The 117,278-nt window shown below is 52.7% G+C and overlaps 1 protein-coding gene across 1 annotated transcript; it reads left to right on the top strand.

Moving 5' to 3' along the window:
• The first annotated feature begins 6,811 nt into the window (after positions 1-6,811).
• On the top strand, positions 6,812-102,895 carry PTK7 (protein tyrosine kinase 7 (inactive)). Its single transcript, XM_038397671.2, has 20 exons — positions 6,812-6,939; positions 84,906-85,199; positions 86,617-86,719; positions 87,142-87,332; positions 88,469-88,619; positions 91,282-91,412; positions 91,705-91,971; positions 92,526-92,659; positions 93,106-93,241; positions 93,558-93,677; positions 93,962-94,111; positions 94,682-94,832; positions 96,386-96,513; positions 97,072-97,275; positions 98,164-98,319; positions 100,059-100,291; positions 100,842-100,922; positions 101,094-101,245; positions 101,337-101,515; positions 101,922-102,895. The coding sequence occupies exons 1-20, from the start codon at positions 6,900-6,902 to the stop codon at positions 102,080-102,082; spliced, it is 3,162 nt and encodes a 1,053-aa protein (XP_038253599.1). The 5' UTR covers positions 6,812-6,899; the 3' UTR covers positions 102,083-102,895.
• Positions 102,896-117,278: the final 14,383 nt, after the last annotated feature.

The raw sequence follows: 117,278 nt of genomic DNA, 5'->3' as shown, positions 1-117,278 counted from the left end.
TGTTCAATAAATATTTCTGTTCTGTATCAAAAATATGATGTAGACATATCATATGATAATGCTCTTTCTGTTCCACTAGTATCTCAGGAGGATGTTAAACAGCAGCTATAAAGTTAGACATTTTTAAATCAGCAGGTCCAGACAACTTCTATCGAAGAGTTTTAAAGGAGCTGGCTGAGGAGCTTGCTAGACTGTTGTTGTTTTGGAACACTAAGGAAGATTCAGAACACTGGAAGAAAGCTAATATCATGGCAGTATTTAAAATGGGATTACATTGATCCTGGGCAAGATAATGGAGCGGCTGATAGGGGACTTGATTAATAAAGAATTAAAGGAGCATAAGATAATTCATGCCAATAACTAGGGTTTATGGAAAGCAGATCCTGTCAAACTAATTGGATATCTTTTTTGATGAGATTACAAGCTTGGTTGATAAAGGTAATAGTGTTGATGTAAGCTAGTTAGACTTCTGTAAGGCATTTGACTTGCTGCCGCATGACATTTTGATTAAAACAACTAGAAAGATATACAATTAACAGAGAACACGTTAAATGGATTAAAAACTGGCTAACTGGTAGGTTGCAAAATGTAACTGCAAATGGGGAATCATCAGTGAATGAGTCTGTTTCTAGTGGGGTCCTGCAAGGGTCGGTTCTTGGCCCTATGCTATTTAACAATATTATCAATGACTTGGAAAAAAACAAAATCACCCCAGAGAAAGTTTACAGATGGCCCAAAACTTGGGGGAGTGGTAAAGAATGACGAGGACAAGTCATGGATTCAGAGTGAACTGGATCACTTGGTAAGCTGGGTGCATGCGAACAATCTGTGTTTTCATACAGCTAATTGTAAATATCTACATCTGGGAACAAAGGCTGCCGGCCACACTTACAGGATGCGGGCCTCTATCCTGGGGAGCAGTGGCGGAAAAAAATGTGGGAGTTGTGATGGATAATCAGCTAAACATGAGCTCCCAGTGTGCCACTGTGGCCAAAAGGGCTAATGGGACTCTGGGCTGTGTAAACGGGATTTGAAGTAGGAGCAGAGAGGGTCTATTGCCTGTGTATTTGGCACGGATGTGATGGCTGCTGTGCAGTCTCTCTGTGACCTTCTCTGCAGAATGGGAAGGCAGATAGTTGCCTTCCCTGTGGGAGGGATGTGTGGACATGGTTACTAGTAGAAGTAAAGAGTACAGACATGTTAGCAGCAGCCTGTGGAAGCTGAGACTTGCACTCATATCTCTGGCTCCCAGCCCAGTGCACTTTCCCCTTGGCTACCTTGTGAGGGAGGGGCTCTCTCTCTCTCCTTTCTGTCTGCTTGCAGCAGTCCAGTAAACCAAAAAAAGGACGAGCTCCAGCCCTTTTGAGTTTTCCAGTGTCACACTAAATCTCAGCCGTGGCATTCCAGGAACATCCCTTTTACAGGGATCTTGCCTATCGCTTTCTCCATTTTTGTGCAAAAAGCATTCTGAGGTTAATATTTTCAAATGCCGTTTTTGGAATGCTGTATCTCAGTGGCCCCAGATTTTCCCCATAGACTCTACCCCAGACCGCGAACTGGTATATCCATTTTTAGGCAGATCAGACTCTGCCTGTGGATTTTCTAGTCGTTTGAAGATTTGTCATTAAGTAGAAATGCAGATGCAGCCTTCTCTTCTGAGTGGCTCTGTGTTGCTCCATAAAGCACAATAAGGAAAGGAGAACAGGACAGTGCTGTGTGCTATGAAATGAAGAACAGGGAAACGGGCACAATGACATGAGACTAGCAGGCTATGGCAAGAGGAAAGCTCCCATGCTAACAATCCAGCAAAGCAACCCTCCTGCTCTGGGCCCTAGGGGGTGGCCCCACAGCATCTTTCCCAGCTCTATTTTATAGGCTTTGTTTAAGCTCCCAAATTTGTAACCAGACCTGAGGTAGCTTGGGTACTCATACAGCTTTGAGTACCTGGAGTCTGTTTGGGTAGTTAGCTCCGCACCCTGGTAATAAGCCTATGGCACACTATGCTACTGATAGGTGTGGTATAAAACCCAGCTTAGAGAGGAGATCTAGTTGCTCCATCATGAAGATTGCAACAGCATTTCTCTTCAAAGCCCAATTGTCAAACTTCTCTACGTGCTCAGTCAGATCTGCTTGAAATCTGGCATACCGGTTCAAGGCCTGTTTGTGGTGAAAAATTGGCAGCACTGGGTCAAAAAGTTCCTGAGATACAAATCCCCCAAATGACTTTTTGTTGTTTACATTTTCAATTGCTTACAATGGTTTTTGCTCCGACATGGAAAATCTACTTGAAACCTACATCCCTAAGCTGCTCCTACGGAGATCTAGGTCTGGTACCCAGGCGGCGGGTCTAGCACTTTGGTTCTTATCCTCTAGAGCAGTGTTTTGGACTGCTCCCCGCCTTGTAAAGACTGACAGTGACTCCAACTTTTAGTGCTGGGACTCACAGACACGATCACGGCAGCTGCTAGTGTTGCCAACTCTCATGATTCTGTCATGAGTCTCATGATAATTATTGTTTTCCTTAAGGCCCCAGCTCCTGGAGTCAAGTGGAGATGTGAGGATTTCAACCTTCGTTTTTAAAGAAAAAGTAAATTTCTAGCCCTTGTGGCTATGGAGAAAGCTTCAAAATGTGACCCCAGTGCACCCTAAAGGCTCAAAAAGCAGAAGGAAAATAAAAACACCACCAAATCTTTTATTTTTACATAATCTCATGATTTTAAAGCCAATCTCATGATTTCTGGTGAGCCTGACTCATGATTTTTGAACATTTGGGGTTGTCAGTATTGCATCTCTGACTGTCACAGAAAGACGAACAGCAGTTTTAGGAAGAAGATGGGTGCTATAGCCACCAATGAAACAAGCCACCACTTTAAAAACACTGCCCTGCTCCACTGCCTGGGGCTGGGGGAGAGGAGTATGTGGTGCATGGGGCATACTCTGATACTTCCTTCGAGTTTATAGGAGAAAACTAAACTTTGTGTTTACTCTCTTATGTTTGCAGTGATCTCGGACATGCCAGCCAGGCACGAAAGGGTGCCCGAGAGGGCCCAGAGCGGACTGTGGGGAGGAAAGGATACTATCAGTTACTGCACTGAGGGGGGAAGGTGGGCACGAGGAAGTGAGAGCCAGTGGGGGAGGAGCTGATGGAGGGACCACAATGAGGTTTTTGCTCCCAGGTGGAATGCCTTTGCACTTTTGCTGGGTGGATGCGTAGGTGGTGGTGGGGAGACAAAGTCAGGAATGGTGTGGAGAAAGTGGGCAATGAGGCAGAGCTGTTCCAGGCTGGGTGCTCAGGTCAAGCGCAGTCTTTTGCTCACTGGGAAATCTCTAGGAGGAGGTGAATGGAAATTCACCCCCACAGCTCTTTTGTTATGCAAAATCCAAGCCTTTAGAAGCTATGCCTTGGAGAAGGGACCATTGTCTAGTCATTACCTGTTCCCACAGTGTAAAGATCAAAGGCCCAAGCTGAATAAAGGAAAGACTAACCTATTCAGGGGTTAGGAGTAGCAGCCCTGTTAGTCTGTATTCTCAAAAAGAAAAGGAGTACTTGTGGCACCTTAGAGACTAACACATTTATTTGAGCATAAATAAATTTATTTGAGCAGCTGCAGCTCACGAAAGCTTACTGGAGATAACCTTAAATTGTTAAACTTTTTAAAGGACACCCCAGAAATTTGGCAAAAACATAAACCATATGAAGTAACATCAACTATTTCCTTAGGAAAATAATCAACCGTAAATTACCATCTCACAAATGTTATTGTGACACGCTGAGCATCTTTCCCAGCCCTGAAGTAAAGCTCCGTGTGGAGGGAAAGCTTGTCTCTCTCACCAACAGAAGCTGGTCCAATAAAAGATATTCTCTCCCCCACACTGTGTAGCACAATAAAAGAAACCTGTCAACAAGGCATTGTGCCACCCCAAGAAGGAATCAGCTCCTGCTCTCCCTGGCTGCAAAGTCCAGTTTTATGCCTGCTGTCCCGCCTTCATCCCTCTCTGGCCTGCACCTCTGTCCAGCAGTCCCCCCGTGAGCAACAGCTCCTCACCCGTTCCCCAGGCGCCCAAACGGTATTTCCTCTGTCAGTGCCCCGGTGGTCAACCTCCCTGGTGATATGCTTTGTGCTCCTTGTGGCCAGGCTGCATGCACACGGCCTTCGTAGCCCAGCATCCTCTGTCCAAACCCCTTTTTAGCCAGCACTACCTTCTTTTGCCTTTTTCTGTAACTGCCGTCCAGCTTCCCCTATGGGCAGTTCCTGAGCCTCCCCCCAGCCTTTCTCTCTCCCCCCGGCAGGATTCTGAGTTGCTGCACCACAGCTGCAGGTCCTGTCACCTACCCCGCTTGCTCACAAGTACAGCAGGTGCTAGTGCTGGGGCCAGGGTGATTAGACTTACTCTGTGCTAAGGTGGTTATGAACATGCAATCATTGGGAGAACCCGTGTGGGGTTTGAAGGACTGACTGCTACGCGAGCCCCTGGTGGAGCTGGGGGGACGTCTGGTAACTGTTCTACCATAGGCGTCAGTTCTCTGATTGTTTTAAGAGGTTTTCCCCGTAATGCTTTCACCGTTCGCATACGTGTGCTTGCTTAGAAAGGACTAGTTATCACTCACCGGTCAGTAATGATGCTGTTCCCAGCCTCGGAGGAGACAGCGGAGTGCAGACCCTGGCCTGCTTAGGCCGTCGGGCTCACTGGGGTATCAGAAGATCTGTGCAGCCTTGACATACCCTGGCCAGGAGGGCACGAGATGCAGGCCTCTGCCCCAGGGAGGTGAAGGCTGGGAGCCAGGAGCCCAGGGTAGGTGCCCTCCAGGGAGCAAGTGGGTGCTGTTGCCCTGCCCGTGGGCATGTGGGGAAGGGGTGGTGGTGGTTGGGGGTGTCGGTGCATCCAGCCAGGGCAGGGTAAATGGGGGTGTCTGTCGCTTAGGGTGGGGCCCATGGGAGGGGTCAGTTGCCAAGGGGAGGAGCTGGGGGGTGAGTCACTGCGGGCAGGGCCCTGTGGGAGGAGGGGCAGTTACTAAGGGGCAGGGCAAGACCCCACTGGGGTGGGGCCGGAGGTGAAGCCTGGGGGGGGTCAGTTGCTAGGGGTGGGGTTGGGGAGGGGGTTAATAGGTAAGGGCCAGGGTTGGGGGTGGGGTCAGTTGCTAGGGGAGGAGCCTAGGTGGGGGCCAGTAGCCAAGGGGTAGGGTTGGGGGGTGGGGTCAGTTGCTAGGGGAGGAGCCTAGGTGGGGGCCAGTAGCCAAGGGGCAGGGTTGGGGGGTGGGGTCAGTTGCTAGGGGAGGAGCCCGGGCGGGGGTCAGTAGCCAAGGGGCAGGGTTGGGGGGGGGGTCAGTTGCTAAGGGGAGGAGCCCGGGTGGGGGCCAGTAGCCAAGGGGCAGGGTTGGGGGGTGGGGTCAGTTGCTAAGGGGAGGAGCCGGGCTGGGGTCTGTAGCTGTGCGGTGGGGTTGGGGGTGGGGTCAGTTGCTAGGGGAGGATCCTGGGTGGGGGCCAGTAGCCAGGGGGCAGGGTTGGTGGGTGGGGTCAGTTGCTAGGGGAGGATCCTGGGTGGGGGCCAGTAGCCAGGGGGCAGGGTTGGGGGGTGGGGTCAGTTGCTAAGGGGAGGAGCCGGGCTGGGGTCTGTAGCTGTGCGGTGGGGTTGGGGGGTGGGGTCAGTTGCTAGGGGAGGAGCCCGGGTGGGGGCCAGTAGCCAAGGGGCAGGGGTTGGGGGGTGGGGTCAGTTGCTAGGGGAGGAGCCCGGGCGGGGGCCACTAGCCAAGGGGCAGGGGTTGGGGGGGTGGGGTCAGTTGCTAGGGGAGGAGCCCGGGTGGGGGCCAGTAGCCAAGGGGCAGGGGTTGGGGGGGTGGGGTCAGTTGCTAGGGGAGGAGCCCGGGTGGGGGCCACTAGCCAAGGGGCAGGGGTTGGGGGGTGGGGTCAGTTGCTAAGGGGAGGAGCCGGGCTGGGGTCTGTAGCTGTGCGGTGGGGTTGGGGGGTGGGGTCAGTTGCTAGGGGAGGAGCCGGGCTGGGGTCTGTAGCTGTGCGGTGGGGTTGGGGGGTGGGGTCAGTTGCTAGGGGAGGAGCCGGGCTGGGGTCTGTAGCTGTGCGGTGGGGTTGGGGGGTGGGGTCAGTTGCTAGGGGAGGAGCCCGGGTGGGGGCCAGTAGCGAAGGGGCAGGGTTGGGGGGGGTGGGGTCAGTTGCTAGGGGAGGAGCCCGGGTGGGGGCCAGTAGCCAAGGGGCAGGGTTGGGGGGTGGGGTCAGTTGCTAAGGGGAGGAGCCGGGCTGGGGTCTGTAGCTGTGCGGTGGGGTTGGGGGTGGGGTCAGTTGCTAGGGGAGGATCCTGGGTGGGGGCCAGTAGCCAGGGGGCAGGGTTGGGGGGCGGGATCAGTTGCTAGGGGAGGAGCCCGGGCGGGGGCCAGTAGCCAAGGGGCAGGGGTTGGGGGGGTGGGGTCAGTTGCTAGGGGAGGAGCCCGGGTGGGGGCCAGTAGCCAAGGGGCAGGGGTTGGGGGGGTGGGGTCAGTTGCTAGGGGAGGAGCCCGGGCGGGGGCCACTAGCCAAGGGGCAGGGGTTGGGGGGTGGGGTCAGTTGCTAAGGGGAGGAGCCGGGCTGGGGTCTGTAGCCAAGGGGCAGAGGTGGGGGGTTTGGGTCAGTTGCTAGGGGAGGGACGAGGTCAGTCGCTAAGGGGCGGGGCCGGGGGCGGGGCCGGGGATCCGTTGCTAGGTGACGGCCCCGCGGTGGCAGTGGGGGAAGGGGTCCGCGTTCCAGAGGGGGTCGCGGCCGCTCCCCGGGGTCAGAGGTCGTGGCGCTGCTCAGGGCGGTTTCCGGTGCGGACCCCCCCCCGCCGGAAGCCGCTCGTGAGCGGGGCGGGGCGGGGCGGGGCCGGCGGCATGGAGTGAGCGCGGCGGCGGGGACCGGGACCCAGGGGCCGCGATGGAGGCGGCGCGCGGAGTCTGGCTCCTGCTGCTGCTCGGTGAGTGCGGCGCGCGGGCCCCGCAGGAGCTGCCGGGCTGCGGCGCGTGGTCCGGGGCCCCCGGCGTGTGGGGCCCGAGGGCGGACCGGGGTCCCCCCCCCGGGCGGGTCTGGTCTGATCCCGGGGCGGCCCGTTCTTCCCCAGGCCCCCCTGCCCGGGGTTCGGAGAGACTCGGAGGCCTGCCCGGCGCCCGCCCGATGGAGGGGCTCGGGGACTCCGGGCGCGCAGGGGCGCCGCAAGGACCCTCCCGATGCGGCCGGCCAGGCCAGAGGACTCGCCCAGCGGCTGGGGTGGCCAGGCGCGTGTCTCGGCCATCCCCAGGCGAGGGACCCCCCAGGCCTGGGTCGGCTCTTCCCCTGGCTGTGCGCCTCTATTGTTCCCCTCGCCCTGGGAATGGGGTGTACCCGCCCCCGGGTTTCACACCCCGGCCGTTGCTTGTTGGGTTAAAGAACTTTTAATGAGCAAGTCGCCTTTGACTTTTCTTTTGGGTAAACGCAGCTGGCGGCGCTCTCTCTGGGCGGGTCTGGTGATGAGCTGCGTGTTTTCTGGGCTGTGACTCCTTCTTGTGGCTCTTCTCAGTTTTTCAGCCTCCTTTTGGAAGCGTGGGCACCAGAGCTGGACACTGTATCTATTCCAGCCAGCTTGTTCCCTCCCTCATGTACAGAGAGAACACCTCCCTGTGCTGTCCTTTGTTCCCGGTTAGTTCCCACAGGCAGGGATCACCGTAACCCTTTTGGCCACAACATTGCTGGGGGAGCACAAGTTCAGCTGGTTTTCACCAGTCCTTTTCCGTACCAGCTTTCCAAATGATGTACTCCTGCCTGCTCATATCCCACTGTCACAGTCCTCCCCATCAATGGGGGATTCCTTCAGATGAGGAGGAAGCATTAGGAGCACAGGGCCTGCAAAGCAGTGAGAACCCATGTGCATGGAATGGTCCATAATAGCACCAGGCTAAAGACTGAAAGGAAGCCTTGTGGCCACTTGTGAAAAAGACTTGCTTTTTATCTACTTCACCAAGCGTTACTGCTTGATGCCGGATGGCTGCATGCCCTGTAAACCTTAATGCCCTCTCTAGGGAACACCATCATTTGAAGCTGTAACAACTTTAATAATAATCTTTTAGATCTTGCAATTTGGAACTTTGTTCTAAACTAGCAAGGCCTGAAGTGAGAGTAGAGGGAGTTGGGTTTAGCTGGCATGTTTTTAGGATTTGAAATATGTATTATGGTCAGGTAAGTCTCCCGTCTTGAATTTTGCCCCCTTGGATCCGTACCCTGACATGTTCATGAGAGAGATGACAGCATCTTACCTTCCTTTAGCGTCTATGTAAAGTGTGATCTCTGCAAACCAGCAACAAGTACTCCGTGGGTCAGAGGTGCTGTGCATAGCTCAGTAAGAGTCTGATTGGCAATGTGAATAGGAGTGCTGTGTTGGACTGGGGTGGGTACAGAGAATGAGGTGGTAAGGTACTAGATATTCCCAGGTCCTGTTGCCATTTCCCCGAGGGCAGCAGCAGTAAGGTGGTGTGATTGTGATATTTAGGAAGTGTCTCGTAGCTCTGCATTTTTCTAACAATTTTGGTTTGCTTTTCCTTAACTCAGCATTTCATGGTTTTCCAGCATTTAAGTTTTGGGAAGGAAACTCTAATATTCTGGAAGGGCTTGAGGGGCACAGGGCTGTGCTGACTTCCAGCAAATTTAATTCCACGCTGTCTAAGCTTTTTTGCTTGTGACGCTTAGTTATAACCACAACCATAGTTTTGAAAGTGAGGAAATTAGAAGACTGTTGGGGGGGGGAATCTAAGAATGAGTCTGGAAATACTTAGCTTTAGAAAGCATGTGGGGTTCCTGGCAGAGTATTTCCAGACTCTTCAGTGCTTATGTTATTTGGATGACTCAGACAGCATTTATTTTTTTAATATCTACAGCGTTCTAATGTGTGAGGCAAGATGTCAAATTTTTTATTTTACCACACTGTGACATGTGCATTGGAGAGAATGAATATATTTGTGGAGGGATATGTTTCCAATACCAATGATATAACTTATTTGTGCTTTCCAGTGAGGCTTTGGCAGAGTCAATCACAAGAGTCCATTAAGGAAATTAAGTAGTCCCAGGGTGAGAGGCAAGAAGAAACTTCCTCTGTGGACAGGTTATTCCACAGTTACCCAGCTGGAGAGTGTTGTTGTACCTTCCTCTAACTAAAGCATCAGGTAAAGACCACTGTTGGAGACGGGGCAGATGGGCCCTACTCTGACCTGACAGTGCCTTTTTTTTTTAATTAATTGGTAATTAAGATCCGATGAGCACTCCATTCTGTAAAAATGGGAGCAACCAGATGTGAGCGGAGGGACCAGAAGCTGGAGCCCTTGGAAACGTCAGGACTCCAGCAACCGCCAGTGCTTTTAAATGCTTAATAGGAAAAGTTTAGTAACCACCTCCTGTTACTGGTTTTAAATGTTACTTTAAGAGCTGCTATTTACATTCTTCCAGTAAGTAGCTAATACAGTGTGGGGCTGCATTAAGTATCTGAAATATTTAAATACTATGCTCCTTCTTAAAACAGGAAATGGTGGCAAGGAGCCAGGCATGCAACAGGATAACTGCTACAAGAGTGTAGTGAAGATTCAGCTGGTATGATTAGTTACATTACAATGCAGCAACCTGAGCATTGTGGGTGAAATACCAGAGGCTTCTGAAATAAACGAGCTGTTAAGTTGTAAAAGCAGCCCTCCTCCCTGCAGGAACTTGTACTGAGTTGAGTCTTGAGTATATTGCCTGCTTGTTAGTGCAAATTGCATTCTTTGTGTGGTGGTCCCTTTGTTGTCTGGCAAGGTAGAGCCTGTGTCTTTATTTGATCAGTAAAGCACCCATCACACTTGTGGGCACTGTACATATAGTAAAAAGGGTGACATTAAACTGTCAAAAAGAAAAGGAGTACCCGTGGCACCTTAGAGACTAACAAATTTATTAGAGCATAAGCTTTCGTGAGCTACAGCTCACATAAATTTGTTAGTCTCTAAGGTGCCACGGGTACTCCTTTTCTTTTTGCGAATACAGACTAACACGGCTGCTACTCTGAAACCTGTCATTAAACTGTCTGCTGCAGTTACGCACTGAAGCGCTCCCTCTGTAGCTGGCACTTCATGGCTCAAATTTGTATTGATGTATCAAGTTTAGCAGGAGGAATTGAAAAGAGTTACTAAGGATGCATGGTAGGCAGGTGTCTAAAACATTGATTAACACAATCCTCCTTGTGCTGTCCCCAAGCTTTGTGCTTTGCAGAGACCTCTGTGTGCTTCAAGAATAAAAGCTACTTCATACATGGAGCCTCAGAAAGCAACGTCTTCATGTTGCTGGAGAATTTGATTTATTAGTGAAATGCAAGGCACACATAATGCAAAAATAGTATCCATGCAATAAGATCATGCAGTTAAAATCAGACCGAAAATATGGCAGTTAAGGCAACAGCTGCATTACCTTGATCCCATAAGACATATGGTGTGTTTTCAGGTATGTGTTCCATAGCATAAATAAGAACGTATTTATACATTTAACAAGCAATATAGTAATAGAAATTGCACCTTTTGTAGTGAGACCAAGTTAGGTTACTGCTGGGACTCTTAACTCTTGCATTTACTGGCTGTTTTGTGACTTACCTGCATGTTTAGCATGATATTACCATAGGGTTTTTTTGCATTTAATTTTGTTTTCATCAATCTTTAAGGCCAGAAGGTGACCATCTAGTCTGACCTCCTTGTGAAATATAGGTCACAGAATTTCACCAAGTGGTTCTCGTGGCAAGCCCTTAACTCGGAGTGAAGACTGAGCTAGAGTTTGCTCTGATTTCAAGCAAGAGTGAGTGCCTGTGGTGCAGATTGTGGCTTTATCTGGCCATACTAGGGGAGTGAACTGGGCTGCTGCTCTGAGGGTGGCTGTCATGGGGGCACATCCCTTGCATAGATAAGGCCTAGCTCTCTGTCCTTGAAATTGGCCCAGTACTAGCCCCTGACTTGAGGCCCTGCTTAGGCTGGTGAGGGAGTACTTGTGATGTCACGAAGGGGAGGAGCTTCATTGGGCTCTGATAAGTCTTAGCTGAGTGTGTGGAGAGGGTCAGATTCTATTTCTGGTTAGCAATTAAAAACTATTTAGTGGCAGTACAGGTTGGGGCGGTTCAGGTCCATCTACCCAAGCCTTAACAGCCTGGAAATAACAAGGGGGAAGACTAGTGCGTTCCAGCTTCGTCCAACATGTCCTGTCCAGAAAGGCATTAACCGATCTAAACAGATCAGCACGTCTGACGGTCACGTATCGTGTGCATTTGGAAAGTTATTCTGCCTTAATGCTGCTGAGGTCACTGTTAAGGTTTTATGTGAGTCTTTACAGCTTCTGCTGAAAAGCCAGGCTCTCAAGTTAAGAGCTGTCAGACTCTCATCCTCTGTGGATTGGTGACAGAGGGGCTCACCACACAAGTACTGACTTAACGCCCAAGGGTTGTGGACGTAACATGCCATGTATTAGTCAGCAGTGGAACAGTGGTGATCATGAACCCTGTCCCTGGTTATGAGAGAGGGCTGTGGGTAATAGTAGCTAGGAATGGGGTAATCCAAACGGGTTTAGTCACTCTGGAAGGCATTTGGTGCAGTGGATATGACTGGAATTTGTTGTGTTAGCAAAAACTTTTTTAACTCTAAGGATGGTTAGGCACTGGAACAGGTTACCATGGACTTGAAGAGCATGGAATTCCCATAATTGGAAGTGTTTAAGAACAGGTTGGACCAAACACCTGTCAAGGGTTTAAAAAGTCTAAAGGGTTTAAAATGTCTAAAAAGTTTCAAAATGCTCTGTAGGTGCTCTTCATGTATAAGTGGTATTGTAGGTCTCATCAAACCACCCTGAAAACTTCAAATAATGCTCGGTGTTTATTTTGTGTGATTTGGCTTGTGCCATTAAAAACCTTTTCAATGAAAATCTCATTGAAAGTTGCTATTAAATTGAACTCTAGGTAACCACCTTAAGTGTGGAATTGGGACCAGCGCCTCCATAATCCCATGGACTGGGGTATAAATTTAGGCTTGTGTACGATCTTCAGTCAATCACAGATGTCCACTGTGATGTCAGTGGGAAGTTTGCCCAAACCTCAAGGATAGAATCTGGTCCTTACATATTGACTGCATTTTTAGTTACCATTATTTATTCAGCACCTGATCGTCTAACTTGGCAGCGCTTAGTAGGAAGCATTCTTGCCAGCATCACTGTTCACCTGCCCTTTGCTTGTCCTTTGTCTCCTCTTTTGTTCACTCTGCATCTTCATATTTTCTTCCTCACGGCCCCTCCCAATTTCCGTCCCTGTTCGTTTTCCTCTCGCTCCCTTCCTGTTTTCATCGGCTCTGGTGCTCAGGGCTTCTGAGATGAATGGGGTGGAGGGAGTTCCTGCCTTAGAGAAGAAGGATGGGGTGCTGGCCAGGGAGTGGGAAGACCCGAGTTCGATTTCCTGCTCCACAGCAGGCTGCCTGTGTGATCTTGGGCAAATCTCTCTGTACCTTGGTCCCTGTTCGAGAGATGGGGACGGGCACAGCCCTTCGAGGTTGTGGAGGGTAAATACATTAAAGGTTGAGATGCTCAGACGCTGTGGTGATGGGGGATGGAGAGATTGTTGCCCCTCATGAGCCAGTATTTCAGCCTCTCTGTAGATCTGGGAAATGAACGCTAATGTGGGGCACTTGGATCTTGCGTTTTGAAGGCTTTACTTACAACCAGGAGGCACAGAAGCTGACCCTTTGAAATGAAAGCTTAGATTCTGTAGCCTCTGGACGCTCCATGTGGCTCTCAGATCCGTGAATCCCTCCTTATTTAAATTTTGCTTCTCTGGTGAAGCCATTCAGGGAAAACCCACCACAGATAAACATTTTGGGTAAAAAACAAAAACATAACCCCACTGAAATTTAAGTTCTACCCTGTGTTGTTTCAACAGCCAAAAAAGTATGTCTACATGGCAAACAAAGCCACTTTGTGACAGCGAGTCTCAGAGCCCAGGTCAGCTGTCTCAGGCTTGCTCTGTGGGGCTAAAAATCACAGTGCAATGTTCCCACTTGGGCTGGAGTCCAGGCTCTGAGGCCCCCCCAATCCTTCACTGGATTTCAAAGCCCAGGCTCCAGCCCCAGCCCAAACATCTACACTGTGATTTTTAGCCCCTTAGTGTGAGCCCAAGTCAGTTGATCTGGGCTCTAAGACTGTCTGCCTCAGGGTTTTTTCTGCAACGTAGACATACCGTAGACGAGGGTACCTTTTCTATGGGGCTCCCAGTCTGAGCTCAGCCCTGGCAAACCATAAGGAGGATGTGTGGGGAGTAAGGACAAGGGTCCCAGCATGACAATCATGCAGTCGTTCAGGTCAAGGCATGGGGGGGTTCAAATATAAAAATAAGTCCCAAGTTACAAGTAGTAAAATGACTTTTGCAGGCATCACCACAGATGAGCACTTCAGCAGGGACTTAGCAAGTGAGCTTGGCCCTTCACCTGCGTGCGCCAGTTCTCCTGGCCTCCTGTTGATTTGGGTTTGTGTGTCTGCTCTCTGACTTGTCTCTCTCACAGTGAAAGCTCCATGGGATGAGTGTGGGGAGGGCACAGACAGATTGTACATTTCAGTAAGGAAAGCAATGCCTAGCTAGCTGTGAGCATTGGCCAGTGAGCAGCAATTCCACCCCCAACTCCATCAACAGCTGTCTGCCATCCTGCAACACCCTGCCAACCTGATGGAGCTGGGGGAGGCTGCCCGGAGAAATGCAGCGAAACTGAGATGCTCAATAGCGCGTTATAAAAAGCCTCTGCAATTCACAATGCTGTGAGAGACCTCCAGCGTTAGGAATCGAAAGCAGATTTTGTCCTTCCCTGGAGGATGCTTGCAGTGCCCACTCCGTGTTCCCCTCTCCCCTTTGGCTGGGCGTCTCTTCTCCTTGAGGCCAATGGAGCCTCCCTTTCCTGTTCCGTTCTCTCCTTCCCGCCCCCCCCATCTCTTGTGGGGCTCCCTTGCCATGTCGAGAGCTAAACAGTACCAATCACCTGACTGGTAAGTGTCTCTCTGGGCAGGTCCTGGATAAAGGAGCCACCTAATGACTAGGAGCATGGAGCGTGCGTCTTACGCCCAGCTGCCTCTTCCTTCCCTGCAGGGAAGGGTCCCAGGCACACCTTTTCCCCTCTGCCAGGACGCAATGGGAGTCTGACCTACCTGCCAGTAGTTCCTGCGGTGGGTGAGCCTGTCAGGCCTACTTCACAAGGCTCCTGTGCATGCACTTTTGTGCCTAAGTGTTTTGTTACCCTCTCAAACAGCTCTGAATTTTTGTTGCAAGATAATCAACTCCTTTCAATACTGCCTTTAGGAAATATGCACTCCGTGGCACTTTCTTGTCGTCTGTTCCTTGAAGAGGAAATACATTAATATACAGGAGTCCTGGCCTGTTTATGCTACAGAGCTCAGAGTTTGCATAAAGCTAAATGTATCGGAGGGGAGTAACATTGCGTGTCTGATGGAATGGTATTCAGCGCTCCAGCTTTACTCTTCACAAGTAAGGAGCTGGGATTGGGAGTTGCTATTGGACTGGAAATAATATCCAATTTGGAAGCAGCATGCACAAAATGCAGCTTTTGTTTAACTAATTAGCACCGGAATTGCTGACTGGCTCACAGCATCCTGGGAATCTGGTTTTAGTGCTCAGAACTGGACAAAGCTCTGACTAGTAGCTCTTCATTCTCCTATGTGTATTTTTAAGAACATAAGAACGGCCATGCTGGGTCAGACCAATGGTCCAACTAGCCCAGTATCCTGTCTTCCGACAGTGGCCAGTGCCAGGTGCTTCACAGGGAACGAACAGAACAGAATTATTGTGTGATCCATCCCCTGTCATCCAGTTCCCAATTCTGGCAGTCAGGGGCTTAGGAACACCTAGAGCATGAGGTTGCATCCCTGACAATCTTGGCTAATAAGGTCCATCGGTGGCTATCCTCCATGAACTTATCTAATTGTTTTTTGAATGCAGTTATACTTTTGTCGTTCCAACATGAGTTGGAGCTTTCCTGGAAGGAGTTCCACAGGATGACTGTACGTTGTGTGAAGGAGTATTTCCTTTTGTTTGTTTGTTTAAACTTGCTGCCTGTGAATTTAATTGGGTGACCCCTGGTTTGTGTGTTACATGAAGGAGTAAATATCACTTTCCTATTCACTTTCTCCACATTATTCATGATTTTATAGACCTCTCTCATATGCCCCCTTAGTCGTCTCTCTTCCAAGCTGTATAGTCCCGATCCTTTTAATCTCTCTTCATATAGAAGCTGCTCAATACCCCTCATCATTTTTGTTGCCTTTGTACCTTTTGCAGTTCTGATATCTTTTTTTTTTTTTTTTTGAGACTGGGTGACCAGAACTGCACGCAGTATTCAAGGTTTGGGCGTACCATGGATTTTTATAGTGGCATTATGATATTTTCTGTCTCATCTATCCCTTTCCTAATGGTTCCTAACATAGTTAGCTTTTTTGACTGCCGCTACATATTTAGCAGGTGTTTTCAGAAAACTATCCATGATGACTCCAAGATCTTTGAGTGGTAACAGCTACTTTAGACCCCATTGTTTTGTATGTGTAGTTGGGATTATGTTTTCCAGTGTGCATAATTTTGCATTTATCAACACTGAATTTCATTTGCCATGTTGTTGCCCCATCATTTAGTGTTGTGAGATCCCCTTGTAATTCTTCACAGTCTGCTTTGGATTTAACTGTTTTGAGTAATTTTGTATTGTCTGCAAATTTTGCCACCTCAATGTTTATCCCTTTTTCCAGATCATTTATGAATAAGTTGAACATACAGATGAGTAAGATCCCCATACAGATCCCTGGGGGACCCTGCTATTTACCTTTCTCCAGTCTGAAAACTAATAATTTTTTCCTTCCCTTTTTCCTTCCTTTTAACCAGTTATTGATCCATGAGAGGACCTTCCCTCTTATTCCATGACAGCTTACTTTGCTGAAGAGCCTTTGGTGAGGCACTTTGTCAAAGGCTTTTTGAAAGTTTATTCTCAAATAAATTGCTTAATGGCATTAGCTTGGCACTCTGAAGACCAGGTTCAAGTTCCTGCTGCACACGGTGTGTGGGGGCAAGTCCCTTAGTGTATGTCTACACTGCAGTGTAAGCCCAGGCTCAAGCCTTGCCCCCCTTCCATCTACCCTAAAGTTGTACTGACCCAGGGTTTGAGCCCTGTTGCTTTGCAGTGTAGACACAATCTCCCCTGACTCGGGTGCAGGGAGTCCTCCAAAAAGTATCCCACAATCCTATGGGCCAACTCCTTTGTCCTTTTTAGCCCAAGAACTTCACATCTACTCTGCTGAAAATGGCAGTAGCCCTTTCATTAGCTTCTAACCACCAAGCTGCAAATGCACCACCAGAGCCTTCTGTGTTTGCAATGGTGACTGAACAGAACAAGCCTTTTACAAATCGTGCTGCCCCATGGTCAAGGGAGCACAGCCAGAGTTTGGAACATTTCTGGTGGAAGGCCAGCAAAACTGCAGACTTCAGTAAGAGTAACGGGAATGGCCACACAACCAGCAAATAGCTCAGCAGCTGCAAATTTACTGGACTTGTGACCAGTACAAACAGTGGGATCAGCAGCTGAATAGCGAGTACTGGAAAACCAGGGACCACACTATGGGCAACTTGCCGACTGTGCCCATTTGACGAGGTATTTGGCTGCTAACCAAATGGGGACAACAAAGTCACTCTGTTACGGACAGCAGTCCCAGAGCAGGCTCTGGACCATGGGTTCATACTCGGAGGAGCTGTTTGATGCCCCTCCCAGGAACAGCCAGTAGTGGAGCAGGCAACAGCCACAGAAGGGATGGAAGCTGCCCCTGAGCCTGGTAAGTTTCTGGCTTATTAATATAGGAATGGGAAGGATTTCCATTCTAGGACCCAATGCAAAAATTATGAGAAGCCCAGGCTAGCAATGTGTATCTACTAATGGGGAATTGTATTCCAATGCCTTGGTGTCCTCCCTCCATCTCCCTCACTACCATGTGGAATTCAAAATGGCAACTGAGACATGCAAACAGCAAGGAACGCCTTTACAGGGAACTTTTACTGGAAAGGTGCAGATTTTTGCTAGGGCCATTCCGGTTTCTTAGACAACCATACATTGTTTATAGATATGCTGCTCTGTAACCAGTCAGTGGTCTACTGAGCAACCTGGAAACAGTGAACTGTGGGGGTGGTAATGTGTTTCATTTACAAATCTAGTCCATTTCAGTTCAAGATAGTCCATGCAGTCCACAGGTGACAATCACTTGTCCCAAATATGACTGGGGTTTGTAATTTTGCCCAGAATCGTGCCGGGACAGGAAGGAGTTTTGTGTGTTTGCATGCAGCCATAGCAGGGTAAGCCACGTGGAAGGTAGTGCTTAGCAGCATCCTGTTGATTCCCTCATGAATTCTGGACCACTCCTGGGTGCTGATAGCTGCAGACTTTTCCTGAAGCAGGAACTCTAGATCAGTTGTCTTCAACCTTTTTTTCATGTGTGGACCCTTTAAAAATTTGGCAGTGAGAACCCCTTTGGAAATTTTAGATAGTCTGGGGACCCCCGGGGGTCCATGGACCATAGGTGGAAAACCACCATTCTATGGTAACAACAATCTTTTGTGAACCCCCAGGGTCTGTGAACCACAAGTTGAAAACCACTGCTCTAGTTAGTCACATCTCAGGACACATTTTCCTTGGTAGCTCACCAGCCCACTCCACTCATCGATGTGCTGCTTAGTCATGTTGTTTGAATACTTTGCAGGTTTCCCATCAGCAGCTTGGAATAACCTCTCTCTTTGCCAGTGAGGCACCACAAGAACTGTTACGTCCTCCAAAATGTGGAAGGCCTGAAATGATAGAAAAAGCTTTTGTAGCATAGCCACTGATGGCAGCCCCCCTTTCCCCAAACCCAAGTAGCTTTGCAGTTTTCTCAAATGAAAAATGCTGCTTTGCATGGAATTAACCAGGCTGTGTCCAGGGAGCGCCTGTGGCCTGAAGCATCCTCCTCACAATATACTGAAATTCAGTTTGGAGCAGTATCGTTTTATGTCCTTGAAATTCCACAAGGATTTTTTCTGTGTTCTTGCAGTGAGCTATTGGACACTATAACTCTCTGGGTCTTGTCCTGTTCCAGGCTCCTTGCTTTCTACTGGCTACAGCACTTACACAGCAGAAACCTGGGCCAACACACCTGCATGGACTGTTCCAGGAGGAATTGTTTCGGTGATGAACTTATGGTTGAAGTTCTGGAGGTCCAGAACCAAGAGACACAGAGGGACACGCAGCTAGAGAAGAGGCATTCTGCAAGGCAAGAAAAGTCTCAGGCTGGCTGCATAGCTTGAGGACAGGGTGTCAGTGCAGGAGCAGTTACCTGCTTCGCAGTCCCCGGAACAGGAACTGCAGCTAAGGGAGGAGAACAGAGCTGTTTGAGTGGCTCATATCACTAATGACTGGAAGAATGGAGGCTCCTGCTGTATCACCCAGACCACAACCCGAGTTCCTTGAATGCTACCCTGAGCTGCAGTCCAGAAGCAGCTTGGAAGACTCCATGATTGGATGGTCCATGTAGTTAGGCCCCATGAGTGGCTGGCCAGGGCAACCTTGCTCCATGTAGCCCTCCATATTGACCCCTTTCCACAGTACCATGTGGAAAGCACAGGGAATGAAGGGAGAGGAGACTGCAGGGCCAGGGCCATGCCTTGGTAGGGGTTTTCTGTCTTGTACATGGTTTCACTGTTTGCACTTTGTTTTTTCTGTAAAGGTCTGATGTTACTGGTGTTTAGGTCGGGTAATGGCAGCTGGCCTGCCTGGCAGTGGGTGAATGTTGTAATATGTTTACAAATAAAGACTTTTTTTTTTTAAATTTTATCTGGGAAGTTTTTCTATTACTGCTTCTCATCACATGATGTGTATTCAAAATAATAAAGGTAAACAACTGATTGTGGACAATTAGGAATTAGTATGCAAAGATTATCCCTCAGTACAGTTATCTATAGCAAGTCACACTTCAGTCCCTTCCTTACATCAATCCACAGTGTGACTAACCCCTCTCCCCATTTCAAAAGTGTCATGTCCTTCATAAGTACATTGCCTGACACTAACATTCCCCACCCCTCTCAGAAGCACATTCACAAAGATACTATAGCCCCTCTTCTATTGGGCCATGCATATCTAATATGGGAGCACACAGCAACCCTGCCTCTATTGCCAGCTCTGGCAGTGGGAGGTGCCCTTTCTGGCTGAGTGTACTGGTTCTGTGACCCCTTGCAGTCACAGGTCCATTCAGGGGGAAATGACTAACCTCTGGCTTTACAAAGACTGTAAGGGCACAGCAAACAAAAAGCATTGATGGCACTGGCATCCAAACGTGTCTGTACACACCCTAAAGGGGATTTCAATCTGCCAAAAGCACATTCATCCATCATTCTGGAGCTTCTGAGAGTGTTATTAAACTGTCTTGCCAGGGCATCTGAAATCAGGGTATGGTTTCATGAGCCAAGGCAAAAGGAGGTATGTGGGGTCCCCCAGAATACTGGTGGAGACAGTAACTCCATTTATGACCATGTAATTTGGTGGGAATAATGTCCCAGCCTGTCCATGAATGTAGACTGCTGATCGGTGGAAAACCCTGGCATCGTGAACTTTCCCAGTGTAACCCACATCATTCATACATCTTCCTCTGTGGTGCACAAGGCCCTGCATAAGTGTAGCAGTGTCTTCATGATCTATGTACTCATTGAGGAGGGCAAACTATGGGCACATGAATCCATCAGTGGCCTCGGCATAGTTTGGAAACTCCATTCCTTCAAAGCCAGCAGTTTCTGCAGGAATATAAATCCATGGTACGCCTGCATCTTGAATACTGCATGTGGATGTAGTCTCCTCCCCCCATCTCAAAGATCTATTGGAAAAGGTTCAGAAAAGGGCAACAAAAATTATTAGGGGTATGGAACGGCTGCCATAGGAGGAGAGATTAATAAGACTGGGGCTTTTCAGCTTGGAAAAGAGACGGCTAAGGGGAGATATGATTGAAGTCTATAAAATCATGACTGGTGCAGAGAAAGTAGATAAGGAAGTGTTATTTACTCCTTCTCATAACACAAGAACTAGGGGTCACCAAATGAAATTAATAGGCAGCAAGTTTAAAGCAAACACAAGGAAGTATTTCTTCACACAATGCACAGTCAACCTGCGGAACTCCTTGCCAGAGGATGTTGTGAAGGCCAAGACCATAACAGGGTAGAAAAAAGAACTAGCTAGCCATTGATGGACCTATCCTCCATGAATTTATCAGCCAGGATGGGCAGGGATGGTGTCACTAGCCTCTGTTTGCCAGAAGGTGGGAATGGGCGACAAGGGATGGATCAGTTGATGATTCCCTATTCTGTTCATTCCCTCTGGGGCACCTGGCACTGGCCACTGTAGGAAGACAGGATACTGGGCTAGATGGACCATTGGTCTGACCCAGTAGGGCCATTCTTATGTAATATCTTTTATGTCCGCCACCTTGGAGCAAACCACACACCTGATTGCCTCAGAAACCTCCACCACCACCACTGTCAATGTTTCATCTCCAAACTGGTTTGCAACTGACTTGTAGCATTCTGGGGGGTAGCCAGTTTCCAGATGGCAGTAGCAACCTGCTTCTCGATTGGCAAAGGTAGCCTCATGTGTGTATCTTTATGCTGGAGGGTGGGGCAGACTGCTCACAAAGCTCCAGCAATGTAGCTTTCTTCCTATAAAAGTCCTGGAATCGGTCACTGCTGGTCAGCCGAGGTGTGCAGGACCGTGTGATCTCCCTAGTCTGTGCTTGTGGCTCTGCAGCAGACGTGCCGGGCTACGTAGGGGGCATCCGTGGGTGTAGCGAGCGTAATGAGCAGCACCAGCTAGTTCAAGCCTCCATGCCTGGGTACGTCTCTTCTGCTGCTGCCACCTCCTGCTGACGGGCCAGAAAACACCGCAGAAATGTCCTCTGGTGTCTTCTGGGTGCTCTGCCTGTTTCCTGACCCAAGAGTGAAAGCGCAAGCAAGAGAAGTTCTTCAGAAGGTGCCTCCTCCATGTTGCTGGCTCCAGTAGCTGGGAGTACACATAGCAAAATGGCCACTCGGCAGGATTTGGTGGCAGGCTGTTCATGAAGCCTGCAGGGTCAGGCAGTCAGGTTTTCCCATTGTGCACCACGGTTAGAGGTCTAGATCGGGCACATTTCAGATGGGCGCAGGGAGTCTGGGATATGGCTGGTCTGGCTCAGGTCTGCATTCTGCAGTATTGACACAAGAGCCGTGGGTTCGAGCCAGGGTTAGAAAATTCTTAACCTAGGGTTAACAATCCATGTTGATGCCCGGGTCAGGGCTAGATCATCTGAGTCCCACTGGCATTGCAGTATAGACATACCCTTTCTCTCTGCCTCAGTTCTCCCACATGTCCAACGGTGATAAGAATAGTGCCCTGCTCTCTGCTTCACAGATTTGAAGGCCTGAAGGGACCCTTCTGAGGATCTAGTCTGACATGCCTAACACTGGCATTAGGACTTCCCGGCATTCGCTCCTGTTTGAGCTCGTACTGCAGGCAGCTTCCCGTGACGAGTGCACTGCAGTGCGTTCTGTAGTATTCTCCATTATCCTTCCTTGATGCACCTGAACATCTGCTTTCTTGACTGGAGCGGCATATTGCGCTGAGGCCTCCAGTAAGCCCAATGGCTGGAGTGGAGAGCAATTACACTGGAGACATTGGGGTCTGTCAGTACATTCTGGGAGGGCCTGTGGAATTGTAGGCCACAAGAAAAAACACAACCAAGAGCCCTCATTTCTCTGGGGCAATAGGATAAAGTTCAGGGCCTCGTCCAGGCATAACTGACAGCACCTTTCTTTAAACTGAGCTGCAAAGCAGCAAGATATCAGTGACAAATATATAGTGGTAGAGCTGTACATGGCTTTTTCCTACTCCACTTACAATTCATTTGCTACTTGAATCACCAAGATCAAAGCAGGACTCCACCAAGTACACGTGGGCATAAGTAAATACCCTGATCTTTAGCTCCAGCCCATGAATAAACACTCCTGCCTCTCTCTCCAACGTTTGAAGCCTGGCTCTTGGTGCTGGAATGTGAAATATTTCATGTTAGCAGTGGGCTTGGGCTTTGGGTATTCATAAACTCCACACAAATGCTCATTGAGCAGCGGACCTGGTCACAAATGTGTTCTTTGTTGATACTGAATCTGCCACATATATTTGTAGAGAAATTCTACTGCAATTTTTGATGGTATGGCCAGGCTGTTAGTTTAGACCCTGAACCAGCTTCTCTTCTAAGAACTGCATAGATGCCAGTCTTGCTGCATTCTCAGGCAGGGCGCACCTTCAGGCCTCCCCTTGGGCCTTTTGAACTTCTGTAGGGTCTTGTCAACTTACTGATGACCCTCAAGAGTGATTTTCAGCTGTGTAGAGGCTTCCAGTCTAGGGGCCACTGCTTTTTTTGTTTGCAGCCCCTTCATTTGTTTTATTACTGGCGGCTGGTCACTTGCAGTTCTCAGCCTGTCTCACATGGTACTTCCGTGTTGGTGGGGAGGAGGGATAATGTGCATGCAAGATGTTTCTCCTCTTGATGAGGAGCAGACTTGGCTGCATTCATATTTAAAATGGAATTTTTCAATTCATAATTGGTTTGAAACAACCTTCATAGTTTTGCAGTTGGTCTCATTTGACAAGTGACCACTCTCTATTTAAATAGCCTATCAGAATATCTTGACCAGTAATGTCAGGTTTCAGAGTAGCAGCCATGTTAGTCTGTATTCGCAAAAAGAAAAGGAGTACTTGTGGCACCTTAGAGACTAACAAATTTATTAGAGCATAAGCTTTCGTGAGCTACAGCTCACTTCATCGGATGCATTTGGTGGAAAAAAAAAAAATCTCCCCACTGTTTTTTCCACCAAATGCATCCGATGAAGTGAGCTGTAGCTCATGAAAGCTTATGCTCTAATAAATTTGTTAGTCTCTAAGGTGCCACAGGTACTCCTTTTCTTTTGACCAGTAATGTATACCTTTTTGCCATAGTTACACTATCTATATGAAACTGAATATAACGATTGGTTTATACATTTCTGAGGGGCATGGTGATCTGGGCTGGAAATAAACAAGGTCAGTTCTTCTTTATTCTTGGAGAAAAGGAGGCACAAAACTACCCTGGCTCTTATAGGAGATCGAATAGGTAGTTTGTGTGGGTGTGGTGAAAAGTAATGGGGGAAAAAATGCAGTGATAAAACCCTGCAGGAGATTGCTACTAAATAATGGGCTAAGGGATCTTGTAGCAGAGAAATAGTCACTGAATGTGTCACCCAAACTAACAGCCCAGAGCATGCAGCTGTTTGGAGCTGGGAAGGCAGCTTGTAGACCAGTCAGTGTCAACGAGAAACTCTGGGAGAAAGGCAGAAGAAAACTTTGAGCCCTCAAGTCCTCAACTAGGGAAGTATCTAAAGATTGCGTTTGAACCATGTGAGCTGGTTATCAGCCACATGTGCAGGGGCTCCCAAACTGGGGGTCATGACCCCTTGGAGTCGCAGGGTGGTTACATGGGGGTTGTGAGCTGTCTGCTCTGTGGGGCTGACAGCCCCAAGCCCCCATTAAATTAAATTACCCCCCCTCCATTTTTAATTTTTCGGGGGGGGTGTTACACTCAGAGGCTTGCTGTGTGAAAGGGGTCACCTATATGAACAGTTTGAAAATTGCTGCACATGGGGAAGCATCTGGGTGCAGGAGGCCGTGTGAAAGAGGAATCCCAAGGCAGAGTGAGACATGGGCCTCTGACTTGATGTGACTGTGCACATGAAGTGGAAAGTGAACTGGCTGCGGAGGGGAAGGCGGGAGTGTAACCCAAGGAAAGCTTGACAGGTGCAAGGATGAAGATGGGATAGAGCAGGGAAGGTGGAGCGTTACCCAAGGTGATTTAAGAGGCACTGAGAGTTCTACTGTGAGATGGATGTGAGGGGGCTTCAGACTAAAGCTGGGAGGGTCTGGCTGAGGATATGTGATTCTGGTCATTTTTTAGGCATGACATTGAAATCTCACTGCTTCTCAGATGGCCCTTAATTGCCATCTGCACATAGGGTTGCCACCTTTCTAACTGCTGGTAATCAATCCCCGAGTCCGTGTCCGGCATCCTGCCCCGTCTCTTTCCTTGAGGCCCCGCCCCTTCTCCGCCTCTTCCCCAAGGCTCCACCCCATCGATCACTCCTCTCCCTCCCCTTCTCCCCCTCTGTTGCTTGCTGGATCATCTCCACCTCCCTCCCCACCCCACCCTGCAACTGGGCTCCCTCTGCTCTGGGGCTGGAATGGGAGCTGCTGCAGCCTGATCAGGGGCCTGGCTGCAGGTAGGAGGTGGCCCCAGTTGAGCAGGGGCTGGCGCGTGTTAATGACCTGGAGTCTCCCCGCAGTAACTGGGATTTTGATGTCTGGTTAATACATGTGATCGGACCTTCTGGTTGAAAACTGGGCACCTAGCAACCCTAAATGGCACCTGAATACAGAAACCAAAAACTAGACTGTCACCCCGTATGGTAGCAACCTATTTGCACAACACATCAGAAATGCAAAATAGCTAGTGGGGGTGCACAAACCTAGAGCTTGTCAGCACCAGGCATGTTTTAGCTTAAATCAAGAACCAGGATAGTATAGCTGCTCTGAGTCCACTGCAAGAACTCTGGATCCCCGTGGTTCCAGTACAATAGCGTCAGAAGTTGGAGGCTGAGAGCGAAGAGGAGGGGTAGGTGAGGATGGGGTGGAAGCAGAGCGTATATGATGGATGATGGTGATGTGCCACTGGCAGTTAGAAGTGTGGGAGCTTGTCAAGAAGGCAAAGTATAGCTCAGCGCAGGCAAGGAATGGCTTTAAAACCCCCTCAGGTCTGTGTGTCTGAGAGGCTGTGACTTGTGACTGTCTGTTGTATCGTGTGTCTGTCTGTTGTATCATGTGTCATGGAGTTACTGGTTTGGTGGCATCAGCTTGTTTACTTTTCCAGTTGGCTTAAGGCGTCTGTGGAGCTTATTTAGTACAGTTCTGAGAACACTCTCTATAGTGAAGTGCTGCACGCTTCAAGCACTCACTAATCTTAAATAAGCAGCCCTTCCCGAGAGGAGAAAGAAGGTAGAGTCATGGGGAATGCTTTGTTGAGGAAATCTATAGCCAGGAGCATGTGAGTTACTATTCCTACTGCTTTAAGTCAAGGGGGAAAAGCAGGAAAGTAATTGCAGCCTTCCTCTTAGAGGAGGAATGTCAGATGGACCCATTGTCTCGCCCGGGCTGGGGGGGTGCTCTAAAGCAACATGGCAAGTCACCTGGCTCCTCACCAGGAGGTGGAGCAAAGATTATGTGGCATGATGTTATACTCCCCTGGAGCTGTGCTAAGCAATGTCGGTAGTGCCAGGAGAGGCCACCAAAGCCCAGTGAGCGTTTCAGAGTTGGGGGTAAATACCGCAACATTGATTGGGCATTCTGGCCAGCTGCTAAGTATGGCGGCCATTGCATCTCATTGGCCTTAACAATCTTAGCTGCTGAAACCAATAGTCTGCCCCTTGTTGTGACCCACCAGGCCGTAGACGTTGGGTATGGGAAAGACAGGTGAGACAGGCCTGTCTATCTGCTGGGGGCCAGTGCAGGCTTGGTCCCTGTGCTGGGCTGCTTTCTCAGCCTTTGTCCAGTATTAGAAGTCCCAAGTGACAGGACGTCTGCCTCTTTCCTTGGGAAGCTGCCCAATGCTCGTGCTGGGCACTGGAGTGGTGAATGCCTCCAGGTCTCCTGCCCGGCTGGCTCTAGTGGGTTGGCTTTCCCTTTAGTTTCAGGCAGCTTGAAAATAGCCAAATTCTGTGTGTGTGTGTGTTTTAAACAGTTGTCAGCCTGTTAATCCAGTGCATTGTGGGACTGTCTGGGAAGCAGGGTTCTTGGACCACCATTTCATGTATATGGTGATCAAAGTGAGGGATACTTAACTCGTAAAATTAATGATTTCTCTAAATCATGGTGGCATCAGCCCTATATGTATCCATCCCCTTTCTCCGTCTGCTCTCTGGAGGATTGGCTAGCGACACGTGGCCACAGAGACCTTTTTCATAAAGGAAGGATAAATGGGCAGCAGTGGTCAGTTTGTTACTGACACCATCATTGCTCTGTTCCTCTTTCTCTCCCTGATGAGCATTACTTACGGTAAGTGCCGGAGTTGGGGGATGTAAAACCTGTTTTATATCTCATGTCTTAAGACTGACATCTAGGGCTTGACTACACTACAAAATTACGTTGACTTAATTAAGTCGACCTGCAGCCACCACAGCAATTAAATCTGCTGTTGATGTCCATACTGCCCTGCTCCTCGTTGGTGTGCGTCCACACCAGGAGCGCTTGCACTGACTGAAGTGGGGCATTGTGAGGCACTGTTAGCTGCACAGGGCTCACAACTGGAGCTCCCTTGCCCCCAGGGCTGACAGTGGGAGCCCCAAACTAAATGGGAAATAATAGAAGCCCTGAAACTGACAAGAATGTCAGTTGCACTGCTGGTAGGTTGCCTGCTGTGAAATTGAACCATACTTGGGGTTCAGGGCTAGGGTTGTCAGCCATGGGGCTGAGGGTGGGTTCCCCCTCTGAGTCCTGTATGGGGCTGACAACCAACAGGTGATGTAAGTAACACAGTGTCTACATGGACACTGGTTCACCCTAACTACATCGACCTAAGGACTACGCCTCTCATGGCGCAGTTACTAAGTTGATGTCGTCGGTGACTTACATTGGCGGGAGCAATGTTGTAGTGTAGACGCTTAGAGTTAGGTTGACGTAAGTTTACGTCGACATAACTCCATAGAGTAGTCCAGGCCTTAGATTGTAGCTTTTATTTCACCCAACTTGGCCATAGGGGCCCACTTTGGTTGGGTCTCTGAACCAGTCTGCATACCCCTAGGAAGTGGTGAGGGTTGAAGAAAAAGAAGGATAAGGGGCCATATTCTTGCATTGATAACAATGGACATTGTAAACCGATGACAGTGACTTTTGCTACTGCTGGCTAAAGTTTGAAAGGAGCCGCACCATTGCCCATCATCTCAAAGCTGGAGCGTGGCACTTTCTGGCTGGCCATGCAGGAAACACTGCAGTTCCCTTACCCAGAATAGGGCATTCCAGGTTATCTGGTTTATTGAAAACGTTCAGCAGCTGTTTGGCACTTCATCTGTTGAAAACATTGAGCCTTATTTTTGTGGAGCAGCCACTGGAATGTCTATGCCTGGGGCAACCAGCTGTGCTGCAGACGTGCGTGCTGGGTTTTTCTAGGAAAAGGGATTGATTAGGGTTCTCCAGGTTACCCCACTTAGTCTAATGGGCAGCCATTTGCTTTGGTTTTAGGATGCTGACTCTACAAGAGAAGGCTATCTGTTTGCGTTGGGATACCCAACCATTGCCCACCATGGCATACAGTGGCAACTCACCAATAGTCTGAGACTTAGCAATGTCCACGCATGGGAATCTGATTCCGGCGTGGGCAGTAGCATCTGCAAGTTTCCATCTTGATCTGGGCACCCTTCCCTGAGCATCTTGGTTTCCCCTGCTTTACCGTGGGGAACTGACACTTGCATTGTGAAGGGTTCTGTAGAAAGCTGTGGGGAGACGCATCTTTGGCAATCGTTGATCTGCCATTCCCTGTACTTGAGGATTTTGGTAGTTCCAAAATACTGCCTAGTGCAGCTGAGTAGTAAGGCAGGAGTTGAGAGATGCTCAAAGCCAGCCTCGGAAAGCATTTGGAAGTGCATCACTAATATGTCCCTTAGGCTGTGTTGCCAGAGCGCCATATTGTAGATGCTTCCTACTTTGACGAAATGTTTTTTTCCATCGCTGTAATTAGTCCACCGCTCAGAGGTGGTAGCGAGGTCAATGGAAGGGTTCGTTAACAAAGGCCTTGTATACACTGCAGCTTATGTCCCCCTGAGCGACATAAGTTTCACTGGCGTAAGTGCTTTGTGCACAGAGCTATGCTGGCAAGAAAGCGTCTCCCATCGACATAGCTACTACCGGTCGTGAGGGTGATTTAGTTGTGTTGATGGGAGAGCTCTCTCCCATTGGCTTAGAGCAGCTACACGAGGCATCTTACAGGGGCACAGCTGCATCAGTACCACTGTGCGACTATAAGCTCGCTAGTGTGGACATGGCCAAAGTGTCACTTCCCCGTTGTAAAGCAGGGAAAACCAAGATGCACGGCGAAGGATGCACTTATCAGAATGGAAACTTGCCAGGTTAGGTTGGCTTAACATAAGACCAGCCATACTGGGTCAGACCAAATGTCCATCTAGCCCAGTATCCTGTCTTCCGACAGTGGCCAGTGCCAGGTGGCCCAGAGGGAATGAATAGCGCAGGGAATCATCAAGTGATCCATCCCCTGTTATCCATTAACTACATTGCTCAGAGGTGGGGTGAGTTTTTCACATCCCTGAGAGATGTAGGTAGGTCAGTCTACATTTGAAGTGTAGACCAACCCAGGGATTTCATACAGTCTTACTGTAAGCGGATAACTGTTCATGCACATCTTTAAAATACTCCTATGTGGAATACTGGTCAGTAAACACATGCACTTTACTTATTAGGGTTAGCATGATACAAACCAGTGTGATAGTTTAGAGAGGCACACTCCAATTTACAACGACGGTGCTATGGCACTATGAAGTGTGTCATGTATTGGTGTGTTCAGTAGCCACAGCAGCTTTCATGCAAGACTTTTTTCCCCGTTTAACACACAATGGGGCACCTGCTACCTTGAGTCATCCTCGGTAAGTGTGGAATCATTGCATCCCTACCTAGTGGTGGTTGATTCAACTTCACTATAAGCGGTCAACATGCTTTAAGGATCAGTTTCTCCTGGCTTCTCTTGTCTGGGGATGCTGCTGAATTTGTGGCAGGTATTCAGGGATTAAACCTGTGAGGAGGAGTCTGATAGTATCTTGACCATTTCTTTGTGTTACATAACAGTTCTTGGCAGCAGGGGATAGATGTTCTGCACTGACCTGTAGCTTTCTTTAAGCTCTGTTGCCCCACTCCCAGCAGTTTGGGAAGATCTGAGAACACAAGTGGCCTTTGTTCCAAAGGCATCAGTTTGAGTTGGCAGTCAAGCCCTCAGTGCATATGCTTTTCATTGAGTGCTCGCCATTCCAGCTTCATACTTCCACTCCCCGTGCCAGCTTTTTTCTAGGTCTAATGTGAAAAAGTTTCCCCCATGTTTACACACAAAAAACAAGAACCCTTTAATTTAGCGTTAAACGGATCCCTGAGCCATTAGGGAAGTGTTCTCCCGGTCCCTGCACAGGGTAGGCCGATGCTCTCTTCTGTTTGAGAATTGCTGATCAATTAAATTTTTTTTAGCACCTTAGTCAAACGCTTCAAAAAGCACCATGTATACGAGATCAGTGATTGCTCTTTATATGCCTACACTGAGACTTAATCAAACTTGTTCTTACAAAAAGGAATGTGGATTACGATCTAAAAACAATCGGTTGGGCTGGATTCTGCCATGACTTTCAATACTGGTTCTTGAAAACGGTTTTTACTCTTGTGGCTTTGTTGCCTGGTGCTGGCCTGTTTCGATTTGAAAGTGGTTTTCCACAATCATTTTTAAAAAGCTTTCTCAGTCTACACAGGTTTCTCTCTACTAGCAACATGATTTCCTGAAGCTGTTGTCTAGACTGGTCCTTGTAAAACAGTCTGGACTCTGAGATATATTGTGGATGGTACTGAAGTGACAAAGCAACCCTAGTGCTGATCTGAATGGAGTATACTGGGAGATGAGCCATGTATGGTAGAGTGATCATGGTAGAGCGGATAAAGGGGAGTTGAGAGCTCTGTCTAGAACAGAGGTGGGCAAACTACATCCGTCCTGCGGGCCGTCCTGCCTGGCCCCTGAGCTCCTGGCCAGAGAGGCTAGCCCTCGGCCCCTCCCCTGCTGTCCCCCTCCCCCGCAGCCTCAGGGGACAAGGGGGGGTTGGATGGGTCAGGGGTTCTGAGGGGGGCAGTCGGGGGTGGGAAGTGGGAGGGGGCGGATGGGGCGGGGGCCAGGCTGTTTGGGAAGGCACCGCCTTTCCTATCCGGCCCTCCATACAGTTTCTCAATGTCGATGTGGCCCTCGGGCCAAAAAGTTTACCCACCCTTGGTCTAGAAGCTAGGTTTTCCGAATTGCATCAGGAATGTGGCTGTGGAAGGTATAACTGGGATTCCAATTCATACAGAGGGTGGCTGCTCATATTGTGATGGTGAATGAGGAATACTTGTATCTGCAGAATGAAATGCACTGTACTGTGGTCTTTTGGTCATCGTAGGAAGTTAGGGCGGAGGAGAGAGGCAGAGTTGTCTTACTTTGGAAAGCAAGAAGTGAGTTGTTGACATCTCTGGCCTATAAAGGGCTGGTGAACTGGAGGGCGGACATTGGGGCATATAGGGGAGTGTGTGGTGTGGGTTGAAAAAGTTGTAGCCCTTGTTGGAGATATATCTCTGAAGGTGGGTTCTGATGTAAGTGGGCTTTTGGCCTTCCAGCTAGAGAGGGAATGATGATATCATGGCACCTAGGAATCCTTGTCATGGACCAAGATCCCCTTATGCTAGGGTTGGACAAACAGAACCAAAGGATGGTCCATGCCCCAGAGAGCTCACAGTCTAAGGGGGGACTATGTTGCATTGGGAGGCGTGATTGCAGCGGCGCATGCTAGCAATGTGAGTATATATGCAGGATCCAGGGTGGATTTGTACAGCCTGCACTCAAACCCCGGGCTTCCCCGTCTTCACTGCTGGTGATACCTGAGCTAGCCAGATTAAAGCCTACCTGAGCTGCAGTCACACCCTAAGACAATAGATACAGCAGGCCAATGGGGGAAAACAAGAGACACTTGGTGAGTCTGGTAGGCAGTGGACTTGGTACACCAGTGGCCTGTTAAGTTTTTATAAGCATCATGGCAGAGGAGAGTTTTAAGGGGCAGGGTGAAGCTTTTTTAACATGCAGTTTGATACTTTACACACTTCAAGAGACTGAACTGTTGGGTGTATTTAAATCTCTCTTTATCTTCACTCCAATTCCAGGTACTAAGGGCTGACTACATTTAACTTGGTTGTTTTAAATCTGTGGAACAGGAATGCCCCCAAGGATTTTGCACACAGACTTCAATGCAAAACTGATAGACTGCTGCTTTCAAGACACCTTTAGAGCTAACACATTGAATAACCATTGGATTAATTCTGCTCCCTTTGTCATCGCTGCATCAAGTAGTTAGTTGCCCTGGCATCTATGTTCTTAGGTCTGAGTGCGAAGGTGTATATCGAAATTGGCTATAGTACAAATCCTATTAAGCCTAGAGCTCAAAATAATTATTTGCATAGACTGCTGTAATGGTGCTGGCAAATCAGATCCATTTTTGTCTGCCCAAAGGGGAAAATGAGACATGAATCCAGTTACGCTAAGGATACGTCTACACAGCAAACAAAATGTGATTGTAGAATGGGGAAGCCTACCCGCACCAACCGTGATCTATCCACCACTGGTAGCAGTTGCAGTGAAGACTGCAGCATGGGGTGGCTGCCCAAGTACAGTCAGTGCCTGTGCTAGCCTATTGGGGGCCCTAAGCAGGAATATTTTTGGGTTACCCCCCACAACGCATACTAATAATTAATAGGGGGGCCCCTTGAGCTGCTCGGGGCCCTAAGCAATTGCTTATGCCTAGCTCTGGCTCTGAGTACAATCCTGCTGATTATGTACTCTGGTTGTTGGCCTGCCTGCCTGTGCTTAATCACACCTTTATTTGCTGGTAGATCTATCCAGAAGAGAAACCCAACCTCCCTAAGCTTCATCAGCTGGGAATCTGCTTGTCATCGTCTAAGCATTGACTCTCTCCTCAAAGGTGAGTGTAGACCAGTTAGCTACTGTATCCACTCTTTCAGTTTGTAATTTGCAGAGTGTTAGTCATTGCTGTTAAAGCAGAGTTATTGTAAAGGTAATGTTTCAGAGTAGCAGCCGTGTTAGTCTGTGTTCGCAAAAAGAAAAGAAGTACTTGTGGCACCTTAGAGACTAACAAATTTATTAGAGCATAAGCTTTCGTGAGCTACAGCTCACTTCATCGGATGCATTTGTAAAGGTAATGTGTAAGCCACATACCCTATTATTTAAGATCCATCACCAAACAGTCCTCTTGTTAGGGGTTGTTAGTCTCTTAAGAGTACAAAGAAATGCTTTGACTTAAAAACAAGCTGCTGTTGTAAGAGATGTCACAGTTTAAAGCCAACCGGGATCTGACTGGCCAGTGTCTTTGTTGCTTTCTACACTGGATGTGTTGTACCTTCTTTGTGCTTTATGGCTCTCTCTGGGTGCCTCTCCTCTCGGAAAAAAGGGCATGTTCTTAACTTGTGTGAAAACTACAAATAGCCTTGTCTTCACTAGGGTGTTACTATGTGCCATCAACACAGGTTAAGGACACATCCTTTTTGCCTAGTGAAGAGAGACCCTGAAAGACGTGGACTTGCAATACAATTGTGATCAGCACTCTGGCATGCTATGAAGAGTGCTCTGTTGAGAGAGCATCTGGGTTTGTTGTAAAGTGAGCATCTCAAATTAGCTCTTGTGCTGCAGGGTGTCCTCTGAGTTCTGGGTGTTATCTAACCACCTTGAGCATGGTGCGCACTAAGGGGCATATGAATTGCGTGGTGTTAGAATTAAGCTAGAAAATAGCTTTATAATTTCAGGTTGCTTTAAGGGAGTGATTTTTGTTGCTGAATTATATACGTTTGCTGAGAGCAGAGAAGAGTGAGGACAGCTAAGGCATCCGTATTGATTTTCTGAGTTTCCTGCCTTCAGAACTCATGAAACATTCATGCGAGCAGAATGGGGTTAGCACTGTAGAGGACAGGTCATTCAAATGCTTATTAAACTGCTAACTGCAGTGGAAAGGGGCCAGCTACTAAATATGAAAATGTTCCCCCAGCAGTTAAAAAGTTGTGCCAATCAGCTTAGGCCAAAGAAATAGACGTTTCTAAATCAGTTGCTTTTCTTCATTCACATTCCTGCTTTTCCTGTGACTTTTGGAATGGAAGTCCTGATGAAACAGGCTAGTTAACAGGCTGAGGTGCAGTGTTTAAAGTATTCTGCGTGCTCCAAGTCCTTGGAAGGTATTGATGATGAGAGAGAAGGGGGTTGGGAGTGGTGAAACGACTCTTCGTGGGTGTGCCTATGCTTAAGTTCCCAGAAACTTTCTGCCAGCCTCTGTGCTTCATCCTGTGGGCCAAGGACAGCGGCAACTGGCTGCAGGGGACTGAAGAGCTGTCTCTGGGATGTACAATAGCACATCTTAGTGAACTGGTTAGTCTGAGTGTTTTGTCTAAGCTGGCTCAGGAAGGGGAGAGTGAGGATCTGTCCTTTGGGAAGGCCTCTCCATAGTCCCACTCTCTCAACAGGTCAGGGGAAGGCACTTTGTTATGGGACTCCTGGCTCGGGAGCTGTGTGGATCTGGCACTGGACTGTTGGGCTTTGAGGGTCCTCTGCACAGCATCTGGAACAAGAGGACTTCAACACATACTGACTGTCGGGCCTTTGTTAGCTCCCATAGAGTTTTTTTAGTCTCTTGCGCTCTGGGGGGAATTATATGCCAGGCTCTCCAGGATGTGGCCTTTCTTGTGTTGGTTCTTGTGCCACGTGTGGGGACCCTGGGTAGAACAGAGAGAGATCTCAGCATCAGAAGAGGCTATCTAGGAGAGCCAGCTAGTTTCCTGGCACTCCCTGCAAGCTGCACATGGGGTCTCACTCGGCTGTAAGATTCATGACCAGAGACGCATGGCTTCTTCAGTTGGGGGTCTCAACAGAAGCACAAACTAATACTGTGGAGATGTCCTCAGTGCAGCACTGGAGGCCCTTCCGCATATGTGAGGAGAAGATGTGCAGTCGCTGGGATCGACAGAAGCTCCCGCAGCTCAGGAGCTTTCCTTTCAACTCGGGATTTGGGTGCCAAGTCTGATCTCTGGCTGCCTCACCCTGCTGTCACGAGGAACTAGTCTTGGCCCCAGCTGCCACAGGCCAAGAGAGAATAAGGGTAAAAAGGCATTGGGTCATCTCTGGTCATTTGTGCTCCAGTCCTTAGATATGACTCATGGAGACCACAGAACCAGCCTTCAGTTTCCCCTTTCAGCAAGCCCTTGCTTTGTGGACTGGGCCAGTTCCCTATGCTGCTCCAAAGAGGTGTGGGAGTGGTGCTGTGTGTAAAGGGCGGACTCTGGGGAATCTAGTGAGATTAAACCTGAGTGGAGGACCACGATGCAGTTGAATCTAGATGAGGTGAATCCCACAGTATAGGCATGTGAATGTATTAGCAGAGTTGCACGCTCAGCCACCAATATGAAAAAGGGTGCACGAAGTCAAAGAGGCAGCAAAATCTACCAAAATGATAAGGGGAGACTTCAGCTGTCCACCTAGAAGCTGTTCCATTGGGCTGTCCCACCAGTTGCTAGTTTCAGTTGCTTACTGCTTTTCAGCTTCTTGGAGTCGCTATTTCTAGGACACCTAGGAGGAGAGGTTTCAACTTAGCTCCTGTGTGTTGTCTAAGACGAATGCAAGAAGTGACTGTAGCTGAGCCAGTAAGTACAGTAGTAGTGACCACTAGGGTCACCATCCTAAGGCAGGTGCCTACTAAAAGTGACACTTGAGAAAGGGTGATTCAGTAAATGAAGAGCCTCCTGAAAAGGCCCTGAGTTAAAAGTAAAAAAAGCAAATCCTTTATATTTGGCTTGAATGCAACTTGAAAAAACAATAATAATCTCACAAGACCTGCGTCCGACTGAGCTAAAGGGAAACAGGAAGGCAAGGAGTAAGCCAGTATGGTTACATGGCAGGCTCCAGGGGAGGTATTTAACCCACACAGAAATCATTCAGAACTTGGAAATCTGACTCTAGTAAAGCCAATAAACAGATGCATAAATATCATGTATTATTGCTGAGAAGCTAATGGATTTCTTTGCCTCACTCTTCACTGCTGAGAACCTTGGAGAGATTCTTCTGCCAGAACCTCTCATTCCTGATAACACAGATGAGGTGCTGTGAGGGACTGAGGTGACAGAAGAGGAGGTGCTGGAGCAAATTGATCATTTTACAGTGCAGTAAGTCATCTGGCTTTCCTGATCCATCCCTGAGCTTTGAAGGAGCTCAAGTGTGAAATATCTAAGCCAACACCTAAAGTGTGCAATCATATTAAAAACAAAAAAGAAAGTCTAGTCTCTAAGGTGCCACAAGTACTCCTTTTCTTTTTTGTGAATACAGACTAACATGGCTGCTACTTTGAAACATTAAAAACAGCCACCCTTCCAGAGGCCTGGAAGGTACCAAATGTACCTTTATTTAAAAAGGGCTCTAGGAGTGCTCTAGGGAATTAGACCTGTATGTGGCAGATTGATTGAAATTATAATTAAAAACAGACAACAAAAAATACTGGAAGATGATATGATAGGGTCTAACCAATTCTGCAAAAAATAGTGCCTCACTAATCTTAAGAGTTCTTTGAATGTGTCAGTACAGTACTGGATAAAGAAGAATAGGCTGTCTTAGTTTATTTAGACTTCCTAAAGGTCTAGATAAGTTCCCACCCAAGAACTACTACTTGATAAGTTCCCACATAAGGCTTCTAAAGAAGCTAAGTGGTTAATGGAAGAGGCAAAGAATTTTCCAGGATCAATAACTGGGTAAGAGACAGAAAGCAATGAGTAGGATTAAATGGTCAGCTTTCATCCCATGGCAAAAAATTGACACACTAATTCCTCTGTTACTTATTGGTCTGGTAAGGGGAGTGAGAGAGAGAGCAAAATTTGCAGAGGACATTAGTTTGTTAGTCAGGACCAGAGAACTGTGAGGAACTTCTGAGAGCCCTAACCAACCTGGGTGAATGGGCAGCACAGTGGTAAATGAAATACAATGTCAACAAATATGAAGTAATGGATATAAGAGGGAAAATGCAAACTACTCGTAAACCTGGCAGGGTTCTAAATTCCCTGCATCAACTCACAAAGGGAGCTGGGTGTCACTGGAGACCATTCAGTGGAGACCCTTGTTTAATGCCCAGCTGAGATCAAAAAGCAAACATTCTGGTGCATAAAGAATGTGATCAGATGCGCCGACTTCCCCAATTTCCCCTGGGTGCTCGACCCCTCCTCTGCCCCTGGCTCCACCCCCACTCCACCCCTTCCATGTGGCCCCGCCCCACCCCACCTCTTCCCACCCCTGCTCTGCCCCCATTCCAACCCCTTCCCCAAAGTCACCGCCCCAACTCCGTCCAACTCCTTCCCCAAATCCCCGCCCTGGCCCCGCCTCTTCTCCTGAGTGCACTAAGTTCCCACTTCTCCCCCTCCCTCCTCCCAGGGGAAAGCGCTGGGAGGTAGGCGGAAGAGCGGGGATGCGGTGCATTCAGGGGGTGGGGGGAGGAGGAGAAGGAGGCGGTGGGGCGGGAGGTTAGGGGAGCTTGGCTGCCAGTGGGGGCAGAGCACCCACTAATTTTTCCCTGTGGTGCTCCAGGCCCGGAGCACCCACGGAGTCGGCACTTATGAATGTGATAGCATCATCATGTTCTTTGTACTATTCACTGTTCTATAAGTCAGCTGTGAGGCATCTTCTGGACACAGTGCAGTACAGACCACCCCATCTCCAAATGGTTATTGCAGAACGAGAGGGATTCAGAGAAAAGCGACAAGAATGATCAGAGGCCTGGAAAGCTCTCCTGTAAAGGCAGATTGAAGAAGTGAACAAGTGGGGGGAGGACATGCTAAAAGTATCTGAAATTACACACAAACTCCATTGCAAGAACATTATCCAGATTGCAGAGTCAAGCACTCAAAAATAAGTACATGGCAGAATTAGGGTTGGCTGTGCAGCCTTCGTCCCCTTGTCCATATGCGTTATGATACAGTCTCTAATTATGCAATCAAATGTTTTCTACAAGCCTGTGCCTCGTTCAGTGCGTGGAGTGGATGGTGCTCATTTGATGAGCAGCCAGTCAATATTTTGTTCTGTTCTGTTATTGTTCAGTGTGTGATCCCAGCCTTATTTACTGTTACTTTTTAGGCTCTGCTCTGAAGACCGAGTTATTAATTCCCTCATGGGCTTTTCTCTGGTGCTCATCACTCTTACACTGAGTACGTCACAAACAGGTTTTACAGGTGGGGAACTGAGATACAGAGCAAAAAAGGCTTATGGAGAAGGGGAGCTGGCAGTCACTTTCAGGGCGGGGCAGGTTGGGCCAACACATTCGCAGGAGGGGCAGTAGAAGGAGGGTACAAAGCTGGTCCTGAGCTAGGCTTGTCTTCCTTCTCCTTTCCCTTGTAAGTGCATCTCCTCAGGACCCTGTGGAGGGGTAAGTAAGCAAAAGGGAGGGAGAGGCACGGAAGAGAGGAAAAAGCAGGAACGTTGAGAACAAAGCAGCCTTTGGCCAGCTGCTCGCTTGGTGCTGAGACCATGGTGGGTCATTAGAAGTCCCTGGTGGGAGGAAGCAGAAGAGGAAGTAGAGAGACAGGGCCCATGGGGTTGGCTGGAGCCAGGACCTGGAGGACGGGTTTGGAGCGGGACCCAGAAAAAAGGTGGGAAACCAGTGGAGATTCGGAGGTGTGGGAAGGGGTTGTGTTTGTGCTGCTGAGTGTACGTGAGAAGGTGGCAGCACAAGTCTGGAAAGCTGGACGTGGGGAGGCCCCAGAAGGAAGCTGTAATGTTGTTTAAACATGTAGGGTCACAGGGAAGTCCTAGCTGGGGTACTGTGAGCCGCAGGCCCCCTCAGAACTGCCTGTGAGCGGCTCTGGAGACTGGTCACACCCCTGCAGTGCTCCGTTCACCTACCAACAAAACTGTGTGTTCTGTCTGTGCACCCACACCTCACCTCCTACCAAATATCGGCAAGGTCCCCTCGTGGCCCCAGTTGTGCTGATCCAGTCTAGGTACTTTTAACCAAATGTGTGTCTGGACCAATCTGGTTGCTTTAATCAGAAGCTTCAGAAGTTGTTCCAGGAATCCTTGAATCTAAACCAAGAGTTTGGCAATATGCCTAGAGAAAATTACAGGGAGGTCTACAAAGTGTCTGTTCTATGGGAAAGGACAGAGTTATTTCCAGCTGCCAAGTGTTGTCCAAATGCATAACAAATCTCAATACTTCTCCTGCTTGTAAATTAGTGAATGATTAATTCTCCAGATCTCCTGGTGATCAAATGAGCTGATGTTGTAATGAGGGAAGTGCTTGTTTTTCAGGAACACTTGATTTAATGTGCATTTCTATCACTGAGAATCAGTTATTCTTGGTTCTCCTGTTAATTGGTTACTGGGCTCTCTATCAGACTGCACGGAAGTAAACATTCTGCCCACCTATTGATTTGTAAAAGCACTTCAGAAAGTGCCCTGTTTGCATATCCTAACTGCTACTCTAATGGCTTTTATCCATTTTTAGAGGGGCGGAAATGCAGTAATGTTTAGCAGCAGAGCATCCTTTTATTAAATATTGTATGAGCACAGGAAATACTAGCTTCTCTGGCTGTTCACTAATTTTGTGGCTTTTAATATAGATTTTTAAATTTCTATAATAAAACAAACAGATTTGAAATTGCATGTCCCATCTTTCCCCGTCCCTATAAACAATTGATGGATACTAAAGGTAAGTTTTGAAAGTAGAGGCCATTGGCTCGCTATCCTAGCATCTGCAAGCCCACAGAGAGAGCTTGCTCCATTTGAGTGGCTGTCTGACAAGTGGCACAAAGGTGGCCTTTCTCCTTGAGAGTTTAGTCAGCAGCTTGGGCTGGGTTTGAGCTGAGTTACTTGGTGGTGCTTTTCTGGACCGTGGGTTTGGGAGCAGGCTATCATTCCCCTGGAGACTGATTTATATTAACCCACTACAAAGATCGTCTAAAGCTGTGGATGCCCTTAGTAATCTATACACATAATTTATCGGATTATTGTAACACTCCCTCAGTAACTGCCAGATAACAATACACTAGCACAGCATTTTACAGAGCTGAAACTCTCTGAAATGCCTTCAGTCTCCCCTTCCCCTTCCTCAGAGGCATGGAGAAGAGGTGGGCCCTCGTGCCCTGTGCTAAAGGCTGGAAATTTGGACTATTCTGGACCAGCAATGAGTGAATTTCCAAAGCACAGGACACCTGCCCCTCCTTTCTTTTGTCTGTCTGGGGTTGCTGGGTGTGGCCCAGGGAATTCCGGTCAGGATTAAAACAGAGTTTTAAAACCTGGAAGTTCATGATATGATGGGGACAGACGAGCACAGCTACTGCAACGCAATCTGCGCCTGACTCCTTGGCTGGAATCTTTGACTGTCTAGAGAAGAGAGTGGGTAAAGGAGAACTGCCTGCCCGTTTAATTCGGCTTTCAAAACTGCGGTGACAGCGTTTCTTGCAATCGGCTAAACCCAAAATTGTACTGCTTTAATGAAGGTGTTCTCTTCATCAATTTAAACGGTGCAAGAGCTGTATGTCGAGCAGACCTGAAGAAAGTAGGTAGTCCAGGACCAAAGGACAAAGCAGTGTCATAGATCAGAAACTGGCCAAGGCAAATCAAAAGAGTAAGAGTCGTGGATCAGTTTTCATTGTGATGGGATATCACAGGGAGAGGCACTCGTTGGGGAGGTCCCTGCTTTTAGTCTTTCAGTCTTGAGTCTTTTAGCATTTAAGGCTTTAAGTCATAGCTAGTACCTTAGGCCTGGGCTACACTGGGGGAGGGGGGCTCGAACTAAGATACGCAACTTCAGCTATGCTATTCGCGAGCTGAAGTCGAAGCCTCTTAGTTCGACTTACCTGGCCATCCTCAGGGCGGCTCCCCTGTTGGCGCCACTTACTCCTCCTGCCGAGGCGGAGTACAGGCGTGGATTCGGGGATCGATTTATCGTGTCTAGATGAGACACGATAAATCGATCCCCGACAGATTGATCACTTCCCACCGATCTGGCAGGTTGTGAAGATGTGCCCTTACACTCCACCTGGAGACCAGCAGGCAGCCCGTGTAGATCTCAAAGCGTGGGGGCGTGTGTGATGGCTTCTGTGCCAACTTCAATCTCCAGATGCCGATGGTGAAAAGCTGTCTAGGTTGCTGCTGTAATATGGCCATCCAGCTGCAGCTGGATTCTGGAGTCCTCCAGCTGTGAATTTTGGTGATCAAAGGGATTGCCCCCAGCTGTTTCCTCCTCCCTCCATTCTCACCCCAGTGTAAACTTCAGCCAACTCACTCTTATCTGTGCCCCAATCTCAAGTAGATGCTGCCTGAGGCCTTGAGCCCCCCCTGGCTGAATTGGAGGAGACGTACAGCTGGGTGTCAGCATAGTGAAAACCTCACGCCTCCTACTGCCCCCCTATGGGGAACAGCAGGGGGACAGAACAGCTCCCTGCAGCACTCCACACTTGAGAGCTCTGAAGGAAAAGGGACATTTCCCCATAATTATTTGTTATGATCTTTCCAAGGCAAAAAGAACAGTCACTGAAACACAACCCTGTCCACTCCTGCCAAGCTCTGCAGGCACATCGGAGCATCTTGTGATCAGTTGTCTCAAAAGCAGCTGATGGAGCTAATAACTTCATGGACACCTGGACTGCATCCATTGTATTAATGATCTGGAAAAGCCAGTGAACGGTGTGGGGGGAAAACTTGCAATTATGTCTAGGGTAGTTTAGACCAGGGAAGATATGAGGAGCATCAGTGGACCTCACTAATTTAGGAGAATGGGCAGCATCATGGTGGGTGAAATTCAGTATTGACAAATGCAAAGCAATGCAGATTAGAAATGTGTAAATTAGCTGTTAGCACTCAAGAAAGACATCTTGGAGTCACTGTGGATAGTTCTCTGAAAACATCCACTCCATGTGCAGCGGCAGTCAAAAAAGCGAACAGCATGTTGGGAATCATTTAAGAAAGGGATAGATAAGAAGACACGCTGCCTCTTGGTGGCCCTCTGGTCTTTCCCAGTCTGGCAGTTCCTATATGCCCTGTGTTACTCTTTCATAGAGTCAGTTGCTAGCTAGAGTGATCAGCAAAGGGAACACCATGTTTGTGCAGCACACTGCACAGTGAGGCCCCAAATCTGCCTGAGTCCTTTGGTCACTACCCCAATAGAAATGGTTAATAATGATAAACCCACATTGCCTTGGCCTTATCTGTTTGATCCTTAGCCAGCTAGCTCTTATCCAGACCCTGAGCACTGCAAGGGACTGCTCTCAGGGAGCTGGACCCCTCGTCTCTTCACTAGCCCTCCCATGCAGCTCAGACAAGAGGGAACCTGGTAGAACCCTTTCCTGACAACATGCGGACGCCTTTAGGAAATCAGCAAGGTACCAGTGGAGAAACCCGTTGTAATGTAAATGTAATGTAAATGTGGCAGCCCCACATTTACAGAGACCTATTGAAGCTCATCTCACATGTGTATCCACACTGGAACTCAAGCCTGGTGGTGAATGGACAGCTATTGATCCTCTCCATCACGTACTCGTACGTGGACGTGAGGATAGGATGGGCGAGAGAATTCCTGTAATCGGGCATCTTTCTTGAACATGGGTGCCTGGATCTGTACACAGTGTTCCAGAGGAGGTCTCACCAGTGCCTTGTTTGGGAGCCTTCCAACATCCTGCTCTGTACATGCTGCCAGCACTCTCTGGTGAGGAGGGATTCCCTCCTCTAGAGTTCAAAGAAAGCCCATCAGTAGTGTTGCTTGGGTGCTTCTGTTTGAATATTGCACTCGATGAGCTGCATCCTGTCAGTCAGAATTGGACATTTCTGCCTCTCCTGTCTCTTCATCAAGTGAAAGCTTGGTCCCAAGTTCCCCAGGGGATTGGGGCAGGTGGCACTGACCGATGAGATCAGGATCTTCCCAGATTTGTTGTAGAAAGATTTTGTTTGGTCTCCTGTGCTGTAGGGACTGAGGCCCAGATCCTCAAAGGTATTTAGATGCCTGCCTTGCATAAGGCACCTAAATATCTTTTAGGATCCGAGTCATAGTCCAAGCAAGGGAAAGAAACCGTGGGGTGGGGGAACCGTGAAAAGTGTAGTGAATTTGTAAAGAGGCGGATGGCACATTTGGCTGCATTTCTTCCCTCTGTGTCCCAAGCACTTCCTGGGTTCAACTCTAACAGTGTTTCTGTCCTCCAGCCTATCATCCCATGCTGGAACTGCTACTGGCATCTAGTGTCTGTTGTGGATGGTGCTTCTTGCTTAAATGTGGGACGTAGACTTTCCGTGGCAAGTGCTATCATGTGTATCCTGTAAAATAACCAGGGACAGGAAATAGGGCCTGGTAAATACTCAAGAAACTTGCAGGCATCCTAGCCTGGACCTGAGCAAAGGTTATTCACCAGCAGAGTATCCACACTGGCAGTTGGTCTCGGAGCTTAGTGAGCATGGCTCTGCAAAACAGCATCCCCACTAGTCAGTGCAGCAACAAGCTGTTCTTAATTGCCTCCCTTAGCCTGGAGTTTTAGAAGCGATGGCAGTGGGTAAAAGCAGCCAGCTAGTTAATCTGGGAGTTGATCTCCCCTGGATTTTGAGTTTGGTAAGCAGAGAAGAGGCAGTTGCTCTCAGCCAAGTGTGATACAGGAGGGCCAGGGAGCAGTGGGAGAGTGCTAGAGGGGAAATATATAAACTCAAGGCTAATTAAGGTGTGGTTCCCTGTAGACTAGGGAAGGTGGCTGCAGGTTAATTGGAGCACCTGCAGTCAATCAAGGCCCTGTTAGGAACCTAATAAAACCCCCTGCTTCAGGCAGACATAGGGGGAGGAGGAAGAAGAGAGGACTGGAGTTTGGAGGTGTGTTGAGAGATTTGGAAGACCTGAGTACTGAAGTAAGGGAGACCGTGCCACATCAGGGCAGGGAATCTCCCTTCCCCCCAGCATCTAAGGAGTGAGGGTAACCCCACCTAAGGGGGATGAGGGTAAGAAACCCACAGGGGTTGAGGGGGGCTGGGACTCGGAGCGAGGAGCAAACCCAGATCCCTGCTCCGCTTCGCTCCTCTACCACCTTCCCGGGCTAGTAGCGGGGCCCTCGGCACCCAAGAGCAGGGGCAAGGGGTGGCATCTTAGCTCTCCACCAAAGAAGAGCACAGGACCCACCAGACTAATGTCGGCTATCTTGTCACACAAGTTACAATAGAGCAGCTGTGTGCAGGAATTCAATGGCGACTCCCTGCAGCTGTCACTGAGATCCAGAAGTCTCCTTTTGGAATCTCTGCAATTGGAAGAGGCTTTTCTCCAAGGCCCTGTAACCCTCTCTGAGGCGCAGCCAGGTGGGTCCTTCTGGCTTCATGTTAAATCTGTCTGACCCTAGCAGGACATTTCCAGGCATGTTGTTAAATGAGAGTTACAGTTGTAAATACCTATCCATGACTTCGGGAGGGTGGGGGGGAAAGCCATAAATAAAATATTCATTTAAAATCTGTGTTCGCGAAGTGGGGAATTGAAAACAAAGGTTACATTTACCACCCCAACCATGGAAGAGTTAGCATTGTTCTGGCGTTCTCACCACTCTGCGCCCTTCCTGTTTGACAAGTGTCACAGCTAATTGCCGTGTTTAAATTGTGAATTTCCTTGAGGGCTCAACCAGGAACAGCTGGGTTATTTTAAAGGTGAGATGCCGAATGGGGTAGGGAATTGCCCTTTTCAGCTGCTTTTTGATAGCTAGAGAGAGCCTGAATGGGTTGGGGGAGGGGATTCTGCCTGTTTTTTATACTGTATTCTAGTCTTGCCTGCCCTGGAGGTCTTGATCATAGATCTAGGAAAATGTCATCGTGAGGGTTGTGTGAAAGCTGCGGAAGGGAATTTACCAGCTATTTAACTCAATAACTGAGTAAAGGATGTCTTTGTTAAACTGATCCCCCTAACAAAACTGATTCTCCAGCAGAACTAGTGAAGAGCACACTTCATTCTTCAGACTTTTCCAGTGAAAACAAGCAGGAGATAGAGAAAGAAGTGAGAATGGGCACACTACTTAAGTGGTTGCTGGCCTCCTTTAACCCTTGTGTGTGCTGGCACTTGGCCTACAGTTGCAGACAGCTTAAACGGTTGGGGTAGTAATGTAAGTATTGGAGATGCAATTGGCATTGCTACAGTATTGTCTAAAGGCACTGGGCACACACGAGACAGCCCCTGCCTCCGAGCGCTTGCAGTGTAAATAGAGGGTGGCAGACTTGTGCTGTGGTAAAGGCTGAATTGCCCTTTCAGTGAGTCTGTGGCTGGTTGTGTAAGCTTCCCAGGCAAGAGGCAGGTAATGCAGCCTTCTCCAAATGGAGGCTGTGCCTCTCGACTGGGTGAAGTTAAAAATTTTTTTAAGATAATGTTGAAGTAAAAAGAAAACGGTACAGAGTTCAAGCAAAGAAGTTTCTGGTTATCAGGGAATAAGGTACAGATTATCAAAGGGTGCGAAATTCGGTTTAGGAACGGGTGGCGTAGGGAATATATAATCTGCAATATCAAGCTAGTCGAAGCCTTTTTTAAAAAAGTACACGCCCTCCCTGACTGTCCATGAACGCAGCTCCCCGGGCATTCCCACTGTGACCAGTCCCCCGCCATCTGTGAGCATAACCCCTCCAAGTGCCATCCTGCCTTCTGGAGCACTTGGCTTCTCTTTCTCTCACCTTCGTTCCCCTTCGGGCCCTTGTGCGGTGAGGCTATAGGCAAGTCTACACGACGGGCGCTACAGAGGCACCGTAGCGTAGACGCAACGGAAGGGGTTATTCCATGGCTGTCATTAATCCGCCTCCCTGAGCAGCGGTAGCTGGGTTGAGGAGAGAATTCTTCCATTGACCTCACTGCGGCTGCATTGGGGGTTAGGGCAACTTAACGATGGTGCGCCTAAGTGTGCATTTTTCACCCCTGGGAATGACGTGGCTAGGTCGACCAAAATGTTAAGTGTAGACCAGGGTTCAGGGGGGAGAGGCTAGAAACTTGCATCCTCTTCAAGTCCGGGGAATGGGCTGTGTGGGGAGCTCACTTGCCTGTGACCAATTATCCGCGAGTGCCCTCCGCAGCTCCTGGCACTGGGGTCTCTGGCCTGCAGAGCAGGCAGCTGGTGGCAGGCCATGTATTTGACACCTCTGCTCTAAGTAGACAAGGCCAAGGGTGGGGGACGGGATGCAGCTCCCCAGAAGGGGGTAGGTTGCTGGGATGTGCCTGGTGTACGTGCACAGAGCCACTGGGGTATATGTGCAGCATGCTGGTGGGGAGGGATGTGGTGTGGAAGGAAGACAGAAGGAGATTAGTTAGCAGGCAGGACAAAGCAGCAGCCATTGAAGGGAGGGTGGGAGTGATGGTGCGCAGGGGGCAGGCCAGGCAGAGCGCAGCTGGTGGTGAGGGGACAAACAGCCGCTCCATAGCAGAGGAGAAACAAGAGGGTCCAGGTGTTGGGGGAGGGGTGCCCTGGCTCTAGCTTTGCCCCCTTCCTCCCCAGCACCTGTCGGGCCCCTCCCTGGCTGCTGGGGTGGTTCCAACCCAGGAGTTGCTCCTTTCCCTGGGGCCTCTGGGCTGCGGCGTCCCCAGAGGGAAGAGGCTCTCAGCTGCGAGGCACTGGTGCTGCGTGGTTTCCGTGGCCTGAGCGTGCGGGTATGCAGCCCAGTCCCCGCGGCCACACTGTTTGCCCTGCTAAAAGAGTTGCCCATTTTACCGAGGGTAACCAGCGCGCGTGAGCCATCTCAAGGGGAAAGCACAGCAGAGACCAGACACTTTAGTAATTTTGTATCATCTGCAGACTTTTTCCACCTCACTTGTTACTCCCTTTTCCAGATCATCTGTCGATATATTGAACAGCCCTGGTCCCAGTACAGATCCCTGGGGGACCCTGCCAGTGTGAAAAACCAACCGTTTATTCTTACCCTCTGTTTCCTGTCTTTTAACCGGTTACTGATCCATGAGAAGACCTTCCCTTTCTCATCCCAGGACTGCTTGCTTTGCTGAAGAGCCTTTGGTGTGAGACCTTCTCAAAGGCTTTCTGAAAGTCCAAGTACATTGTAATGATGGGCTCACCCTTGTCCACATGCTTGTTGACACCCTCAAAGAATTCTAGTAGATTGGTGAGGCATGATTTCCCTTTGCAAAAGCCGTGCTGACTCTTCCCCAACATATGGTGTTTATCTCTGTGTCTGATAATGCTGTTCTTAACTATAGTTTCAAACAATTTGAATGGTGTGTGTGGGGGAAACAGCTCTGTGGCTGCTGTGTAGATAAAAAGAAGCCTTCTTTCACCAGCACTGTATCCAGGCCATTTTTTAAGCCAGAGTTGATGGCTGTCTGTAAATTAGCCCATTAGATAATTTGCATAGAGTCTCACCTGGAGCTGCCCAAAACTCTGCAGCAGTGCTGAATGGAGATCTCATTACCTGGGAAGCTCTTGGTTATTACGGTAATGGACATTCTAGAGTGTCTGCTCCAGGGGGATGTGGTGCATCGGGGGAAGACTGTTATTGGGGCAGCTCCCACGGAAATAGATTGAGGGTGACAGTGAATAGTAACAACAGTTGCTTAACCGTGAGAGAAAGCTGTACGAGACACTGTATCTGGGAAATAGTATGTGATCATGTAATGAAAGACTTGAGTGGTGATGATACACAACACACCCAGGCGGTGATAGTCAGATGGGCAATCCCCAAGGTAGCAAGGCCTGTCTGAGGGTGAATTCTGCAGCCTTCAGGTCATGTTGCATGGGACTGCCAGCTCTACTGGAGTTAAGGTTGGGTGGACATAGCTAGCATCTCACCTTTATAGTAGTGCAGGAAGCTGCAGTTCCACTGGGAGGTGGGTGAATGTCAGTCACCTCCATGGGTCATGCTAGGGGCTGAGGATGGACATGGGAATTGCTGGCTGCCCAATCACCCACTCAGCCCATTAGCCTAGCCTGCTTCTCAGTGGCACCGAGTTAAAAGCTGGAGAAGTGCAGCAGATTGGTGAATGACATTCTTTTCTAGTAGCTGCTCCCTTCATATCCCCATTGGCCCCTTTGCTTGTCAGCTCTTTGTGCAGTTGACTTATCTGTGAAGCATGGAACTTGGTATGGTTCCTGACTCAAATCCTAGTATTGGACCCGAGCAGCAGGGGGCTGCTGTGTCGGGGGGCTGCAAATGGACCCAGAGCAAGACTGGAAATGGGATAGTCAGCAGCCTCCTCTCTTCTTGCCTCCTCCTTCCAAGGAGGTGCAGCTGTGTGTTTATTTGGTGGTGGTGTGCATGTAGCTAAACCTTCCTTCCTTAATGCACATTATAAGACTCCAGGAAGTTACTGACCCTGACAGGAACACAGAAGGAACAGCCCCTTTTAATCAGTGCAAAGCTTTTACAGCGACACACAATAGTCTCAAATTAGGTTATTCTTGGCCTAATTTCAGATGTGCCTGTGGACCAGCACCACACTGTGTTCCCCAGAAGACAGAGCTGATGTAGCTAAATGGGAAGTTTGAGGAGGTTGCTGTGCTCAGATTCACTGTTCATGGGCTTTTAGACGAGAGCTCTGGACAAATGTCCTTTTCAGCACGCACGGATTTGCTAGGTATCACATTAAAAGAGTGGCTAAGGGTCCTGGCACAGATGGCTGCTGGTTCCTCTGACCATGCTTGCACTCTGTGCGGGCTTTTGGTACATCCGCTCCGCTGCTGGCAGATCGCAAGACAGCACAGCCAACCAGATGAAACAGTTGGATTGATTCACATGCATTGCATTCATGCTTCCTGTCCCCTTTCTCTTCCCTTCTCTTTTCCTTTTGTCTTTACAGCCTAGTAGCAGAAGTTTACATGCTCCAGCTGGCCATAGTTCTCATTTGCTGGAGGTAACACCTGGGCTGCTTTATTGGCTTGGTTCTGATTTTTCCATTGTCTCCCAGTGAGGCAGTTCTGCATGAACAGGAGAATGTTAAACAATTGGCCAGAACTGTGCAGTTGTGAAATTGTGTGTGTCACTGTCATTCCGTTCTGGGGTGTTCGCACTGTGCAGCGTCCGAGCTGGCTCTGAATAACCGAAAGCATTTTCAGCGCTTATCCTTTTGTGTGAACTAAAAGGAGACGACTTAATGGGCACGTCCTGGTTTGATGTATGAGGTATTGACCTTGATTCACTTGGGTACAAACCCTGGTTTCTATACAGGCAAGTCATGTAGCTTTACCCCGTAGGCTCTGTGCTTTCTCAGCCGGCTAGGAACGCTCCACAGGGAGGTTCCGGGCCAGTAGACTGCCTCACCAGCAGAAGGTACACGCCTGCCCCTTGGGCTGTGGGAACCTCCTGCGGAGAGTGAAGTGCTCTACTCTCTGACTGCCCTTTGTGCAGCATCTTCCTCCACTTTCTCTATTTTCCTTTCTGGTGACTGTTTATTTCCTAAGATCATTGTAAAGTCCTTGGTTTAAAACACAGGATATATGTTATCCTATCTGGAACGTTCACTCTTCTTCCGGGGCCCTCACACAAATTCTGGTTTCGCTTGGTATCCTGTCTCGTCTTTTCCTGTCACCGGTTTTTGTCTCGTCTCCTCATCCCACTTTCAGGCTTATCCACGGCAGAGCTGAAACAGGACAGTGACGTCAGAAATCAGAGACCAAAAGCAAAATGACATAAGAACAGCTATATTGGGTCAGATCAAAGGTCCATCTAGCCTAATATCCTGTTTTCTGACAGTGGCCAATGCCAGGTGCTTCAGAGGGGATGAACAGCACAGGTAATCATCAAGTGATCCATCCCATCTCCCATTCCCAGCTTCTGACAAACAGAGGTCAGGGACACAATTCCTGCCCATCCTGGCTAATAGCCGTTGATGGCCCACCATGAATTTATCTAGTTCTTTTTTGAACCCTGTTATAGTCTTGGCTCTCACAACATCCTCTGGCAAGGAGTTCCACAGGTTGGCTTTGTGTTTTGTGTGAAGAAATACTTCCTTTTGTTTGTTTTTAAACCTGTTGCCTATTAATGTCATTTGGTGACCCCTAGCTCGTGTGTTATGAGAAGGAATAAACACCACTTCCTTCCTTACTTTCTCCACACCAGTCCTGATTTTATAGACCTCTATCATATCCCCCCTTGGTCGTCTCTTTTCCAAGCTGAAAAGTCCCAGTTTTATTAATCTCTCATCATATGGCAGCCGTTCCATATCCTTTCTTAATGGTGCCCAACCTTCTGTTCTCTTTTTTGACTAATGCTGCACATTGAGTGGATGTTTTCAGAGAACTATCCACCGTGACTCCAAGATCTCTTTCTTGAGAGGTAACTGCTAATTTAAACCCCATCATTTTATATGTATAGTTGGGATTATGTTTTCCAGTGTGCATTACTTTGCATTTATCAACATTTAATTTAATCTGCCATTTTGTTGTGAGATTCTTTTTTTAACTCTTTGCAGTCTGCCTGGGACTTAACTATCTTGAGTAGTTTTGTATCATGTGCAAATTTGCCACCTCACTGTTTACCCCTTTTTCCAGATCATTTAGGAATATGCTGAATAGGACTCTCCCATTACAGACCCCTGGGGACACCACTATTTACCTCTCTCCATTCTGAAAACTGACCGTTTATTCCTACCCTTTGTTTCCTATCTTTTAACCATTTACCAATCCATGAGAGAACCTTCCCTCTTATGCCATGGCAGCTTACTTTACTTAAGAGCCTTTGGTGAGGGACCTTGTCAAAGGCTTTCTGAAAATCTAAGTACACTAAATCCACTGGATCCCCCTTGTCCACATGCTTGTTGACCCCCTCAAAGAATTCTAGTAGATTGGTAAGGCATGATTTCCCTTTACAAAAACCATGTTGACTTTTCCCCCCAACAAATTATGTTCATCTGTGTGTCTCACAATTTTGTTCTTTACTATAGTTTCAACCAGTTTGCCTGGTACGGAAGTCAGGTGTACCGGCCTTTGATTGCTGGGGTCACCTCTGGAGTCCTTTTTAAAAATTGGCGACACATTAGCTTGACATGCTGGCTGTAAGTTTTGCCTTGGGGAGAGATGCGCATAGGGTCTCTGGATCTGCAGTGATCTCGTCAGGCTGTCAGGTGCTCGAGGTAGCATGTCTGGTTATACATCACCTCCTCTGCACCAGCTTGATTTGGTTCACAAGTCAGTGCAGAAGCCCTTGGAGAAGTCCCCTTCTTTTATGCTGGGAGTAGAGCTCAAGTAGCAGAGTTGCGAGGTGTAGCAGAAATCTGCCTTGTGGTGGGGCTGGGGCAATTCCAAAGCAGCCCCTGTTTTGGGAAGGGGCACGTCTGCTGGGACTTTGTGAAGAGTCTGATGAGGTGTCCACAGTGGCACTCTGTGTGCCCCGTGCATTGAACTACAAAAGCTTCTTTACTGAACTGAGTCAGCTCAGAACCTCAGACCCCATGTGTGTTGGGTCAGGTGGCTTTGTCACATCCATTTACTTCTTGAGGTTTGTGCTGCAAGAGAGTCCAAGCGTCCAGTGCTTCAGCGGGTGATGTCACTCCAAGGTTCAGTGCAGTAGGTGCACCTCGCTCGCAGGGTGCTCTGCGTGTGGAGATGTTCTCTGGAGACACCAGGCGAGTACCACCAAGAGCACTTTGAGGAGTCCAGTCCTCCTGAGACTGGAGGTTGGGGGTAGAAAGCCACAAGCCAGCACCTGAAAGACCCATGGCTCCCCATGTTTTAAGAGACTGCAAGGCTTCCAGCCTGGAAATGTTGGTCCTTTCCAGTCTTGCTTTGCTCATCTAAGAATCTAGACCAAATTCTGGAGGGACGGGCCACCCCAATCACTCTTAAGCAGCTAGAGCATAAGTGTCTGCCTCAGAGGGACAAACTTAACACCTTCTCCCAATCTCTCCCCATGGGATTGGCTGCACCAGACCCTGCCAAACCGGGCAGATTGCTACTGTCTGGAAGTTGTACGTTATTAAGAATCAGGTTTCAGAGTAGCAGCCGTGTTAGTCTGTATTTGCAAAAAGAAAAGGAGTACTTGTGGCACCTTAGAGACTAACAAATTTATTAGAGCATAAGCTTTCGTGAGCTACAGCTCACTTCATCGGATGCATTTGGTGGAAAAAACAGAGGAGAGATTTATATACACACACACACACACACACACAGAGAACAAGAAACAATGGGTTTATCATACACACTGTAAGGAGAGTGATCACTTAAGATAAGCCATCACCAGCAGCGGGGGGGGGGGGGGGGGGGGGGGGGAGGGGGAAGGAGGAAAACCTTTCATGGTGACAAGCAAGGTAGGCTAATTCCAGCAGTTAACAAGAATATCAGATTTCAGAGTAGCAGCCGTGTTAGTCTGTATTCGCAAAAAGAAAAGGAGTACCCGTGGCACCTTAGAGACTAACAAATTTATTAGAGTATAAGCTTTCGTGAGCTACAGCTCACTTCATCGGATGCATTTTTCCACCAAATGCATCCGATGAAGTGAGCTGTAGCTCACGAAAGCTTATGCTCTAATAAATTTGTTAGTCTCTAAGGTGCCACGGGTACTCCTTTTCTTTTTAAGAATATCAGAGGAACAGTGGGGAGTGGGGTGGGAGGGAGAAATACCATGGGGAAATAGTTTTACTTTGTGTAATGACTCATCCATTCCCAGTCTCTATTCAAGCCTAAGTTAATTGTATCCAGTTTGCAAATTAATTCCAATTCAGCAGTCTCTCGTTGGAGTCTGTTTTTGAAGCTTTTTTGTTGAAGTATAGCCACTCTTAGGTCTGTGATCGAGTGACCAGAGAGATTGAAGTGTTCTCCAACTGGTTTTTGAATGTTATAATTCTTGACGTCTGATTTGTGTCCATTCATTCTTTTGCGTAGAGACTGTCCAGTTTGGCCAATGTACATGGCAGAGGGGCATTGCTGGCACATGATGGCATATATCACATTGGTAGATGCGCAGGTGAACGAGCCTCTGATTGTGTGGCTGATGTGATTAGGCCCTATGATGGTATCCCCTGAATAGATATGTGGACAGAGTTGGCAACGGGCTTTGTTGCAAGGATAGGTTCCTGGGTTAGTGGTTCTGGTGTGTGGTTTCTGGTGAGTATTTGCTTCAGATTGGGGGGCTGTCTGTAAGCAAGGACTGGTCTGTGTCCCAAGATCTGTGAGAGTGATGGGTCGTCCTTCAGGATAGGTTGTAGATCCTTGATGATGCGTTGGAGAGGTTTTAGTTGGGGGCTGAAGGTGATGGCTAGTGGTGTTCTGTTGTTTTCTTTGTTGGACCTGTCCTGTAGTAGGTGACTTCTGGGTACTCTTCTGGCTCTGTCAATCTGTTTCTTCACTTCAGCAGGTGGGTATTGTAGTTGTAGGAATGCATGATAGAGATCTTGTAGGTGTTTGTCTCTGTCTGAGGGGTTGGAGCAAATGCGGTTATATCGTAGAGCTTGGCTGTAGACAATGGATCGAGTGGTATGATCTGGATGAAAGCTAGAGGCATGTAGGTAGGAATAGCGGTCAGTAGGTTTCCGATATAGGGTGGTGTTTATGTGACCATCGCTTATTAGCACCGTAGTGTCCAGGAAGTGGATCTCTTGTGTGGACTGGTCCAGGCTGAGGTTGATGGTGGGATGGAAATTGTTGAAATCATGGTGGAATTCCTCAAGAGCTTCTTTTCCATGGGTCCAGATGATGAAGATGTCATCAATGTAGCGCAAGTAGAGTAGGGGCATTAGGGGACGAGAGCTGAGGAAGCGTTGTTCTAAGTCAGCCATAAAAATGTTGGCATACTGAGGGGCCATGCGGGTACCCATCGCAGTGCCGCTGATTTGAAGGTATACATTGTCACCAAATGTGAAATAGTTATGGGTCAGGACAAAGTCACAAAGTTCAGCCACCAGGTTAGCCGTGACAGTATTGGGGATACTGTTCCTGACGGCTTGTAGCCCTTCTTTGTGTGGAATGTTGGTGTAGAGGCTTCTACATCCATAGTGGCTAGGATGGTGTTTTTAGGAAGATCACCAATGGACTGTAGTTTCCTCAGGAAGTCAGTGGTGTCTCGAAGATAGCTGGGAGTGCTGGTAACGAAGGGCCTGAGGAGGGAGTCTACATAGCCAGACAATCCTGCTGTCAGGGTGCCAGTCTCTACGTAAAAGAATGAATGGACACAAATCAGACGTCAAGAATTATAACATTCAAAAACCAGTTGGAGAACACTTCAATCTCTCTGGTCACTCGATCACAGACCTAAGAGTGGCTATACTTCAACAAAAAAGCTTCAAAAACAGACTCCAACGAGAGACTGCTGAATTGGAATTAATTTGCAAACTGGATACAATTAACTTAGGCTTGAATAGAGACTGGGAATGGATGAGTCATTACACAAAGTAAAACTATTTCCCCATGTTTCAGAGTAGCAGCCGTGTTAGTCTGTATTCGCAAAAAGAAAAGGAGTACTTGTGGCACCTTAGAGACTAACAAATTTATTAGAGCATAAGCTTTCGTGAGATGCATCCGATGAAGTGAGCTGTAGCTCACGAAAGCTTATGCTCTAATAAATTTGTTAGTCTCTAAGGTGCCACAAGTCCTCCTTTTCTTATTTCCCCATGGTATTTCTCCCTCCCACCCCACCCCCCACTGTTCCTCTGATATTCTTGTTAACTGCTGGAAATAGCCTACCTTGCTTGTCACCATGAAAGGTTTTCCTCCTTCCCCCCGCCCCCCCCGCCCCCCCCCGCTGCTGGTGATGGCTTATCTTAAGTGATCGCTCTCCTTACAGTGTGTATGATAAACCCATTGTTTCATGTTCTCTGTGTGTGTGTATATCAATCTCTCCTCTGTTTTTTCCACCAAATGCATCTGATGAAGTGAGCTGTTGCTCACGAAAGCTTATGCTCTAATAAATTTGTTAGTCTCTAAGGTGCCACAAGTACTCCTTTTGTTATTAAGAATCACAGGTTTCAGAGTAGCAGCCGTGTTAGTCTGTATTCGCAAAAAGAAAAGGAGTACTTGTGGCACCTTAGAGACTAACAAATTTATTAGAGCATAAGCTTTCGTGAGCTACAGCTCACTTCATCGGATGCATTTGGTGAAAAAAAAAAAAAAAAAAAAAAAAAAAAAAAAAACCACCAAATGCATCCGATGAAGTGAGCTGTAGCTCACGAAAGCTTATGCTCTAATAAATTTGTTAGTCTCTAAGGTGCCACAAGTACTCCTTTTCTTGTTATTAAGAATGTATCAGCTACTATCAGCCCTATGTTATTATGTACCTGTACACAGTGATGAGCTGCCAAAATCTTAACAACCGGTTCCCTATACAAAGTTCTGATTTTAGGGATGTGCCCCAGTATGTATTTTTTGTACCAACAGGGTTACATATGTCCATATTTTCCCGGGAGCAATTTTTATAGTTCCTCCCGGACGGCAATTTAAGAACCAAAAAGCCTGACCTGTCTGGGAAAATACGAGTGTGAACCCTGCCTAAAGTTCTTTTTTAAAAAGATGGGCCTGAACTAGAAATTAGCTCTGTTTCACATGTGTGGGTCCCTGCCAAGCCCTGGGGGTGTGCTAGGGTGACCAGATGTCCCGATTTTATAGGGACAGTCCCGATTTTAGGGTCTTTTTCTTATATAGGCTCCTCTTACCCCCCCACCCCCTGTCCTGATTTTTCACACTTGCTGTCTGGTCATCCTAGGGTGTGCACATGTGTGGGTCCCAGCTGCTCCCTGCCCCCCTCATTGAAGCAGATGTGCAGGGTTACTACCTTGGGAACTGCAGGGCACCAGTGGACGTGGGGCCAGCTGCAGACAGGGGCATGGGGCAGGGCTAGATGGAGGCAGGGGGTGCAGGGCTGGTTGCGGGCAGGGCAGGGGGTGCGGCAGGGGCTGGTGCGGGCAGGGCAGGGGATGGCTGGAGACAGGCTGGCAGCGGGCAGGGCAGTGGGTGCGTGCGGCAGGGGCTGGCTGCGGGCAGGGTGTGCGGGGGTGGCTGGAGACGGGCTGGCTGCAGGCAGGGCAGGAGGTGCGTGTGGCAGGGGCTGATGCGGGCAGCGAAGGGGGTGGCTGGAGACAGGCTGGCAGCGGGCAGGGCAGGGGGTGCGTGCGGCAGGGGCTGGCTGCGGGCAGGGTGTGCGGGGGTGGCTGGAGACGGGCTGGCTGCGGGCAGGGCAGGAGGTGCGTGTGGTAGGGGCTGGTTGCAGGCAGGAGGTGCAGGGGTGGCTGGAGATGGGGGCTGGTGCGGGCAGGGGGTGCTGGGGGTGTGGCGGGGGTGGCTGGAAATGGGAGCTGGCTGCAGGCAGGGGGTGTGGGGGTGGCTGCGGGCAGGGGGTGCGGGGGTGGCTGGAGACGGGCTGGAGGCAGGGCAGGGGGTGCGGGGATGGCTGGAGACGGGGGCTGGCTGCGGGCAGGGCAGGGGGTGCAGGGGTGGCTGGAGGTAGGGCAGGGGGTGTGGGGATGGCTGGAGACGGGGGCTGGCTGCGGGCGGGGGTGTGGGGGTGGCTGGAGACGGGGGCTGGCTGCGGGCAGGGCAGGGGGGATGGGGGCTGGCTGTGGACAGAGGGTGCGGGGGTGGCTGGAGGCAGGGCAGGGGGGATGGGGGGCTGGGGACAGGGCAGAGGGTGCGGGGGTGGCTGGAGATGGGGGTGGCTGTGGGCAGGGCAGGGCAGAGGGTGCGGGGGTGGCTGGAGATGGGGGTGGCTGTGGGCAGGGCAGAGGGTGCGGGGGTGGCTGGAGATGGGGTGGCTGTGGGTAGGGCAGGGGGTGCGGGGGTGGCTGGAGATGGGGTGGCTGTTGGCAGGGCAGGGGGTGCGGGGGTGGCTGGAGATGGGGTGGCTGTTGGCAGGGCAGGGGGTGTGGGGGTGGCTGTGGGCAGGGCAGGGGGTGCGGGGGTGGCTGGAGATGGGGTGGCTGTGGGCAGGGCAGGGGGTGGCTGGAGAAGGGGGCTGACTGGACAGGGTGGGGGGTGCTCATGGGGAGAGCAGCCGGACGCAGCCCCGCAGCAGAGCAGCTGGGGACCCACCAGGCAGCCGCGGGAGCCCCGGGGCCAGGGGAGCAGCAGCAGCACCAGGGCTCGTGCCCAGGGCCAGGGGCAGCCCAGGTGGCTCCCGCAGCGCAGCGCCCCCGGCGGCCGGAGGAGGAATTACACCACTTCCCGGCCAGAGCCCAGCAAAGCCTCAGCGCCCCCTGCAGGGAAGCGGGTTAACAACCGGTTCTAAAACTGCTTCAGAATTTAACAACTGGTTCGTGCAAACCGGCTCCAGCTCACCACTGCCTGTACATCAGTTCTCTGCTCCCGGAAGCCGAACTCCTTCGCTCTCCTCTGTAGCGGGTTGGAGGCCTGGCCCTGGGTTAAGGTAGAAGGCAGTAATGAGAACAGCTGTCTGGAGGAAGACACTCAGGCCTACATGCTGGAAGTTTTGGATCTGCCGTATGATTGAGAGAACCTTTTGAGGGGAGAGTAAGGCCACCCATGGGTCCCTGCCAGCTCTCAGCCCTTCTCTTGCCTTATCTGGGATGCTGAACCCTTAAGGAAGCTAGTTGTTTATAACTAGCTGCTTGTTCAGCAGAGCCCTAGCGGCCTGATTTCCGTTTTCATCACTGCCCCTGTACACGGTTCTGCGACCACTCTGGTAACGTGCACCCGCTTCACACTGCCAGGTTAGTGTAAAACAGAAGCCAGCCCTAAAGCTCTGCGCATTCAATGGCATCCCACTTCTGGGCCTCCCAGCATGCAGGGTGACCGTGCTCAGCTTCCCCAGGAACTGGGTGTTGGAGAAGAAGAGCAGGATCATGCCTTGGGGGAATCTCTCCATTGCAGACACTCCTGCGCTCGAAGACACCTATGGCCGAGTGTACCGGAGGCATCTCTGGGAGAATGACAGCATCGACATGGGGATGCTTGGCACCTCCTTTCCTGGGTTTGGCTGGCTGAGAGAGCATGGAGAGCAGGTTTGGGAGGCAGCCCTGGCCCTGGGGCAGCCCACGCAGTAGCAGTGACATACACTTTCAGGATGGAGGCCTGTTCTACTTAGGCAGCTCCTCTTCTTAGCTGGTAGATCTGCAGCAGAGTTAGACTCCTGAAGGGATATTTTGCTTAACCCGCCTCTTCTTCCTGCCCCAGCCACACATGTTTGCAGGTGACGTGGTAGGATGAAAAACATGGTTAGCAGTGCAGGCAGAGGATTGTCGGCCTGGAGCCACGACGCTTGCCCAAGCCTGGGGCAAGATGGCTCTTGGGCTGTGTTGAAAGAGGTTTGCCTTTCCATGGGACGTGAGCTGTGGCTGCTCTGCTGCATATCAAATTCTTGGCCGTGAGACAAGCTCCCCTGTGCGGCTGGAGGTTTCTCTGGGTGTGGGTCTGGGCTGTGAAATAATAATGCATTGCCCGTTAAGATTGTCTGTCTGCCGCGAGTTAGCAGTGAGCATCCCCAGCAAACAGGATCTCTTCAAGGAGGTTTGTTTAATTAGATGTTAATCCCCGAAGACCTGTTCCTTTGCCTCCCTTCTTGAGGATGCCTGAGGAAACCATCAGGAGGATGTGGGGATTAGTCATCTCTGGTCAGATTTAGGAATGGTAACAGCATCACAAACTCTTTGTATATTGTGGCCCTTTCACCCTCTGGGCATCACACTAAAACCTCATGTTGGTCCTGCACACTGCCAACGTGGGAAACATTTTCTCTGATCGTTCGCGCTGTTGTGAGTGGTCAGGGCTCTTGCAACTGTTCTCACCGGGCTGCCAGGCTCCGCTGCCATGCCCAGGCTGCTGCACAGTGCAGCTGCTGGCCAGTTGGTCTGGGAGACGCGTATGACCTCCCCTCCTTGTCTCCCTTTGGCTTTTCCCTTCGTTATGGTGGATTTGCTGTAATGTTACCTCCGTAGCTCTTTGTCCTTAGAGTGCTATCCTATGTTCTGCTGCACAACATGCATCTGGAAACAGGGAGAGAGTCCCCTGCTCAGCATGTCGTCTTGTGGACAACGATGAGATGTGCAGGGACACCAAGGATGCCGTTGGCTTAGATTGAAATGCACTTCTGGAAGCAACATGAGATTGAGCCGGGTTAGTCTCTGTGGCTTTTGCAGAGGAAGTGAGTCTGTGGGAGAGATCTGAATGGGGAAGGGATCAGGGCTTGGCACACTGATTTTGGAGGTCACGTCACATATGGGGTGGCATTATTACCTGCACACTCTAGGGCACCCCACCTTTATCCTTCCATAGGCTCAGGGCATAATCTTCTGTGGGTTTGCGGGGCCTTTTACCAGTGAACAAGCCTGACACAGTAATATCTTTAATCTCTATTAACAGTCACCAGACAGAATACACATGCTAAACATACAATGCGCACCACTCCCAATAAGGAGATGAACCTTTCCTGGTGGCCAGTCAGGATTAGATCATCCTGGGCTCCTCCAGCTTCTGTACAGTGTGGTTGGCAGGGTGTTGAGGTCTGGCAGCTCTGATCTTGGGGCTGTGTCCTGGAGTTCCTTTTGGACCCCAGTTTATATAGTTAAACTTGGGTCCTGCTTAGCTGTACTGTAACCAATCATTGTAAACTAAAGTCCTTCAAAACAGTATTGTTCAACAATCCTAGCCCAGTACAAAACAATTTTTTAACCAATCACAACCCACCATCTTAGTTGATTTAAATACTGTAAAAAATTAAAAGGAGTACTTGTGGCACCTTAGAGACTAACAAATTTATTAGAGCATAAGCTTTCGTGAGCTACAGCTCACTTCATCCAAATGCATCTGATGAAGTGAGCTGTTGCTCACGAAAGCTTATGCTCTAATAAATTTGTTAGTCTCTAAGGTGCCACAAGTACTCCTTTTCTTTTTGCGAATACAGATTAACACGGCTGCTACTCTGAAACGTGTAAAAAATTAGTTACACAACAGACAGAACCAATTAAAGAACAAGACAGACCCTACAGAAGTGAGGACCATAAAGGCCAAACAATAGAAGTAGAGATTTCACAATCATAACGGTTGATAAGTGGTTTCTTGCCAGACAGAATGCTATCAGAGTTTTCTTTAAAAATCTTAAGATCTGTCTCTTTACCTGAGGGTGGTGGGTACTATTAGGACAGGAGCCTTCCTAACAGCCCAATTTAAATTTTTTATTAAAGCTAATGTTAAAAATTTGTATAGTACTCAGGTTAAGAAAATTGTGTCTGGACCACTGGGTATAGTGCTTAGATTATCCACAAATACAAATTTGTTTTAAAAAGTAATATAATACATATAGTGCATAATCAGCAATAACACAAATTTAGGTGAATAAATTTAAGAATACAGTTTAGATATTGGCATCTAAGTATTTGGGTACATCACTCATGGAAAGGTGTACAAAGTGGTTGTGGAAAGCAAAATATAGCAATGAGTGAAGATTGTTCCTCAGTAATTGAGCCTTTAGGGTAGGTTGTCCATTTAGAAAATACAATCTGTGTGGGAAGTATTTCAGTTACTTTTCCCACTGCGCTTCTCATCAGCACTCCAGCTCATCCCTCCTGGTATTGCCGATGTCCGGTGATGTGTTCTAGGTAGATGTCTCTTGACCATCTGATGGCATCCAACACCATGAGTTGCCACATCTGCCGAGCATAGCATTGACCAATTCCGCATTCCTGCAACACTCGCTCGTTATTGGGGTCCCATGTGCCCAGGGCTCCGACAATCAATGTGTCTGTCTGAACCTGGTAACCCTTAGCTCTCAAGGGGTCGGACGGAGGGACATATTTCTCTAGCTTTCGAGCTCGGATGTTGCGGAAGGCCGGGGTCCTGTTCTCGAAGGACACTGTGACATCCACCATGATGATTTTCTTCTGGTCCTCGTCGGTGATGACGATGTCCAGTTGCAGTTGGCCGTCGGTTCTGGGGATGGTGGAATTCATGGCAACCTTCCCTATGGGTGGTGGGATGGCTCTGTCCAGGCGATCTTTGATGGCGTCACATTGCAGCTGCCAGACTCTGGAATGGGGTTTGCAGCTAAACAGGACGTGGGGTAGTGTCTCGTTGGCATAGCTTGTCCCAATTCCCATGGCGGGAGCAGGGTTTTGATGGAATGTGAGAATGTGACTCTCTGCTTCTTAGCTCATGGTTGCTGCTGCCCTAATGTGACTGCTGCTGCTTACTAAAGAGAAATGCCTCAGCCCTTACAACATGGAAGATTGCATGGAGGAGGGAGATGAAGCGGGTAACGTTTGTGGGGAGGGAATACTACGGAACAGGTCCTGAGGGGTGACTGGGGCAGAGAGCTCTGCAAGGCAAGCGCTAGTAGCTCAGATTGCACTCTCATGGTCCGGGGGGATCAGTGAGAGGGTTCCTGGAGGCTGCAATCCCTGCTCCAAGGTTCCTGCAGGGATTTTGTCTTCAGGTTGCTTTATGTAACAGGATCAGCATTTAAATGCTCTTTGGAGGCAATTGTTACAATTGGAGGGGGAGACGTAGGAATCGGAGTTATGCAGCAGTGAAGGAGAGCATGTGTGAGCAGGGGCTGCGTGCTTTGTGATGTTAACCATGTGCAGTGGAGACTGCCCGTGCTTCCCTGCTGAGTGTGGTATTGAAGGAATTCCTCTAGGAACCCTTCGGGAGGCCAGCTGTTTCCATACATGTTACTGGGTGGGTTGCCTCAGCCTTGTCTTCAGCGATCAGTTTACAGGCATGAAACTATAATTGCTTTGTTCTCTTTTTATTGTAATGGGTAGAAATTCAGCTGAAGGCTGCACAGCTGTTCCTCGGTACAGATCCTGGGCATGAGGAGGTAGAGAGACATGGAAAACTGTTGGTTACAGCATCTCTTAATGAGCAGCTTGGAAGAGACTGATGAGAACTAAGGGCTTGTCTACACTTAAAATGCTGCCGTGCTTCACTGGACAGGCTACCTATGCCGACAGAATGGCTTCTCCCGTTCGCGTAGTACTCCACTTCCCCGAGATGGGGTAGGCATGGTGATGGGAGAATTCTCCTGTTGATCTGTCTAAACCAGGAGTTAGGCCGGTTTAACTGTCGCTCAGGGGGGTTGATTTTCACACCCCTGAGCGATGTTGTTCTACCGACCTAACTCCCTGGTATAGACCAGGCCTAAGATTGTTTGGTGGTTGTGGGTTTGTTTTGAACTCTGGCTTGAAGATGTAGCTGGCTTCTCAGCAGTATACTCGGAGCCAGTTTTTAAAAGACATTGCCCACTAGAGGCCCGCAGAGCCAATGTCTGTGATGGAGATGTCAGCCCTTTGGTCCAGCCTAGCTTCTCCTGCGTGCTGCCTTCCTAGGAGGGCTGCTGTTGCGATTGTCAGACCAGTGGAGGGAGCAGAGAGGTGACAGCAGTCTCCTGAGTCTGCGTATCCTCTTGGGGGATCCCTGAGACTCTGGCGAACATCACAGCTAATGCGTGTGGAGAATACACCTGTTCTAAGTACTTGGAGTTTTACCAGTCCAGCCCGTTGAGAAGGGGGATTGAGTTTCAGGGCCCTCCTTTCTCTCTAGGTAGGATGTGGCCAGTGATTTTAACATTCCAGTTTCATGACTCCTCTCACCATCTCTCAGCAATACTAGTTATCTCAAATTTCATACATCAATGAGCATTTCTAATTCCTCTTGTTTAACCAGGCTTCCAGCATTGCTGTACCAGTGATCAAAGAATTTCTTCTGTGTTCCTTGACACCTTGAGTCTGAGCCACAGACTTGGGTTTGTCCTGTGTTTACCCTGGTCCCCTGCCACTTCTGTTGCTAGTCTAATGCCCGCCTGGCCTCTCTAGCTAATCTGTCACCCAGAAGATTGGTTTCCCTACCACTGTGATGGAGTCGTCCACCTGGTGCAGCAGCCATCTCTCCCATGGTAGAGTGTGTTGTGATCCAGTGATTGCTGGCTGTAGACTAGCCAGATCAGTAAGTTTCTGGGTGCAGAGAAGATTTTTGTTCCTCTTTTTCCTCCTAAAGTTCTGGTTTGGATGCAGGGTACGTCTTAAAAAGTGAGTCTGACAGGCTTTAAAGGAATTTCCAGATGTTGAGGTTGATTAGAACAGGCCAGCCAAATCCAGAAATTCTTCCTTGCCTTTAAAGTAGTTCCATATGGCCTGGATGGTTAAAATGTTTTATTGTCAACTCCGCAGGTCTGAGGGGCTTTCTAAACTGGAGACCCTCGCACTGAGCGGCATGGGGGCTGGAAATCATGTTGAGTTTCACATCACTCTCAATGTTTAGTTTGGCTCCTGTCCCTGGACTAGCTGAGCATCTCTCCATCCTGCTAAGCTGTAGCATAGGCCTAGCACAGAGCAGGCTGTCATGCTCTGAGCAGTGTTCTTTATGCGGATGGGGAGACTGCCTTTCCAAGCAAGGATTCGTGTTGTACTGGTAAGCATTCCAGGGATCTGCCGAACCTCCTAGCTTTCGACACTCGCTTCCACAGCTTCCAGTAGTGAAAAACCAGGGACGTGGTTTCACGTTTTTGTCAGAGGGGAGCTAGACTCAGGAGTTCTGCTGTTCCCTGTCCCATCATGCTGAAAATTAGCAGCAAGAGAAGGAAGTTCATAACATCCCGTTGGCCAGTGCCAGGAAACACATGGTTCACTTGGCCGTGAATGAGAGGTCCGGGGAGGGGGGGGAAACTGGGTGTTGGACTTGCTCAGAGGTGTTCAGCGCTTGTGAGCCTTATAGTCTGGGAGGGCTGGGCAGAGGTAGGAGTCAGGAGGGCTGAAGTGGGGCACAGAAGTCTGCTTAAAACCTGTGGTTAAGACTAAAGAGGGCAGCGCTGAGGGTGAGTTAATGTTTCCTCCAGGCCTTTCCCTCCAGCTTTCTGCGCTATGTGTGCTGGGCTGGGAGTCACGAGATCCGGGGTTTCGTCTGCTTTGGGCTGGCTGGGTGGCCTGGGCAAGTCACATCAATGCCCTCACTTGGGAAAATGGGGTACCTGTTTGTGGGAAGGTGGAGCAACTAATGTCTGAAGCTCTTCAGCCAGGAGGCGCTAGAGAGAAGCGCTTAGTTTTGGGGTTTAGCTGGGCCGAATCCTAGCACCTCTTTTTGTTCCTCGCCGAGGGGGCGGAGGACAGCACCCGATATCTCAGTGTGACTGCTTGGGGCACCAGGATTGACGCGCACAGCCCTTCTAGAGGGTGGTTTACCTCGCCAGCTCATCCAGCACTCCTACCACCCGACTGGCTCAGGGAGGAGGGGGTTTTGCCTCTGCTGTGCCAGAAAGACAGCGTCTGTGATCAGGGATGCTGGCACTGTGGGGACGGCTGCTCCAGCATTGGTTAGTTCATGTGCGTACAGGCCTCAGAGGCTTGTCAGCACATTGGACATGTGCCAAGGAAAGTATTGCCAGGCCAGGCTCTGTGTTCTGCGATAGGGTCCCTTCACGTGGTGGTTTTGTTGAGCCCTCCAAGATGATTAGCTAACAGGTTGCATTGCTGGTCATTTAACTGAAAGACCTCTCTTTACCCTGCCAGTGTAACCAAAGCTGGAAACACGGTGTGCTAAAGATGTTGGGGAGAGCGTTTACCATAAATCAGGTGACTCAATTGTTAACCTCGTTGCTCAGATTACAAACTGCTGCCACCGTCCCCTCTGTTAGTTGGGGTTTTGTAATTAGCAGATGAGTCCAAAGTTGTATTTTGTGCCTCGAAAGATGTGGAAGTGTCTCTTAATCCTGTTCTTTAAGGATGCAAAGCTGTAAGGAGCCCTTTCTATTCCTGCTTATAGGGCATGTCTGCTGCTTCTGTACTAAGTCCCCCAAAGAAGGCTTTACGCTTCAGACTGCAGCTTGGGGTAATGTGGAAGTGCCTCGACTCCAGTCAGGACAGGGGCCCTGTTATGCTGGGCACAACACAAATGACTCTGTCCTTGCCTAAGGAGCTTACAAGCTAATTTGGTCTGTAAGTATTGAAGTGTCCCACCTTTGCCGGGGTAAATGGCGTTCAGGATCTCTGGGCCAGGGGTAAATGACTGGGTGTGAGGCAGGCTGTGTTGGTACCATGGGTCAGTTCCACGTGGTGGGATCGCATGCAGGCCATGGGCCTGCAGTCGGCATTTTGTTTTCCCTGGTGGCTGAAGGCTTGTGCCGCTCTCAGGGCTCTAACTGTGACATGGCTTCACAGGCCCTGACTGATCCGGAGCTCTTCCTGAGACTGAGATGTGCTGACACTTCGCAATTGTGTGACTCCTGGGAAGATCTGACTGTCTTGAAATCCCGGGACTGTTCTCTGGTCATTGATGGCTAAAGCTTTTTGGTGTCGTTTGTAAAACTTAAACGCGCATCCTGTTTAAGCTGCTGGTTCACTGTGTGCGAACTGACATTGCGCCACGAGATCTGTGCATGCTCCACAGTGCATCTCCAGAGAGCAGAGTGCCGGGGGCTGGCTCTGTCTGGGAACGACCTGGGGTTCAGTGTTGTCAGCTGTTGGGAAAAGTCCAGTCTCAGGAGGAGAGTCTGACTGTAAATGTATGGGCTGATTCAGGGCTCAGAGCTCTATGGTGTTAGCATCTCTGAAACAAGTTTTCTCTGTTTAAAAACATCTCTTCACGTTTGATGTTCTTTGCTATTCACCTGATTGTGTAAAGGAATTGCCCTACTTATGTCTCTTGCACTGTTGCTGTGTAAGACCTTTACCATGTGCCCAAGGCAAGCACTGAACTTGCTTAAAATGGACCAGGCTGCAGCCAACCTTCTTTGTAATACACAAATACAGAGCCCAGCAGGCAATGTGGCTTTGCTCTGGTCACAAAGGATCATCCTAAACTGGGACCTGTGATCCCCGCCCTGCTGCACCTCTGGCAGGTGAATAACAATCCATGGCTTCTTCATTACAAACGAATTTTTAATTTAAATCAGATTTTTAAAATTTAAATGAAATATTTTTAAAAAGCCTTATTTAACATTAAATTTGAAATTATGACAGCCTTTGTTAAAGGCCTTAATTTACTATAGTCTATTAAAATTATTTCAGTTTAAAACAAATAATTAATATGCAAGCAATACATATTTTCTGTCTGACGTTTTAAAGATAATCAAACCACTGAACTGCTGGTAGTCTCTGGCTCAGCACCTGCAATCCAAGTTTGAATAGCTAACCCAGGTTTTGACAGCACTGTACAAATAGAGATTTTTTTTCATTTCAGTTTATTCAACTAGTTCAGTTCAATGGCTAGTTTAATTCAATGCCAATCTATTCCAAGCTAAGAAACTGATTAGGAATTGAAAAAGCAGGAAAGTTTGTTTTCTTGCAATCTATGAATAAAAAGTAGGTGTGAGAGGATGAGATCTGTTAGCTCTAAATTCTTGAAGGATGTGGTCACCAGAACCACTCAGTTAAACTTGTTAACTACAAATAATATTTCCTTTGTTTAATAAATCACTTGGTTTTAACATGTTTTGAAAAACTTACTTATTTGTTCTTATGTATCCAGCACATTTAAGGTTTATTTACTTTAAAATGATGGTTTTGTGCATTTTTTATTGAATTTTGAATTTCCATCCAAATAAAGCATGACACAAATCATGAGTCAAAAACAAAAAATCATCTAGTAAAAAAGATTTTTAATGTAATAAAAAATGTAAAATTAAGAATCTGAATAAATATATGTTAAGCTAGATATAATTGCTTAAATACATGTGTATAGCTATAATATATCCTCCTGGTTAGCAAAATGAAACGCCAAATTTAGTGTAAAGGTTATATTTAATTGCAAATCAATGTGTTTTAATGGATATACCAATCAATGAGATTTGACCTTTCTTTAAGAAAATAAAATGTATGAATGCAAAACAAGATTCAAATCAGTTATTTAAATCAAGGTTTCTTGCTTGCTGCTTTAACTCATGATGAAAATGGACTGATGTTGAGTCGCCATGGGCCATAGGTGCGTTGCTCAAGTAGTTCTACCTCTGACACTTCCAATAGAACAGGGGTTCTCAAACTGGGAGTCGTGACCCCTCAGGGGGTAGCGAGGTTATTATATGGGGGGTCATGAGCTGTCAGCCTCCGCCGCATACCCCGCTTCGTCTCCAGCATTTATAATAGTATTAAATATTTTTTAAGTGTTTTTAATTTATAAGGGGGGGGGTCACACTCATAAGATTGCTGTGTGAAAAGGTCACCAGTACAAAAGTTTGAGAACCACTGCAATAGAACATAAGTATCGTTTGCAAGGCAGAATGGCTAGAACCTGGACTCTGATGAGTGTCTACCTGGCGGGACCCCTTGGTGATCTGATGCACTGTGAGCTTTTCTTGCACTAGAAGAGCTTTTCTTTGTTGCTGGTGTTGTCCGTGTCAAATCGGAAAGCAGCCACACTTGCTGGAATTGCTTCCTAAGCCAGGTTGCTGGAGCTAGTCCTGTGACTTTTGAGAGGGAACCGTGTATGCTGAGCCCATCGTCTCTGCCAGCAGTAGAGCTCCTTGGAGAACCTGGCTCACATCAGTTTTCTCCATTAACTTCCAGGGTACGTTTATTTATGGAAAAGACATTTGTCTCAATGCTGTGGAGCCAGTTAGTCTCGGTTATTCTCATACTAACCATGAGGAATTAGCCAGCCACTGCGCCAGCTGCTGAGCTCCTCCTCTGAACCAGAGAATGGAGGGTGCCCCATGCCCTGGGAGGAGACAGGCTTCTGTTGGCTTGTTGTGTCCTCTGCGTTCTGCAGCATCCGCACAATGGTCGTTTTCTAGTGCTTCGGATTTTATCTTCTGCGTTGGGATTGGAGTAACGTTAGCTGAATTCTGCATGTAGTCCCACCCTGCCAGGGCGCACTGCGAGCCGGCATGGATTCTCTTTGCTTTGGAAGCGAGCAGTGGGATGGTAACACTCTGGTGGCTAGGTCCAAGATGAGTTTGGGGCATCCGCTGAGCCTGTCCATTGCAACTAGTGTGTGAAAGACTCTGTACTGTTGTGAACACACAGTCATGCCCACTTCACCCCAAGGCCTGACTGCCTGGCAGCTGGCTGAGAAACCAAGCTGTCTCATCAGTGAATAAAGCTAATGCCCTGAAGCAGTGTAATGAGCACCGGGAAATGGCAGGTAACTTCCTAACCCTGCCTTGTGGGACACCCCCCCCCCCCCGCTTGTCTAATGTGATGTGGGACGCAATAACATCCTCTCAGGTTTCAGAGTAGCAGCTGTGTTAGTCTGTATTCGTAAAAAAGAAAAGGAGGACTTGTGGCACCTTAGAGACTAAGAAATTTATTTGAGCATAAGCTTTCATGAGCTACAGCTCACTTCATCGGATGCATCCAATGAAGTGAGCTGTAGCTCACGAAAGCTTATGCTCAAATAAATGTGTTAGTCTCTAAGGTGCCACAAGTACTCCTTAACATCCTCTCAGCCACTAACGGAAGGAATGGGGTGACTTCCTACTGTTCCCTTCCACACCTGTCCTGACGCTCAGAGAGGTGTCTGACTGAGAGTCGTGGTACAGCTGCCGCGGTGTGTGGAGTCACTGCACACCTCCAATTCTATTGATCTGGGGCACTTCTGAGGCCCTCAGCAGCATAGTGCCTGAGCACCTGACAGTCGCTCTTGTACCTACCCCCACACCACTGGGGGAGGCAGAGCCAGGCTGTTATCCCCGTGGGTAGGGCCCTACCAAAATCACCATCCAGTTTGGTAAATTTCAGGGTCATAGGATTTTTAAAGTCTTAAATGTCATGGATTCGGATAGTTAAATCTGAAATGTCATGGTGTTGTAGCACAGGGGCTCACAGCACCACGTGGGTTTGGCCCAGAGCCCATCTGTGTGCCAGGTCACAGTGCCACTCACTCAGATTTGGCCTGACTGCCCCTTCATCATGACAGGGCAGTTGGGCCAGAGCTGAATGGTGCTGAGTCCCTGTGCGCCAGGTCGCAATGCCTGGCGCTCATCCCAACGGTACAGGAACAGCTGCTGCAGGGTAGATGCAGGGGTCCAGCTCACTCTCCAGCCCTCTCACCCACAGGGTCTCCCATCCGCACCAGACCTGCGACCCATCTAGAACCATTCGGGATCGCCACCCACAGGTTGGGAGACGCTGGGCTAGACTCCCATCAGGCTCACACCACGCAGGGTCGGGACTGCTCGGGGCTTGGATCAGAGATGTGCAGGCTGCTGCAGGTGCTGGCTGGGAGTGACAATCCTCTGAATGAGCCCTGAGCTCCATGCTAGGGCTGGGGGAGGTCTCCCACAGGCCACATGCCTCCCCGGGGGACCTTCCAGGTTTTTTGCTTGCTGATTTAACTCACTGGGATTTAAATCAATCCTTCCTGGTGGGAGGAAGGCCTGAGTCAGCATCCAGACCTGTGCTGTGATGGGCACTGCACAAACACAAAGGGAGGCATGGTCCCGCATAGTCTGACTAGCGAGAATGGCTGCTGCTCTCAAATGAAGCTATAGGTCAGCAAAACATCAGCTCACATTCCAACCTGGTGTGTTTCTGGCTCCGCTGAATCTGAACGGCTGGAGGAATTCCGGCACCACCCTCTCGTTTGCTCTGTGTACGTGGTCACTTTAATAACGTTGTACATTGAAAAGTATTGAAAAGTCCCCATTACTGCATCCTCTGGGGCTACAAACGAAGGCTGGGGCAGTTCCCGCTCAGCTTAATGTGACAGCAAGTGTCTGGATGGGGCAGCTGATCCCTGAGTGCAGCTGCAATGTCCCCTGCTCCTTCTAGTGAGAAACTGTAGGTGAGGAGGGTCCCTGTGAAGACAAAGGAGAGCCCAAGCTGTGCAGCTGTGTCTGGCTTGTGGTCAGGCTGCATTCCCCAGAGATGTCACTGAGGAAGTGGGAGAGACGGTGATTTTCAGATTGTTTCAAGCTGTTGGTGATTGTTCAGATCAGGCGCAGCGGGGGGTAGGAGGGATGCTGCTCTGCACAGAAAGAGGGTCCCTGGAGCGGGACAGAAAGAGATGCGGCACAGATGCTGCTCTGCACAGAAAGAGGGTTCCCTGCAATGGGAACCCTCGCTCTGCATTAGCTGATTAGCCATGCTGGGGGGCAGCCAAGGGGGAGTTAAACAGTGGGTGCAGAAATAAGCATTGCCTCTTATTTTGAGCCTGAGTCTTTCTGGTTTGTGCTTCTCCTTGTCCAGCTGCCATGAGCAATGCTTCTGGCCTAGTGAGCATTTCAGAGAAGCTGGCTCTTCCCAGTGCATACTCCTTGTTTGTTACCCCGGTACCTGAGCCTCTACTGCCAGCCCCACCTGCTCTCTGGTACCGTGCAGGTGTGACAGCAGCTGCTAGTGACCCGGTGGGCTGCCCTGGCTGGTGGTGTGGTCAGTGTCTGCCGAAATCGCCTTTTGGCTACTTCGTTCTACTGAACAATTCAAACAACTGCGGCTTTAGGCCCTGCTCCAGCTGCCTTATTAAATGTGGCACTGCCTGAAGTGATGTCCCAGGGGGTGGCACTGCCACTTGATGTACACATGCAGACAGGGAAAACTGGGGTTAAAAGAGAAGAAATGGGCCGTAACGTGTCAGCGTTTTCCTTCCCTTCAGAGGCTCTGACAGATTCCATGGAGCTCTTCCTTAGTTTTCTTGTGCCCTGCAGTATGGTGTGAGTCTTTAATGCTGCTCGGGGAGATTGGCTCTGTGAGGAGGAGGACGTTGCTGGGGTTGCAGGCAGAGTAGAGCCTGGAGCAGGAGGCATATGGGGCTCTGTGTACATGTACTGGGATGCTCTGAATACGTGGCTGTGTTTCCCTGTTGGTGCCTCGCAGTTTGGTGTTTTGTAAGCCCCCGGATGCTGGCAGGGGGTGCGTGCGCGAGCGCCAGGGTTAGAGGAGTTCTCTGGAATGCTTTGTGGTGTCTGTTACTGCAGCACTTAAGTCAGTCGCTTCCCCTCGCCGAGCCGAGCCCTGAACCCTGGCGCCTCGGGCACTGTCTCCAGGCCCGTGACTGGTGATGACTCCTGACTACAGCGGAGCGCTGGGTGTTTGGGTGCTGAAGACGGTGTGGATCCCAGTCCTGCTCACTGCCAGGGGGTACCTGCAGTATCTCCACAGTGCTGGGGGTACCTGCCCTCTTCCTCTCGTGCCCATGCTCAGCTCCCTTCCCTCCTCACACTCTCGGGGGCCATGGGCCAGGACCGCATGTGCTTCAAGGGGAGTCTCTGCAGCCCGCTGTTAACACGCAGGCAGGCCCCACGTATCATGGCTGGGGGCTCTGACCTTCCTCCATGGGGTCATGAGCTCCTGGGCTTCAGTTCAGTAACAGCAGCACCCTTCTCCTGTCGCCAAGGGGCAGTTACAGTGGGAGAGCTGGTGGCTTGGCCCAGGTCACTTGGCAAGTCAGGTCAGTGGCCATCACAGCTCAGAGTCCTGGTCTTTTGACTGGCAGCCTGGTGCCCTCTTCAAAGGGTTAGCACTGGGCAAGCTGCTGCCCCAGCTCCTCCTGACTCCTTCCCCGCCCTGCACTCTGCTGCAGCTGGGCATGGGGAGGCCAAGGCGAATTGCTCCAGCTGCCAGGAGCCCTCTCTTGTCCCCAGCACCATGCCCTGAGAAATGCCTTAGGTTATGGCCAGTTCCAAGGAGCCAAGTCCCTTCACGCTGGCCAGTTTTCTGAGGGCTAAAACAGGCTGGCCTGCTGCACTGTATTCTGCTGTCCCTAGCACCCGAGGAGGCTGGAGGGTTAGGTGCACTCAGCACTGGCTGCCATTAACCCTGTCTGCAGGGCACACATGTGCTTACTTAAGCTCACACTTTTGGGATCTGTCAGTACCAACCCGAAGGCCTGGACAGGTTTCCCCTGGAATAAATCCACCCACTGGGTTTGGGGTCACTCCCATCCCGTAACTCGGAGGGCATCAGGCCACAATGTTCCTGCTGAGGGGAGCTTGCCAAGGCCACAGCAGCACGGGTGGGTGGGAGAGAGGAGAGCAGGCTTCCTGGGAAGGTGATGGCCATGTGGTTGGCTACTCCCCTCCCTCCTGGGGGAGCGAGGCTGGGACAGCAGATGCAGTTGGCCATTGATTTCTGGGCATGAATGCTGAGATTTCCAAAGGCCTGGAAGGCCTTTTTCCATGTGGGGGAGGCGCTGCTCCCCAGGAACAGCTGAGTCCCCCATTCCCATCTCTTCAGCAGGCTTTTGGCCTTTGCTGTGGGATTTGACTGTGTCCAGATCCCCCCCTCCTCACACCTCACCATGTGCCAGCCTCACTCGGCCAGGTGCTGCTCCTGTATCACACCAAACAGTGTTAAAGAATTAATTCCCAGCACCAATAAACCAGTGTTATTCCTCGTTAGCCCATGTGGTTAGCCAGCAGTCAATGTTAGACAGCTTAAGTCCAGGTCAGTAGACCGGTCTTGCAGTGGTTCTTACTGAGAACTAATGCACAAGATGTTCCTATAGGAAGCCACCTCCACTCTTCTTCTTTCCTGCCACTCTCCTATTCAGGGTCGGTGGCTTGTATAGACTTTGCTTACGGAGGGGCCTGCTGTTGTCAGGAATGTACCAGGCCTGAAATTGCAGAACTCACCAGGCATGTGGTATAATTTCACTCTGAGCTACCAGCCACAGAACTAGATCTCCTTAACCTCAGCAGGGAGCCAGGGTCCTCCCTCAGCTGTCTCACTGCTGGTGCTGCTGGGTGAATGCTCACTCAGTTGGATACAGTTTGTATTCACACCTGTCTGCAGAAATCTTGTGAGTCCTTTTTTGCCACATGAGAGTGGGGTTTGTATTTCACTCCTCGCTGTCCCATGGACTGAAGGGACAAGGCCACTCTCCTGGCTGCTCAAGAGTAGAATGACCCTGGCCCTCAACCTTCATTAACTAGCTCAGTTGGAGGTTTGTACCTTTCAGTCAAACATATTTAAAGTGAAATACCCCCGTTTATTTTACAAAGCACCAGAACTTAAGGCTTGCTTCTCTGATCAGTCAGAAACTGTCCCAAAATGCACTCCTCCAGCAAGAGGCCACAGAGAAACAATTCAGGCGAAAACCAGATTTTTTGAGTGGGTTTTTTGCATAACATGGGGGTGAGTTATTGTGGTATACACACATCATAATATTGTGTGTGGGTGTGTGTACACAGGTTTAACAGAGCTGTTTTAGCACTTGTGTCCATGGTCATGTGGGCTGGCACAGTTACATTTCGCTCATGAAATGCTTTGGAACTCAGCCTTGACTTTTAGGTTAACTCCTAATTAAGTTAATCAGCTTTTTCATGACTGTGTTTTTTCAAGCAGCCCTTTCAGTTGAAGTCAGAACAATCGTGCTATTCATCCCTCAGTTTGCCTTGGAGCTGATGCTCAGTCCCTCTCTGACTTTCTGAGGGTCCCGATTGCCCAGGCTTGCCTTGCCGTCTGGGTTGTGCTGGGGAACGGTCTCCTCGAGTCACTCTGGTGAGTTCACGCACTGGGCAGAGTGCAGAGAGCCTGCTGTCCATTGGAAGGGATTCCGCTGGTCTGACATTGATCAGTGTGGGGACTCAAATGCTGCTTTTCCTCAGTGCAATTATAAAGGGCTTGTCTTGTCTGAGCTGTATTACCCCTGGCCTGCAGGGAATATCCGTGCGTAATTATCTAGACAGCCCCTCGTGTGCAGGGTGCTTTACAGAGAGCTGAAACTGAAACTGTGGTGCACAGAACATGCAGTCTACCTGACCTACCCCACAAGAGGCAGTGGCCGGAAAAGGGGGGCTGGTGTCGGAGGGGGAGAGATGGAGCATGTGGGATGCAGCTCTGGTACTAGGATTTTTCATTCCGCAGGAATCCAAATCGTGTCTCAGACCATGTGCCTGGCTCTGCACGTGGGTCGCTGGCCAGCCATTCTGCACCCGCAGCGCTGCAGGCCAGTGAAGGACTATGAGTCAGTTCGGTGAAGTGTAACAGTGCCATTAGAATGTGAGCAGGACGCTGCCATCTGGCGTCCAGCCGCCTGCTATGGAGTCTTTACTGGCCTGAGGAGTCAGGAGTCCGCCAACGTGGCACCTCTGGCAGGGCAGTGCCCTAGTGCCACACTGAGGTGTCAAGGGCTGACTTGAGGGAACCAACACCTGTGTTTCCCTACCGAGTCCCTGTTCGAGTGTGAGCATGCCAGCCTGGGCTCAGCGGGTGAGGGGCCTAAGGTGAGATGCCTGTTGCAGGAGGCCAAGGACTGGTCTCTGCAGTGCTATGCTCTGAAAGTCTCAGAGAAAGTTTCTCGGTGCAGAAACAAGCCCTGTCAAACTCACAGTTTACCTTAAAAAGAAAATGAGGACTTGTGGCACCTTAGAGACTAACAAATTTATTTGAGCATAAGCTTTCGTGAGCTACAGCTCACTTCATCGGATGCATTTATGGCCCTGAGAGAAAGTAAAGAGAGAATGCTTTTTGGGCAGAGTGCTGGCTGAAAGAGGCTTGGAACTGTGAGCATAAATGCATCCGATGAAGTGAGCTGTAGCTCACGAAAGCTTATGCTCAAATAAATTTGTTAGTCTCTAAGGTGCCATGGGTACTCCTTTTCTTTCTTTTTGCGAATACAGACTAACACGGCTGCTACTCTGAAACAGTTTACCTTGACATTGATACTGTTGGGTCTCTATGTGGGGAGACAAAACTATTTACTAAGTAGGTGGGCTCTGATGTCCTTTACAGAATGTGATTTGAAGCATTCATTTTTCTCTGTGATTAGTCCCACCCCTGCATTATCTCCTTGTATTGCTGCTTATCAGCCACAGGGTAGCAGCCACAAGTATATGGTGTCAGATACAATTGTTCATGAAACCGGAGAAGACCAAGAAATGCCTTTGGGAAGGTTTCAAGTGCTAATTGTGTCACACCAAACTGAGTGCCAAAGAAATTGTTCACAAAACACAAAAACTAGTGTTACTCCTCCTTAGCCCAAGTGGTTAGCCAGTATTCAGGGTGTTGAGGGTTGCCTCCGCTAGGAAGAGAAATTGATATGGGGATCGTGTATTTCTTTGGTGCAGTCCTGTTTGTTTTGTTTCCTTGAACACAGTAGGAATCAAACAGGAGGCTATTTCTTTGCTCACAGTTCCAAGCCTCTTTCAGCCAGCACTCTGCCCAAAAAGCATTCTCTCTTTACTTTCTCTCAGGGCCAGACTACAAGAACTTCTCTTGTCTCCTGATTTTCTGCTTGCTTCTGGCTGACAGAGCTCCATCTGACAAGACCCAGCCCCTGTGTTTGCATTCAGTCTAATCTCTGGGTGGTGGCTTCCATTGTAATTGCTCCCTTGTGTAGTCTGGATGGAAAGTAGCCAGCATGCCCATCAGCTGCAGTGAGGTTTCACTCAGGACTAGATCAAAGCTCATTAACCAACTGTTAATGCGTGTCAGCAGGGTCCACAGGGACAGTTAGTCCGTGGTGGGCTACTGTGGGGTAGAGTGTTACCCCTCCTTTCTGTGAACTAAATGTCTGTGTAGGCAAGCCCCAAGTCTGGCTGCTGCTAGTTCACTTTAAAATTCGGACCCTGATGAGTCCTCGCCATGAGCCTTAGAAAATCTGTTATCCAGCTCCTGTATCCACTCAAGTTCTGGCCCAAAATTCTATCATTGAAGGAGAGCACAAGTGTTGCTGCTCCCGTTCTGCTTCACGCGGTGGGTTCCCAATGCATCCTGGCGCTAGAGTGCTTAATCCAGCATGTCACTAGGATCTACCTTGGCCCAACTAATGTTTGCCTCCATTACCCCCCAAATATACTATAAAAATAGAGAACAAGTATGTCGTTTCCCCTGGTTCCCCAGAGAGATCTGACCTCTGACACATCCTGGGCCCTGAGTGTGTGTTAGTAAAATCTATAGCCAGCACCTGGATCTGGCTGGCCCTAGCTCATTTTTCACACAGACTCCTTCTGTTCAGACAGCAAGTGTATCCACCCTAGTACACCAGAGAATCCTGTGCTCCAGAGAGGCCACAATAACCTGGCCTAGCACCTTGATCTGTAGATGCATCACAAGTCACTCAGTAACACTCTACAGGAACAAGAAGTGGTGCCGGCATAGCAGATGGGCTGCTGCACAAGATCAGATTATATTGGGGTTTAGCTGGTCAGCTCTTAGTGTATGTGATGTGATTGCATTGGTAACTGAGGGCCTGGTGATGGTGGTTCTGCCAAATTCTTTTTGTGGTGCACAAGTTAATAATTGCTGTTTTATTGGTTTGAGCACTCTTGGTTTGAAATTAAGTGCTTAATACTTTAATCCCCTGGTACTTAAAATGAGGATGACACATCCCTACATCAGATGTGCTGTTCCTACAAATTAATAGATTGCAGTGAAAGTATTCAGGGCAAGGAGGCTGCAGGCATGAAAGTCAGGCTACCCCATTGTAATTGAACGGGTCTCCTCATGCACATCTGGCTTTTACATGTAGCTCCCTACCAAAGAGGAACATTTTCAGAGGCACTCACCAGCACTGTGGCCTAGGTCGTGCCTGGGACCCCTGGAACTTTCCTTCGGAGGTCAGTGGCAGCAGCATGTGTCCTTAACTGAGGGAAGGATTCTGCAGATTACGCTGAGTTGTATCCCCCGGCCCCTCTGTTCCTGTGGGCCTGTTCATCGGCCTGGTGTCTTGTTGTAAGCCTGTTCTGTGACTTTTCTGTGCAGCACCTTGTCTGGGGGCTGCTTGCCTACAAATGAATAACAGCGTGCACGGAACTGTATGTACAGTGCAATGTCACTATCTGCTGGTTGTCTATTCACCTTTGTCCCTCACCTACAGTGTCAGACAGCTAGTGCCCAGCACCGGGCAGCGACATGGACCTTCACAAGCACAGCTTAATGAAAGAGCATGTGGTTCAGCTTGCTGGGCAGCCTTGAGAGATTTAACCAGCTTGTATTGTTTACGCAACAGCTGCTGCGGCCTGATGGACAGACTATACCTCGTTGTAGGGCATGTGGGATTTGGCGACTGATAGCGGAAACCCCCTTTGGATTTGCACTGGTGTCGTCCGGGGGACACACCATTGAAAAGGCTGTTCTTGATGGCAAGCCCCCAAACCCAAAATTTCAGGCCCTGGTTCAGGGCAGTGGGCTTGCATTGTGGATCGTATCATGCCTGGCGCGGGGGTCAGGGTCACTATACCTACCTCGTACTAGTCAATGCAAACTCCAGCGCTGATCAGAGTCAGCTGATTGGCACCTTTTGATGGGCGGGTGTGTGTGCCTCTACAGAAGCTCTAGGTCCCCCGGGAGGCCTTAGTGTTGAGGCGTGATCTGAAGAAGGGCCCTGTGTGCGTTCTCCGAGCTGTGTACATAAGAGTGGGCTGACTCTTAATCACCCTCTGCCGTGCCTGGCCCAGACACAAACGGCAGGGGTGCTGGTCCCCTGCAGGTGTCAGGCCAACACCAGCACCCAGGCACAATGTTCGCGAGACGGCCAAAAAGCTGGTCCATGGTCTGTCAAGATCCAGCCCTTTCCCCTGCCACCTGGGCCAGCTTCCCTCTGCATGACATCAGGTTTGCTCCCCAGTACTTCCCTATTGGCTTCTCTAGACAAGGAATCGCAGCTGGCAAAGGCTGCGGACAACAAGGCCGGCCCAGCAAGGCTCTGGGAATGCAGCGCAGGGGCAGCCCCTCCTTAGCCCATGTGTTGGGTTGATCTCTCCCTGCTCAAATGACAGGTGTGATGCACACGTGACAGGTGTGATGTTTTTAGCGGTCTTGCTCCTTCTTCGCAAAGTGCTTCAGGAAGGCTCCTGTCACCTTTGCCCTGTGCTCCCCTACCCCCAGCTAATGCCCTCAGCTGGCGTTGACAGGTGACAGTTTCCACATCCACTTCCCATGCTGTTCCAGAACAGCGTGCCCAAACCCGTCAGAGCCGCTGCAGTCCTTTCCATCCCCAGCCCCCACCTCTGGGCACGGGGGAGAGGGGGGACAGCTCAAGCATCCAAAGCACTCGGTATTGAACTGGCTTTTCAGATATATTCCGTCCCCCCAATCCAACAGCAGCCAGAAGGGAGAGGGTGTTGAGCCGCCAGAGGGACCTGCTTAGATCAATTGGACTCAGCTGCCTTCTCATGCTTCCTGTTGTTAGTCCCTTGGCGCCAGTGTCTGCGAACGCTCAGTGTGGTGTAAAGGGACTGAACCCTTGTGCCCAGGAGTGAGGCACTGGGTGAGGTCCCACAAAGCAGGGCTAGCTGCCATCCCCGACACATCGCTGCCTCGCTCTGGCAGAGGCCTTAGCTGGGTCTGCACAAGCCTTTCCTTGGGGCCTCCGCTTTTTGTGCTGCCCTGCTGCCGGTGTTTGAACTGCAGTGTCGTCTAACCCTGCTGCGGGCGCGGTGGTGAAAGGCTGGCAGCCGCTGTGGACTGCAGACAAGATGGGGAGATGTGCGTGTCATAAGACCAGAGAGGAGCAGTTTGTGATCAAGGCCTGGGTGAGATTTGAGGTGGCAGTGGAAGGTCTGGTTTTACTCTGGGAGGGGCTGCTGTTTAAACAAATCCCACATCTGATTCAAGGCCAGGATTGGAAATGGTGGCGTACTCTTTGGATTGGGCTCCCAGAGCCCTGTACCTGGGCGGATCGAGAATGTTAAATGCTTCTGTGCCGCTTCCAGAGGCGGCATGAGGAGAGCCAGGCCTCAGCCTGGGGAGCTCAGGATGGCCAAGGGTCTGGTTTGGATGCCTTGTAGACCCAGGAAGCCAGACATGCAAGAGATTTTCCCCATTGCCTTTCCCAGCAAGGAGCAGCCACTCAGACGTAGAGAACTGCTGTGGGTTGGCAGTTCCACCTGCCGGATGCCCATTTGCCCTGTGGCCGTCCCAGCGCTCTGCGGAGCAGCCAGCCGCCCTGCGGGCCGTACTAACCAGGCAATAGGGTTTAGTCTTTATGTTTGACTTTAAAAGGTGCTCACCCGGTGTCTGGGCATAGAGAATCGTGTTCTAAAGTTCCAGCCGCGGCCGGATACGGATGTGACTCGGTGCTGGGCACCAGGCTTTGTAGCCTTCACAGCCTTCACACCAGGCAGGGCGGGGAGGCTCCTCCTGCCTGCCCTTCAGTTGAGCTAATGAATCCCAGGCTGGGTGGGGCATGGTGGTGCGGTGCCCTCAGTCCCCATGGGCTGAGGAGTCTCTTCTGGGGGATTTTCCTCTCCCTGGGCTGTGCTGGGGTGTTATGTATCCGGTGCAGGCCCTGGCAGGTCAGCGTGGCCCTTTGGGTGCTCTGGGATGGCGCGGTGACCCAGCAGAGCAGCTCCTTCCATCCCCTGCCCGTGTGAGGCTCGCCCCGAGGAGTTTCTGGGAGGCTGAGCGCACTGGTCGAATGGGGCCGGCTGTAGATGAATATGAAAATGTCAAGCTCAAGCATGTGGCTGTCAGGGCCCTGAGCTAAGACACTCTCTCCATGTTAGTGTCTGTGAAACCTTCTCTACAAGTCAGGTTTGCTTGGGTCTGGAACGTGTTCTGCTGTCTGGCATGTGCCCCCTGCAGCTGTGCAGCGGGGCCAGGTGATTGCCCTCGCTGTCTATGTGAATTCCCCTGCTAATGGGCAGGATGGCTGCACAGCCACCCCCGCTGCTCCCAGGAAGCTGGGCCATTAGCCGCATGTGGTATGAAGAGCTGTTTATGCAGATGTTGTGCTCCTTGTGGGGGTCCAAGAGCTCAGAGCTAGGCCTTGTGTTCTGCTCGTGTGGGCTGAGTGCAAGGAGCTGCAGTGTGGGTATCGCATGGTGACAGCGGAAGCAAGCTGTGGGCCCTACGTCTGGGCAGGGCTTGCAGTGGGAATGCAGCTAGGATGGGGCCCTGAGCCATCTCTGCCAAAGGAGTGTCCTACCCATTGTGCGTGGGCGAAGGAGGATCCCCCTGGTCTCCCTGCGGAGCAGCAGTGGTGGGTAGGGCAGGCAGTGTCACGCTCCATCACAGCCCTGGCTTTGGTTCTCCATTTCTGTGGCCCCTTCCGAGGGGTGAGCTGCGGCCAGTAGACTTCCTGTGGCCCAGGTGCAAGCTGTGCTGTCTGAGGGACCCATTGTGGGAGACACCTCCCGCGTTTGTTGCCTCTTCTCTCCAGAGCCGTGCGACTCCTTTGACAGGCCCAGTGAGGCTGGGTGCAGGAGCCTGGGTCTGAAAGGGGAAGGTGCTGGCCATGGCAGTGCCTCCTGGTGGGCTGTCAGGGATCTGCAGCTGATTGTCACCAGACGTTATGGGCCAGTTGAATGTGCAGCGCTTGTGAGTGTCAGCTGTGCTGCTTCCTCCAGGCTGGGCTGGCCGGCTGCATTTTCTCCCTAGCCCCACCCTAGTGGGTCCCTGACCACCACCTTTAGGTAGGTCTGGAGCTTGTTGCTGGAATACAGGCAGGAATCCTGTTCCTGAAGCCATTCCCCCTGCCGGAGCAGCTGGGGGAACACGCCATCTTGGGCGCTTCGCCATTCATCTTCCATATATAAAATACTCAACATCTGCCTCGTGTTGGACAGCCCCCCAAGCTCTGCGCTGCTTTGGCCTCCTTCCACGGGAGAGCGGGAGGCTGGGAACGGGATCGGGTAGCGAGCAGCAAATGCTGAATTGCCCTTTGTCTGTCTCTCTTCCAATTGCCAGCTGGTAACCCGAGCGGCGCGTACATGCAGCTGGCTGCAGACAGGCAGTTTGCACACTCCTGGGTGGAAAGTTAGACCGACCTTGCTTGGTGGATGTTCAGCAATGCCTGGCATGGCCCCGGCCAGTTCTTCAGCCACATGGCCCATGCCTGGCCAGTGCTCTCCTTGAGCTGGGGGTGTGTGCTGGGGAAGAAGTGCTCAGCCTGCATTTCCGGCCATTGACAATGTATCCTTTTCCTGTCGCATGGCTCCAGCTGCATTGCATTGACACTCGGCCCCCGCAGCAGCATCCACACGGTTCTGATGGCTGGACCCTGTTCAGGCCGAGAGGGCCCGCTGACTGCATCTCTGGAGGGGTGGGGAGCAGGTGCTGCTAGGCACTGGGATTCCCACAAGCTCCCCTCTAGGGAAGAGGCTTTACGGTGGCCGTTCCCCCTGCACCTGTTTGCAGATGGGCTTGGGGGGGGGGAGGGAGTCTCCCAAGCGTTGGAGCAGTGGCTATCATCTGCTGCAGGGATGCTCCCCTCACCTCCCCCAGATGGACCCTAGGCAGTCTCCAAGCTCTGGGACTGTTTGGCAGGGGCAGGGCAGGAGTGCCCCCTTGGTCAGTCCTGAGCAATGGGTTTTGCCCCAGAGCCTGGCAGACCCTCCCTGCTGGGGTGATCCAGCCTCTCCCTGTGCCTTCACCAGTGCCCCTGCTCCACCTCTCCCATAGCTCTGCGCTCATCTCTCACCTCTGGCCTGCGGCTGCCTGGTGCTGGCTGTGACCTCACAGGGCTTCAGCTGGGATTTGAACTGGTGCCATGGTGTTTTCTTGCCTAGCTGTGCAGCCAGGTATTTGCCTCTCCTCTGAGGTGCTTTGTTCTCTTCCTGTGGCCAGAGCTCCTGCGGGCTCCTGTCCCTCTGGGCCACGCCTGTTTCAAACCAGGAGCTGTGTTTCTGGGTTAACCCCTTCCTCTCCCAGGCTGTGTCAGGGTAGAGATAAAACCGAGGTGTGGGTTGAAAACTGGCTCACCGGGTATGTCAGAGAGAGGAGACAGTTTTTCCGAAGTGGGGGATCATTTGGGAAGGGGAGATGCTGGAGCGGAAAGCCCAGGAACAGAGCTGGTAACAGACAGACATGTCTGCTCCTGAAATGTAACCTGTGAAATCTGGAAACTTGGCAAGCAGCTTAGTGCATGCCAGGGCAGTCGGAGCCTCCCGGTGCCCTGTGTGTGGCACGGAGAGTGTGGCCTTCTCCTTTGGCCTAGTTAATGTCCTGGTTGCCATTCTGGGCACAGGGCTGCTCCCACGTAGGGATGAGAAAACAACCGTGCCGCCTTTTCAGTGCGGGTTTTTTCTGGAAGTTGAGGCTCTGAGAATTCAGATTGAGGTGCTCATTTGTAACAGGGAGGGGAGTTAATCACTGGACCAGCTTCCTTAGTGACATGGCGGATTCTCACCACTTGGGGTTGTTAAATCCAGCCTCTAGCTCCAGCAGAAGCAATGGGCTCCAAGAGGGAATCACTAGGTGAGGCTCTGTGGCCTGTGTTAGGCAGGAAGCCAGCCTAGTCCCTTTTGACCGTGAAGTCGACTCCCCTTGAGCCAGAGCGCTGCTGGCTGTTGCATTGGCCAGACTGAAAGCTGTTGGCTACAGGAGCTGGATTCAGAGCCCGTGGCTCACTCCGCAGGAAATAATCCCCAGGAGGCAACTCAGCGGGTTCTCCAGGAAACAGACACGGGCTCGGTCACTCTGAGGATGAGGAGGAACCTGCTTGCTGGAAAACTGCAAAGCAGAACACTTCAGAGTCGCCTGGAAGGGCCTGAACTCTTCGACAAGCTCCTCGGGAGACAGGGTTGGATGTCCCCACCCTTCGGGGCATTTGAGCACCTGCCCCAACACAGCTAGCCAGCTCCCCCTGCTTTCCCTCCCCAGGGTTCCCATCTTGTTCCTGTGGTTGAGCAGGCTCCATCCGAGCCCGTCAGCGCCTGTGCAGTCCCTGGGGCACAGCAGCTATGGCTCCCATGGGGAAGTCAAGCTACAGAGGTGGCCGTGGGCCCCTTAGTTTCTTTGGCTGGGATTCAGTGGCTGGAAGGGAGAGTTACAGCCTGAGATACCAGCCCGCTCTGGGTTAGGAGCAGCATCCCAGACAGAGGAGCTGGTTGGAACGGCCTGGCACTGGCCTTTGATGGTGGAGGAGAAGCCAACTGCTACCTGGCTGGGCATGTGCCACTCTTCTGGTGCGCAGACTGGCTAGTCCTCGGCTTTGGCATGCTGCCTGCCTCTCCTGCAAACTCCCTCTGGGCCCAGGCTCTGGAGAGACTATGCCAGGGCCCTGACTGCTGCTCCCTCAGGCTCTTTTATTGACCAGATCAAAGCATTATTGATCTCCAGTAGGCTTCCTTCAAAGGGCATTGTTTGCTTAATTGCCTTCCCTTCCCCCACTCAATCCCTGCCTTTGGAAAGGGCTCCCAGTGCCGGAGGATAGCACCATAAGCACAGAGGCACTGCAGGAGAGTTCCTGGTAGGGTCAGAGTCCCGGGACCCCCGTTGGGGCAGGGCTCCAGACTGAGCTTTGCAGGGGGAGCCATTGCAGGATCGAAGTCAAGGTGCCTTCCGGGGGGGAGGGGGGAATTCCAGGCTTCAGAGACTCTGACCCTCCACTCGATGTGGCTCGGAGCTGGGGTGTTCCTTTGTGACTCCTCTCAGCAGCCCAGCCCCGGGCTCTGCCCCTTCTCGGCCAGCGCTCCCCCAAGAGAAGGGAGTGTTTCCAGTTGGCTTGTGTTCAGGACAGGCCATCTGCATGCAGTTCATGGGCTCTGCAGCTCGTGTGCACTGGGGAACGGCCCCCCTAGACTGCCTGGGCTGAGCTGCAGGGAGGGCCATGGATTTGGGCCACAGACGATCCCTCTGGGGCTTCAGATGCAGGAAATCCAAACTGCTCAAAGTCCCGATTCTGAAGGGAATTGAAACTGTCTGGGCGTCTCTTATCAGACCGTGTTTAACCCTTGATGGGCTGGACTAGATCATGGTGCAGTGGTCCCTAGGGGCATATGGACGTCTGTAGTGTTGGGCGCAGAAAGCGTGTGGGTGTGTATCTCACTTTGCACAGTGAAGCCATTGTAACAGATGTTCCAGTGCACGCCGGGATGCCTGCTCGTGGGGTTCCCATCACAGCAGTTCCCAGCACCTGAGCATCATGGGATCAGAGACCTGGGGTGCCTGTAGTGTTGAAAGTGCAGCCCTGTTCAACATCCGTGTTCCACCAGGTCCGGGGTGTTGGCGTCCTGGCCAGGAGGGTTCCCTGCATTCCCCTGTCGGTCAGGCCTGAGCTTGCAGCTTGTCAGCAGGACAGAGAGCGCTCGGGGTAGAAGGCGTATGTGCTCTGCCCGGTGTTCCCCAGCCTCAGACGCTGTGTGGGCCCACGGGGAAGAGCTGCAAGAAACCTCGCCTCGGGCAGTGGAGAGGCGCACGGAGCTGCACCCTGGTGCTCGCTGCGAGGCTGCTCAGAGGTCATTTTTCACGTTGGCCTTCTCTTTTCTGGGCTGGAAGGACATGTTCTGGCCTGGCCCGCGCTAGCGCGGGGGGCCTTAGTGCTGACGGGGCAGTTTGCAGCTTAGCCCGAGCGTCCAGGTGCAGGGGCTTCTGGCTGTATCACACCCTCCCGACTCGCGGGGAAACTACAGTCTGCCCTGTCGGCACTAGGGCTGCACCCCATGGTGACTGTGGAGCAGATATTGGCTAACGGGGTAAAGTCCTGGGCCATGTCTTCACTTCACTTCACAGAAGGGCAGGGTTTGCAGTGAGGTGCTTAACGTGCCTTTGCTGGCCTGCTGAGCTGAAGCGCAGGCCGGGGTGGGGACAAACCGGGGTGGGGAGATAGCGCTGACCTGCTTGGGCAGTGAAGTCACAGCCTGGCGAGCGGGGGGTCCTGGAGCTGGGCCTAGGCAGAGCAGCCCACAGGGGGCCCCCAGCACCTTTCTCCCCCTCCCGTTAACCAAGCCGTTCCCCAGCCATTCTGCCCCCAGGCCAATCTCAGTGCTCGTGGGGCTGAGCTCTCTTGTCAGTCTGGCCCCAGTTGTGAGTGCTGAGCTCTGGGAATGTGGCCTGGAGCTGGGGGGAGCCCCTGGCCTGGAGTGGGAGCACCCTCTCCCTGCCCTGCTGCCCCTTAAGCGTGGCAGCCCTCTCCAGGGCGCTGTGGGTCAGAATGCTCTGAAGTGGGTGTGTAGTGAAAGAAGCAGGCTGTGTTCCCAGTGTCTCTACTGTTACTGCTCCCAGGGTGACCCCAGCACACGCCCAGTCCTGGATTCCCCCCCAAAAATGTGTGTTCTGCATGTCCAGCCCTCTCCTGGGCAGCCCAGATGTTAGGTGTGTTGCCCCTCTCAGGGGATCGGTACACACCAGTCTACCTCAGCTCGAGTTACCCACCCAGTTCACAACGCTGGGTTAGTTCTAATTAAAGAATAAAATGAATGTATTTAATTGCAAGGAGAGAGCTGTTCAGGATACAAGTAAAGAGTCACTAAAGTCAGAAATGGTTCCAAGAGAAATAAAGATAAATCACTTCCCCAACTGGACTTGGCTCACGGTGAAGTCCCTGAGCACGTGTCCAGTAACGCTGCTGCCCAAACCCTCCGGCCAGGATCTGCTCCCAAAGTTCAATAAGCATTTCTTTCCTGGTCTTAGGTGAACAGGAGAGAGATGGGCGGGGAGAGAGAAGGGGGGGGTTGCCCCTCACTTTTATAGTTCAGTCCTCTTTTGAAATGCATTGTCCTGAGGGTGACCCCTAGGTAAAGGTCTTTCCCCCTGAGAGCCAGGAGACAAGGAGTCGGGGGTGCGGGGAGAGGTTCCATGCTGTTGTTTGCTGAGATCAGATCTGTTTGTTCCTGCCCCCTCCTTGCCAAAGAATGGCCACGTGGTAGTCGATGGCCCGTCAGCTTTGATGGCACCTGCCTGGCTGGGGCGACAACTTGTCCTTTGTCTTTGAGAAGCAGGTTTACCCCCCTCTCCCCCAGACTTTCCTGGCGAACGTCCTTCAGTCATGAGTTGGGCTTCTGCTCAGAGCGTTACATAGAATGCTGCTCCAGCCCTGTCCCTGAGATGTTGTTAGCTGTCCAATGACACCTCCCCAGGCATTTCTGTACAAAGATTATTGCCGTGTGTGCAGGGTGTGACGGCGCGGGGGCGTTCTGTCACAGCGGGGCACGAGAGAAATGGGTCTACACTTAGAATTCACATGGTCCTAGCTAGGTGTGGAACCGTTACGCTGACCTAGACCCCGGTGTGGGGGCGGCCAGGACGGCAGCAGAATTCTCCCACCAAACTAGCTATTGCCACTCAGGGAGGCAGCTTAACTGCAGCCATGGGAAAACCTCTTCAGTTGCTGTAGAAAACGTCTCCGCCGCCCGCCACCCAGGCATGGCCTGCATCTCCCCAGGTCCTGCTGGGGCCTGTTTCATGCCGTCTTCCCCTGCCTGAGAGCTGAGAGGCTGACCCCTTCCCCCGTACACTTCCTGCGGGGGGCTGCTCTTGCTTCATTTGATGTCTGAGCTGCACCCCTTCCCCAGGGTACCCCCTGGCCCCGCCAGTGACCTCCTTTCCTGCTTTCCTTTCAGCTGTGGGCACTCAGGCACGGATCCTCTTCACCAAGGAGCCATCCTCTCAGGACGCCTTGCACGGCCGCAGCGCCATCCTGCGCTGTGAGGTGGAGGAGCCGAGCGGCGTGGAGTTCGAGTGGCTGCACAATGGGCTCTTTATCCAGGACACCGAGCGCCGCTTCCAGGAGGGCAGCAACCTGCAGTTCGCCGCCGTGGATCGGCAGCAGGACGCCGGGGGCTTCCAGTGTGTGGCCAGGAGTACGGTCACGGGAGAGGAGGCCCGAACAGCCAATGCATCTTTCAACATCAAGTGTGAGTACAAGAGCAGGGCCAGTGAGCCTGCCCCAGGCACGCTCCTTCTGACCCAGACCCCCAGGATGGGCACATGGGAGCGGGTACAGTCCTCCCTCCTGCTGCCTTTTCCTTGCCAAGCCATCCCCTCAGCTGGTGTCCACTTTCCCAGAGCTCGCTAACGGCCTGGCTCCTTCCTTCGATGTATGCTGCAGAGTGGCACAGGGTGCTTGTCTCCATCTTTTGCTGACTCTCCTTACGAGTGTTTGCTCCAGGTTACGCTGGACTTTTGTCCCCTTGGATGACGTTGAGCACAGGGCTCAGCCCAACGTTTAAACCCTTCTCCTGCGCGCCACTCCCTGTTAGCACTACAGAACACCAGAACGGCCATGCTGGGTCAGCCCAATGGCATAGCTAGCCCTTGTCTAATTCCTTTATGAACCTAGTTCTTCTTTTGGCCTTCACAACATCCCCTGGCACTGAGTTCCACAGGTTGACTGTGCGTTGTGTGAAGAAATACTTCCTTCTGTTTGTTTTAAACCTGCTGCCTATTAATTTCATTGGTTGACTCCTGGTTCTTATGTGATGGGAAGGGGTAAATTACACTTCCCTAGTCCCTTTCTCCCCACCAGTTGTGACTGTATAATCCTCTAGCGTGTCCCCCTCAGTCCTCTCTTTTTTCCAAGCTGAGACATCCCAGTCCCTTTCATCTCTCCTCAGACGGAAGCTGTTCCATCCCCCTGAAGGTTTTTGTTGTCCATCTCTACACCGTTTCCAATTCTAATGGGTCTGTGATGAGCTGGGCGACCCTCCCTGGTTTGGCTGAGCCCTCTGGGTGCGGCTGACAGGGTTGCCCCTCCCCCCACGTTCCCAGCGCAGCCCCCAGGCCAGGCATGGCCAAGCTGGGCTTGTGACCTCGGCTTGCATGTCTGCCTGGTTTTGATCTGCTCCGTTGCCTGCTTTGAAGGCCCTTCATGGATCTTGGCAAATGCCCTGCAAGGGTCAGAGACTACTTCCTGCTGCTGCCGCCCCCTCTCCTCCCATGGCACAGAGCCCCAGCGAGCCACAGGCCACGGCTGGAGATGCTCCTGATGTGAGCGCTGGAGGTTGCAGGGTGTGGAGAGTCCCAGGCCCTGCTGAGACCAGCCAAGAACTGCCTGGGGCCGGTGCTGCACCGGCTGGCTGGGGGAGCAGAGCAGCTGGACCAAGCCCAGGGCCCCAAGAACCTGCACGGGCACTCTGGGGCCCACGTGCAGCCTGGGAGGGACCTGGAGCAGCCATGGAGCTAGCATCTGAATGTCAGCGCTGTCGCTGACTGTGGCAGCAGCGGGGTGGGAGGGCTGGCCTTCTCCAAGCTAGTGCCGTGGCGCCGGCGGGAAGGTGTGGGGTGGGCACGCTGCTCCGAGCAGTGGGGCTGGAACTCCCTTTCTTTTTGCAGGGCTTGAAACGGGTGGCGTTGCCCTGAAGCACCCAGCAAGCGTGGCAGAGATCCAGCCCTCTGCCTCGGTGACGCTCCGCTGCCACATCGACGGCCATCCGCGGTAAGGAGCCACTCTCGCTTCCCAGGGTCCGGGCTGGGCTCTGCCTCGCCTTTCGCCTGCGCGCTCTCTCTCTCTCTGTCTCTCCAGTGAAGATCCACCAAAACCTAGGGGGAAGGTGAGAGGCAGGAATAAGCATCGGGGGAGAGAGCAAACGGCAGGAGCAAAGTAAGGGCGGGCCTAGAGCCCCAGGTCCTGGAGCTGCTTAGTGTGCTGCCGTCACCCCCGTTGCTGAACGGGGTCACTGTCTGTCATTGGAACGGCTGCATGCATCATGGCTTCCCGAGCTGTGTCTACGTGTGTCCAGGCCAGCGGGGTGCAATGAGGGGTCAGCTGAGTGGGCCATTTCCCGGCTGCTTTCCTCCATGTATGTGCTCTCAGGCCCACTGCTGGCCACCACACTGACATGCCTGTCTGTCTCCTAGCCCAACGGGCCAGTGGTTCCGGGATGGCAGCCAGCTCTTGGATGACCGTAGCAGCTACGGGATCAGCAATAAGGAGCGGACGCTAACTCTAAAGAGCGCCAGCCCCGAAGACAATGGCATCTACTACTGCTGCGCTCGCAATGCCGTGGGCATGGTGTGTAGCAGCAACAACTTCACGCTGAATATCATCGGTAAGCTGCGCTCTGCCCACCCAGGCTGCAGGCGCTCGCCCCACGGGCTGGGGGGCCCTGGGAGAGGGCTGTTCAGTGCTGTGTCAACTGCCTTGTCTTTGATGTTGCAGAACATCAGTGAGGCTGTGACCTCAGATCTGCCGCAGCTGAGGAAGTGTCAGGCTGGTGTGATTTCCTCCATCCCCCCAGGAGGGAGGGGAAATTGTCATTCACAGGGGCTCTGCCTGAGCTAGGGACCGGAGCAAGCACCACACCTGCATAGCCACATTTTAGCCCCACCTCGTCCTCTAAATAACGGCTGCACGGCCCCAGGCCCCCAGCAGGGAGCTGGCGGATTTGTTAGCCCCGCTCTGCTCTGCGCATAGTGCTTGTATCGGGCAGCAGGTGCCATTGTACCGGTGTTATACCCCTTCAGCCCCAGTGCAGCCACACTCATACTGGGATAAAAGTGCCATGTACAGGGTCCACCAGTGTAGGCAGCATGAAAGCAGCATCCACCCAAGGGGCTAGAGTCCCTCCCAGTCCAGTTGAAGTGATACGCCTTGTGTGTAGACAAGGCCTTAGCCACCACTCCTGTTCCCAGTCTTGGCTGGTCCTTGCAGAGGGGCTGTAGCTGGCAGAGGGACGGCATGCCCAGAAGGGAGGTTGGGTGAAGGTACATTTCTGCCATGTGGGGAAGGGAGCAAGCAGCTTGGTGCCAGACCCTGCTGTGTCGGACAGGCCCCATCTCCGTGGCTTCTTGGAAGGCAGTCTGGGCCTTCCCCAGCTCTGCTGGCCCTGCCTATGGCTGGGCTGGGGGCTGCGGCAGCAGACTGACGCTTGTGGCTCTGGCTGTGCTTTCCAGACTGGCCAGGGTTCCCGAAGGGGCCAAAGCCAACACGGAAAAGCCAGAAGCGAGGACACAGCAGCCTCCCCAAGAGGCAGGGCTTGTACCGGGACAGGAGTGTAAACGCCTGCTGGCGCGAGGGTCCCTGTCCTGGCAGGCTCTCTGCATGCTGCAGCCCAGGCTATGTGGGATTCCCGCCAGCCCCTTGGCCAGGCCTCCCTGTGTCTTGTGTCTCGCTGGAGATGAGCTGGCATTCGGGGGAGAGGTGGGACTCCAGCCATCCTAATGTTCCTGCGGTCTCCCCTCCCAGACGAGAGCTTCCCTCGCCCGGTGGTCATCCCGCAGGACCTGATCGTGGGTAAGAATGAAGAGGCCATGTTCCACTGTCAGTTCACAGCAGTGCCTCCTCCCACGCAGGAGTGGGTCTTCGAGGACAACTCTCCCATCACCAACAAGACACGGTAAGTGCCTCCGCCCCCAAACTGGCAGAGGAAAGGAAACCCATCTCCCATTTCATTGCGTGCTCCTGAGACCTGCAAGGCTGGAGGAGCCGTGAGCCCTACAAGTGTGAGGGGATCAATCCCGCTTCCCATATTGGTGCCCTCCCTGTCCTTTCCAGCGCCAGTCCAAGGGCCGGGCTCGTTCTGGTTCGGGTCCCAATTCCCATGAGGCACGGTCTGTGCCAGTCACTTGCCAAGGGCTTGGAAGGTGAGCAGCAGTCTGGGGGCTTGTCTCCCCGGTTGAGATGCGGGATGAGGGAAAGCAGTCTGATTTCTGGCCAGCTCAGGTCAGGAAGGAATTGCTTGAAGCTGGCTTGACCCAAGCCACTCTTTGCCTGCAGTCAGAGTGTCCGCACTGCGCTTTGCACGGCCTTAACGACATCGGTTTAAAAACACCCCTGTAGTTAAACTACTGCCAACTTGTGGGTACGCCAGGCCTCAGTGTGGCTTGTTACCGTCCCCGCCTTGTTATTAGGGCACCTGCCTTGTGAACCGTGATCCCTCTGTTCCCTCCCTCCCCAGAGCTGGCCCAGGCTGTTGCTGCTGGTCCCTGGTCTGGTTCTCTTCTGTTGTGTGGCAGCACGCTGGGTTATGGGGCAGCTTGAGAGGGGCAGGGATGGCAGGGAATCACCTGGTAGCCTGGCATATCTCAGCGCTTGATTCAAGAGCTGAGGACATAGGCAGCCAGCCCCAGAGTGGCCGTGCACAATGGTACTTATCACACGCACCCTGACTGAACAGACGTGCCTGGCCATTGCTCTGTGCCAGCATCTGGAGTGAAGAGCTGAGGGCAAGAGGGAGCCATTTGCAGCACATGGCAACAAGCCTGACCCGCCCTCCAAAGCCTAGGAATGACGCTGGAAATTCTCGAGCACCCTCTGCTGGGCACATGCGGACAGCTCTGTGTGTTTTGTGGAGCACTGCGGTGCCGCTGGGTCTGGAAGACCTGGGCTGGGGGTGCCCAGCCAACACCGGTGCCTGATTTGTTGATTAGGTATCAATGGTATTGATTGCTTAAGAATCTCCAGCTGACAGAGCTGCACTGTCTAGGGGGTTCTAGGCCCCAGATCAGTCTCTGGTGTCGGCATTGCTGTTAAATTGGGAATCCCGACTTGCACGTTTTGGGAAAAGGCTTCTGAGTTTGCAATAATTTTATTAACACCAATAACAAAATCACAAACTCTCCCACCCAGCATGGGGGGTAGAGAGAGAGAATACAAAGTGACTACCTGAGCAGCCACGTACTACACCGTCCCCTGCACAAAAACCTGCAGTGTTAGTCATTGTCCTCACCATCATCCTGCTGTCTTCCCGGGCACACAGGCTGGGATCAGCTTTCCCAGTGTGGGATGCTGGCGCCCCTGTGCCTAGTGCATATTCCGTAGGGGTTCAGCCCCTATTCCTTATTTGAACTTCTGCCCCCACTAATGTTGCGGTGCCCATCTCCCACAGGTTACTAGGCCTTTTACCTCAAGCTTCTTAGCATGTACGTCAGTTACCGTGGCATTGTGGTGGTCAGACATCTGTTGATGTTCCTGACCTGGGGAGATCTAAGGTTGATATCAGCTGGTATCCTGTGGTTACCTATCGGCATTTCAGTCCTCCTTGCACTGCAGCACCCTCGCCCGGGCTAGCTCATGATCTGGGCTTGCTCCTGGCCAACTGCTTATGCCCTAGCCTCCATTAGTTTAGCTAGTGTCGCCCTGGCCCGGATGGCGAGGTTTTCGTTGTGTTTCAGTTTAGGTTTTGTTTTATTCCCTGTTGTTTCCCATTTGTGAAGACGCCGGGCTCAATCTCTGCAGCCCGGATCACAGTGGGCTTGCCCAGAATCCCAGCTGGCATTTTACAGACCTGATGGTTCTTGCCCCCAACGAAGCTGAGTGTAGCCGCTTCCGGGCTGTCTGCAGCCAGCCTGGCCCCATGGCTCTGAGGGATGGAAACCTTGGAGCACTGGCTCCAGGTCCCAGCTGTGACACCACCAGCCCACTGGAGCCCGGGGGCTAGGAAGGGCAGAGGAGACGGCAACACAGGGGAAGGCTAAAGCAGCGTGGCAGGGCTTGGGCTGAGCAGGTTTCCTCACTGGGTGGTGCTGAATGTGTCAACGAGGGACCGAGTAGCTTGAGGGTCAGGTACTCGCTCAAAGTGTGCTCTCCCTTCATCCCTGAGCCAGCCCCGAACCCCAATGCCATGCACCATTCCGAAACACAGCCCTGCTCTGTGCCCGCTCAGGATGAGCACCCCCACTGCCTGCCTCAGGATCCCCTCGCAGGCCTGGGGTCTGTGCATCTGGGACCACCTCCCCTGGGATTCCACGCCGGCAGCCTCTGAGCCATCAGAGAGTCTCCTGCACAACGCACAGCCTGGGGGCAGCAGCAGCTGTGAGCCACCCCCAGCCCTCCTGAGGTGGGCAGCCAGGCCTGCCCCCTGTCCCAGGTGGGGAAGAGAGCCTGCCCCCCACCCCCTGTATCTCGTGTTCCAGTGCCAAGGAGAGGGGATGCAGGGAGGGAGCGCGCGCGTGGCCACGGAGCATGTTGCTTAGACAGAGCCGTGCTGCGGCTTTGCACATCTGTCCCTCCTGTCTCAGCCCCTCGCTGATGCATGGCCACTCACTCCCTTTGTGCAGGATCACGGTGTTTGCCAATGGCTCCCTGCTGATAACCCAGGTGAGAGCGCGCAGCACGGGGATCTACAGGTGCATTGGCCACGGGCAGAGAGGGAAACCCACCATCCTGGAGGCAAGTCTGCGGCTGGCAGGTAAGGCCCTGGCTGGCTGGCCAGGTACTCGTGCAGCCCTGGCCGTATTCTGAGCCAGCCAGGCGGCGCGGCACTGCCTCTGTCCGGTGGCTGGGGATGAACAGTTCGTTCTCCAGGGCTGCCCGGCCATGGCAGAGCAGTCCTGTCCCACTGCCCGGCCAGGGCCAGGAGCTCTGCTCTGCTCCCTGGATCCCTGCCTGGATCTGTGCTGAGGCCCGGCGCTTGGGGCAGCAAGGCACAGCGCCTCGGGGCACGGCTGGGGGTAAGTCACGTCTCCCCCGGTTTCTCTCAGAGATCGAGGACATGGCGCCGTTCTCCCCGAAGGTTTTCATAGCGAGCCAGGAGCAGCGCGTGGCCTGCCCTGCCCCCCGCGGCATGCCCCAGCCCCGTGTCTGGTGGGAAAGAAACGGCCTCCCAATACCCGCTAGCGGCAGGGTGCACCAGGAGGCTGAAGAGCTGGTGTTCACCAGCGTTACCGGGAGCGACGCTGGCACTTACACGTGCCACGCGGCAAACAAGGCCGGGGAGAAGAAGCAAGACCTCAGTGTCACCGTAGCCAGTAAGCATTTTCCACTGGGGGCTGGGCAGGGGGCTCTGGGGATGGGCTGTGGGGTGCTGGGCAGGGGGCGGTAGGTGTGGGGTACTGGGGATGGGCTGTGGGTGTGGGGTGCTGGGCAGGGGGTGGTGGGTTGAGATGGCAGACGGGCATTGCCCGTCTGCCGACACTGGAGCAAAGGCTGAGCGAGGACAGGCTGCAAAGCAGAGCCTTGCCCAGCAGACCGCCGCAGGTGCTGCAGGGAGGAGGCTGTCTTGGTTGTCTTTGGGGTGGCTTCTGGCAGGTCTCCCCAGCCCGGGGGCAGTGCCTGGGTGTCCCCGTGGCTCTGGGAGGAGGTGGGGACTTTTCCCAAAGGCCCCCTACCCCACCCCCACGTTACAGAGCAGAGCTCCTGTGGCCCCAGACGTCACGTCACCAGCAGTCCACGCTGGGCGGGCGGGTGGTGCAGTGTCGGGGCTGCCCGTTGCCCGAGCTCTCCAGGCCAGCCAGGGGCACTGCCCGGTGTGGCTGAGGCAAGCATGGGGGGAGCCCAGGTAACACTGTGCCCTTGTCCCCAGCGGTGCCCAGGTGGGTGGAGATGCCCAGGGACAGCCAGCTGGAGGAGGGGAAGCCAGGCTATATCCACTGCCTCAGCAAGGCCTCCCTGAAACCCACCGTCACCTGGTACCGCAACGGTGTCTCCATCTCCGAGGTGAGCGTGGCGCGTGAACCCCAGCCAGCCTGGCCGCAGCCCAGCCTCTGGGCTGCGCGTCGGTCCATGGTGCACTGAAATGAACCTTTCCCAGTGCTAGGACCCCCTGCATTTCTCCCCCCACCTGCCCTGTCAGCTCCTAGCACCCTGGGCCCCAGGCCCCACTTCCCCTGGTTCTGCCCCGCACCTCAGCCCCAGTCTCTACCCCCTGCCCCGCAGCCTGCTCCAACGGGCCGGGCCACAGCCCCTCCCTGACTGCTCCAGTGGGTCAGGTCCCAGCCTGAGTCCTGGCAGGGCAGGTGGCAGAGCCCCAGGGGCGGCCGAGCCAGCTGCTGACTGCCCCTGCAACGGGCCTGCGGGCCAGGGCAGGGCCAGCTCCCCAGGGCCAGCAGCATGCCCTGGTGGGGGAGGACAGCAGGACTGATGCTGCTGTTCTGGTTGGGCAGGACTCGCGCTTTGAGATCTCGGAGAACGGGACGCTGCGCATAAACAACGTGGAGGTGTACGACGGGACCGTGTATAAGTGTGTGAGCAGCACTCCGGCGGGGAGCATCGAGGGATATGCCCGCGTGCACGTCCTGGGTAGGCCGGGTGGCTGCATGCTGCTGCGGGGACCCCCCATGCCCCTCCTCGCACTGCTTGGGCAGGCGCTGCACCCCGGGTTGGGACACCAGCTGCTTTGGCCTTTGCCTCCATGGGTCCTTGGCTCTTCCAGCGTGAGCCCTGCTCCTGTGTACGTGTGCAGCAGCGCCCCCGGTGCCGGCGCGGGTCTCCAGGCACGGCCCCCGGTGCCGGCGCGGGTCTCCAGGCACGGCCCCCGGTGCCAGCGCGGGTAGGCAGTGGTGTCAGTTACACTCAGGGGTCCCTGGGCTGACTGCCCCGTTTGTGTTTGTTCCAGAGAAGCTGAAATTCACGCCCCCCCCGCAGCCCCTGCAGTGCATGGAATTCGACAAGGAGGTCACTGTGTCCTGCTCAGCCACTGGCCGAGAGAAGCCCACCATCCAATGGCTCAAAACAGGTGAGGGGTGGGGACGTGATCTGTTTCCGGACTGCTTGGGGCTTGACTTCCCGGCGTGGCGGGGCTGGGCTCGGCACCAGGGATCATTCTGGCCTAAGGCCTCTGGCCTGGCCGTGTAGCTCGGTGCCCCTCTGGGGAGCGCCGCAGCAAGGGGGAGTCCAGGGCACAGCCCTGCTGCAGAATACATGCTGCCCATGTCCTGGGCACAGCGCTGGGGCCCGCAGGGCCTAGAGCCTCCTGCTACTTTGTGTGGCTGCAGCGTAACCCCTGTTCCTGCCCTCCAGACGGGAGCAGCCTGCCAGCTCACGTCAGCCTCAACGCTGGCGCCCTGCACTTCCGCAAGGTGAGCCGGAGTGATGCTGGTAACTACACCTGCATCGCCTCCAACAGCCCCCAGGGCGAGATCCGGGCCACGGTGCAGCTCACGGTGGCAGGTGAGTGCTGCGCACCTCTAGGGTCGGTCCCTGCTCCAGGGGGTGTTTCCTGGGCACCACCCCTTAATCATCCGTCCTGAGGAAGGGAGCATGCTCTGGCCTCAGGATCCCAGCACCATGGGCCCTTCGCACCTACTGGTGCTGCAAGTCATGGCCTCCCAGTCAGCTGAGCTGCTGGCAGCGTCTGTTCGTCCATGTGCCACTGGGTCAGGGCACTAGTCACCCCAAAACCCAGTCCTGTTTGTGCAGCTCCCTCTCCCGCCCGCAGCTCTGCCAAGTCCCCGCTGCAGCCTGTGGCACTGGGGAAATGCCAGCTGCAGGGAGCTGTCCTGCCCCACGCTGACCCCTCGCCCAGGCCCTGCTCTTACCTTCCCCCTCGCCGGCCCCAGGGCAGGCCCCCCTCCTAGTGCTGGACAAGGGGGCCATCTGAGCACTTACCTCCTGGTTTGGGGGTCCCCCCTGGATCCGGGATGTCCAGGGAGCCGGCGTAGACCTGGTGGTGGGGGGTGGAGAGCGGCAGGAGGAGAAGTGCTCGCATTGGCGCTGAGAAGCTGTCACCTCTGTGTTCAGTTTACATCACCTTTAAGCTGGAGCCAGAGCCCACGACGGTGTACCAGGGGCACACAGCCGTGTTCCGGTGCCAGGCAGAGGGCGACCCGGTACCACACATCCAGTGGAAAGGAAAGGAGAGGATTCTAGATCCAAGCAAGCTCTCACCCAGGTACAGAGCCATCTCTCTGCCCCCCTGCCACTGGAACCTGAGCTCTCCTGCCTTTGTCATGTGTGACGCGTGAGGCTTGCTGCCTCCAACCCATCCTGGAGCAGTGTCGGGGGGCCAGCTGGGGGCACCATCCCCAGCCTTCCACACTTCTGGGCCAGGCCCCAGACCTGGAGACCAGACCAATCCACGGGGGGATATTGGTCATTGGGCGGTTTCCTGCACTGCTCTGTGAGTGACAGTTGTGACTGGGAATCCCCTGCCTCCAGGAGCTGAGGCTTTAAGGCAAGGCCCAGGTGTGGAGGAGAGTCCCCTGGGCCCAGGCCGTGACAACTGAGAATGCTGCTCCACCAGAGTTCATCAGCGGAGCCACCGAGGAACTCAGGAGTGGGGCCTCTTGCCAGGAGCAGGAGAGCCGTTGGCACCAATCTCCAGGGAGCAGGAGAGTCCATTCCCTCGCAAGGCCACTGCCCAGTGGGGAGGGGTCCCAGCAGGCCTGGGAAGCCAGTGGAGTCCCCGGGGGAGACCCGCCGAGGCCGGTGTGCTCAGGACGGCTGTGTGCTCGGCAATGGTACGAGTAGAGCTGGCTGTCAGGAGCTGTTCTCCAGTTGTAGTTACGCCCTAGGACCGAGAGAAAGGCACCTTCTCCGGGGGTAGGTATGGCCCTTCCCACGCAGCACTGCTCGGGGGCTGCACTGGACCAGTCTAGTTACAGGGCTGAGTGAAGACGGGCCTTCGGTCTGGTTCCCCGAGGGCAGGTGCCCACATCTGACAGAGCAGCGTCACCACCACCAGCTGCGGCAGGAGGGCTGAGCGCAGGGTAGGCAGGGCGAGCGAGGCCCCGAGCAGGGCTGAGGCTCGAGAAGCGGTGCCTGGGCTCAGACTTTCTGCCTCCTGGCCCCTTTCACCAGCAGCAGATCAGGGAAGCGAGGCAGAGGGGAGAGCACTGACTTAGGGCCGCCAGCACCCTGCGTGCCTGACCCAGCCAGACCTCAGTTATGCCCTTTGCTGGGCCCCTGCCCTCTCCCGCGGGGTGTGCAGGGTGCCTGCCTCTCAGCACCCAGCCAGCGGGGAGAACCACTCCCGTCCCAGCGGGGTCAGTCGCAGTGGGCAGTGCTGGAGGGGTCTTGCAGTGCTGACGGATTCGAGGCCCTGGACAGATGTTCGGCTGGATCAGATGCGTGCACAGGTGTTCCAGGAGCGTGCCAGAAAGCCATGGAGGGGCATTTGTTCTGCACAGAGCCATGCTGTGTTGGGGGGAAGCACTTTGCAGAGGGCCGGGTGGCTGCTGGCTCCGTGCAGGCCAAGAGGCCCCTGGAGGAATATGGGGGTAGCAGAGCTATTTTGAGAAAATATTACAAAGAATTCCCACGGTCTCCCTCCTGCCATCCCTGGCTGCACAGACCCAACAGGAACGCAGGCCCTCGACCCCTGCCGCTACCCTCTGCTCTGGCCTCGCGCAGTGTGTCCCGGGAGGGCCTTGCCTGGGGTTAGCGCAGCGCCTAGCACACGGGACACCCCCTAAGCGCTGCTGTGTGGGTGCCTGTTGTTCACAGGATCCAGATCATGCCCAACGGCTCCTTGGTGATCTACGACGTCACCACGGACGACTCCGGGAGGTACACGTGTATTGCTGGCAACAGCTGCAACATCAAACACCGTGACGCCATCCTCTACGTTGTAGGTAGGAGGCACCCTTGAGCCCTTCTTGGGGATTTGGGCAGGAGCAGCTCAGATCCCGGCAGGGAGGCCTGGGAACAGCGGCTGGGGAAGGCAGGGCAGGTGTCTCCCCTCTGTATGGGCACCTCTGTGCAGTCGAGGGAGGGTCTCCTGTTCCTATAGCACCGTTCGGCCATGCCAGCAGGCCACCATCACTGCACACAGTGCCATGAGGGCAATGTAGAAACAGCCAAGTGGGGTTTGGAGCTGGACCACTGGGGCTTCAGGGGCTCCCTGTGGCAGCATAGCTAAGGAATTGGGGTCAGGACTCACTCAGGGCAAAGAGCTCCCCCCACTGAGTGCCCACCCAGCCAGGGGCTCCCCTGCGCGCGCGCACCCTCCGGGCCGCGTCCCACCCAGCCAGGGGCTCCCCTGCGTGCGCGCAACCTCCGGGCCGCGTCCCGCCCAGCCAGGGGCTCTCCTTAGCGCGCGCACCCTCTGGGCTGCGTTTCTCCCCACAGCCAGGCCACGTATTGAGCTGTGCGCTGCACTGTCATCTCACACGGCATCATTTGGCCCCTAGACAAGCCGGTTGCAGAAGGGGACGAAGGTCTCAACAGCCACACGCCCTATAAGATGATCCAGACCATCGGGCTGTCGGTTGGGGCAGCCGTCGCCTACATCATCATTGTGCTGGCCCTCATGTTCTACTGCAAGAAGCGGAGGAAGGCCAAGCGCTTGAAGAAGCACCCGGAGGGCGAGGAGCCCGAGATGGAGTGTCTGAATGGTAAGGCCTTAGCTGCCAGCCGGGGCTTGGCACAGGGCCTCCCACCCGGGCCCCAGTGCCGCGGGAGCGGGGACCGACGGGGGCTGCCTCCGTTTCCATCAGCACAGAGCCCTGTCTACGCCAGGCAGGAGCGTGGGGTGGGGCCCCAGGCTCTCCCAGCAGGCTGCGCTGGAGGCACTGGCAGGGCGGGTGCCAGCAGAGGCTGGCCGGTGGCAGGTTGTGCAGTGACCCAGCGAGCGGCACGGAGCGTTGCCCGCAGTGCGTGGATGCAGTGCCCTCTGGTGGGCACGGCAAGGCAGGGCCCCTCTGTGGCTTTCCCTAGCGGTGGGAAGGGTGAGAACGGACCTCCATGCCAAGTCATTCCTTGCTCCCCCCCCCCCAGCCTGCAGGCTGAGCTCCCTTCAGGGGGCACATGCTGGAGGGCTGCGTTGGGCATGGCATGCTTGCTGTGCCATCAGCCAGGTGCTCTCTGCCCGGGAACTCAGGCGCCACTGCCTCTGGTGATCGGTAGAGCCTGTGCAGTTGGTGTGGTAAAGGAAGGGCTCCCGGGGACTAGGCCGTTAGCTGACTGGGGCTTGGAGAAGCCGGTAGCACCCTGCAGCCCATAAGGAGCTGGGGAGGGTTGCTGTTCTGCAGGGGGTAATGCTGGACCACGGGGTGGTTTTGCCCAGCTTCGGGGTCAGGCTCACAGGCCCACGGTCCCTCGTGTCGCAGAGGGCTGCTGAGCTCTGACAGTCCGTCCAAGTCTTGCTTGGGTCTGAGTGTGGGGAGGGGCAGAGCGCTCGCTTCACACTGTCTCCGAGTCCGGTCTGTGGCATTGAACCGAGATCCTGGCCGGGTTCCCTGGCTGCCCACGCCGGGAAGTGACGGCCCCTGTTTTCCTCGCAGGTGGCGCTCTGCTGCAAAACGGGCAAACCACGGCCGAGATCCAGGAAGAAGTGGCCTTGACCAATCTGGGCAGTAGCTCCGGCGCTAGCAAGAGGCACAGCGCCACGGACAAGATGCACTTCCCCCGCGCCAATCTGCAGACCATCACGACGCTGGGTATGGGCAGTGGGGCTGCTTCGGACCCGGGTGCTAGGTCTGGAACCCAGGTTCAGCCAGGACGTGATGCTTCCCGGGCTGGGAGCCACCTTGCCCTCCTCCCTCCCCCCCGGCAGCTAGGCACCCAGTCTTACACGAAGCATTACATCTCCCCCGCACACACAGCTTGCAGTGGTGATGAGAATTGAGAAGTTACAAGCTTCCAGCAGAGCCCTCACACACTCAATACCCTGGGAGCGGTGCATCAGGTGCAGGGAGTTTGTCAGGTCTGAGACAGGAGTTGATTGTAAAGACTAGTGAGCCCTTTGTCAGCTGGCACCAGTGGGCTGCTGGCACCCGGGTACGGCTCTCAGTCCCCAGGGGCTGTAACCCCGAAGGGCTGTTTCTCTGTGCCATGTTCTGGGGTCCTGCAATCAGCCATACCTGTGGGGCCTGGAGCACACAAGAGATGGACCAGCCCCATCAGCGTGCATGGGGCATGACCCCCTCCGACAGAACACTGGGGATGAGACCTGTCGCCCTCCCCTACCCCATGGACATAGAAATGCCCCCGGCTGGCTGGCCTATAGCCTGTTCCTCCTGATGCACTATCAGACTGTCCAGTCCGGCCCCTGGCAACGCTGGCTCTGGGAATGCCCACTTGTACAGCGTTCTTGGGCAGAGCCGACTGGGCCCTCTGGGGATCAGCAGACAGGAGCACCGGGCGGAAGGGGGCGTTGGTCGTATCACCGTAGCTTTACCGCTAGCCTGGCTGCTTGCCCTAAACGTGGCTGTGACCCGGCCAGCCATACCCTGTGCATGCAAGTGGCAGCACGTTGTCCCAGTACGCTGCATGCCGATCTCCCTGCTGGCCAGACTGCCCCAGCGTGCTTACTCCAGAACCAGGGCTTGTGAAAACCCCAGGCTGGGCAAAGCCCTCACATCTGCCATCCAGGGCTGGCCCCTCTTCGTCCAGATGGGACTGCCTAACCGTGGCATCTGGGATGGAGGGGTTAGCTGCCCCCGGTGACGCCTGCGGTCCTCAGGCAGCGACCACCTGTCCCTGGCCACACAGGGGCAGCGGGGCTGCACGTGCACAGGCGGGATAGAAGGAATGATCGGTGACGCACTGGGAGTGTCGTGCGTGTGGCTCTCCTCGCACGCTGATCCCCGATTTATTATTTATTTTCTTTCTTGGGGAATTTCCTTCCTTTTGAACGAAATTGTATGATGACGTGAGAGAGCGTCCCCCTGCTCCCCACCCAATGCGTGCCGGAGAGGGAGGGCGTTCCCCCGTGGACGTGAGTGCCAGGTGGCTCCCGCCCTGGGGACCAGCCGCCTGTCCCGTTGCGTGGCTGCCGTTCCCTGCGCCCGCTGAACGGGCCATTCTCAGAAGCGCCCTACAGGGTGGTGAGGATGGCCCTGGCTGTGTTGTCTGTCCCTCCGCCCCCCTCATTTTGGGGGTGGCAGTCCTGCTGGCTGCTTCGAGAGTAACGCTGGGTCAGCCTTCTCCTCCCAGCTTAGCGTAGGAAACCAGGGCGGCAACGTGGCCTAGTGGGTAGGGTGCTGAACTGGGTCGCAGGGGACCTGGGGTCTTTCCCAGCTCTGCCCCCGGGCTGTTGGGTGATTGAGGTGAGTCGTCCCCTCTCTGGGCTCCAGCTCTCCTGTTTGCAGCAGGGCAGGGGCTCGGGCTGTGCAGAGATGGTCCTGCACACGCTCTCCGGCCCGCCTCCCGGTGACCCACTGCTCTCTGCTTCCAGGGAAGGGCGAGTTCGGGGAGGTCTTCCTGGCCAAGGCGAAAGGCCTAGAGGACAGCGAGAGCGAGGTGCTGGTGCTGGTGAAGAGCCTGCAGACGAGAGACGAGCAGCTGCAGCTAGACTTCCGGCGCGAGGCGGAGATGTTCGGCAAACTGAGCCACCCCAACGTGGGGCGGCTGGTGGGTCTGTGCCGCGAGGCAGAGCCGCACTACATGGTCCTGGAGTACGTGGATCTGGTAAGGGAGGGGCCCTGCTGGCCAGGGACGGGGCTGTTCTGGGATGAGCGCAGGCTGGGGGTTGCCATAGGGGGAGAGACCCTCTAGCGTCCAGGAGAAGAGGAGGGAGGCTGGGTTTGTGGCCAGGCCCTCCCCACCCTCCCTGCCTCTGTCGAGAGGCCGTTTGGCCAGCTTTGCCCTGGGGGGTCCAGGCAGGGCTCCTCTCTGGGATGGTCCAGGAGGGAGCAGAGACTGTGCGGGTCTGTCTGGGGCAGGGCCCTGGGCTAGTGCCGAGCTGCCAGGCCTCCCCGGTCCAGGGGCGCAGAGCTCTCCAAGGAAGGGCTGAGCTGCGTAAGGGGCACTGGCCCCCAACAGCCATGGGGGAAGGGTCTAACACCTGGGGCCGGGAGGACGCCAATCTCTCCGGAGCCCTCGCTCCCCCGCACTGGCAGTGCCAGGGCCCCTCGCTGCCACTCTTGCCTGCCGCCCAAGGGGCGGGGAGCTCACGCCTCTGGCAGACAGCCCCTTGCTGCCCTGAGCCGCGCTGATGTGGCAATTTCGGCCTCGCCAGGGGGACCTGAAGCAGTTCCTGAGGATCTCCAGGAGCAAGGATGAGACAATCAAGCCTCAGCCCCTCGGCAGCAAACACAAGGTAAGTGCGGGAGCACTGGTGACCCCAGTCTGCCCGGCCGAGGGCCCCGATCCTCCCCAGGACGGGCCCTGGAGCCTGCCCCCACAGGCACCGGCTCCGTTCCGGCCCAGGCTGAGGGACGGGCCATGCCGAGATGCCCTGTGGGTGGCACTGATGTGTCTCTCGTGGCAGGTGTCTGTCTGCAGCCAGGTGGCCCTGGGGATGGAGCATCTCTCCAACACCAGGTTTGTGCACAAGGACCTGGCCGCCCGGAACTGCCTGATCAGCGCTCAGAGGCAGGTCAAGGTGTCGGCCCTGAGCCTCAGCAAGGACGTGTATAACAGGTACGTCAGGCCAGACCCTGGCTGCCTGCCCGCGGGTCCCCTGGGTGCGGGCGCTCTCCGGCCGGCCTGACCCCCCTGTCTCGCTGTGCAGTGAGTACTACCACTTCCGCCAAGCCTGGATCCCGCTGCGCTGGATGCCCCCGGAAGCCGTCCTGGAGGACGAGTTCTCCACCAAGTCAGACGTGTGGTCCTTCGGCGTCCTCATGTGGGAGGTCTTCACGCACGGGGAGATGCCCCACGCCAAGCTGGCGGACGACGAGGTGCTAGCAGGTACGTGGGGCACGGGGCTGGGCAGAGGAGGTCGTTGAGTGGGGGGATATGCTGGGCTGTTGCCTTCTCTCCCGCTCCTGAGAAGGCTGCTGGAGCAGCGGGTCCTGGCCAGTATCCGAGTCGGGCCCAGGGCGGACAGGCCCCACGGTGACCCCACAGCGATCCCTGTGCCCTCCCCAGACTGCTCAGTGCCTCGGCCCTGGCCGGCTCTTCAGGCTCCCTGCACACAGGCTTAGCGAGCAGTACGGTGCTGTCACCCGCCCTCCCCCACGGGCCTTTGGCCAACTCCCCACCCTCCCCGAGGGCTCTGCTGTCCTCCCCCCTCTGCTGTCCCTGCAGGGGGCTGACACCCACCCTGCCTCAGGGCTCTCCTGTCTCTCACCCTGGGCTTTTGCTATCCCTGCAGGTTTACAGGCGGGGAAGATGAAGCTGTCTCACCCCGAGGGCTGCCCTTCCAAGCTCTACAAGCTGATGCAGCGCTGCTGGGCCCCCAGCCCCAAGGAACGCCCCTCCTTCAGTGAGCTCGTCACCGCGCTGGGCGACAGCCCGTCCGACAGCAGAGCCTGAGCGGGGAGCCGGCCCCTTGCGGGGGGGCGGGGGGAGCCGGGCTCCAGGATTGGACTGGGACGAGTGGGAGCCCAGAGGGACCATGGGTTATCATAGCTGGACTGGGCACTGGGGGGGCCTCTCCCCGGCCTGCTGGCATGGTGTCCTCCAGGCCCTACCTCGGCTCCCCATAGTGCTCCAGCCAGCCATTGTGTGCCAGCAGGAAATGCTGGGGGCCCCGGGCCACTTCCACAACCCCAACCAGGGGCTCCTCTGCTGCCCTGAACCCCCAGCACATCCAGGCCCCGTCCCGGGGGGCTGGGAACCTGGCAGGAAACCCCCGTTCGGCTGAGACACGCTGTGCAATGCAGCCCTCCCCTCTCCCCTGCGTGCCCCTGCCACCCTCTCCTTTGGGGCAGCCTGGCGCAGAGCTGTGGGCTGTTTCCCTGTGCTACGTCCCTGCCCGCTATCAGACCAGGGGAGCCGTGCACGGCAGACGCAGATCCTCTCCCGGAGTCGCCGAGGAACCTGTGTATTTATTCAGAGGTTCTGCTCCCCTGCCCCGCCTACCGTGCTAGGCCCCAGCGTGGCCCTGCACGGTGAGCTGAGCGGCAGGACCACCAAGTGCCTGGCATATGAAGGAGATTCTCACTCGCTTTCCTGACTATCCGATGCCTTCTTTTATATGATTCCCCAGGGCGGCGCCCCTCTGGCCCTGGTATGTCGCGCTGACCCCTCCCCGCCGAGAGCCCTGGTGTTCGTTTGGTTGCGCGGGGGCTGTGACAGCCAAGAGGTTTTTTACACGCTGCTCTCAATAAAGAATCCCTTTTTGTAGCTGCTGTCGTCAGCCTCCTTCCCCCCTGCAGAGGCTGGGTGGGTCCTGCACCGGCTGTCGGCACAACCAGCTCTCCAGCGCCCACACCTTGCACACGCGCCGGCTGAAGGGTGAGGCAACGCAGCACTGCTGGGCAAGGGGCACGCGCGCTGGCTGGCATCCCTGCTGCTGGGACGGCCTCCCGCCGCCTCTGGGAGCAGGGCATGGAGCTGGCTGGGAACCAGGGTGCTCTGCAGGACGTGGGTTTGTCTTTTCCAGGGAACCTTTCAGGTTTGGGTTTTTTGGTGAACAGCAGAAAACCAAAAGATTTCCATCCCAGCATGCTGCCACAGCGCCTCTGGGGCGTTCTGGGTCAGGGAACCAGTCCCCACCTGCAGTCCTCTGCTAGGGTCGCCCTCTCCACTGGCCAGCCCCAAAGCTCCCCCCCGGCCTTGCTCTGCACCCAGAGCCCCCGGTGCTGGAGCCGCCTGCAGGGTGCCTGGCAGTCCCTGCGGCAGGTGGTACTGGCCCGGCATATTCCCAACACGTGGGCGCAGGGGGGAACGAGGCAGTGCTGTGCCTGCAGGACCTGAGGTCCAGACTGCAGCCCTAAGAGGAGAGGGGGCATTAGCCCCACGGGGACCTGCAAGGGGCTGAGCTCTTGTGGCTCCCCACGCTCAGGCTTGAGGCTTTTCCCTGAGCAACGGCAGGGGTAACACCCAGGTGCTAGGACATGGAGCATCCAGGCTGGGCAATTCCTCCTCCCCAAGAGATGGATCTGTGGCCTCTGCCATCTCCCTGCATGGGCCATTCTGCTGCCAAGGCCCTGCGCTGCCCGTACCCCTGCCTGCCAGCCACAGGGCGCAATGGGGTCTGCTCCCGGTTGCTATGCCAATACAAACCAGAGAGACTCAGAGACTTTAAGGCTAGCAGGGACCATGATGGACATCCAGTCTGAGCTCCTGCACATCGCAGGCCCCAGAACCTTGCCCACCCCACTGCTGGAGCAGGCCCCTACCCTCTGGCTGAGTGATGGCTTCAGAGGCAGGCCAATCTCCCCCACAACTGCCCAGATCTCTGCCAATCTGCCCTGGGGGAGGATTCCTGCCTGGCCCCAAATACGGTGATCAGTTAGACCCTGAGCATGTGGGCAAACTCCACCAGCCAGACACCCGGGAAAGAATTCTCTGTGCAAGTCAGAGCCCTCCGTACACTGGGCCATCTCCGGCTGGGGGAAATACTTGCTAACAGCAGTCGATGGACCGCATGCCATTGTAGGCAACATCAGACGATCTCCTCCAGAGACTTCTCAAACTCAGTCCTGATACCAGTTAGGCTTTGCCCCACTGCTCCATGGGGAGCCTGTTCCAGAACTTCACCACTCTGATTATTGGAAACCTTTGCCTAATTTCAAGCCTAAACTTGTTGATGGCCAGTTTATAGTCATTGGTTCTTGTGTTGGCATTGGCGCTTAACTTAAATAACTCCTCTCTCTCCCTTGCATTTATCCCTCTGATGTATTTATAGAGAGCAATCGTATCTCCCCTCGGCCTTCGTTTGGTTACAGTAAACAACCCAAGCTCCTTATGTCTCTTCTCATAAGGTTAGTTTTCCAGTTCCTGATCATCCTAGTAGCCCTTCTCTGCACCTGTTCCAGTTTGAATTCATCTTTCTTAAACCTGGGAGACCAGAACTGCACACACTATTCACTCCACTATAGTGGAGTGCCCCAAGGGTAGGTCCTCGGGCCGGTTTTGTTCAGTATCTTCATTAATGATCTGGAGGATGGGATGGATTGCACCCTCAGCAAGTTTGCAGATGACACTAAACTGGGAGGAGAGGTAGATATGCTGGAGGGTAGGGATAGGATACAGAGGGACCTAGACAAATTAGAGGATTGGGCCAAAAGAAATCTGATGAGGTTCAACAACGACAAGTGCAGAGTCCTGCACTTAGGACGGAAGAATCCCATGCACCACTACAGACTAGGGACCGAATGGCTAATCAGCAGTTCTGCAGAAAAGGACCTAGGGGTTACAGAGGATGAGAAGCTGGATATGAGTCAACAGTGTGCCCTTGTTGCCAAGAAGGCTAATGGCATTTTGGGATGTATAAGTAGGGGCACTGCCAGCAGATCGAGGAATGTTATCCTTTCCCTCTATTTGACAATGGTGAGGCCTCATCTGGAGTACTGTGTCCAGTTTTGGGTCCCACACTACAAGAAGGATGTGGAAAAATTGGAAAGTGTCCAGTGGAGGGCAACAAAAATGATTAGGGGACTGGAACACATGACTCGTGAGGAGAGGCTGAGGGAACTGGGATTGTTTAGTCTGCGGAAGAGAAGAATGAGGGGGGATTTGATAGCTGCTTTCAACTACCTAAAGGGGGGTTCCAAAGAGGATGGATCTAGACTGTTCTCAGTGGTAGCAGATGACAGAACGAGGAGTAATGGTCTCAAGTTGCAGTGGGGGAGGTTTAGGTTGGATGTTAGGAAAAACTTTTTCACCAGGAGGGTGGTGAAGCACTGGAATGCGTTACCTAGGGAGGTGGTGGAATCTCCTTCCTTGGAAGTTTTTAAGGTCAGGCTTGACAAAGCCCTGGCTGGGATGATTTAGTTGGGGATTGGTCCTGCTTTGAGCAGGGGGTGGGACTAGATACCTGCTGAGGTCCCTTCCAACCCTGATATTCTATGATTCTATTCCAGATGAGGTCTCACCAGCGCCTTCTATAGTGGTACTAACACTTCCCTGTCTCTACTGGGAATACCTCACCTGATCCAGCCTAGGATTACATTAGTCTTTTTCACAGCTGCATTACATTAGGGGCTCATAGTCATCCTCTGATGGCCTAATACACCGAGGTCTTTTCTTCTGTCGCTTTCAACTGATACGTCCCCAGCTTATAGCAAATATTCTTCTTGTTAGTCCCTAAGTGCTTGACCTTGCACTTTGCACTATTAAGTTTCATCCCATTTCTATTACTGTGGTTTTCAAAGTCCTCCAGATCTTGTATGATATTCCGGTCCTCCTCCGTATTACCCATATCTCCCAACTTCGTGTCCTCCGCTAATTTCATTAGCTCACTCCCACTCTTTGTGCCAAGGTCACTAATGAAAATGTTAAATAAGATTGGTCCCAAGACAGGTCCCTGAGGTCTATTGTATTAATTTACAGGGAAGAGATGGGCCAAGGATGCTACGTAACCCAGTCGCTGTCCAGCACTGAACAGTGGTAAGGTCTGGTCCTGTTTCATCCCAGGGCCTGGTTGGAATTCAGCTGGCGCTAGTACGGGTGGGGATGTCACCTGGGTCCCTCTCTCTGACCTGGTCTTGGCAGGACGGCTCTCAGGACTGGGATGCCGAAGGCCTGGGTTTCCAGGACATGGTGGGGGTGGCAGCCATGGGGGAAGCTTGGGGAGGGGTCAGGGAGCTGGGGCGAGCCAGGGCCAGCAGGTGGCTGGGAAGGGCAACAGAACTTGGGCATGGGATGCTCAGGCAGTCGCCTTGTGGACGTTTTTCTGCCCCCTTCCATGGCCAGGCAGCCCTGCCTCAGCAGCTGGCGTCTGCCCTCTCTCCCCCGGCCCAGCCGCCTCCATGTGCTCCGTGCCGGGCTCTGCCCGTCTGCAGGTGGCTCTGGGCACCAGCGCCGCCCGGGCAGGGAGGGCGGGCGTCTGCCAGGCCCCTGGCGGCAGGCATGTTCGGCACTCGTTTCATGGCAACAACATCACAGGATGCCCCAGGAACTGAGATTAAAGCATAATTTTAGCACCTGCTAAAGTAACAACATTCTGCCCCCTTCCTCCCACCCCTCAACTCACCGCTGGTCCTGTAGGAACCAGGACTTCAAATTTCCTGATATTCGTGCTCAGAATCAGACCTAGAAAACCAAGGGGCATGGGCTGGCATTTGGGGACAGGGAATGGGGCCTTTCCTCTCTAGGGGGCACCGGCTCTGATCTGGCCCCAAAGCATGGGACTGGCTGATCGGGAGGGTGGGGTGGTAATGGGGCATTTTCCCTCTAGGGGTGCTGGCTCCATCTGGCCCTAGAGTGGGGAACTGGTTGGTTGGGAGGGTGGGATGGGAATGGGGCATGGGGCATTTCCTCTCTAGGGGGCGCTGGCTACCATCTGGCCCCAGGGGCACTGAGTTCAGTTCTCTTATTGGAAATCCCAAGCAAGGCTCCCTGGCGGCAGGGCTCCCCAGGGAATAGAGCCATTTCCATCCCTCAGCAGTGACAGGTCACCAAGCAGCTACTTCAGGAAGCAAATTCACCAGTCCAGCAAGAGCAGCTGACAGAGCAGATATGAACATGTGAAAGAACAGCTACACTGGATCCATCTATCAGTGTCCTGTCTCCAGTGCCAGGTACTTCAGAGGGAATGAACAGAACAGGGCAATTATCGAGTGATCCATCCCGTCATCCAGTCCCAGCTTCTGGCAATCAGAGGTTTAGGGACACCCAGAACATGGGGATGTGTTCCTAACCATCCTGGCTAATAGCCACTGGGGGACCTATCCTCCAGGAACATATATAATTCTTTTTTGAAAGTTATACTTTTGGCCTTCACAACATCCCCAGGCAGTGAGTTCCACAGGTTGACTGTGCGTTGTGTGAAGAAGCACTTTTTAAACCTGCTGTCTATTCATTTCATTGGGTGATCCCCTAGTTCTTGTGTTACATGAAGGAGGAAATAACACTTCTTTATTCACTTGCTCCAAACCAGTCACGATTTTCTAGATCTCTATCATATCACCCTTTAGTCGTCTCTTTTCCAAACTGAGCTGTTCCAGCCTTTTTCATCTCTCCTCAGGCGGAAGCTGTTCATGCCCCCAAGCTTTTTTGTTGTCCTTCTCTGCACCTTTTCCAATTCTGATATCTCTTTTTTGAGACAGAGCAACCAGAACGGCACGCAGTATTCCAGGTGTGGGTGTACCATAGATTTATGTAGTGGCATTCTGTTGTTTTTTTTGTTTTATTATCTATCCTTTTCCTAATGGTTTCATATTCTGTTTGCTTTTTTGACTGCTGCAGTACATGGAGTGGATGTTTTCAGAGACGCACAATGACTCCAAGATCTTTCTTGAGTGGTAACAGCTAATTTAGACCCCTCGTTTTATAAGGATAGTTGGGTTATGTTTTCCAATGTGTGTTTTTGGCACTTAAAACATTGAATTGCATCTGCCATTCTGTCACCTGGCAATCTGTTTAGTGAGAACCCTTGGTAACTCTTGCATCAAATTGAAGCTACCACCAGCACCCAGAGTCCATCCACGGACAAACCCTGGCAGCCCAAAGCACACAGGGTAGGAGAAAGAGCAGCAACTGCAGTCTCCCCACAACAGCCTGGGTCCTGGGCTGTGACAAATGCCTGAGCTCAGATCTGTCAAGGGTCCCACAGGGTCAGTAGTGAAACACCCAGGAGCTGTCAAACTCTTCCATGTGCTGCACTATTTCCTGGTCAGGGAAGGCGTGAGGGGAACTAGGGAATGTGTAGAGGAGATGAGCTACAGCCTGCTATCCCTGTTTCAGCAATTAGCAACAGCCTTCCACTCCCAACGTCCTTTATGACATGCAATCTAAGAGCGCGTGTCCAGCAGGACAGCGACCCCCTCCCCAATCTGCAACCAATGGGCAATGCTGACCAGATACCCAGAGTGCCTGGGGCCAGTGATGAGCTGCCAAAATCTTAACAACTGGTTCCCTGTAAAAAGTTCTGATTTAAGGGATGTGCCAAGAGGTGGAGGGTGTGGGGGTGTAGTGCCAGGGAATAGATTGCACAGAGGCAAAAGGGGCTCATTGCAGGGGTGCAGTGGCAGGGAGGGAGTGGCACAAGGGAGAAGTGGGCAGAAGTGGGTTGTTGCAAGGGGCTGGCAGGTGTGGGGGGGTGTATGTGCCCGGGGTTGTTTCAGGGGGGGTGAAGGTGGCAGGGAGGGGTTTGCACAAGGGAGGAGTGGGCAGGAAGGAGATGGCAGGCAGGGGGGGAGTGTCCCGAGGTTGATGCAGGGGTGAAGGTGACTGTGGCTGGCTGTGGTGGGGGGGGGTTGCCGGGTGGAGGTTGCCCAGAGGAAAAGTGGCAGGACAGGGTGAGTTGTTGGGGCTGGGGGTGTACAGGGGGGAAAGTAGCTGGTCGGTGGGTGTTGGAGGGGGTGGCACTGGCTGCGGGAGAGGTGCCTGGGTTGCTCCCACATACACCATTCCCCAGGCCAGGGACTGGACCTGCCCAGCCCCCGGCGCTCCGCGGGCCCGTGCGGCTCCCCGCGGCCCGGCTAGGTACCTTGCAGGTGGAGTAGACGCCCAGCTTCTCCGCCCGAAGAGCAGAGCGCAGCTGCGCCTTCTTCTCCGCGCCGCGAGCCAAGCCGGGCTCCGCGCCGCCCCCGGGGCTCTCAGCGGCGGCTGCGGGCAGCAGGGAGCCCAGCTTGGCCCGCGGCGCGGAGAAGAAGGCGCAGCTGCTAGCACTAGACCCTCCCCTTCCCCACTCCACCGCCGGCTGCTCCCCGGGGGGGGGACTGGCCGCGCCGCGGGGCTCCTCTGGAGCCGGAGGCGAGGAGCAGCGGCAGCCTTGTGCTCTGCTGTTTAAAAAATATTGAGGGGGGGGGCCCAGATGGCTGCCTAGTGGTTGCCCCGGCCCTGCCCGACAGACCCCCCCAGAACTCCCACGCCTACCCAGCCCCCCCGTCCCCTGACTGCTCCCGCCAGAACCTCCGCCCCTCCAACTGCTCCCTGCCCCTTATCCAACCCCTCCTCCCAGCCCCGGCCCCCTGACCATGCTGCTAAGGGCCCCGTGTCTGGATGCCTTGCGGCCCGCTGGAGCTCGCGGCCCCACCCCCTTACATGCCGGTCAAAGCAGCAGGCGCTGCCGAGCGGCCCAGAGCGCGGGTGCCAGCGGCACGGCACGGCACACTGAGGCTCTGCGAGAGGCCGGGGGGGCCTCCCCGGCCGGGAGCTTAGGGAGCCATCACCTATTTTAACAACCGGTTCTAAAACTGCTTCAAAATATAACAACCGGTTCGCTCCAGCTCAGCCCTGCCTGGGGCCGGGCTGCAGAGAACTGCACTTCCCGGGCCAAGCGCTTTGCCGAAGGGCGGCGCAAAGGCCTGGCTGCCCAGGAGGGATTAAGTGCCTGGCAAATCACTTGCAGAGCCCGAGTTAGGTACCTGGGCTCCCCGCCCAATGAATGGGGACAGACACCGGAGACTGCAGTTCCCCAAAGCCAGCAAGCCTCAGCTAGCCAATGGGAGATGGCAACCGGGGGCTGGATGCTCAGGCCTGCTCCTCCCCCAGAGCTAGGGGCTCCAGTCCAGGCTGCAGGGCAGTGCCGACCTCTCCTGGCGACTGAGCCAGAGCCCCCGCTTGGTGCCTGGGCCATTTTGCCAGGAGCCGGTGGAAGCCCCTGGATGGCTGCAGTCCCAGTGGCTCGTGCACTCCCTAGGGAGGCGGGAGACCCAGGTCTGACCACACACCCCCGCTCTGCCAGGAGGGGGAAGAGGTTTGACCAGGGCTCAAGGGGAGTCAAGAGGAGGCCAAGCACGAACCCACCACACCTGTCAGGTTTGCTGTGCCTGGAGGGAGGACGCTTAGAAGGGGGAAGCCCCCGGCACTAGGGGGCAGGCTGCAGGGACAGCTCAGCCAAGAGGAAGCCAGTTGCATCCCTGAGATAGGGGCAGGCCTCTGTGAGAGCTCAGCTCGTCCTCTGGTGGGGACTTGGAGGGGCACCCACCACCAAGGGGGTCCAGCCTCAGGAGAGGCTTGAAGTGCGGAGCTATGGGATATGCTGATGGGACACCCTCAGTCGCCCCTGGGGAAGCTGCTGCCTTGTGACTAAGCAATGAGAGAGCAACTGGAGCAGGGGGACTGGGAGCAGGATGACCCACCTCCCGGCTGGTTGCCAGAACCACTGGCCCACAGAGTCACTGGCCCAGCGGATAAACCACTGTTCCCCAGCGGCTAAACACTCACCTAGTCATTGGGCCAGAGCGAGAGAATGCGACGACCAAGTCTAAGTGCAGACAAGGGCCACAGATGCTGTTCCTCGTCTTTGGGTGGGCAAGGTCAGGGATGAACTAATCTGAAGTCTTGACTCTTTGGGGCCAGATCCTGAAGTCCTTACTCAGTCTTTGTTGCATGTCAATACTCCTGTCTACTACGTGGCTCCTTTCCTGTCTGGCCATCCTGACCCGATGATTGATCTTAGTGTCTCCTGGGGTAGGTCTCTGTATCTGCAGAAGCCATCTATCTATCTGTCACACAGAGGAGTTCTGCTTGCTCAATGGGATCAAATTCCTCATGGAACCCCTCTGGGCACACGCCCAGGATTTTATAAGTAAGGGGCTCAGATGTCACTGTCTTTTGTGACTCTACAGATCTGGAAAAGAGCGTGCAATGAGGGTTCAATAGAGACCCTCTTGGGGTGGGCGTCCGAGCGATAGTTGTGAATTTGCAGTAGCTTGCTTTGCAGATGTTTTGGAGATGGTAGCGGAAGCTTTTGGAAGACGAGTCCATGGTAGATTTGGATCTGTGTCCATGTGGATAGGATCACATCCTGGGATATACTGATTGGTCAGACTTGGTGCATGCAAAAATAATGGCTAGCCGTTCCCTCTCTGTTTGAGTATAGGTTTGCTCTGCTGGAGATCATGTCCAGAAGCAAATGCTACAGGCCAACCATTTGGTGGTAATGCTGCCCCCAATCCGCATTCACTGGCATCACACTGAATAGCGACAGGTTCCTTTATATCATATCTTAGGTCTGGATAATTAGTCACTAACTTTGGGATCTGTTTGAAAGCCTCTTGCGGTTGGAATTCCCAACGCTATCCAGCATCCTTATCTGTCAGTCTCCTCAGGGTTCCCTGACCCAGGAGAAGTGTGGGTCAGAGACCCTGGACAGATAGTTAGCGAATCCCCCAAAGGGCTGTGTGTCTTGCTCATTTTTGGAGCAGGGCTTGTCCAGAATTGCTTGAACCTTCTCAGAGTCTGGGTTTAATCCCTCTGCTGCTACAAGGTGTCCAATATATGGCACAGCTGGTCAGATTTGTTCTGAGATCCCTTCTAGTGCTCTGTGGAGCAGTGCTATCATGTTACAACCATGATCAGCCGTAGGCTCTTGAAGGGCATCTCCACAACCAAACACACACAGATGTTTTCAGATTCACTTTAATTTTTTCAGCCTAAATTGCCTTGCGCTGACACACAAAGGTTTTTTTTTAATTACCTGGTGTCTCATTCCCCAATCAGGCCCTCAGTGTCAGAGCACTGCCCACCCTCCATAGGTCTGTCTGTGAGGTTTTTTTCTACCAGACCCCAGTCACAAGCTGGTCTGTTATCAGTTAGCTCCTCCAAAATTGCAAGATTCGCTCTTCAGCCTTAGCTCAGTGAAACTCTCCTATTCTTTCACCTTCTTTTGGTACTCTGTGTAAAAGCATATCATGTGTTTCATTTTGACATGGAGAACAGTTCTCTGCAAATTTCTGTAATACAATTTCATAGTTAGCCAAACTATTAACCACATCAAGTGCTGCAGAACCAGCTATCAGAAGTTACTGTTGTCATTTTTGCAGGCCCTGTCATTTTTAAATAGAGAGTGAAGATCTCTTTAAATCTTCTCCAGTTGTTTTCCAGAGTTTCAGTTCAGGTGGAGCTTTTACCTGCTCCATTCTTCCACTCAGACACTTTTCTTAGGCCATGGCTACGCTACGCATTTTGCTGACGCAAGTTACATTGGCATAAAGTCGTCAAAGTTGGTACATTGCTTGTGCACGTGCATACTTGGCTTCTCGTGTCAGCGCTGCGCATACTCACCAGGAGAGTTTGTATCAACGTGCAGTGCACCATGGGTAAATATCCCAGCATGCAACCCACCCCTATCCAGTGCACTCTTATGGAAAGTTTTGGCAATACATGGTAGGGCAGAAATGAGTCGCGCAGGGGTGACTGGGAGCCAGGGGTCAATTTCCCAGCATACAATTGTCTCCATCCCATAATGTCACCTATATCCATATTTTTCACACCTTTTAAAAAAAATCACAGGAGCCTCTGTGGCCTCCGAGCTATCTGCCATCTCCGACAGAAGCCTGGAGCCTGTACAGCTCTGCACTGTTCTCACACACATTGCAAGCACAGGGGGTTAGATGACCCTGGCCATCCCTTCTAACTCTCTGGGTCTATGATTCTATGACACACGACCCTCCAGTTTTTGGAGAGCCACACGAAGAACCACTTGAGTGGGACGTGACGATTCCTTGGAGGACGGATTGCTGTGGGACAAAGTACGGTTGCTGGTGGCATTCATGGAGCAGCTGCAGATGGTGAAGCACTGCTTCTGGGCCTGAGAAACAAGCATCGGTGGGTGGGATTGTATCGCAGTGCAGGTTTGGGATGACGAGCAGCAGCTGCAAAACTTTCGGATGCACAAACCCCCCCCTTCCTAGATCTGTGAGCCAAGCTCACCCCAACCTTCCAGCACAGGGACACTGGCATGAGAGCTGCTCTAACAGTGGAGAAGCGAGTGGTGAGTGCACTGTGGAAACTTGCAATGCCGGATTGCTGCTGGTCAGTGGGAAATCAGTTTGGAGTTGGAAAATCCACTGCAGGGTATCGTCATGCAAGTGTGCAGGGCCATTAATCGTCTCCTGCTACGCAGGACTGTGACTCTCGGCAATGTATAAGACATAGTGGGTGGATTTGCAGCAGTGAGGCTCCCAAACTGCGGTGGAGCAATAGACAGCACACACATCCCTATTTTGGCACCAAACCGCTTTGCCACAGAGGGCATTGACAGAAAGGGCTACTTTCTATGGTGGTGCAATTGTTGGTAATCAATGGGGATGCTTCACCCACATCACCATGGGCTGGTCAGGGAAGGTGCATGACGCTCACATCTTTAAGAACACAGGACTTTTCAGAAAGCTGCAAGCAGGGACTTTCATTCCCAATCAGCCGATTACCATTGGCAATGTATAAATGCCAATAGTGATTCTGAGGGACCCAGGCTACCCCTGGTTCATGAAGCCATACACCTGCTAAATTGATAGCACCAAGGAAAGATTCAGCTACCAGCTCAGCAGGTGCCGAATTACAACTGAATTTGTTTTTGGTAGATTGAAGGGACGCTGATGTGGTTTACTCACAAGACTGGATCTTAGTGAAAAAACATCCCAATGGTTATAGCTGCCTGCTGCATCCTGCTTAATATCTGTGCAGCAAAGGAGAAAAGTTGTTGCTGGGGTGGAGATGGAGGAGCTGTCTGATGAGTTTGAACAACCAGACACAAGGGCTATCAGAAGAACTTAGAACTGGGCTATATAGCTCAGGAAGTCTGTGAAGGAGCACTTTACAAGTGGTGGTGCCTCTCCCCTGACTCTGGCAGGTCTGGGCCAGCCTGGGTTGGGGCATTTCTCCCCTGGCTGTGGCACGTCGGGGCAGGGTTAGGGCCGGCAGAGACAGGTGGCAGGTCCGGTGCTGGGGGAGAGGCATCTCTCCCCGCCGCAGCCTGAGCATCTCCACAGAACTTAATAGGTTGCTGCACAGCCAGGCAGCTTAGAAGGAACTTAGCATCATATGTTCCCCATCCTCTTCCTCCTACTCGGTGTACCCACTGGCCATGCCAGGGGCCAGTGCCTCAGTCTCCTCGGAGGAATCCCGGTGGTCGGCAGGGAAGTGATAGGGTCTCCAACTCTGGCACGTAGCTCTTTGTCCAAAGCAGCAGGGCTGTAGCTCTGCACCAGATCAACTGTTGGCCTCCTTGGCCTTCTTATAGGCCTGCCACCATTCCTTGGCTTTCCTGGCACTGCCGCTGGCCCTTGTGGTACCCCTTCTCCTGCCTCCCCCGGGGAGATGTCCACGTGTCTATGGCTGGTCTGTAGCTGGGCCCGCACGACCGCTTCTCCCCACAGGCCCCGGAGATCCAATATCTCCTGTCTGCTCCAGCTGGAGCGCATCTGGAACATGGACGTGGTCAGCTGGGCATCGTACACAACAATGGAGAGCTGCTAGGTGTGCTCACCATGCTGGACATTTCCAAAATCTGCAGGGCTTTAAAGGTGCGGCGGGGGGAGACTTCTGATCTCCTTGACCCTGGTCAGTGGAGTTCAGACTTGTGACCAGAGCGGTCACTGTCGGGCATTGTGGGACAGCAGCTGGAAAACTGTTAGTGATGACTTAGATTACGCAGTGTCTGCACTTGTGCTGTCTCGACCTCAACACACTGACCACGGCTCAAGGCTGCTCGCAGAGGCAGTGTTACTGTGTCGCTGCAAAGGGGCACTTGCGTGGGTGGAGAGAATTTTAAGTGAAGACACATAGGTAGACGCAAGGCAGCTTAAGGCGATAAAACGATACCGCTAGCTTCCTTGGACTTCGCTTCTCCCTGCTGCCTGAGCCACACATTGAGGCTGAGTCTCCATGAAATCGCTCTGTGTCTCAGACCCTGCCACGCCAAGCCATCAATATACACCTCTTCCCCGGCAGGACTGCAGCTGGGGGATCCATCCTCAGGAGAAATGACAGGAACCTCTCCACAGCAATCCTGCCTTGCCCCTGAGTCCGCAGCTGGGACTGCAGCACCTCTCGACCAGTGTATGGGAAACGGCTGGTGCACGCGCAGTCATTACACTTAGTACATGGAATAGTGCTCTCTGTCTAACGCCAGCACACCGTCCCCGGGGCTCGGATTGCCAGGCCTGGCCCTGGACCGCACGTTCCCAGCCTGGGAAGCTGTATTATGTCCATCACTCAGAATCGTGAATGGATTGCGAAGTCTGAGGCCCCTTCTAGGCTTTCATGCCACTCGCACGGGGGTGGTAATGCTACTGCCTGGCAGGGAGGTACCAAGCAACCCCATCCTGGCCAGATAGCCCCGGAATGGTTCAGCCCCCTCTCCCTCTCCATCAGCTCCTGCAAGGAGGGAGGTGGAGGCAGGGCATGAGATGGAGTGAGACCGGGACACACGGCAATGGCAGGGACTGTCCTTCCATGCAGCCCAGCCAGGGCAGCAGCCTGCCCGCCTCCCTAGCCAAGGGAACGGCTTGCACAAGCTACGATGGGCCAGGATTCTGCCCGCAGCTCAGGGATCTGAGCTTCCAGGAGCCTCTGAACAGTCTTGGGCAGGCAGGAGTGACTGCACCTTGCTCGGACCCTGTCTGCCGCCCAGAAGGCCGGCGCTCAGCTAGGGAAGGGGCTCTCGGCTCTGCGCTGGGGCAGGCACCTGCATCCCGAGGGGTGAGGTGGTGAGCAGTTCACTCCCCTCCAAGCCCATGATGATTTCTCCCACGCTGCCCTGCTGCTGTTTCTCCCCAGGGAGTAGAGAGCAGCATAGAGTGAGGAGACAGGTTGAGGCCCCCGTCCTCTCCAGTGCCATGAGATCCATGGGCTTTCCAACAGCCCTGCCCACTGTGGGCTTTGTCCCGACGCAACTGCAGTCCCAACGGGCTCTGGGCCAGGATCTCTGACACCTACCCCACAGTCATGTTGAGGCCTAAGTGTCTGGCATTTCCCATGTAACTCCAGGTACAGCCCCACACCTCCACTGGAAGGGCCCAGCCCAAATTGACGCTCAAGCCTCAGCTTGTGTAAGACAGTGGGGTTCATTCACCCCTTCTCCTCTGTGGGGCCCTAAAAAGGGCTTCCCTGGTGAGCTGTCCCAAGCAGCGCTGTGCTCCCCAGTGCAGTTTGCACTCATTCCCAAGCATGGCAGAGGGCTCCTTCTCCCCTGTGTCAGAGGGTTGGGTACCAAACGAGGCCATTCCTACCTGCCTCTCCTGCTGATCAGACAAAGGCCCCCCGCCCCTTTCTGAGGCTGCTCGGTCCCTCTCTCGTGCACGGGGTGAGGGAAAGGGGAGATTATGGTTAGCAGCAGCGGGAAAAGAACTAGCCCAGAGATTAGAGCCATGCTCCAATAACCCCTCAGCCTCGGCTGCTGCTTAGCCAGACCCGGGGGCGGTTCTCTCTTTCTCCAGGCAGTGAGCTGTGGACACAAGAGGAGCTCTCGCGTGGCTACGTGAGGGCTCTGTCCCAGGCTGAGCTAGCCCTTTAAGAGGGTGACTTCAGCCTCATCTGTGCTGGGGTAGCTGGCCTCCCCAGGTGAAGGGAGGGAGTCCAGGGCACCTGTGATGGGAACATGTGACCAAGAACCAGCTCTGCTGGGAGATGTAAGGGGCAGCCTGAGCTCAGGGCAGGAGGGCTGAGTGTGTTACTGCTGGCCCAGAGGCCAGCCTTAGCTCCCGGGCAGAGGGCCTGGGGAATGGGAGCCAGCAAAGAAGTCTGGGGGAAGTGTGTGTGTGTCCTGGTGAGTGTGATGGAGCTCAGCCAGCCTCCCTCCGAAAACAAGGGTGGTGGGTGCTGTGATTCTCTCTGATGTTATTGGGGTGGCAGCAGCAGGGTCAGATGCTGGAGGAGATAAGAGCCTGTT

This window comes from Dermochelys coriacea, chromosome 3 (assembly GCF_009764565.3).
Source record: "Dermochelys coriacea isolate rDerCor1 chromosome 3, rDerCor1.pri.v4, whole genome shotgun sequence".
Taxonomy (NCBI): Eukaryota; Metazoa; Chordata; order Testudines; family Dermochelyidae; genus Dermochelys; species Dermochelys coriacea.
Note: the sequence above shows the minus strand (reverse complement) of the source record. Positions and strands in the feature narration are given on the sequence as shown.

Bases quoted from the DNA above. Each gene is read 5' to 3' on its own strand.
- PTK7 (XM_038397671.2), top strand. From the start codon at position 6,900: ATGGAGGCGGCGCGCGGAGTCTGGCTCCTGCTGCTGCTCG. The intron at 85,200-86,616 runs GTGAGTACAAGA...TTCTTTTTGCAG, and splicing joins TGCATCTTTCAACATCAAGT to GGCTTGAAACGGGTGGCGTT. The intron at 94,112-94,681 runs GTGAGTGCTGCG...CTCTGTGTTCAG, and splicing joins GGTGCAGCTCACGGTGGCAG to TTTACATCACCTTTAAGCTG.